The sequence below is a fragment of the Onychostoma macrolepis genome, chromosome 22 (genome assembly GCF_012432095.1).
Source record: "Onychostoma macrolepis isolate SWU-2019 chromosome 22, ASM1243209v1, whole genome shotgun sequence".
Taxonomy (NCBI): Eukaryota; Metazoa; Chordata; class Actinopteri; order Cypriniformes; family Cyprinidae; genus Onychostoma; species Onychostoma macrolepis.
The window spans coordinates 27,005,821-27,149,999 of record NC_081176.1 but is presented as its reverse complement, the minus strand read 5'-3'; the positions used below and the strand labels follow the sequence as shown (position 1 = coordinate 27,149,999).

Sequence of the window (144,179 nt, the reverse complement as noted above, 5' to 3'; positions counted from 1 at the left end):
CAAATTTATTTCAAATAAATTGAACTACTTTTGACATTTAGACACTTTAGTAATTGTGTTTAATACACTACCAGTCAAATATTTTTGATCAGTAATATTTTTAATGTTTTTAAAGTCTCTTCTGCTCACAATGCCTGCATTTATTTGATCCAAAATACAGCAAAAATAGTAATATTGTGAAATATTTTTATTATTTAAAATAACTGATTTCTAAAATGTAATTTATTCCTGTGATTTCAAAGCTGAATTTTCAGCATCATTACTCCAGTCTTCAGTGGCACATGATCCTTCAGAAATCATTCTAATATGCTGATTTGCTGCTCAAAAAACATTTATTATTATTATTATTATTATTATTATTATGTTGAAAACAGAGTAATTTTTTCAGGTTTCTTTGATGAATAAAAAGTTCAGAAGAACAGCATTTATCTGAATTAGAAGTCTTTTGTAACTTTATAAATGTCTTTATCATCACTTTTGATCAATTTAAAGCATCCTTGCTAAATAAAAGTAATATAATTTTTATAATCCCCCCCACCCCTCAAAAAATATACTTACTCCAAGCTTTTGGTATAGTGCATGTATAATGTTGCAAAAGCTTTTTATTTCAGATAAATGCTGATCTTTGGATCTTTCTATTCATCAAACAATCCTTATGTACTCAACTGTTTTAAATAATAATAATAAATGTTCTTGAGCAGCACATCAGAATATTAGAATGATTTCTGAAGGATCATGTGACACTGGAGTAATGATGCTGAAAATTCAGCTTTTTGATCACGGGAATACATTACATTTTAAAATATATTCAAATTGAAAGCAGTTATTTTAAATAGTAAAAATATTTCAAAATGTTACTGTTTCTCCTTTATTTTGGATCAAATAAATGCAGGCTTGGTGAGCAGAAGAGACTTCTTTAAAAAACATTAACAATCTTACTGTTCAAAAACGTTTGACTGGTAGTGTATATTTGTATGTAAAGGTTTGTTAAATGTGGGTACTAAAGTCATTTTAAGATAAATAACATTATGTGCTAACAAACTGAAATGAGGTGGTTGTTTTCAACAAAGTGGACACAGTTCTGTTCATAATAGTGGGGAAAGGGAAAGGGAAGTGAAGGTGTAGTGCAAGAGCGAACCTTTAATTATTTTCCATGGTCCCAGAGTAAGGATTTAGACCTTTTTATGTGATGGCCATACAAAGAATAGGGTTGTCTGTGGTTTCAGAAATTGTTGTGGATGTACAGGCTATACACAGGAAAAAAATACCTTTTGGGGTACAACAGCTTGTCACTGGAGCAGTACTCTCAAAAGGACATATTTGTTCCTTTTTACCCCTAATATTAGGGGTAAAAAATGAACAAATATATATATATATATTAGTAATTTTTTTTTTTTTTTTTTTTTTTGCTATTGCAGCAGTTAAGAGATTCACCTGTGCTGGATATGTACGGGTCTCTAAAGACATGAATATGTAATCTTGATTGGCAAAACATTCATGCATTTAAGGGCTAGTTTATTTATATGATCATCATCATTCATTACATCACATTACCTCTGTCTTTGTATCGTCTTTCTTCTTCTTCTCTTCTTTTTTTTTCTTCCCTGGGCACCACAGGGCTTCGGTCTTTTGACATGGTGATAATTTATTAGTGAACATCTATCACAATCAGGTAACTGATGTATGTGGAAGTGCGGCTGCGTGGGGGAAGATTGATTATGCGCTGAACCGAGGAGAGCAATAAAATAGTTGTTTTTGTGGGACGATCGCTTTTTTATAATATTTTAAATTTATAGTATTGAAGTAGTATTGGTAATAAAAAAAAAAAATAGTTAAAAAAAAAAAAAGTCTTGACTCATTTTGGCGACCCTAGGGATTGGCCATTTGCCTGTAGAGTGGTGGAACTATGATGTCACTTTGTAGGCGAAAACCCGGAAGCGAGTGCATTTTAGCGCTTCCGGTTCCATCGTCCCAGAGTCAATGGGTTTTTTGAATGGGATTTTGGTTAATTCCCTTAAATAAGGTCCATGGTTCAAGATACTTTTACGTTTTATTCCACGACATAAAACACACCAGTTACACTCCACTTGTGATGTTTTTAAGCTGTTATGTTTCTTAAAAAAGACGGTTGCTAACAAGCTGCTAAATGGGACTACAGGCGCTGTCGGAGACATTCAACATCATCATGCCGAACAGTTTATCAATTTAGTATTTTCCAGTTTTAATATAATTTGTAATTCAATTAACTGTAGAATAACCAATGAATAGTTTCCCACATTTTATTGTGTTGTTCAACAATGTTTTTTGCTTTGCCCCGAAATGCGACACACGTCTTCAGATGGAAGATGCTCGAGTTTATCACTTACTGATGCGGAGACTCTGTGTTCATACCACAAGGTAAACTCATATTACGACTAATCCATGTAAACACCACATTTACCGGCTTTACTTGTGAAAGTGAAACTTTAATGATGCATACTGCTTAAAGCCAAATTCAAATTAAATGTTTACGGCCACAAGAAGCTTTTCAGCAAGGATAAAATAACATTTTGTGTACCATTCCTAACAAAACGATAACTGAAATGTGGTACTTTGTTCACTAAAATAAGTTTAATCTTACCATATCCAAAAACTCGTTCACTCTGCTGTTATTTAATAGATTAAATGCACTAGAACTGTATTGAACGTGGTGACACGTTTTTAATTCAAATATTCATATTAATCAAGGATTTATTGACTTTTAATGCACATAATTTTGAAATGTACAGAAATACATGCTTTAAATGTCCTTTAGGTAAGATTATTTCGTTAATTCACTATACTATTTATTACTAATGTCTCATTTCAGTTTTAGTTTGTCTCTAGTTTTGTATTTATTCCAGTTTATATGAAAAGGTTCATGTAGCGTGGATTAACATTCATATACAGAGTAAATACATTTCACTGAACATGTTAAAATAAGTTTGAAAAAGTTGTCGGGAGCGCGGTGGTGGTGACGCTGAAGGCGAGCGAACGTGGTGCTGTAGTTCGTTTATAGCCTAAGTTTAGCTTTTTATTCTGGCGCTTTTATTTAGGCTTCAAAATTCGTCAAAGTTATATTATTTTGTGAAGGTTATCTTGATGGACAAAACGTGTAAATTTCATGAACTATGATTGAACACAGAGCTTATTTTTTGCGATAATCCAAAAGCCTATGGAAAAATCCTATTGGCTTTTTGTCGAGTTTCATGCTAGCCACCGATCTGCATACAAAGTGACGTCATAGTTCCCCCACTCTATTCCGCTTATGCCACGGACCAGCACCGAGTCCGAGAATAAAAACAAGGGTTTCCATATGATTCTACTACCTGCGTGAGAGTTTTCAACATGAGAACAAGGTAGGCTAGTGTAGGCCTATAATGTTTTAGCCTATGTGAATGTTTAGTCGTAATGCAGTAGCCTAGATTGTTGTTTTCGTTTATCATTGATCTGTCCATTTCTGCAGATATTCAATAATGTTATTACTTTTCTTTTGTTGTTTGTTCATGTGAAAAGTTTTAAACACCACCAACAAAAATAGCTGTTTGCTTAAGTATTTATAATTTTAGACTGCAGTTCTGTGACTGTCCCATTAGAAGTGTTATAGCCTCTATGTCACACTGTGTTCTTGTAGGCACTCCAGTCTGGTTGTAATACACTGAACCGTGATCGTATTTGCGTACATTTTGTACTGTAATGCATTCTAAACTACTATAGGGAAGATTATTTTACAACAGTGTCCTGTATTGCACACAGAAAAGTTTAAGTTTAGTTTTAAACGCAGTAGAGTTTTTGCTGTGTCACTGCACCACATTGCAGTTTAGCAGCTCAGCACAGAATCAATTCTTCTGGACAGGAAATCAATCAACTTGACCGTACACAGTCAAACATGGTCCGTTCATGGAAAATAAGAATAAGCTATATCCTCCAGTACAGACTTGACCGTACTCATGGGGTGCATATAACAGAGACAGTGGCCAGTGCTGTGTATAGCTGATGCAAATAGTCACTTTTGTAATTTTTTGTTGTTGCTGCTGTAAATATATAACATACATGTTTTTGCAGGTGCTTCTGCTGCTTCTGTATCTGTGTGTTTGCAGTATTGTTAAACAAAGGTAAGTGTAGCCATTTCCATTGGATGTGTGTTGTTGGAAACTTTTTTTTTCCTCGTCGAAGCAGAGACCAGGAGACGTTGGGATATCTTTCAAACAGACGTTACTCTTTATTGAGAACTCTGTGCGTCGCTGTAGTCATCCAAGTCTAACTAAAGCAGTGATGCATTGTAGTTTATATACATTTATGGGGCAGTGCTTAGGAATGGAAACAAAGCACCTGGGTGACGACCTTAAACAAAGCATGCAAATGAAGTATTCAGGTATAGTAACCTGCCCCATTTAACCACTCCTAACCCAATCAGCCTAACTGCCCAAAGATTGAGGCAGGGGCACCAAGAGGCATTACAAACAAAAGGTGAGAGTCTCCGTCATCTGGTTCATTTGACTTGGAACTGGCAGGAACCTCTTGCTACAAACTTTGTTTAACAGAATCGTTCATCTGATGTCATCATCTTCACCATAAATGCTAAGTACAATGTCTTCTTCAGTTTATATACTGTTACATTGGAACCTAGATTTAACATTTTATAAATTTGTAATCCAACAGTGTGTACAAATATTTTGATCAGTATCAGAAATTATTATTAATATTATTATTATTTTAATGATTTTCAAAAGCTTGTCTCTAATTTTCAGCATGTCTGCAGCTCACTGTTGAGGGTAAAGTCGGGGGCTCTGCTCTCTTGCCCTGTTCTTCTATTGGCAACGGCCTTAAAAATGAAGATGCAACAGTTTATTGGAGACATAATAGCAGCCAAAATGTTTATGACATAATTGAGGGTAAAGGATCGCTGGAGAAGCAGGACCCGGTGTACAAAAACAGAGCTGAAACCTTCCCTAATGAGTATATGAAAGGAAACTTCTCGCTCAAACTCAACAACCTTCAATATAATGATGCCGGAAAGTATGTCTGCTACATCACGAAGGCACATCAAAATCCAAGCACGCAGCTTTTTGTCAAAGGTATGTGAAATATGATAAACATTTTTTTTTTTCTTTTTACATTTCCAACTTTAATACAGTTTCTTAGAGAATGATTAACCCATAAAGCCTAACATATCAAATTTTTAAGGCCTCTAAACTGAAAAACCTGCTTTACACAATCTACTACATGCCTATAATGATAGTTTATTCAAGTAAACGCTCTTTTAGTATAACTGTAAAAACATACACCTTCAGGTAATGGTTCCTGTCTTTTTGTTTGCCTTTTTCCTCTGGGTGCTTGAGTTTCTGCCCTTTACAAAATTAATCAGAAGTGCCCCTCTCAACAATTATGACCAACAATATTGTGGTCAATAAAACAAAATACATTTTAATTACAATTACAGTTTTTCTCAGTCGATTTGACACTTTTCTCCAATGCAGTGTACAAACATTTTTGTCATACTTCACAACCTGCAAAACACTACACATTTTCAGCACATTTTTCAGATTCTAACACACTGCTTTCAAAACTGATAAAAGGAAATTCAAATCAGAACGATGGCAAACCGTCCATTTCTGCAGGAATTATATTGAAATATAAAATCTTAGCAGAATTTTTATTAAATGGAATAATAATTATTCCAAACACAACTAAATGCAATTTCAGCTAAATGCCAAGCCAAATGTCCTAGTCTTCTTCTTCTTTCTTTCTTTTTTGGTTATCTTTTGATAAATGGATGGCTTTGGAATGATTTTGTTTGGAAACATGGATCAGGGAACACACATTGGTGGGGAAAAAATAGTGGCAGAGAGAGGGAGGACTAGAACCCTCACAGTACTGAACATCCATCCATCTATTCCATACATTTTCCCTAGCACTTGTCCTATGTAGGGTCATAAGGCTGGAGCCTGTCATAGGCAGGAAAACCCCCTGGACAAATGTCCAGTCCATCACACACATTCATATTCACACTCACTACAGTCTACAGTTCACCTGTCCTGTATGTCTCTGGATTGTGGGAGAAACCCAGAGAAAACCAACGTCAACACAGAGAGAACATACAAACTCCACACAGAAAGACACAGCTAGGACTCCAATACTGCACATACAGCACCTCATTACACTAGACTGCTGATGGTTTATTTATTTATTTTTTGGTAATTTAATTATTGCATCAGTATTTTTTCTCAACTTTATATATTTATTTTTGTATGTTTTTCTTTTTCACAAGTAAATTTTGTATGTATAATTTTTTCACAAGTAACTGCTGATGAGTTTTTGTTTTTGGTATATAAAGAAATTGTCACGATCCTCTAGTGCCAGGGAAACGAGGAGACCAGGAACTTTTCCAAAAAACATAAACTTTATTCAAGACGCAGGAACACAGGAGACATGGGACATCAAAATGACAATTAACAGCCAACATGGAGACAGGGCTTATAAACAGAAGGAAATCAAACAAGGAGAACTGAAACAGGTGGGGAACAATCAAACACGGATGGAGACTAATCAACTCATAATGACATTCAACGAGGACAGGAACAGGAACAAACCAAATATGGGCACGAGAGGAGGGGAAACACAAGACACAGGAAGACAGGACTGACAGAAATAGGGGGGGAAATGCTGCTTTTCTCATTCATTCTTTGTGCTGTAATACAGTTAGTAAAATGAAATGATGTTATTCTTATTCTAAAATGAAATACTTGTGTGAAAAATCATTCAAACTTCAAAGATAAATGTTAGATCAGTGTGTTATGAATTAAATGTACGTGTTCTGAATGAGAATTGTTCCCAGTGTTATGATGAAACAAGCTTATTTTGAGACCTAAATGAAGTGTTTTGTTGGTCTGAGTGAGTTTTGGAGGTGAGATGAACCATTTGGCCAAGATTCATGTTGGTAATGCAGACTTCAGTATTTGATTTGGTTTCAGTATTGAATAATGCTTATTAGCAATTGAAAAAAACTGTAACATCAACAAACTGTATAGGTTTGTTCTCTAATGATTATAAAACACATTCAGCTTTAGATGCACAAATACACTAATGAAAATACATGTTCATTGCAATTCTTCAAAAGGGAGTTTTGTTTATACAGTATATATATATATATATATATATATATATATATATATATATATTGTGTACATTGTGTATATCTAAACAAACAAACAAACAAAAGAAAACCGTTGTAAAAATGTAAAAAAAATAGTTCTCCAACTCCTATCACCCATCTGAAAAAACGAATTGCCCCTTTAAACTTAAAATCTGTTTGTGCCAATTTTAGCAGCAAGAACTGCAAGCAAATGTTTCTGATAACTACAGTGCAGTCTTTTACAGCACAGTGCTGGATATATACAGTGGGGCAAAAAAGTATTTAGTCAGCCACCAATTGTGCAAGTTCTCCCACTTAAAAAGATGAGAGAGGCCTGTAATTTTCATCATAGGTATACCTCAACTAGGAGAGACAAAATGAGGGAAAACAATCCAGAAAATCACATTGTAGGATTTTTAAAGAATTAATTGGTAAATTCCTCGGTAAAATAAGTATTTGGTCACCTACAAACAAGCAAGATTTCTGGCTCTCACAGACCTGTAACTTCTTTAAGAGGCTCCTCTGTCCTCCACTCGTTACCTGTATTAATGGCATCTGTTTGAACTCGTTATCAGTATAAAAGACACCTGTCCACAACCTCAAACAGTCCAACTCCAAACTCCACCATGGCCAAGACCAAAGAGCTGTCAAAGGACACCATAAACAAAATTGTAGACCTGCACCAGGCTGGGAAGACTGAATCTGCAATAGGTAAGCAGCTTGGTGTGAAGAAATCAACTGTGGGAGCAATTATTAGAAAATGGAAGACATACAAGACTACTGATAATCTCCCTCGATCTGGGGCTCCACGCAAGATCTCACCCCATGGGGTCAAAATGATCACAAGAACTGTGAGCAAAAATCCCAGAACCACACGGGGGGACCTAGTGAATGACCTGCAGAGAGCTGGGACCAAAGTAACAAAGGCTACCATCAGTAACACACTGCACCGCCAGGGACTCAAATCCTGCAGTGCCAGACGTGTCCCCCTGCTTAAGCCAGTACATGTCCGGGCCCATCTGAAGTTTGCTAGAGAGCATTTGGATGATCCAGAAGAGGATCGCAAGTTGAGTTTTTACTTTTTGGTAAAAACTCAACTTGTCATGTTTTGGAGGAGAAAGAATGCTGAGTTGCATCCAAAGAATACCATACCTACTGTGAAGCATGGGGGTGGAAATATCATGCTTTGGGGCTGTTTTTCTGCAAAGGGACCAGGACGACTGATCCGTGTAAACGGAAAAATGAATTGGGCCATGTATCGTGAGATTTTGAGTGAAAACCTCCTTCCATCAGCAAGGGCATTGAAGATGAAACGTGGCTGGGTCTTTCAGCATGACAATGATCCCAAACACGCCGCCCGGGTAACGAAGGAGTGGCTTCGTAAGAAGCATTTCAAGGTCCTGGAGTGGCCTAGCCAGTCTCCAGATCTCAACCCCCTCAACTTACGGTCATGTAAGACTTTATAACTCTTTTAACACTATGTTTACGAGGTAACTTGCCAAAACCGCGTATTTTGACATAATTGTATGTGTTTTCGTCCGTTAAAGCGCTACTGGGTGCGCTGTCTAAAGCGGCTCGGTGTATGTGTTCAGCCGAACGTGCAGCCTTTAAAACTATAGGCACCGTTTAGGCGGCGAAACCCCAGGTATGTGTCGCCACATTCTCGGGTTATGATGAAAAATAAAGAAGAGAAAAGTTAATCTTCCGAAATGAAGCAGTAATATCTTCTCGGGCAAAAGTTATTAGAACCTTGTTTAGAGACAAGCAGGCCATCACACTGCTCTGACCTTATCAGCCCGTTTGTATTCTACTATTTGATTCGCTCTTGACGCTTATGACAGAACAGCTAACCAATCACGATGAGCTCATCTTCGGAAAGATTATTTTATTTGCTTAAGTCAGAAACGGCGAATCCCTTTAAAAACTGGCTGTTGTTCTCACTACATTGCATTGTTATATTTCGTAAAAGTTTTACCCGCCAACTGGTGACTGTTACATTTACTCGCCAACGCTGATTTTTACTCACATTTGGAGCTTGGCAAGTGTTAATTTTAGGCCCTATGCACACTCACACACACACACACACACACACACTCACACACACACACTCACTCACTCACTCACTCACTAGGGGTGTCAATGTTTAACGCATGCGATTAATCTAAAAATTTGAATGCGTTAATATTTTTTTAACACAAATTAATCGTTTAATAAGGTTTGACCCCAACTTCTTGCCATCATCGCAGCGCGGAAGGTTATCCATCATTGGCTGCATCCGAAAACTGAAAAATGCTGCCTTCGGAGGACACATTCCAAGGTAGGAAGGCATCAAGGCTCGTCTGAATCCAAAGTTAGCTTCACTTCCTGTCTCATGAGATGCCTTCATCTGATCAATTTTTGAAGGCAGCATAGATGTATCCTCCACTGCCGTTGATATCCCACAATCCTGTGCGTTCCATTCCGTGACGGTTAAGCTAAAAAATAAAGATACTGTTACGTGTCTGCCTGTCTGAAGTCCCCGTTGTCCTTATTTGGTTTAGTTCCTGTCCTCATTAGTTAAATTATCTGTCATTGTCCCCACCTGAGTTTAATTACGTTGTTTGCTCTTTTGTTCTCTTTCCTTTAAAAGCCCTCAGTTCTCCCCTTGTGTTTGTCCGTTCTCGAGTTTAAATAAATGGGAAAAGTGTGTTGATGCAGTTTCGTTCTCCCGTCTTTCATTTACATTCCTTTTGCTTACGCCACAACCACATGCCCGTGACACCTGAATGATCTGAAACTTAAATTCTGAAAAATGTTTGGACATTTACAGTAAATAACATAAGTCCCCCTCCAGAACAGGAGGACTAAAAATCTGTACTATCAACAATCATAGAACACCCCAGCCCCCCCAGCTTCTCTAAAGGAGAGGCCATGATTTTTTACATGGTCAATTATGGTAATTCTGCATTCATTTGGAAATTCATCTGCACCTTCTACCACTCCTTCCACCCTGTTGTCCACTTCCTCGTTGTCAGTGTGTTCTTACAGTTTCTCCTATTAATCTCATAAATTGTCTTATGTAGCATGATGCTAATATTAACTCTAATGCACCTGCAGAACAGGTCCAATTCTTCTTCATAATGCATTTTGTCATAATACTTAACGTAAGGTCGCAAGAAAATGTTTTGTTGTATTTATTTGGAAATACTTTTGGTAATAGTTGGTAATAATAGCGATGTGGCTTGGTAAACGTTTTATTGCCAGTATAAAGGTTGATAATGGCTGAATAAAAACAAAAGAATCATGATAAAAGATTAATAAGGATTATGTCTCATACCTGCGGAAGTGTGAAAGGTTCTGTTTCCTTAAACTAGTTTGTCATGCCTTTCTTTATTTCAACACATTTACAGGTAAATCCTAGTATTTTAAATTTGTGATTAATCAATTGTAATTAAATAATGCGATTACATTTTTTTTAATCAATTGACAGCACTAATACACACACACACACACACACACACACACACACACACTTTGGTTTACATGAATTATCCTGAATTATTGATCTGGTCTGTCATTTACATCTGGAAGAGAATTTCATAGAATCCTCATATTTGCTGCACTTACATCATAGGAGAAAAAGTGTAAGAAGGTTGAATCCATGCTTGACAAGCTCCTGTCTCAACATCTCCACAGGCCTCTTTCTTTGTGTCTGGTGATGTTGCTCTGGACCACCATGTCAAAAATGCTGCTGTTCCATTCAAAATAATCTTGATTGTCCACCTGATGTTACGTGTCTGCCTGTCTGAAGTCCCCGTTGTCCTTATTTGGTTTAGTTCCTGTCCTCATTAGTTAAATTATCTGTCATTGTCCCCACCTGAGTTTAATTACGTTGTTTGCTCTTTTGTTCTCTTTCTTTTAAAAGCCCTCAGTTCTCCCTTTGTGTTTGTCCGTTCTCGAGTTTAAATAAATGGGAAAAGTGCATTGATGCAGTTTCGTTCTCCCGTCTTTCATTTACAATCCTTTTGCTTACGCCACAACCACACGCCCGTAACAGAAGAACGGACCGATCGCAAAAAATGGAGTTCGTGGAAGCTGTCGCCGCCCTAGCCCTCCTGGATCTCCCCTTTTATAAGTACACCTGGGAGTTCTGTGAATTCTCCGCGGCAACGACGTTGCAGGACTCCACCATCATTGAGATGTTCCGGCTCAGGGCCACTTTCCACCATCCCGTGGACCTCCCAGACACCATCATCCCCGACTCCTCCTCAGCAGCCGCCGTCCACGACCCACGAATTCCCGCCGCCGTCCGCGGCCACGGCAAGCCCGCCGACACGGAATACGGCAAGCCCGCCAAGAAGTATGGCAAGCCCGCTGGTCCCGTCCAGCTCTCCTGTGCCTCCGCTGGTCCCGTCCAGCTCTCCTGTGTCTCCGCTGGTCCCGTCCAGCTCCGCGCTTCAAGAGCGCCCCCCAGTGCCTGCGCCACGAAGGCGCCTCCCTATCTCCGCGCTGCCAGAGCGCACCCAAGAGTCCGCGCTTCTAGGCCTTCCAAGCTCCCTGCTCCTCCTTGGCCTCCCGAGTCCCTGGATCCGCCATGGCCTTCCAAGCTCCCTGCTCCTCCTTGGCCTCCCGAGTCCCCTGACCCGCCATGGTCACTAAGAGTATCCTGTTCCGCCCTGGATGCCTCCTCAGTATCCCTGTCCTGCACCGGCATCCAGGGCGCCCACCCCCCCTCCCTGGTGGTACTGTTCTAGGGTAATTCTGACTTCATTTGGAAATTCATCTGCACCTTCTACCACTCCTTCCACCCTGTTGTCCACTTCCTCGTTGTCAGTGTGTTCTTACAGTTTCTCCTCATGCTCTTTCCACTACACCAATGCCCTCCACTCTACTTATCTCTTACTCTTCTCCCTTTCCTTCACCTCTCCTCTTTTCTCAAATCTTCCTCTCTGCTCATCTCTTTCTACGTTACACTTTTCATCTTCTCTCTTATTACACCCCTTCCTCTACCCACTCCACCGCCTTATAGACTTACACCTCTTTCTTTACCCCCTGTTTATTTACTTATTTTGCATATTCGTTCTTGCTCTTTGTATACTTTTCCTTTTATTATTACTCTAAAGCAATTTTGTTAAATGTGTAAACGATTAGGAAAACTGCATTTCCTGTGTTGAGTGTATGATTAACTGAGTAGTTATCAGTTTAGGGCCAATCGAAAATACACCATGTTCATTTGATATAAGGACAAATGATATTTAAATATTTAAAAATGAATTTTTTTTTTTTTGTTGTGTTTGGACAAATGATACATACAGTATTGTTCAAAATAATAGCAGTACAATGTGACTAACCAGAATAATCAAGGTTTTTAGTATATTTTTTATTGCTACGTGGCAAACAAGTTACCAGTAGGTGCAGTAGATTCTCAGAAAACAAACAAGACCCAGCATTCATGATATGGACCCTCTTAAGGCTGTGCAATTGGGCAATTAGTTGAATTAGTTGAAAGAGGTGTGTTCAAAAAAATAGCAGTGTGGCATTCAATCACTGAGGTCATCAATTTTGTGAAGAAACAGGTGTGAATCAGGTGGCCCCTATTTAAGGATGAAGCCAGCACTTGCTAAACATGCATTTGAAAGCCTGAGGAAAATGGGTTGTTCAAGACATTGTTCAGAAGAACAGCGTACTTTGATTAAAAATTGATTGGAGAGGGAAAACCTATAAAGAGGTGCAAAACGTATAGGCTGTTCAGCTAAAATGATCTCCAATGCCTTAAAATGGAGAGCAAAACCAGAGAAACGTGGAAGAAAACGGAAGACAACCATCAAAATGGATCAAGAATAACCAGAATGGCAAAGGCTCAGCCAATGATCACCTCCAGGATGATCAAAGACAGTCTGGAGTTACCTGTAAGTACTGTGACAGTTAGAAGACGTCTGTGTGAAGCTAATCTATTTTCAAGAATCCCCATAAAGTCCCTCTGTTAAAAAAAAGGCATGTGCAGAAGAGGTTACAATTTGCCAAAGAAAACATCAACTGGCCTAAAGAGAAATGGAGGAACATTTTGTGGACTGATGAGAGTAAAATTGTTCTTTTTGGGTCCAAGGGCCACAGGCAGTTTGTGAGACGACCCCCAAACTCTGAATTCAAGCCACAGTACACCGTGAAGACAGTGAAGCATGGTGGTGCAAGCATCATGATATGGGCATGTTTCTCCTACTATGGTGTTGGGCCTATTTATCGCATTCCAGGAATCATGGATCAGTTTGCATATGTTAAAATACTTGAAGAGGTCATGTTGCCCTATGCTGAAGAGGACATGCCCTTGAAATGGTTGTTTCAACAAGACAATGACCCCAAACACACTAGTAAACGAGCAAAGTCTTGGTTCCAAACCAACAAAATTGATGTTATGGAGTGGCCAGCCCAATCTCCGGACCTTAATCCAATCGAGAACTTGTGGGGTGATATCAAAAATGCTGTTTCTGAAGCAAAACCAAGAAATGTGAATGAATTGTGGAATGTTGTTAAAGAATCATGGAGTGGAATAACAGCTGAGAGGTGCCACAAGTTGGTTGACTCCATGCCACACAGATGTGAAGCAGTTTTAAAAAACTGTGGTCATACAACTAAATATTAGTTTAGTGATTCACAGGATTGCTAAATCCTAGAAACAAAAACGTTTGTACAGTCAAAGGCAGACACTGCTATTTTTTTGAACACACCCCTTTCAACTAATTGCCCAATTGCACAGCCTTAAGAGCGTGCATATCATGAATGCTGGGTCTTGTTTGTTTTCTGAGAATCTACTGCACCTACTGGTAACTTGTTTGCCACGTAGCAATAAAAAATATACTAAAAACCTTGATTATTCTGGTTAGTCACATTGTACTGCTATTATTTTGAACAATACTGTAAATGTTTGTGATTTGTGTAAAACCTTTTTTCAGATATTTTAAAGTATTGGTTGGTTGTATTGACTGTTATGAAAACATTTGAGAGTTTTGTGCACATTGTTTTGAGAAAATTATTTGCGTGATTTGTAACTTGAATGAAATTAATGAAAACGTACAATCTGTTTTGGATAATTACAAAGTGTTCAGATCACTGTAAACCGATCTGAGAACAGTAACCTGAGTTTGGAGAAATGTGTCAAATCGATTGAGAAAAACTGTAATATGACAAAACGAACAAAGCTGCACAAAGGTTTTATTTTTATGCTTAAATGAAGCCTAGGTGCCTCCTATAGACCTATTATGTGAAGTGTAGGCATGAAGGTTGACGTTTTTACAATTGTACTAAAAGACCTTTTACTTGATTAAAAATAATTATCATTATGTGGCCTAGTAGAGTGTGTACAGCAGGTACTTCAATTTAGAGGCCTTAGAACACCTGAAATGTTGATGTGAAAGGATTTGAAAGGTCAGGTTTAGAGGGTTAAAAAGTTATTTACTTTTTTTTTTTTTTTTTTACTGAAACATTTTTTGATGTCTTACAGAAGGAGGAAACCATGGAGTAGCCACAAGTGCAGAGAGGAATGTGTCGTTTTTAATTCTGCTCCATATTCTGCAATATATTTGACCTAGAATGGGGTGTGTGATGTGCATGAGCTGCGCATATAGTGTATGTAGTAGTGCATCAGGAACAGAAAATGCTTTTCTGTCTATTAGCTGATATTCTAGCACGTGCAGTTAAATCACTACAGTTGGTCCCAGATGTGATGGCATGCATGCTCTTTAGTGCACGGGAGGTCTGTAATACCTAAATGGAGCTGAGGTATCATTCACATCCATGCCAATGGCAGTTGCTCTGCTGACACGACGCATGAGTGCGTGGGCACTGATTATGAAGGGCTTTTATCTGAGCCATAAATGTGACCCTGGACCATAAAATCAGTCATAAGGGTCAATTTAAAAAAAAATAATAATCTGAAAGCTGAATAAATACAAAGTTCTGGCATGAAACTCTAGATGGCGCAGTCCGATAGGTCTAACTCAATCTGACCCAATGACATCATTATCACATGGCACCGCTCATGGGCGTCGCTAGGCCATTTTTAGTGGGGCTTTAGCACCCCTAAATTTCTGCTCAGCCCCCCTAAAAATCTTGCGATTCTTTCCCTTTAAATTTCAAATGAAAACGGCAGCAGACTTCGTCTCCTCCCCATCTTTCTGCGCGTTCTTCAATCCACAGACTGCGGTGGCGCAGAGGAGAGGACAAGGTGTGTGTTTATCAATAGATTGTTATAATATCTACATCTATGCAGTTCTTTGTCATAAATACAGTTTACAAAAAGTCATGGGAGAGCAATCGGTTTCCAATCTACTGTAAAGTTTTCGCTGCATTTGTGGTGATTCAAAGAAAAAAAAAAAAGGAAAATAATAATTAATAAATAAAGGTGTAAAACTAAGAAAAAAAATAAATAAATAAATTATATTAGAGTAACACTGAACTTAAAACAAGTGAATGTATGTTTTTCTGAATGCACTTTATAGGGTCTTATCTGTGACGATTAATGTTCCCTGCTCAGCTTTGAATGATTCACTGATTGCTTGATTGGTTTTCCCTGGGAAGTGTTCACCTGTTTGGGGAGGGGGCGCGCTGCTCAGAAAATACAGAGACTCTGATGGTGAAGCAGCAGCTCCGTGTCCTGTGTTTCATTAACTATTCATCTCCCCTCATCAGGTATAGCACTCTTGAAAATGTCAAAAGAATGCCTTCCTAATGTGTAGACGTTTATGAGAAATGCAAATTTTATCCTTTTAAGGATCAATATGTTGTTGTTTTCGGATATTTAAAAGTTTGTATCGAGTTAAGCATGTGCTAATCACACATTCCATGCTAATGATGGAGACAACGTGTTCTCGTAGTCAATGACTGCAATGTAATGTATTTGAGCAAAAGACAAAAATAACACATTTGTGATAAATGTGGCAAAAAAGAAAACGGTATCAGTTACAAATATGTGTTCTGAAAGTTAAATAGTTGATTAAGTTTCATATACTTTCCTGTATTTAAAAAAATGCAGATAACATCCCGAAGAGCTTATCAGTTAAAATGTGTACATCAAATCAATTGTAACAGTTCATTAAGTCATGTTCACATTATGTGAGTATATAAAATGTATCTATAAAATGATTATTTGTCTAAATTTAACTGTTATGAGTTTTCTGAAACTTAAAAGAAACACTTCTAAAGAATATTCTAAATGGGTAAAAAGGGTGTATAAAGTGTTTGACTACCTGTACTGTTCATATGTTTGAAAGAACATCGTAAAGTAAAGTACCATGAACGTGTTGCCAGTTAAAGATGTATTTCATGTAATTTAAACACTCTCAGGTCACTCATGTCTTAGCTATGTTGAAATGGAAAAAACTTGATAAAATGTGTTGCAATGCTTTTTATGTTCATCAAAAAAAAAAGAAAAAGAGAAAATACAGAGACTCTGATGGTGAAGCAGCAGCTCCGTGTCCTGTGTTTCATTAACTATTCATCTCCCCTCATCAGGCGGTGAGGGCGCTACACATTCACCACTCACATCACAGATGTTTCCTTCAGCGAAAGCCCTTAACACATATGAACGCTTTATAAAACGATCACGTTATTGCTAGTTTCATTTGAAAAATTAGCTTTCGATATAGAACATAATATTACAGTGCATGTGGCATTAACTACCATACAGTTCTACCGCACGCATTATGATAGACCTATAAAAAAAAAATATTTGACTCTTTTTCTTTTCTTGGAATGGCTTAACTTGAAGTGCTGTAAAAAAAAATGGGAAACAAATATTATTTTAAGGTACTTTATGATTTGTTGCCATACGGCAACAACATGCAACACTGGATCTAACTTAGAATAAGTGTAAGTTTACTTATAGTTAATATTTTTCCTCAGAAATGTTTGTGTGATTAAACTGGTGTTCTAATAAGCTTTAACACGGTACTTATAACCTTATACATACTTTCCAACAACTTCTGCTTTTATTTATTCCATTCTTTTTAGCTGAATGCTATATATTCTTTGAATTTCAATACATTTTTCATGAATATTATTAACATTTCAAATGTATACAGTTAAAACAAATCTAATACTGTATACCATGTATCATAAAACACTGACATAAAACCAAAAACACTGCAGTTCATGAAAATTCAACATTACGCAACCTTATGAGAGGAAGACTATGAACTTGAGGCCCCCAATAATCCTAGAAACTTTATGTATGAAACTTCTCAAAGCAGTTTTTTTCAGAGGTGAGAGACAGGCATACCTCACATTTGGTGCATTTCATCCTAACAACATCCTTACAGCCAGGATACATGCATCTGCCTCTTTGAGACACCATGGTCGGCCAGGGGCTCACTGATGTAATGTTACCTGTATTCTTATCTAATCAAAAGTAAAATTGCCATTTAAATTTGATTTTATCCATTTTACACATGCCATTACCATACAACTAATCAACATTATCTCACTAGCATTAATGACGTTATTGTTACAGCTTGACAGATTGCAGCTGACCTTGCTAGCTAGCTAAACGATTGCAATAATATTATTCCACTATTGCACAGAGTTGCCGCTTGGCAACATATACATTTGATTGATTTACCAAAAACTAATTTCATAAAAACTTTTTTGAGTAGTGAATATATCATTATAACTTATCTGAGGTGATCTTTATGATTTTTTTGTGCATGTGACACGGGCTGGTCCTTGTTTTTTACTGACATTTTAGTTTGCGTTCAGCAACTACTGACAAGACGGCAGTCTATCAGAAATCGCTCCACAGAAAAAAAATGCATGTCACGTAACTTAACCAAAGCACATCATTGGCTAAACAAAGCTCTTCTCTTTCCAACAAAAAAAACTAGAATGTTCTCCTAAAGACACAGTGGCAAGGAAATGAACACAAAATGTATGTTGCCATATGGCAACACCATGCGGTAGAGGGTTAAAGACAGTGACCGACAGCACTCAGTCAGTGCACTCATTTTAATTGCTTATCAGAGTGATTGACAGAGATTGAAACATTGTGTGTGTGTGTGTTTTGTATTAATTTAAAAAAATATAATTTTTATTGTTTGAATTGAATTTATGTAGAACAGTTCTACAATTTTTTTTGTACAAATTTTCAATCAATTTTTTTGTAAATATTTATTTTTTATTATTACACCCTCATTGGGGGCTGAGCCCCCCTAAAATGAAAATCCTAGAATCGTCCCTGGCACCGCTCATTGGTTTCCTCCTGTATCAGTAGCCAATGAGCTCACTGCTCATCATTCAAGTAACTGGCTTTTGTTTGCTGTAGCAGTTCGCAGCGCACTTCAGAACAGCTGAAATCAATAATCTAAGATAAGTGAATGCTCTTTTAATCCATATAGCTGTGTATGTTTGAGTGGTCTGCCTAATTGAATACAAAAACGAGCAACCATACACAAGTTTAAACTAAGTGCCATGTAGGGTTGGGCGATTTTTCCGATCTTATCGATTTTATCGATTATTTCGAATTTAATGTTTTGCCACGATTTGTTTTATTTATTTTTTTAAATCGAGGAATCTCGATTTTGAATAGAAATATTACTAAATGTCAGAATTAGACACTTTGACAATATGCCAATGATAACAGTAAAGAGAAAAGATCGATCCAGCCGCATGTCGGCACACGTAAGTGTTTTACCGCTTGTAGAATATATCACTGGGCGCCAATCACACAGAATGCGCTTTTGTGTTGACAAAGGGCAGTGGAATAGGAAAAACATGCAAAGAAGATGGGAGTGAACTACTTTTAAATTGAGCGCCTTGTTTTTAAAATGCCGTTTCATGCATGAGACGCTGCAAGTCGCAAGCGCAACAGTCAAACGCGACCATGTTTACATTGAAAAAACAATAGAAAAGCAGCGCAATCGAATAAAAAATCTGTAAAGAACTACTACTGTATGCCTGATATTTCATGTTTGCATCATGGTGACAGGCTGAAAGCTGCTGTTCATTGTTTTCACAGAGCATTTATTGTTAATAGTCTACTGGTGTTATACATTCAGAAGTCAGAAAGAGCTTTACCGAGTATGTTTACACACACACAAGGAATTTGACTTGGTCACAAGAGCTTCCAGTGCAGAAGAAAGTATGGACATGGTGCAAACTAGTGCAGCAGACATAGGAATTACACAGTAGAGATGGAGTACCACTAATATAAGAAAAACAGAAAAATAAATAATGCACTATACAGTAGTAGAAATATAGAGAAATGTAACTGTTTAAATTAATGTACATATATATTTACAGATAAGTGTGCAGTTTACAAATGTACAATTTTCGGATTCTATGTATAAAGTCAGTCATTTTGAATTTGAATTACATTGACTTGAGAATTTTTTAAAGCATTTTCATTGTAGCTTATTATTTCATGTAAATCGGATGGTTCCCCTTACGAAAATTAACCATGGTTTTACTATAGTAAAACTGTAGTTAATCATGACTGTAGTAACCGTGGTTTTTTGGTGCAAACCATGGTTTTAAAAAAACATGGTTCTGATACCATGGTTTTACTACAGTTATATAAACCATAGTTCATTTTGCAATTATAGTTTTCTACAAAAACTATAGATAAATCACGGTTACTGCAGTAAAACCATGATTCATTTCGTAGTTACTATGGTTTTACTACTAACCATACTATTTAATGTGACCCTTCAGCTATCAAGTTAACCATAAGCTGCGTTACAATTAAATTAACTTTGCATATTACTGTCAGGTGTGGACGGAGAGGCAGACACAAGGTTAGTGGAAGTACTTTTCTTAATTTATTTCCTTTCCACAAACTTAACTCAAACTCAAAGGATTTCAAACAAAACATAAACGACGATCTAAGAGATCGGTAAACATAGACTGTGAGTCCAACACCCAGGCTTTTCCTCTTCCTAGGAGACAGGTCGGTCATGAAGGCGTACGGCACAGGAGGTCCTGGAATGCCATGAGGTGAGTAGAAGGTAAGTAGCTTGCGACCTCGAGACCAGCCAACGAGGGAATGTGGTGAGTGACTGATATAGTGGCTGGTAAGTGATGACAGGTGGTAATTAGTATTCTGGTGATTGTGAGCGGGTGCAGGTGGTTGGTGTGGAAGAAGTTGTGGGTGGATCCGTGACAGTACCCCCACGGGTGTCTCCTGGCGCACGAGGGCGAGGGCGACCACGTCCTCTTGGGGCAGGGCGGTCGGGGTGTGACTGGTGGAAGTTAGAAAGAAGTGAGGGGTCCAGTACATCCTCTCGGTTAACCCAAGATCTTTCTTCGGGGGCCGAATGCCTCCCAGTCCACTAGGTATTGGAGTCGGCCGCCCCGTCGCCGAGAGTCTAGGATTTCCTTGACTTGGTAGATGGTCCCACTGGGGTCGGCCTCGGGAGGAGGAGGTACTTCGGGCTCTGTGGAAGGGGGAAGAATGGGATTAGTGTATGGTTTTAGCAGGGACACATGGAAGGTAGGTGAGATGCGGTAAGTGTTTGGGAGCCGGAGCTCGTGGGTGACTTCGTTGATTTGTCTGATTACAGGAAGGGACCGACATAGCGAGGGCTCAGTTTTTGCAGGGCAGACGGAGGCGAATATCTCGCGTTGAGAGCCAGACTTGGTCGCCGGGTTGGTAACGGGCGTGGCGGCGCCGCGGATATCTGCCTGTTCTTTGTGCCTCCGCACTGCCCGTTGGAGATGTACGTGTGCCGTGTCCCATACTCTTCGCTCTCTCGAAACCATGAATCCACAGCGGGACTTGAGGGCTCTCCAGTCCAGGGAAGAGCGGTGGCTGAAATCCAAACATGCATTGAAATGGGGTGAGTCCGGTCGTTTCCTGCCGCAAGGAGTTTTGGGCGACTCGGCCCAGGGCAAATATCTGCTCCATTGGTCCTGGTGGCGGTGGCAGTAGGCACGCAGGTAGCGTCCAATCTCCTGTATTTTGCGTTCAGTTTGGCCGTTGGTTTGTGGGTGGTACCCGGAGGATAGACTAACTGAGACTCCAAGCAGTCGGAAGAAACTACGCCAAACTCTGGAGATGAATTGAGGTCCTCGGTCGGAGACGATATCCTCGGGTAAGCCAAAGTTGCGGAATACATGTTGGAATAGAGTTTCGGCTGTTTCAAGAGCAGTGGGTAAGCCTCGTAAAGGGATTAGCTTGCAGGCTTTTGAAAACTGATCCACGACAACGAGTATGGTGGTGGATCCGTTGGATGGTGGTAGGTCAGTGGCAAAGTCAATCCCGATATGAGACCAAGGTCGGCGTGGGATAGGTAAGGGAACGAGTTTTCCTTCGGGTAAGTGACGGGGGGTAGAGACAACGGCACAGACGGCACAGCCCTTGACGTAACGGACCACGTCCTGGTTCATGTTGGGCCACCAGTACTTGTGTCGGAGTAGTAAGAGTGTGCGTTTACGGCCCGGGTGGCCGGATCCCGGAGATGTGTGAAGTGAGTCTAGAAGAGGGAGACGGAGGGTAGACGGGACGTAGAGTTTCCCGGCGGGGATTCCTGGCGGAGCAGGCTCAGATTGGTTGGCGGTTCGGATCTGATCATCCACTTTCCAGATGTTGGGGCAAGCGAAGATTTTGGGTGGCAGGATGGGCTCTGGATTTTCGGGTGATGGATCGGGTTGGTAAAGACGGGATAGAGCGTCGGCTTTGAGGTTCTTGTGTCCTGGACGATAGGTTATCGTGAATTTGAACCGAGTGAAGAAAAGGGCCCAGCGGGCTTGACGGGGTTAAGGCGTTTGGCCTCGAAGGTACTGAAGGTTCTTGTGGTCAGTAATCACCTCAAATGGATGTTGTGATCCCTCGAGCCAGTGCCGCCATTCCTCAAGTGCTAGTTTAATTGCCAGCAACTCGCGGTTCCCGATGTCATAGTTTTGTTCAGCAGGTGACATCTTCTTTGAGAAGTAGGCACATGGGTGAAGCACTGGAGGTTCACCCTTCGCTGGGATAACACGGCACCAACTCCCACCGTTGACGATCTACTTCCACCACGAAGCTACGGTTGGGATCCGGATGGGTGAGTGTTGGAGCGGTACAGAAGGAGGTCCTTAACTTTTGGAAGGCTTGTTCTGCTTGGGGTGTCCAGGTAAGGGATTTTGGTTTTCCTTGGAGGAGAGAGGTTAGAGGGCCGACTGATGACTATAGTTGGCTATGAAACGCCGATAAAAGTTAGCGAACCCGAGGAATCGTTGGAGCTCCTTGATGGAAGACGGTTGTGGCCAATTCCTTACGGCCTCCACCTTGGTAGGGTCCATCTGTACACCATTTGCATCGATGACATAACCCAAGAAGTGGATCTGGGTTCGATGGAATTCGCACTTTTCAAGTTTGAGGTATAATTGGTACTGGCGGAGACGTTGGAGGACTTGGGCGACGTGGTTTTGGTGTTCCTCGAGGGTGGTTGAGTAAATCAGGATATCGTCAATGTAAATGAGCGTGAATCGATTCAGCATGTCCCGGAAGATTTCATTCATAAAGTTTTGGAATATGGAGGGTGAGTTTGAAAGGCCATACGGCATAACCTGATATTCATAGTGCCCGGTGGGTGTAATAAAGGCCGTCTTCCACTCATCGCCTTTCCGTATGCGGATTAAGTTATAGGCACCGCGAAGATCGAGTTTGGTGAAAATTGGGCCCCACGAAGTTCTTCCAGGGCAGCCGGGACCAGAGGTAGGGGATAGGCAAACTTGATCGTTTGTGCATTTAGTGCCCTGTAATCGATGCATGGACGGAGGCCTCCGTCCTTCTTTGCGACAAAGAAGAAACTGGATGCTGCGGGTGATGTGGAGGGCGGATGAATCCTTGCTGTAGTGCCTCTCTCACGTATTCCTCCATAGCGGCGCTGCTCAGGGATGGAGAGCGGGTATACATGACCTTTGGGCAGTTTGGCTCCAGGTAACAGGTCTATGGTGCAGTCCCAGGGTCGATGTGGAGGAAGACAGTGGCGGCCGTTTTGCTGAACACATCTTGGTATGGAAGGTAGGCCTGAGGAATTTTGACTGAGGTAAGCGTAGTAGGGCTCTCAACGGTGGTGGAATTAAGTGGGAGAGATGGTGGGGCTTGGTGAGGCACCGGCAGTTTGGTGAGGCACTTCTTGAGGCAGGACGAACTCCAGCGTAGGATTTCTCCCGACCTCCAATGTACGTCTGGATGATGTTTAGCGAGCCAAGGACGACCCAGGACGACATCCACGACTGCCTCCTCTAAGACGAGGAAGGAGATCTGCTCCTCATGAAAGTGTCCCACCCGGAGCGTCACTTCTGGAGTGTGGTGGCGTACCAGTCCCTTACTCAGTGGTTTACCCTGAATGGTGGAGATTCGATAAGAGGTGGTACTTCGAATTCGAGGTAGTTGAAGGTGAGTAAGGCTGGTAGAAGAGATGAAGTTTCCTGCGGCTCCGGAATCAATGAGGATTTCCACTGGAAAGGATTGCTCAAGGTAAAGAATTAAAGCGTGATTATGTGGAATCTGGGAAACGTCAGGGTGGAGATGGACCGTACTCACCGAGGAATTCGCAGGGCGAACGGGACAGGAAACGACGGTGTGACTTCCCGAACCACAGTACATGCCCAGGTTTTGGTCCTGCGGCGAGCCCGTTCCTCCGGGGACAGGTGATACCGATCCACTTGCATGGGCTCTGGAACAGACGGAACGGATCCTGATAAGGTGGGTACTGGGGACATCTCTACATGACACGCATTCAGCTGTTGGGAGATGTGTAGGGATTTTTGTAGGAAGCCTTCCAAACCTACGGAGTCCTCGATTACCGACATCTGCTGTTTTATAGAGGGTTTGAGACCTCGTCGATAGGCGGCGAGGAGCGCTGTCTCATTCCACCCACTGCTAGCGGCCAGAGTACGAAAGCGCACAGTGTAGTCATGGATGGACATGTTGGCTTGTCGTAACTGGAAGAGTTCTTCATGCACCGAGAGGGAGGAGGCGGGATGGCTGAACACCTCGCGGAAATGGTCGGTGAATGCATCCAGGGATCGCACGATGGGGCTGTGTGAGTTCCAGATCGCCTCAGCCCATTGCAGGGCTCTTCCAGACAGCAGGGACATGATGAAAGCTATCTTTGCTCGATCGTTCAGGAATTGGTGAGGTTGAAACTCAAAATATAGTGAGCACTGAAGCAGAAAGCCACCACAGGTGGCAGCGTCGCCGGAGTAGAGAGTGGGTTTGGCCATAGGGCATCCGGAAGGAAGTGGAGGGCTCGGAGGTGGTTGTAGGGCTTCGCGAAAGGCACGCACTAGTTCGGAGAATGGGTCTGGCGTCGGGAGAGCTTGGTCTTCCATTTCCCGACTTTCTTTGCTGGGCTGGTCTTCTGTCAGGTGTGGACGGAGAGGCAGACACAAGGTTAGTGGAAGTACTTTTCTTAATTTATTTCCTTTCCACAAACTTAACTCAAACTCAAAGGATTTCAAACAAAACATAAACGACGATCTAAGAGATCGGTAAACATAGACTGTGAGTCCAACACCCAGGCTTTTCCTCTTCCTAGGAGACAGGTCGGTCATGAAGGCGTACGGCACAGGAGGTCCTGGAATGCCATGAGGTGAGTAGAAGGTAAGTAGCTTGCGACCTCGAGACCAGCCAATGAGGGAATGTGGTGAGTGACTGATATAGTGGCTGGTAAGTGATGACAGGTGGTAATTAGTATTCTGGTGATTGTGAGCGGGTGCAGGTGGTTGGTGTGGAAGAAGTTGTGGGTGGATCCGTGACAATTACGCTGGTTAAAATGCTAAAGAACTATATTGGGGAGCTCATTCTCACATCTAAACCTTTCCTCTGCAACCCAGTAAAAGTGCGTCAACTGAGTGGTGCGCTCTGCTAAGCCACTGTTTCTCGAGCCGTTGGGTCATGGGTTTGAATCCAGTGTCACACATGTCCAGACCAGCATGTTTGCTGTGGCAAGAAATTATGTTGAAGTTGTTTATTTTCCAGATGTTGTGCTTTTCAAAGTATGATCTCATCTAAGCTTATTAAATAGTACATATTTATATACAAAACCTTAATTTTGAGTTGAGTCACTTGAATTATGGAGCTTCAGAATCTGTGTAAATCAAAATGCCATAGCTTTGAAGATTCTATACAAATTCAATGTGTAGCAAGTCCCTTACGAAAATTAACCATGGTTTTACTACAGTAAAACTGTAGTTAACCATGACTGTAGTAACCGTGGTTTTTTGGTGCAAACCATGGTTCTGATACCATGGTTTTACTACAGTTGTATAAACCATAGTTAATTTTGCAATTATGGTTACTGCAGTAAAACCATGATTGATTTCGTAGTTACTATGGTTTTACTACAAAAACCATAGTTAAACCATGGTTTATTATGTAGTTACTGTGGTTTTACTACAAAAACCATAGTTTAATTATGGTTGCTGTGGTAAAACCATGGTTCATTTTGTAGTTACTGTGGTTTTACTACAAAAACCATAGTTAAACCATGGTTACTACAAAAAAAAAAAAACATGGTTAATTTTCATAAGGGGTGTTTAACCATGCGTTAAGTGTTTAACCGTGGAAACCGTGTGCAACGTTTAAAAGCATCCGAATAAAGTCCCAACGTTCAAACAGGCCAAAAACAGCCCAAAGGGGCTTGGCCCCAGTAATTGCTGCACGCAGCTATATTTCTAACATATATCTGTTGAGAATAATCATTAACTAGTAATTAAACATACAATGATCAAGGCAGTATATCGTCCATAGGGGCATTGATTTCTTTCATGAAACTTGTGTGTATAACTGTTTTGGGATGGAAAAGTACCAGGAAGGAGCAGATTATTGGGTGATGTGCATATGATTGGCTTAACGGGATAGTTCACCTAAAAATGAAAATTATGTCATTAATTACTCACCTTGATGTTGTTCCAAACCCATAAGATCTCCGTTCATCTTCGGAACACAAATTAAGATATTTTTGATGATATCTGAGAGCTCTCTGACCCTCCCATAGACAGCAAGGCTCCTTACACGATCAAGGTCCAGAAAAGTAACAAGATGATCGACAAAGTAGTCCATGTGACATCAGTCTGTCAAATGTAATTTTACGAAGCCACGAGAATCATTTTTGTGCATCCACAAGAGAAACAGTAGAGACAAAAATGTGGAATAAAATCGTTATTTTGGTTTTCTTTTTTGGTTTTCCAAAAAGGGGTACATTTAGCATAACAGCTAACAGAGTAAAAGAGAGTTTAGAAAAATGTGAAAACAAATTGAGAGATAAGAAAAAGCTGAAAAACAATCAAAAAGACAAGTTTCAGAAACAGGAAATATTTAGATTACTGGTTTGAAGAAAATTGATAATTCTGCAGCACGTGCTGACAAAAGAACCGATCATTCTGCTCAAAATTATTCTCTCTATCCCCTTAGAGAACTGCAGTGCACCAAAGTGGACTTTGATCTGGACTCCTGGCCTCACCCCATCAACAAATGCCGCAGCAGCCTCAGATTCAAATACTGCCGTCACCACCGCTGCTTCCATCCTACAGCGCAGCTGCAACTGCACTGGTGCTCGCACCACCTGACGAAAGACAAGCACAGATCTTCGAACTGCCGAAAGAAGAGCAAACACCCACCCAGTGGTGTAATGGAGGGTATACTCAAGTATACGGCGTATATCCACTTCTTTATCAGTCGGCATTCCGTATATACCCACTTCTAAATCCCCTCTCATGTGCATCATTCAGTAGTGTCCTGCACTAGCCAAATCACGACAGTCCAGCATATGAGTAACTAATCCAATCGCATTTGAATAAATGCAAATATTCCCTAAAAACATTCAGTAAAGACAGTGATGCGGTCAGCAATGAGACGTAAACACTCTCATGCAGTGTGTTTCATTTATACTCGAAGCCAGATGGCACTTTCGTGCAGAATGTCCGAAACGGCCTCATAGAAGTACTAATTTACGAGTCACGACCATAGACTGTAAAAAAAGATGGACGACACGTCTCCACTTCCTTCCACTATAGAAAAGTGAAGCCAAAGGATCTCAGTATGGCCGCTGCCATCTTGAGTAAATGACATCGTTTGGAGCCAGAGTCTGCGCAGTAGTGCGCTATCAAACTCCCGCAGACCCAATCAACCATAACGACACGCACTGTTTTTATAGCGTCAAATTACTAGCTACAATTAAACTTATCACAAAAACGAACAATTGAACATACTGTACATCAGCGTGATAACTATCTTAAATGACCAAAACCATATTTCGGAAAATTGCATTGGAAGAGTAATTATTTATTTTTTTATTTTGACTCCAGTCCCATTCGTTTACATGGAGAGGGCGGGGTTTATTAGGGATGCACCGAAATGAAATTCTTGGCCGAAGCCGAATAATAATGAAATGCTTGGCCGAAGGCCGAATACCGAACGCGGTGTTTCGCATTTTTTCCATTTATTTTGCCAATTTTTTCACCATTACAATGATTAAATAGTAAAAATTTGCTTTTTACTATTTTGTGTTGCTTTTCAAAGAAATAAATCAAATAACAAAAATATAATTTCAAAATATTTATTTAACACTGAACAATATAAAATATAGGTAGTAACATTTTACGATGTTTCCTTTTGTTAACATTATTGCTTTAACTACCAATTAGCAATACATTTGTTATGGTATTTATTAATCTTTGTTAATGTAAGATAATAAAAAATATTTAGTTCATGTTAGTATAAGTGCATTAACAATTTTAACAAATAGGCCTACCACTTTTGATACTTTTTAATTCAAAAATTAAAAATGTGATACTTGATTTTAATACTGTATTAGTAAATGTTAACATTAAGATGAATAAATGCTTTTAATAAGAGTTTTTCATTGTTAGTTAATGTTAAAAATAGAAATATAAAGTGTTACCATAATCCAAAATATAAATAAAATCTTAAATTAATTTCCCATACAAGTAGCCTACCTGCGTGCCATCTGCGCCAGGTCGGGAAAGCGGCCTTGATTGGTCCTCCAAAATTCGAGAGGGTTATTGCTCCTGGGGATGGGGACTTCTGAGAGATAACCATCTAACTGTTGAGCGGTTGAGCTTGTCCTCTGTCTTGCAAATGGGTTATTCTCTTGGAGGATCTCATCGAACATGTCAGACAGCGAGACTGTGCGCGGCTCATTTGTAGTACGAGCGCGTTTACTCTCTGCGCTGTTTTCATCTCCTGCGCTGTGCATCACCTGACCGTCTCCATCGCCTAGCGGCTTTCCCAAATCCAACTCGGCCTGGATCATTTCTCGTGTGCGCAGCTTTTTCCCCACATCCAAGTAATGATCTTTAAATCGTGGATCAAGCACAGTCGCGATGCAGTACAGGGGTTCTGAGTAGCCGCCGCCATGTCTTTCTTGTACTCTGCATGATGTTCGGGGTGTCTTGATTTTAAGTGATAAATTAAACTTGAAGTGCTGTACGTTTTTGCAGATGCACCCCCTCTGGACAATTCAGCAGAACAGTGTCTGCAAACGGCCGTTTTTGCCTCTTTCTCTGACACTTTAAAGCAGGGCCGTAGCTAGTGGGGTGAAAGGTAGTGACAATTCTAGGGGCCCCTACCGCCCAGGGGGCCCCACAAAATCCAGGAATTATACTATATAGGCCCATGTTCTGTGAATAATTCTAATATTTTATTAGTTGTATAACTGAGATATTATGAAAACCACAAAAAAGCATGCAATTTAGTTAAATAAATCCAGATCGTGAACAAGACGACCAATCAGAGTTGAGATGTCAGATGAAGTTAGCGATGTACATTAGTGATGGGAAGTTCGGATCATTTTACTGACTCAACCTTTGAGTCTCATTCAGCAAAATGAACTAATCTTTTTTCGAGTCATTTCGTTCATTTCGTTCATTTTAGCAAAATATAATTAAAATGTTACATGCTACTTCCCAAACACATCTACTACTTATGCAAACGTTGATCACACTACACGCAATACAAAACTAATGCTATAAGAAACATAAAAGATTTATTCATTGTTTACCTGGGTCTGTCTATTATTAGCTCACCTCTTATCTGACAAGTCTTCAGGTTTGAGTCGTTCGTTCATCACGTGACAGCCTCATAAGCTAAACCCAGGGGCGTAAATTTCATTTAACGGTAGGTGGGGACAATAAACATAAAATTTCTCAAGAGCAATTTTTGAAGGGGACACAAATAATACAGCCAAAATTGTACTTGGCTGTGTACACAGCATAGAGACCGTGTTTAAATATGAGTTTGGTTCATATGGTTCACCACACGGTCATATTATAATTATTATTTTGCGTCATCCATGGTATTTTAGGTTTCGTCTGAAACCGAGTATGTCTCTTTAGATATTCAACCGCATTAAGCCCATACTGAGCAAAACCCAACACATCGGTAGGTCTACAATATTAGCCTAATATCAGTTCACACACAGGCTTATCGCCGTGTTAGTTGTAGCGGGTGACAAGCTACGGTATTAAGCTTGTTAACCTTATAATCGCTCATAGAAAAAACATGGGATATCATAATTGTTTTGTCATGACTAATTTATTAATGATCCAGCATCATCTGTATTAAAGATAAATAATCATTTCACCCGATGTTTAAAGAGAATAAAATAGCCTCGACAGCCTAAGTTACTTACACATAACTAACTGTTACTGAGGAACTTGCTCTCACCCACCGGAGTGACCGGACTCGTGTGTGTGTGTATCGGTAAAAGAGGAAAGCAGTCAGTGGACCAAACCACAGTGAGGAAAGGGTGGGGGGAATCAAAATATTTCTGAATTTAAAACGTTTTTTTTTGCGTTTATTTTGTTTTATTACTCACACAGTTATTTTAAGTACATGTCCATTATATTATTTTTAATACACAGAGTCGCTTGTAATGATATTTTTAGGGGGGACAACCCTCAAATGGGGGGGTCCTGTCCCCCCCGTCCCCCCCGGGATTTACGTCTATGGCTAAACCTATGCAGTCAGAGCCGGAAAGAGAATTGATTAGTTCATCTCTCGAGTCTTCGAGTCGTTCGTTCTTTGTCAAGTGATGTGACAACATTGGACACATAAATTAGTTAATTTACAAGCTTCCTTACAAACGGGTGCATAGTTATTATTATTATTATTTACTCTTACAGTTACTGCATAGGTTACGCTTATGGGGCTGTCACGTGATGAACGAACGACTCAAACCAAGACTCAAAACAGGTGAACTAATTCAGTGCAGAACCTATAGGATGTTGTGCATGCGTGACTGAACGAATCACTCTCCGAGATGACTCGTTCTTCCCGAGTCACATTAAAGATTTGTTCAAAAGAACGAATCGTTCAAGAACGACCTAATGTACATGCTGACTGACAATGTCGGGAAAAGAAAATCAGGTTACCATTGTATTTGTTAGGATTTATTATTATTATTATTATTATTCCGCTAAAACTGATCGTGCAGCCCAAATCGTAAGAGTTAGAGAGCTGAAACTTGGTCAGATGGTAGTAGTCTGGCTCGCTATTCAGGCGCAAAGGCATTAGGCATTAGCTTCAGTAAAAAACCTTTATATGCATTTATTTGCTAGCTGTTTTGTTATTTTGTAAGAAACACCTATTAGGATATATGTGGGCCTCCATGCTTGTATATTGTACAGTATATGATATGTGTGTGTGGGGGGGGCCCACATCAATATTTTTTCAGGGGGCCCCCAATCCTCTAGCTACGGCCCTGCTTTAAAGTGCTTCCACACTGTTGACATGTTTGCTGCATAAAGCGCGCGCCTCTCACTCGTGGGTTACTATTTGATCGCGTCATTAAAAAAGTCATTGTTCGGCTAAATTTATTCGGCCTTTTTACTTATTCTATATTCTATATACTATATAATTTCGGTTGCCGAACATTCGGTGCATCCCTAGGGTTTATGACCTGTACTGCAGCCAGCCACCCATTCAATTTTAGTTGTTGTTTTATGTTGAAAACGCAAGACAGAAAAATGCTATTGTCGTCACAATAATTCTGAATTACATGAATCACGTAAGTGACAGGCCAACTTTCAATTCAAAACGGAGGAATTTGACAAAAAAAAAAAAAAGTAGAAATAGTTTGCATCACTGGATAGTCGAGCTGACTGTTGCTATAGTAAGTAATTCTTGCATTCAACATTAACAGCAAGTCAAAAGGGGTAAGCTTTCAACTGAACTGTATAGCCTACATGCATTTTAGACGCTATTATGCTCGTGCCCCATCCATGCAATGAACGCACGTTATTGAATTATGTTTTGTTTTTCTTTTAGAACATTAAAACTGCTCAGGTAATTTCAGTGGTAAGCTATGATACGTATTCGTGTATTAAACTGTTCAAACTTGCATTCAGCTAATAAAAGAAAAATGCTGCAATTTTCTGGAGTTATTTTATGATTGTTTGGGCAATCTCAAGCTATAGCTTAAACTTCTCAAAATACAGTCTGCTTCAGATTAGTTCTAATCTATGCACAAAAAAATTTATGTGATCTTTATCTAATTCTGATTGGGTGGGCAAGACAGTCATTTGGGCGGACTCAACCCACCCCTGCCCATGCTTGGAGCCGGCCCTGCCGAGATACAAGGGATAGACTGAGTACAGTAGAGACAATTTCTGCTTTTTTCGTCACTACACAAAAATTAGATGCTGAAATGAAATGATTTTTCACATGATATTTATTTTGCTTGTGTCCTAAAATATCATAAATTGATCATAGCCATAAGTAGTTTATATCTTCCACAATTAGCTCATAAACATAAGGTGCATTTTTGTCTCAACTGTACCCATATGGTGTACAGTTGAAACAGTAGCATGGTACAGTTGAGACACCCATTCTTAACCCTCTAAAGCTGGCTAACCATTTATTGCAAATGTAATAAATTACAAAATTACAGTTTAAATTTACTGGTATTACTATACTTCTGGGGACATTTGGTCACCATAACGTAGGTAATACCAGTGCACAAACACACACAGCCTCTGTATGCATTTTATTTTCTATGATTGAACTGTTACTGTATACATAGTGACCTATAAAGAGTCTATCAACTGTACCCACTTTACCTCCTTGTATATTTCTTAAAATGCTGTGTAATCCTTTTAAGCTACTGGAGACCCAGAATGAGACATTCACTAGAAGGACTGTTGTATTAAAGTAAATAGTTTAAAAATTATTTAGTTGTCTTAATTTGTTGTATTGTCAATCAGTTGTTGTAACCTCAGTTGGACCAATCTGACTTTGCTGCAGTTGGAATTGAACTGCTGGTTCGTCTGGTCAGAGGAGAACTGGCCCCCTGACTGAGCCTGGTTTCTCCCAAGGTTTTTTTTCTCCATTCTGTCACCGATGGAGTTTTTGTTCCTTGCAGCTGTCGCCTCTGGCTTGCTTAGTTGGGGACCCTTAATTTCCAGCGATATCTTCGACTTGATTGCACAGATACCATTTAAACTGAACTGAGCTGGACGATGACATCATTGAATTCAATAATGAAATGCCTTTAATTGAAAATTGAGTGTTTAATCTTGTCATTTTACATTATTGACACACTATTTTCCCATTTTGATATTGGAAAGTTGCTTTGACACAATCTGTATTGTTAAAAGCGCTATATAAAATTAGGTGACTTGACTTGACAGTCAGCAATCAGAAGCCCCTAATGATGTTGCCCATGGTTAATCCATCGGTGCTTCCTTATGATCTGTCCTGAACGCAGATTTGCCACTACACTACACTACAATACCACTACACATTAATCTACTTAAAAAATTATTTTAGAAGTAATCAGAATAAATCAAATATAACAATTTATTATTAGTCAGGTAAAAACGTGTCATGCCAATTACATAATTAAACAATAAGAAGCCAATTCAAAAATAAGAAAATACATAGCATCAGTTGTTCAAAGATGAATCTAAGAGTATACCTGACTTCAGGAAGATACATATTATGGAGCGTATAAAATACACTCCACACTACGGGCTGATTTGGCTACAGATTCGCAATGAGTGATTTGCAACTTTCCCTTAAATACTACCACAACAAAAACAAATAATTTTTTAATCAGTTGTAAAAACATCAAAGACCTTTTGGTTTTTAGGTTTTCATGCTCCTGGGTTGCACCTGGCTGGAGATAGATAAACATTCCCACAGACCCCTGAAGGGGGACACAGCCCCTCCTCAGCAGAACACAATTCAAGTTTTCAATATTTCTCATAATACAAGTGACTATTGTGAAATTGAGACCATTTTACCAATTGAACAGAGACCTTTAGAATGATATCAAACATGAAAGGGGGGTTTGTAAATGAGCAAGAGGAGAGGTGTTGTTTGCTCTCTTTGGAGATCCCTTCCCCAGATTAGTTTCATGGTTTTATTGCATGGCATCTGTTTTGTGTGAGTTCCTGAGTTTTGGCTTTACGAGGAATTAATTTCATAGGGAAATAATTTCACTCCTTTCATCCCTTATCTCAAGACTCAGTGTTTTATTTAATTGTAATATCATTATCACCACTTTTACAAAAAAAATAAATTAAATTGGGTTAGGGGGATAACTGCAAGGTAAAAATCTCTTGTTTACATTGTCCTTATGTGTGTTCTGTTAATCTGTAACCCAGTAGTGTTTATGCATGTAAGACAGCTTTCGTGAATTGTAAGACCTCTCGACACGCCCCTTTTTGACCCCTACCCTTTGACACGCCCATTTCTCTGAAGCGCAGCTATCCTGTCTCCCTCCTGGCGCAACCTCCAAAAAAAGAGGCGGAACAAAAAAAACACCTGTACTAGGCTGAATTTTGAATTGGAACTGTACTTAAGCAGCGACTGATGACAGTTCACGAGTCCACAAGAGCACGAGAAGTACAGAGAAGAATGAAACAGCTGTTGATTCATTTACGTTCAGAAATCACCACTTAAAAGACAGCGTGAGACACTTTCAACGAGGAGGATATGGTAAAAATAAAATATATATCTTATTAGCATTTTTTGACATAATACTTAAAACATTAAATGATACATTAGAACTGTAATTTTAAGTTATTTAACCGCTGTTAGAAGAAGTACATTTCCTGTCAGGTGAATTACTGCAATGGCAGTTTTAAATGAGGTCCTGAGGTAAATTTGCATTACTCACAATGTTTACCAGTTGTCACCAAGTTCAACTTTCCTCAGTTAATAAAGTTCCAAAATTTGGTGAACTTTATTATTTGAGGTAAGTTAATGTTGAAATTTACTGTCAAATCTCGACAATTAAGACTTGAACGCATAGGTAACCATACCAGTAGTGTTGCTCATCATCACTTTACAATAAAACATGACATGTCATCATGTACTGTCTATTATAGTTATAAATATATCTCAGAAAAGTTTGTGATTTGTTTAATTAGTCATTCAGGTGTTCAGTGATTGGTGATTGTGAACGATCACCAAAAAACAAAAAAACAAAACAAAAAAAACAAGACCTGATCGTCCTGTCAATGTGAAAACAAAGTGAAAGCATTTTCACTTTCTGTTATGTCAAGACACACAATAAGGAAATAAGAACTAGCCGAGAATATGCATGGAATTCAGGACAGAGGTATCAGGTTTTTAATTGCTTTATAACTCACTTTATTAGTTTTTATTACATATTGCTGGAATCTGGAATACCTGATTTTTTGTTATCCCAGTGGTTTGTTATCCCCTGATAACAACTGGTAAAAACTGATAACAAAGGCTTATCCAGGTAAGTCGGTGCTATACGCTTGCTAGGAACTCTTTTCTTTGTGGAAGCTTTGTATTTGCTGAGCTAATAAAATATTAAACAATTAATATTGTGTGTGCAAAATTATGTGGTAAGTAGCCATGTAACAAGTGGGATAATGTTCACCCAGATGGTTGTCATCATAAACATTTTTTTTTTTTTAAACCTTCAGGGTGATACAAGACCTGATCATCCTGTCAAGGTTTATTCTGTGATAACCAGCTGGTTGCCCATTATCCTTTATATTAACTTTAGTGTCTTCATTTTTTTTTTTTTTTTCAAATGTAAGTCAGAATGACAAGCATTTTATTTGCCACAACAAAGTAGAATTTTAATATTACAAGAATATTACTGTAAAGATACCGTTGAACCGTATTTCACAATGCACACCTGGTTAAGCAATAATGGGAGTGTAACAGCGTATTACATGACACAATTGGTATTAATGTCAAAAGCAATACCAAAAGTCCCTTTGGGACTGTTACGAGACCGACGAGATGAGAGGCGTGCGGATCCATATGCAGGGCTTTTATTTAAAAGCGTGGTCATGAAACAGGCAAGGGTCAGACAACAACATGGGTACAACACAGGCAAGACAAAGAGTAAACATAGGGCAAGTGTGGGTCTTCGATCGGCGAACAATATCCAACAGGGCAAGGCAAAGAGATAATCCGGGTTAATAGCAATAGTCCAGGCAGGGGCAAAAAGAGTCCGAAACCGCAAGGCAAAGGGTCAATCCAAGATACACAGGCAATACAAGACAAGACTAGACTAAACTATGAACTAAGGCAGTGACTCCTTAATGTAGCTATCGCTAGGAGAGTGATACACACTAAATAATTCTCAGCGATCTGAGCAGGAACTGATTGTGTGTGTTATATAGTGGGTGTGATTGGTCGCAGGTGAGCGTGTGATTAGTGAAATGGCAGATGGGAAATGTAGTCCATCGTAACATGAAACAGTCTGTGCAATGTGAGAGTCAATATGATGGAAGGGCGACTCAATAGGTGTGTTTGACTTGAAGCGGCGCTGCACAGAATGATCAGTGTATGACATCAAAGTATCGCGAGAGCGATAAGAGAGCAGACGGATCCTTATGCTTTCGAATCGCTCTCATGATACTTTGATGTCATACACTGATCATTCTGCGCATCGCCGCTTCAAGTCGAACACACCTATTGAGTTAGGAGCATCTGGAAGGCACTCCTTGGCCTTCCGTCCGATTGCCGTCCGGTACTTTGATGTCATTCTGCGCAGCGCCTCTTCAAGTTGAACACACCTATTATAATCCAGGAGGGCGGTGGAGCGGAGGTGGAACAGGGGAGGAATGGAGGGCCAAGTCCACGTGGAAGTGGAGAGACTAGGGACTGAGGCAGAGCCAGCAGAGCAGGGAACCAGGACGGAGTCAGCGAAGCAGGAAGCCAGGGTGGAGCAGGGAGCCAGGACGGAGTTGGCAGAGCAGAGGACCAGGGCAGAACATAGAGCCAGAGCGAAGCTGGCAGAGCAGAGGGAGCAGAAGACCACCAGGCCGGAGCAGACGGAGCAGAAGACCACCACGGCGATGAAGAAGACAACCAGGCCGGAGCAGAAGACCACCACGGTGGAGCAGAAGACCGCCAGGTCGGAACATAAGACCACCAGAGCGGGACAGAAGACCACCAGGCTGGATCAGATGGAACAGAAGACCACCAGGCTGGAGCAGATGGAACAGAAGACCACCAGGCTGGAGCAGACGGAGCAGGAACCCAAGCCAGAAACTGGGGCCTGGGAAAAATTGAGAAACAGGAAACAGACAGTGCATTCACAGTCTCAAGGACTGAGGCAGGGAACACAAGAAGTTCATCAGTAGTCTCCCTGGTGACCACTGAACGGACAGACAGTTCATAAACAGGCTCAATGACTGAAACAGGACAGGCAGACCATTCAAAATCAGTCTCATTGGTCGAAACAGGACAGACATATGCTTTTATTTAAAGGTGTGGTCATGAAACAACAACACAGGTACAACACAGGCAAGACAAAAAGTAAACCTAGGGCAAGCGTGAGTCTTCGATCGGCGAACAATATCCAACAGGGCAAGGCAAAGAGATAATCCGGGTTAATAGCAATAGTCCAGGCAGGGGCAAAAAAGAGTCCGAAACCGCAAGGCAAAGGGTCAATCCAAGATACACAGGCAATACAAGACAATACTAGACTAAACTATGAACTAAGGCAGTGAAAACTAGACTGGCTCCATAATGTAGCTATTGCTAGGAGAGTGATACACGCAAAATAATACTCAGCGATCTGAGTGGGTGTTATATAGTGGGTGTGACTGGTCGCAGGTCAGCGTGTGATTAGTGAAATGGCAGGTGGGAAATGTATTCCATGGTAACGTGAAACAGTCTGTGCAATGTGAGAGTCAATATGATGGAAGGGCGACCTCTGGTGGCAATCGGACGGAAACCCACAGACCGGATTCGTGACAGGGACTATGTGTCTTTAGGCTGTGGAAATAACTAGGGATGCACCTATACCATTTCCTTTCAAAATCCTGAGTATCAGCCGATGCTGATAATGTTCTGATCCCAGTGCTGTTTTTTTTTTTTTTTGGATGTCTGTAGAATAGGTATTGTTACAGTAATAACTGTGAGTATATACAGTATCGAATTTGGGTCGGTCCTGTCTGACCGATACCCTGTCCAGGAAAAATGGCAGTATCAGAACCGGTACTGAATATCAGATCGGTGCACCCCTAGAAATAATGAGTTAGTCAAAAGTAAAGTAATGGGTAATTACTATATCCAGTGAGGGAGATGGATGGCCTCGGTAAAGAAGCTGTCATTGTGATGGGTTAGAAAAGTACTAGTCACTGTGCACAGTAATGGTGTAGTAATGTATAATTTTGGTGAAAGAAGTTCTGAAAGTTGACTGTAGGTTTAAATTTAGGTTTTATAGCACATTATACTGATTAAATAATTATCAACACAATATAATGAATCGTTTGTTTTAACAAACAGGAAGTTGAAATGGACATGCATTCAGATAACATACAGTACATGGTTGGTCAGGTTTTCTTGTAGTTGCTCAGGTGTTCTTAAAGAGAATATGTTAACGTAAACTGTAAATCCTGTTAGACTGGATCTTCACCTATATAAGCAGGAAGAGTTCAAATCTCTGGAGTAATGACTTGATACTCATACATCACTAAGACGGTGAACACAAGCTAAATATAAAGTGAGTTGTCTAGAAAACTAGACTTTATATTATGTTATATACATGTTCTTGCACACTTTAAAAACATGAAAATTAATCTTTTTTTTCAGAATAATGAACAGCTTCTAGAATAAAAGAGTGTCTCCAAATCTGATGAGTGAGTCACCAGAGCTGTCTGGTGCTCAGAACTATGGGTAAGAAAACAAAGAAAAATATAAGATTGTTCACATTGCTTATTGAGTCTTACTCTTATGTTGCAGTATATTGATGAATCTGAGAACGGTTCTTCTCTATTTATTCTAGATCACCCTCTGACCATTGTGTTTTTTGGAAACTCTGCTGCAGTCCAGTTTCAACATGACAATTATCTTCTTGGAGAAATACAACCAAATATTGAAAATGTTGCAATATCCAGGACTGTTCTTTTGCAGATGAAGAAATCAGGACATCATGTCTCAGTGATCAGTCTGATTGGCTTACACGAGACTGCACTTAATCTGGATTCTCTCACTGATCAACTAGTGAATGAAAATGAAATCATTGCCTTCATCTTTGTTGTGCGACTGGGCCAGTTAACGGATGCTGATAAGATGGGTCTTGAGTGGCTTCAGAGAGTGTTTGGGGACAGAGTTCTTCAGTTTGTGATGATTCTCTTCACCTATGAGAGCGAGGAAGAGTCTGACTCTATAATAGATGATCTGAAGAAAAACTCTGCTCTGGAGCGGCTGATTAAGAAATGTGGTGGAAGATATCACACCTGCAGCAAGAATATGAACAACCAGTCAGAGATGAGGGACCTAATGAACAGAATTGAGCAACTGTTTACTGATAACAAACAGCAGTGCTACACCAGTGAGATGTACAACACTGCATTAAGAGAGAGAGGAGACCTGCAAAACAGGACATGTCAAAGTGGTAAGAATGCATATTTGGTTTAATTGATGTTATGCTGGTTCTCTGACATGTTTATTGTCCTGACTCTGACACTTCCACCAATATTTGTAACAGATATTCAGTTAAGCCAAGATTCAGAATCCAAATTCAGCTTTTAATGAGAAAACCTTCTACAATGCAAGTAAATCACTTGCATATGCAACTAAGTTTTCATGCTAGGCAACTAAATAATGTATATAATTAGCCATTGGCTAATAAATGGTTAGATTACCAGTCTTTAACAAAAAAAGGATTTTATGTTATTCTTTGTTTTTGTCTATGTATTTTATTTTATAGAAATATAATATTTCATAATATTTCTCTGTACTTTTCTGTTCTGTCACAAGACCAACCCACAATTATTGGAAAGACTATGGACTATACCTTGACAACAGAGACAAGACAAACACATAGGGTAAGTGATCAGTGTAGAGTAAAAATAGAACATGAAAAGGAAGTTAGAAAGAATTCCATGAATGTAGACATTCAGCTTATAGGAATATTTTTGAACTGAGTGGTTCCTTATCCTATAGTTTCACTTGACAATTCAATATAGTCACTGGTAAATGTTCTTCAAAGAGACTTCTTGGGTATTTTTGTCACATTAGCTCAACAGCCCTTTTAGATATTCTCCCTGTATAAACACTTTATATATAAAACACTTTATACACAGATAATATAATTAAATATAGACCATTTTGTGCTGACGTCACGATTACGTCACAGCGCTAGCTGGAGGCAAAACAAAGGGAAAACAGGAGGCGGCCAATTCAAACTAGCACAGATTCGGCTACACAAGGAGCTTAAAATATCATCTTTTTGTGATGTTGTGTGCCAGAATCGATGTAGTACAGGCTCCAATTTGAAATTTTTAACGCATACCTCCTGCCACTGCCAGACAAAAAAACAACAACAGCTGTGGTTAAACGCGATAAAATGAGTGGAATGGACAGAAACGATCATCAAAAATGCTCGCGTTTGCAGAGCAAACTTCTTATCAGAAAAGGTTAAATAAAGTATTGTCTTTTGTTGTTAAGGATTATGGTTTGTGTTACGTGTCTAAAGATTTCTTATGCATCTCATGACACTGTCGTGTATGAACTGTCTGTGTGCATGTGTGTAAAACAACAAACTGACAATTTATATGCTTAATCATCTGTAATATACATTGTTGTGATTGACAGTGGCTGGAATTTCTAAGAACTCGGTAAGAAAGTATAATCAAACACAGAAAGTTCAAAATTAGTTTCTGGAATTTTTATTTCTAGAAAATATTCACATTTTACTTTAAATGTACTGTATATAAAGTATTGTAAAGGTACTGTAATGTCACCGTAAACTTAACTTACACTATTTACAGGATGTATATACTTTAAAATAACTATTTGGCCATTACATGATACATACATCTTCAAATAATATATCCATCACATTGAATGTTTAACTTACTTTTTTTTAGCTGTAAAAATAGTTGCCTGCTGAAATAGAAATATACTGTATATACATCTTCATGACTAGGTAGACACAGGTGAGTTTTTCTTTACTACACATTAGGTTTCTCTATAGATGTGAGTCACTCAATCGGAGGTAATCCAATCAGATCGTCCATCTTTTGAGTGAGTACAAGTCGGCCAATCTGGTTTTGTCCATTAAAGTTAACTTATTTAAATAACAATCATGGTCCTGCACAGTGAGTGACCTTACATATGCAGGTAAAATCGTATTTACTCCACTAATTGTTAAAAAAACAAGCTAACAATCTTGCTCGAGTTAGTGAAGCGGTCAGTGGAATCTTTCTGCCTCCACCTAAGCTCCACTCACAGAATAACGTCACAATGTTTACTAACAGAAAAAGGGTCTATAGAGCTCTGGAAGTTGACGTCATGCAATCTAAACTCTGACATTTTGGCAGGCAACCAGGAGAGTGCTATAGCGGCCGTAGCATTGATATTGACAGTTGTAGAACAATAATTTAAAACCAGACTATTTAGACCAGGGGTGCCCAATCCTGCTCCTGGCGATCGACTGTCCTGCAAAGTTCAGCTCCAACTCTAATCAAACCCACCTGAAGCAATTAATTAAGGTCTTCAGGATCGCTTGAAAATTAAAGGCAGGTGTGTTTGATTAGAGTTGGAGCTGAACTTTGCAGGACAGTCGATCGCCAGGAGCAGGATTGGACACCCCTGATTTACCCTGCGTCCCAATGTTCATACTATCCATCCTAAATAGTATGTGAGACTGCAATAAGTGTGTCCCAAAGCATAGTATGTTGAAAGAGTATGCCAAAAGTCCCTGGATGGTCTACTATTTCAGGTCGATTTTTGAAGTGTGGATCCGTGCACACTCTAATGGCTAAAATTGCCCACAATCCATTGCGCTTTGGCGAAGAATTCGGTCCAGAACTACAAACACGAATAAAAAGCGTTAGAAAAACTACAAATGTGGCGGATGTGCGCGATCAACCTTTATGTAGAGAGGTTTACAAAAAGGGGTCTGAGTTACTAATAAACTTAAACTGGTAAAAACTATTTATTTATTGTTATCCATGTTATATTTTATCTGCAACAGCAATGTGAACTTTTATAAACATCCATTTGGTCGTTAACTTTTAAATGCATCATTATGCAGAAAATAGCAGAGTTCTCCGCATAAAAGACCCGCGACTGGCCGATCGACGAGCTACTTCTTTTTTCTACAATACGGTAGGAAGTTAAATTAAATGAAATGTGGAGGATGTTAACTGTGACAAGATGATTGACAGACCAGTTTACAGTGACAGGGTGCATGTAACAGATGCGACATGAACGGTCCGTTAAAGACGCAGTTATGTGATGTGATAGTATGTCCCAAAGCTTGCCTACTCTTCTACTACACACTCAAAAGTGTGTACTTTTTCTTCACCAAAAGAGTACATACTTTAAGGGCGTAGTATAAGTAGGCACATTGGGACGCAGCATCTGACTTTACAAACTTTACACCATTTTAACATGGTGGACAGCTGCTGTGTGCTAGGATGCCAGAACATGCAGGGGAAAGCTAGGGTTGCCAACCACCCTGTATTAGACGAGACATCCCGTATATTGGGCTTAATTTATGTGTCCTGTACGTGACCTCCCTTGGCCAGTTTCTCGCCCCCTCACGCAGTATTCGTTCAGTAAATCAAAAAGTCCTGAACATAACTGTTCAAGGAAGGCTGCAGAATCCTCTGCCGGCTGGCCGCTCTCGCTTCACAATATGCAATGCTCACGCTAATAATGCCAATCCCGTCTGTGTTTTTACTAAAGTAAATTTATATTTTGGTAAATACAAACAACGTGATTATTTTTCATGAGTCCAACATCCAGCCGCGCATGAAAACATGCGATCTAGCCGAGATGTGATCAGTAAGGGAAACAGTCTTTCACTATTGTAGAACAATAGAGAACAAACATTTTACATTTAAGTAAGCTTCTTAACTTTGTAGCCTATCTTATTCGTAAAACACACAAAATGACCAATAAAAAAAATGTCGAGCACCAAAAGCAGCCTATATTAAATCTATAAGTTATCTTTAATTGAAAATATACATTTTCCTATACACGCGATTGTCCCATAAAGCAAAGGGGAAATCATTTTATCGTATTCCTTAGATGACTAAAATGGTTCACTTCAATAAAACGAGCTAACACACAACATCTGGGATTAAATGGGGAACATTTTATGACATTTATGATGTATACTGTACTCTAGGGGTGTCCCCGACTAAGGATTTTCATAGTCGAATCGGAATTTTCGAATCTTGCTGATAATCGACTGATAGTCGAATCATATGTTTGGGGGCGGGGCAAAATACATTACCAAGAGTCAAGTCAGACTGTAGATTGCGTCCATTTGTACCCCTCCAGGCTTTTGTAGACTTTTAAAGAGTCTCCGGAGTAACGTTAGGAGGGAAAGTTGATGAGGTAGTTGAAGATATAAGGATACTGAAGGTCAGGAAATCTATCCGTTCATATATTGATACATGTTAAAAGCACCCTGGGGGCATTATAGGGATCTGTTATGTTTAATCTATTATGTTTTGCTATGTCTTTTGAATTAACATGCGCAGTGAACTCTGTTGCCTTGAAACTTATGCTGGGGCCATTCATTTCATATTCACTCCCGGCTGTTCTTGCCTGCCAGCATGGTGGTGTAAACAGAATGGGTCACGTGACGTCCGGAGCTCTATATGTACCTTTTATCTGTCATATTCACTACTTTCCCAAGAAAAGTAAACGTGCAAACATTGTTTGTTAACAAGTATAGCTGACATTAAAGTTTCTTGCCAACAATTAGTGAGACTGTAAGAAAACAAAAAAAGTCTATTTTGTAATGTATGTTTTAAGTACTTTTAATTATGCTGTATATTTCACAGGGAAATGTAGAGAAGTGTTCATTTGATGGGGCACGATTAGATAAAAACAGAAAAGGAAGGAGGAAAGAAATAGAGCATCTATTTCACAGACTTCATCTTGACAACCAGCACGTCTCTAAACTAAGAGCTGCAGATGTTCTTCAACTAACTACACATTCATTACAGTCCTATGAGTCTTGTTCTGATGAGGACCTCATACAGACTTTCCTACAAAAAATACTGATGATGAACTACAGAGCAAGGCACATTAAAACTATAGACACCCAGCCTGATGGACAACAAAGAAACAATGACTTGATTGAAGATGAGGAGGATGCTGATATTTTCCGAGAAATATCTTTAATTCCTGAAGAAACAAACGGGAGTGATGCTATTCACCCGATGGATGTTCAGATGGCCGTGTTTCATTCTGCTGATAGTTTCCTGAAGCAGCTGATGGTGACTAAACTGTCTCAGTGTCAGTACGCTCTGCCTCTGCTTGTTCCTGATCCCTTCACACAAGAGATTGAGTTTCCTCTCTGGACATTCAGACAAATCAACAAGAGCTGGAAGATGACAGATACCAATAATGAAATCATCAGTATAATCCAGCCTGTCTGGAAGGCAGAAACACCAATGGTGTCTTTCTTCAGGTTTGACCCATTGTCCTCATCCAAATCTCAGCTGATGAATAATCTAGTTAATGAGAGACACAACATGTTCTTCCACAGGGACTGTAAAGGCAGCAGCAGTACCGGACTACTGATGGATGGAGTGGTGGATATCGCCTGGTACTGCCCCTCTGGGAAAAACACAGATAAATTCAGTCAGTGTATTGCTTTCTGTAACCTTCATGGTGATGCAGGACACCATGAGAAACAGCTGCAGATCCTCACTGAAATGGCCTCAGTCAATGTTGTTGTTCTACCACGACTTGACCAGAATGACAAGAACGCAAAAAAGATTCAAAGCCTGTACAAGGACAAAAAGCCACTCATTTGTCTTTTTACTGGAGATAAATCTAAAGTATCTGAAATAAGAAAAGGAAAATACAAAATTGGACTAAAAAAGAGAAATCAGTCAGATGTATCTGAAGAACTCATAAAAGCTATAAATAAATGTCTCTCACTCTCGTCTTCAGAATCATCATCTGTTTTTAGACTTGAAGATGTGTCCAAATACTCAGGTATCAGAGTAGATGAGGATCATGACAATTACTGCAGCAGAGGGAAAAAAGCAGCCCAGCAGATGATGGATTTACTGGAGAAAAAAGATCTTACAGAAATCAAAGAATCATTTCTGCCCTGTCAGGGGAAACCGTGGCATCAATGGTGTGAAAAGAACAAAGAACTACATCGATCACAGGGAAATGAAATAGACATAGAAATAAAACAGAAACAAGACATGAAGAAATTTCGTGAACAGCAGTATAAAAATGACATTGGTGATTTCATGAAGTTGTTTATTGCAGAAATAAATTCACAATCTCCAAATGAGAAGACATTTTTTCTGAAATGGCTCACAATCCTCCTGGATGAATATACCTCAGCCGACCTTTCTGCTCTACATCACAAGTACGATGAAAAGTGGTCAAATGTCTTAAAACTGAAAGAGAACAATGACAGATTTGAGCAACAGATGGCAACAAATTTGACCAATGAACAAATGGAACTTGAAAGGATATCAAAAGCACTTCAAGCTGCAACCTTTGGCCTGGAGCACATCCTGAGGGAGATTGGTCAGATCTATGAATCGTGTAAATCAGAGAATAAGAACAAGGAAGGCATGCCGTGTGATTTTTCTTCTCTCCCGAGTCTTGCAGCAGAGATGATGATCTCTGGATTTCCACTGGAGCTGATGGATGGAGACGCTGCTCATGTTCCTGTGGTCTGGGTTACTGCTGTTCTACATGAACTCATCCAGAAACTGGGAGACAAGAGAGTGTTTGTGCTTTCAGTTTTAGGGATCCAGAGCTCAGGGAAATCCACTATGCTGAACGCCATGTTTGGACTCCAGTTTGCTGTCAGTGCTGGCAGGTGCACCAGAGGAGCTTTCATGCAGCTGGTCAGAGTTTCAGATGAGATGAAAGGACAACTGAAGTTTGACTATATTCTGGTTGTTGATACTGAGGGGCTTCGTGCTCTAGAACTGACTGGAAGGTCAACAAGACACCAGGACAATGAAATGGCCACATTTGTTGTTGGTCTTGGTAATCTGACATTGATCAACATCTTTGGAGAAAACCCATCAGAGCTGCAGGACATTCTTCAGATCGTTGTTCAGGCATTCATGAGGATGAAGAAGGTTAATCTGTCTCCCAGCTGCATGTTTGTTCATCAGAACGTTTCAGAAGTCACAGCCGGAGAGAAAAACATGGAGGGAAGGAGACGGCTACAGCAGACACTGGATAAAATGACAAAACTTGCTGCTAAAGATGAAGTCTTTGATGCAGAATGTTTCAATGATGTTATTACTTTTGATATACAGAAGGATGTGAAATATTTTGCACAGCTGTGGGAGGGCAGCCCACCAATGGCACCACCAAACCCATCATACTGTGAAAACATCCAAGAGCTAAAGACAACTTTTTTTAGCCATGCCTCAAAATCAGATGGCTTAGAGCTAACACACCTAAGCGGTCGTATTAGTGATCTCTGGGAGGCTTTACTGAATGAACGATTTGTGTTCAGCTTCAGAAATTCTCTTGAAATCGCAACATACAGAAAACTTGAGACAGAATACAGCAAGTGGTCTTGGAGCCTCCGCAGAACCATGCTGGATATAGAGAACAAACTCTACAACAACATAGAAAATGAAAGAATGGATGAGGTTTCAGAAAGTCATCTTAAAGAAAAACTAAAACTGAAAAGTGAAGAAGTAGAAAAATCAATGTCAGATTTCTTTGAGAGAGATAAAGATAAAGATATACTGATACAGTGGAAAGCGTCATTTAACATCAAAATCAATGAGCTTCAGGAAAACATTGTGAGAGAAACAAGGAGGAAATTAAATGAGATTCTTCAGCAGCGAGATATGAAGAAAAAGATTGATGCTCAGAGGACACGCCATGAAAATACTCTCTTGGAAAAGAGCAAAGAACTTGCAATAAAACTGAAAGACAAAGCCAATGATGAAACAATCCTGAAAAAAGAGTTTGGAAAGTTTTGGAAAGAATGTGTTAATAAGATTACCACAGAAACTCCTCCAATCAAAGACATTGATGTATTAAAAGACATGAAACAGTTCCTCAGTAACTATAAGAGTGTTCCTGTAAATGCCTGGAAAAAGAGTAGGGATATTTTCTCTGTGCCGAGTTATTCAGATTACGTACAGTTAAAGAAATCCTGTGGAATTACAGGATATGTTAAAAATGCCTTCAGGTCAGCTAAACAGAAGTTTGAGTTTAAAACCCAAATTAGAACCTTAGTCAATGACATTGCTCAACATGTAGACAACATGATCATGTCGTATAACATTGCAAAAATGGGCTACAACAAAAGCTGCATTCAAGAACTCGCAGATTATGTCAAAGGCAGAGTAGAAGATTATGGGCAAGGCTCCAGGGACTATGTGTTTACGAAGGAATTTTACATGGATTTGGTCATTTCCATCTGTAAGAGAGAAAACAAGGTAATTACTGACCAGTATACAATGTTCAGGGAAGCCAATGATCCTGTTTTCTACTTTGAAAAGAAGAGCAAAGAGTACTATAGTATTTTTCAGAAATACTGTCAAGGTGCAACATCAGCTGCCATTTTTGGTGAGATCATCTGTCAGAAACTGAAAGAGCCCATTCAAAAGAGTGTCTACAAAGATACTGCCATAGATCTGACCAGTGAAATTCAAACAAACTGTGAATCACTAAATGGAAACAGATCTAAACTAGAGAAACACGTCCTCAAGACTCTGGCAGAACTGGAGGATTTTGGCAAATACATTACATACTTCAACACTCCCAGAGACCATTTAAAGAGTTTCATCAGAGATGAAGTCAATCAGTACATCGCTGATAACTTTAGAGTCAGTGTTCGGCCCAAGATGAAGAAGAACATTAAACTTCTGCAGCAGAAGATCATGGCAGCGGCTCATAGAGCAACTACACTCGTCAACACGACCAGCGGAGATGTTCAGAAATGGCTGAAACATTTCACACTGCAGCTCTCAGATGTGCTGATATTCTCTGTAAAGGACTTTAATGGAGTGAGTCATGATGGTGTTGATGATTTCAACCTCCTAGAAGATGTGATAAGTGAAGAACTTGATTCAGTATCATCTGAAATACAACATAAATTCAGTACAAAGACAATTCCAGTAAATCTGGAACATAAAGACAGACCAGATGAGATTCTGATTGATCATCTCTGTCAGTGCTGCTGGGTTCAGTGTCCATTCTGTGCAGCCACCTGCACCAACACTGTGGAAAACCATTCTGGAGATCATAGTGTTCCTTTTCATCGGGTTGATGGACTCACTGGTAGCTGTTATGATGAAACAGAGTGTCTTGGTGCAGATTTTTGCACAAATTTAGTGAGAACTAGTAAAATGTTCTATACAGGTCAGTGGTTTCCATGCAGAGAATACAGAAAAGCAGGAAATGTCTATGCAGAGTGGAGCATCACTCCTGACTTCTCTGAGCTGCCGTATTGGAAGTGGTTTGTGTGCAGATTTCAGAAAGATCTGGAAAAATACTTTGAGAAGACATTCCACCTGTGGGATGTTATTTCATACGAATGGAGCCAATACTCAAAAGAGCAAGCTATCAAGAGTTTGGATGAATACATCAAATGACAAAAGAAGATAACTCATATGTAGGTGTTTGATTCATAGACCACAATTTGTGAAATTAAAAATCTTCAGGATTTATTTTCTATAAATTACATAAAAACTGTGTGAAAACCAATGTGAAATTGTTTGGTAAATAGTTTCATGGCACTTTAAGATTAATCATTAATCTACAGTACTGTTACCTACTAGTCACAGATTAAATTTGAAATGTAAATGTTTTTAAAGAACAGATTAAAAACATTATTTTATGAATTAATAAAAATGTGTGTATGAATGTATCTAGTGTTAAGTAAAAAATGGAAGAAAAAAAGGTCAACATAAGTTTAAGCAGTTTTAATTGTTCAGCATGTATAACAGTAAGTAGGCCTTTGTGAGACTATCATGAATGGACTGCAGAGGGAGGCAGAGCTGTTGTACTGAATATGGACTCTTTTCACAGTTCTTGGTTATTGTAGAGTAAACTTAAGGCTTCTACAAAACAAAGATACAATGGTGATAAAGTGTTAAAAATAACGAAGTTTCATTCAAAGTTCTATGATGTCATCAAATTGGATTTATTTTGATTTTCTTAATAAATGATCTTAATAAAGCTTGATCTTAATAAATGTGTGTGTTTTTTTGCTCTCGTAGTTCTGTTCATGTGGTCTTTAGCCACAGAGATTTTAAAAAACATACTGGATATAACTTGTGATCTTGATATAAAGGAAATTGGTAACACTTTATAATAACTGCACGCTATGAATCATTAGGTAAGCATTAGTAAATAGTCAGTTCATCCTTTATAAAGCATTGTCCCAACATTAATAGTCATTAGTAAGCAGTTTATAAATACAGCTATAAATGCCTTGTTCTTGATTTATAAGCATATCTATTACAAAGGAGATTTAAAGGCTCAGTTATCTTCCTAACAGAAAAAAATAAACAAACACAACACAGAGGGATACAGAACTCAGAAATATTTATTTCAAGATGAAAAAAAGTGTCCAACTGTACACTTTAATTTTTCTTTTTAGTTGTACAGTTGTACAGTTTCCTTTTTGCATCATGAAAAAATATTTCTGTGTTCTGTCTCCCTCGGTGTTGTGTTTGTTTAACTTGTCTGTTTGGAAGATAAATGAGCCTTTAAATATCATTTGTAAATGCTTTACGAGGTATGAATAGTCCTCACTTTAGATGAGCTCACAAAAATAGATGGCTGGCAACTACTAAATGTTTTATAACTACCTGACTTAATCATGAATTACATCTCTAAATCATAAGATTCATAAATGTACATTTAAATAGTTTATTAATCATTTACTTACACTTTCTAAATGATCTTATGAACCACTGATAACTGCTAAATAACTGGTTTGTAAATAACGTAATCATTTAGAAATTATAAATTGATCATTAATAAAGTATGAAAATACAATTATTAAACATTATAGATATGCTCAAGAACAAAACATTTATAGCTGTATTTATAAACTGCTTACTAATGCCTATTAATGTTGGGACAATGCTTTATAAATGATGAATTGACTATTTACTAATGATTAACTAATGATTCATAGTGTGCAGTTATTATAAAGTGTTACCAGGAAATTTACTGGTACGTAATGAAACCACCAGATCCTCCAGTGTTCATCTTAAGCACTTATGATATCCAGAGCCAGCCTGTGGGTTTGTGAGGCCCTAGGCAAGATAATGAAAATTGTGTCCACTGGTGTAAAAACTTAACAGCAATTTGACGAGTGAGGAGAAAGCACAAAAATGACAATTTCAGTATTTAAGTGTATAAATGTGTATTAATTGTAACATATTCAACATACAATCCATGTGTAAAAATATTACATCTTATATGTTACACTGTGATCCCTTGGTATTTCTAACTGACTCAATCCTAATGATTTGAGTGGTCTGTTAGGTTTATATTCAGTGAGCATATCTGCAATGCATTTAGGTCCTATGCCATTGAGTTATAAACGAGTAAAAGTACTTTAAAATCAATCCTAAATGTAACTGGAAGCCAGTGTAAGGACCTGAGGACTGGTGTGATATGCTCAGATTTTCTGGTTCTAGTCAGAATCCTGTCAGCAGCGTTCTGGATGAGCTGCAGCTGTCTAATGGTCTTCTTTGGAAGGCTGGTAAGGAGACCATTACAATAATCCACCCTGCTGGTGATAAAGGCATGAACAAGTTTCTCCAAGTCTTGACTGGACACAAAACATCTAATTCTTGCAATGTTTTTGTCAGGGTTCTGTCACTTCGGTCTAGTTTATTTGTGGTTTTGTGACAGAGCTCTGACTCTCCCTTCTTGTCTTGTTTTCTGTTGAGCGCTCTCTTGTCTACGTGCTCTGTTTCGTGTTGGAGCGTGGTGTTCGGATCCCGGCACGCTGGCTTGTTCAGGCTCTGTTCTGGTTTTCGTGTCGGGATTCGGACACTCACGTTCCAGGTCTGTCTTGCTGTGGGAGCGTGCGGTCTCGAGTTTGCTTAGGCCGTGCGCTCCTCTGTCCGTGTGTGTCTTGTTCGGCACGCGGTTCGGGTTCGGCCGCGTGCTTTCTCTTGTTTTGTCTTGTTCTGTGTTGCACGCAGCTTGTGTTTTTTCACTGGCTGCGTGCTTTCATGTTGTCATGTCTTGTGTGAACATGCGGCTTATGAGTATTCTCATTAGCTGCGTGTTCGTGTCCTGTTTAGCACATGGCTGATTTGTATTGCTGGCCATGTGCTTGTGTTTTTGTTTTGTGTGAGCACATGGCTTTTGTCATAGTTTTCTGTCTGCCATATGCTCTCATGTCAATTTGTCTTGACCCCACCCACCTTGTTTCCTGATTATTGGTTAATTTGCCCCACCTGTGTGTTATCTTGTCACCCTCCTCATTTGCTCCCTTTATAATCTCCTTGTGTTTGTAGTCCCGTGTGTGTTCGTTGTTGAATGTTGTGCGTGTGTGCCTGCCTGGTGTCCTGCCTTGCCTTGGTCCAGCCTGTTTTCCCCCTACGGAGTAGTTTTTGTTTTTAATTTTATTTAGATTTTGTGCTAATAAAGCCATTTTCCTCCTGAATTTGAGTCCTCGCTCTCATCCCTTCACCAACCCTGACAGTTTTTGAGATGATTTAGTTACTGCTTTGACATGACTACTAAAACTAAGGTCTGTCTCCAGAATCACCCCAAGATTTTTGACTTGATTTTTAGTTGTTTGACCCCTAGAGTCAAGGTATGCATTCACCTTGAGAACTTCATCTTTGTTTCCAAATGCAATGCCTTCAGTTTTCTCCTTGTTTAACTGAAGTCAGTTCTGGCACATCCAACTGTTAATTTCATCAATGCATTGGCAGAGGGAGTCAATGGGGCTATAGTCATTTGGAGATAAGGCTAGGTAAATCTTAGTATCATCAGCATAGCTGTGATAGGCAAGTTGGTTCTTTCTCATTATTTGACTTAGTGGGAGCATATACAGGCTAAACAAGCGTGGTGCAAGAATTGAGCTTTGTGGGACTCCGCATGTCGGAGATTGAAAATTGTCCAGGTATCCATTTGAGTTTAAGTAGTTGTTCAGCTGATTAAAAGCTACCTTTTCAATAATCTTACACTGTAAAAAGGTTGCTGTAAATTTTACAGTATTTTACTGCCAGCTGGATGCCAGTAAATTACTGTAAAAATGGTTACAGTATTATTACTGTAATTGCATTTACAGTATAATAATGGCTTTACTGTATTTTCATTTACAGTATTATTACTGTGTTTTAATTTACAGTATCAGTGCTGTAGTGTTTATTTGCATGTAGTTTAAACATTTTTTACCTGTAAAAAACAATCAAATTGTGGTACAGCACTGTAATCCATTATTTTTACCACCCCAACTCCACAAAAATCACAATGAGCATTAGCTCTGATAATATTCTTTTTAATTGTTGAACATTTTCTTTTTAAAAATACAAATTACAAGTCTTGATCTCTAGGATGAACTAGCTGACAAAAGGGCATCACAACAGTCCCCTGGGCACTTTGTATCATGGCAAAACTTACACATACTGAAAAGCAAAAACAAGTAAGTACACTAACAGTCAAAAGTTTTTGAACAGTAAGATTTTTGATGTTTTTAAAGAATTCTCTTCTGCTCACCAAGTCTGCATTTATTTACTGCAAAAGCAGTAATACTGTGAAATATTTTTACTATTTAAAATAACAGCTTTCAATTTGAATATATTTTATAATGTAATTTATTCCTGTGATCAAAGCTAAATTTTCAGCATCATTACTCCACTCTTCAGTGTCACATGATCCTTCAGAAATCATTCTAATATACTGATAAACATTTATTATTATTATCATCATCATCATCATAACAGTTGAGTACATTTTTTCAGGATTCTTTGATGAACAGAAAGATCCAAAGATCAACATTTGGAGGGGGGGTATCAGAATATTAGAATGATTTCTGAAGGATCATGTGACACTGAAGACTGGAGTAATGATGCTGAAAATTCAGCTTTGCTCACAGCAATAAATTACATTTTAAAATATATTCAAATAGAAAACATTTATTTTAAATAGTAAAAATATTTCAAAATTGTACTGTTTTTGCTGTACTTTGGATCAAATAAATGCAGGCTTGGTAAGCAGAAGACATTAAAAAATCTTACTGTTCAAAAACTTTAATAAAATAAAATCAAATAATACAGTAAAAATGAGTTTGTGTTGTGTTAAATTTCAGTAATTTTGACAGTCAAAGTTGACAAGCTCTCCGATGAGAAACAGAAGGATGGGATTCAGGCAGATCCTTTTTCTTTGCACCCTCTTTCCAGAATTCCAGCTGACCTGTGACTTGCAATGCATTTGGTGCCACAAAGATCTGAATGAACCTGCAAGCACAAGAAAAAAAAAAACATTATTTTTCAAAGTAGTGTTTACAGAATTTACCTCAACTCTCAAACTTGGTGCTGTATGCACTTTGATGTTAATAAAACTTTATATACTACATTTGAACGCACCTACAAAGGAAGGTACATAATTAGTTGATAATTCATCACATTCAAATTATTAAAGCTCCATTTTTTACAATGCATTCTCAATCAGTAGAGCAAAGTGCCAGAATGCTGAATTAATGGGTTTGATTCCAGGGACGGTTCTAGGGTGAGTGGATATCCGGGGCTTAGCCCAGAGACATTAATTTATGTATCAGAATACACGGGATACAAGTCAAATAAAACAGGCTATGCTGAAAAGTTACATTGGCTAAGTGGCTTAATTTTTTTTTTAAAGCGACAAGTGTAATTAATTACAATTTGCACTTACAAATTGCATAAATAATATTATGAAATTAATGTTTTAAATATAAACACAAAAATATGTAAATGATAGAAAAAAAAATAGAAGGATACTTTTAAAAATGAGACTAAAATTACCAGTAGGTGGCAGCAAGCCACTGTCTTAATGACTGAGCCACTGAGTCATTTATTCAATCTATTCATTAAAAACTGCTGATTCTTTCAGGAATGAACAAACTGTTTTTATGAATAGATCAGTGAATCACGGATTCAAGGCATTCAAAAAAGGTAAATTCTTTCAGTAATGAAACACTGTTGTGTGCAGAGACAATATTTCTTTTCATGATTTAAATCACTTAATATTAACTTCTTGTTTATTGAATTTTGTTGCCCTGACACTTAGTAAAGTCTGCCACAGACCATGCTAAATGCTAACCGATCTGTTCATATAATCTAGTCATTTCTAAATGTGTGTGTGTGTGTCCTAAAAAATCTGTGCTTATAATACCATGATTAAAAATCTATATTTGTTGCTATGCAGTAACAGTAATCTAATTTTGTCAGGTGGGGATATCGGTATTATGAATTTATAGGCTACAGTAAGTTAAAGATACCTGAAGCAGCTGCATTTTGCTGTCTAAGTGCAATAATTTTAATGCGCATGAAATCTCAATCTTGATGCGCACACACCCCTAGCGCCATCCCTGTTTGATTCCCAGGGAATTAATAACTTAATAAAATGTGTAGGGGAGCGCAGGGCACAAACTAACACGGGGTAAGTTGTAACACACATGGTTTAAATATTTCCACACATGCTAGCATAACCAAATTTACAGTATTTACTAGCTGCCATATCAACACTATATAGAGAATAAAGTGCACCAAAATTCAAAAATCTTTTGAAGATGTCGCTGAATATTTATTCTACTAAAGCAGAAGTACATTTCTGGCTGAAGTGAATTGTCATCTCAGTTTTTAGTATTCATTTAAAATTAGACAAATCTGCTATTATTTTAATCTCCAATCTATTATCAGTTTAGATAGTTTTATAATGCTTCGCTAACTAGCAGAAGACATTAACCAGTTTTAAATTCCAGTTGCACAGATGGGGAACGTTGTAACACTGTGTTACAATGTGCCCAGCTATTATTAAACTATGCTATTCAATGACATTAGCAATGCAATTTACACCATTTACTTTTATGAGTTTTAATGAGAAACCACAAGAAGCAGGTGAATAAAGACTGATAATCAATGTTTAATGTTCAGAAATTGTTATTTCAAGAAATGTAAAGCATTTCTCGTGTCCTGTGTCCTATGACAGCTGTGTGTGGAGGGAGGGGAGTGTATCATTTCTGAATTTCTGAATGTGTTTCTTCATTTGCGCACTCTGTATATGTAGCTGTGTGTTGCGATCAGGGCCGTCCCAAGCATGGTTGCAATGTGTTCATTGTCAAACTCCAAAATTAGATTATTTTTAATTCTTAAAAAATGCCATTATTTTATTTGAAAAAGTTAATGATTTTTAGTGCTGGGCATAGATTAATCTAGATTAATCTCATCCAAAATAAAGGTTTTTGTGTACATAATATATGTGTGTGTATTGTGTATATTTATTATGTATATATGAATACACACCCATGTATGTATATATTTAAGAAAAATGTGTTATGTTTATATATTAAATATATTTATATATCATATAAATTATATTAATATAAATATATACATGTAAATACATGTAAATATTTTCAAAATATATACTGTATGTGTGTGTCTTTATATACACATAATAAATATTCACAGTACACACAGATATATTATATAAACGAAAACTTTTATTTTGGATGAGATTAATCTATGCCCAGCACTAATGATTTTATTTTATTGACAAAATATTTTAGTTTGTCTTGTATATTTTTTCATTAGATCCGATAATATTTTAAGCTGTCATATGGTTATGTTACAACGTGCCCCTCACATGTTACAATGTACCCCACCTACGGGGCATGTTGTCACTTCCATTCTTTTGAGATAAATAACGAAAAACATATACACCTGTAATTATGAAACAACTCAACATATTTGTACTAGACAAGTGTGAAATTAAAGTGTATAAAAAAATTATACTCTGAACCCCACGTAGATTTACACATGCTAAGAAAGTCAGTGTTAGGTTGTGTCCCGTGCTCCCCTACATTAGATACAATATAACTTGCTTTGGCTAAAAGCATCTGGCAAATGCATGAATGTAAATGCAATGTAAAACAAAATGTATTTTGGGTTACCTAATTCTGCATTTCTGTAAAACGGACAGCTGGCTGTACGATGATTCTGCCCTCATATTCAGGATCTTGTTTTTGCTTGGAGAAATCTCCAATCTCCTCTTGGAGAAAGCTCACCTGTTGTTACGACGGCAATCACAGGAAAAGACTCCAATACTCCTCCGATGCAGACGACATGACCACAAGACCACAAACTTGAAAATAAAATACAAAAGATGTACTTTACAGTGGTATTTCTTAACTCAGTTTTCCTCAGTATTTCATGTTAGCTCGCGGTTTTATTTTACGTCTCTCACAGGGGCCGTCTCTAAAGTCACATACAACATTGGTACACACGTTTCTAACTTAAATAGCATTTGAAGAGAATTACACTTGCGATAAAGAGGCAGTGTACAAAATATATTATGCTTCTGGTAACACTTTACAATAACAGTACATGAATTATCATGTACTAATACCTTAATTAATAATTACTTGACTATGAACTAATGAAGAGTTAAGACATGTATTAATCAAGAACTAATGAAGAACTAACTTAACTACGACATGAGTCATATGAATTACCTCATGAATAACACCACCTTAATTACATGTTAGTTCCTGCATGTTAGTTAATGTATTAATTAACACTTTGGGGTAAACTAAATCAAACATGCTCTAGAAGAAAGATTCATGAAAATGGCACACTGCAAAATTGTTTATAAATTTTCCACCTGCAGCTATGTCACAAACATCAGTGAATGACAGTGGATTTCTTGCAATATTTACGTTTAACCTAACTCATCCAACGCACAATGATGCATTCATAATTAAAAACAACTTCATCTCATCCTGTTTGGAGTGATTCCACTGCTGCCCTCCTACAATAACGTATTCATTAAGCAGATGCAATTTTCCAAATTAAAATCAGTGTTAGCATAGAGATGATGGTTATGTTATGGATTGGTTTACTGTCTTTATATCATAATAATGCACTGAAATCAGACATTTGTCTTGTGTTCTTGCTCTTCTTTTGGGCCACTATTGCCCCTTCAAAATGTTAACCTTCCTCCTATCGTTCAGTTCCTTCTCCATCCAAATGCAGCCACGTGACCTCTGCTCTTCCACTTTTTTACAAACCACCAAAAAACACCAAATATCTGATTTAGATGAGCTGAATATGTATAAAACATGTGTAATTGATAACTTTTTAAAGATGTGCCCCTCCAAGACAAGTCATGACATGATACATTGACAACTCATGAATTCATGTTAAGTTATAAGTAATTAATGATGAGTTAATGATATTGTGTCCCCCCCCCCCCCCAAGTAAAGTCATGACATTATGATACATTAACAAGTCATGAATTAATGTTAAGTTAATGATGAGTTAATGATATTGTGCCCCCATGTCATGACAAAACTTAAAATATTTACGTATCTTTTATATCATTAAGATATTCTTATCAATGCTTCGTTGGGTTAGGTTAAACGTAAATATTGCAAGAAATCCACTGTCATTCACTGATGTTTGTGACAATTTATAAACAATTTTGCAGTGTGCCATTTTCATGAATCTTTCTTCTAGAGCATGTTTGATTTAGCTTACCCCAAAGTGTTAATTAATACATTAACTAACATGTAATTAAGGTGGTGTTATTCATGCGGTAATTCATATGACTCATGTCGTAGTTAAGTTAGTTCTTCATTAGTTCTTGATTAATACATGTCTTAACTCTTCATTAATTCATAGTCAAGTAATTATTAATTAAGGTATGAGTGCATGATAATTCATGTACTGTTATTGTAAAGTGTTACCATGCTTCTCTGTGTTCGTTAACTTCGGCTAACTGACATTATTAACTTACCAGTTGATGTTATCATCGACACTATGCCAGTCACAAGAAGAGGCGCCAAAATACACCTCCGACATTGTCGAACAAACAAAAGAATTACTTGAAAATACTGTTTAAAATCTCCACTGAATTGAAACAGTGGTGTTGCCTATGCACTTTACTTTACATAAATGCTTCATTCCTTCCTTCCTTACCTCAGTAACGTTATTTCACGTTAGTTCGTTGTTAAGGTTAAGTAACGACTCGCCAGATTAACTAACTTGCATCAAAGGGCAGCCAAACCTACAAACGTGTTTCTCGGTTTAATAAGGTTTATTTTGACTAATATAGGTGACCTTAATTTACTCACCAGTCGATGTTATCATCGTTATGGCGGCGTTAATCCGGCCGTCAGTCAGAAAAAAAGACCCCAACTCCCGACATGAAAAACGACACGATGAATAATGTTAGTTTGCTGTTAATAAGTTAAAACATCTTAAAATATCTCAATTTTGCATAAAACAGAAATAATATATGCCTACTAACCTTTTTGTCTAGTTAACAGTGCAAAGTGTCTCTTTTGTCCTTTTACCGCTGCTCTCCCTTGCCATTGGTCAGTTTTTCGCGGGCAAGTTCACTACTGTAAATTTACAGTAGTTAATGTATGGTCACTACAGTACACATTTAAATGTACAGTAAATTTACAGTAGTTTACTGTAGTGACCATACATTTTTCCATATTCCTTTGCAGTTTACAGTAAAATACTGTATATACATTTTACAGTATCTTACTGTACATAATACAGTAAAATACTGTTCAAATTACAGAAATCGGTTACAGTGTACCTATGATAGGAAGATTTGATATTGGTCTGTAGTTGCTCAATATGGTGTTATCAAGATTGCGCTTTTTCAGAAGGGGCTTAAGAACTGCAGTTTTCAGGGAGTTTGGAAAAGTCCCAGAAATAAGTGAGGCGTTCACCACTTCTAAGCGTTCACCACTTCTCTATCTGCTTCTAAAGAGTTAAGCACAATTTTGAAAGCAGATGTGGGAAGTGTGTCAAGATAGCAGGTTGACGATTTAAGGTATTGTACTATTTCTTCTAAAATTTTGCTATCAATTGCTTCAAAAACAGACATAGTCATTTCTTTTTGAGATTATTCCTCTGCATAACTAGTAGATGTGCCATTATTGGCACATCTTATGTGATATTATTATGTGATATTATTGATCTTCTCAGAAAAGAAGGAAGCAAATTCATTGCATTTGACGGAGAGCATTTCACTGTCAGTCTCTCAACAGTAGCAAAAAGAGTGCGAGTGTTATTTAAGTTACTGTTTATAAGGTTTGAGAAGAAGGTCCATCTAGCTGTGGCTAGTTCCACATTGAAAGCATGAAGGCTGTCTTTATAGATACTATAGTGAATTTCAAGTTTCTTCTTCCGCCACATCCGCTCAGCTTTTCTGCATTGTCTTTTCATACTCTGCACTGCTGTTGATTTTCTCCAAGATGATTTTTGTCTGCCATTCTTCTTAATGACTTTTTCAGAAGCAATATCATCAATAACATTTTCAACTTTTGAGTTAAATGAATCCAGGAGAAGATCAAAAGAGTCTGCAGAAATGTTTGGTGTTAAAGATATAGCACTAGTGTTCTCATTAATAATAATAATAAGTTTTATTTATATAGCGCCTTTCCAGAGCTCAAGGACACTTTACAATAAACATCAGAAATGGGAGGAAAACATCAAACAATAAACAGAACGAAAAGAACATCAGAAATCCAAAGAGTAATATACAACATAACACAAAATAAACAGAAGTTAACTAAGAAAGATAACATTCTGAAAACAAGTGAGTTTTGAGCAGCGATTTGAATTCAGACAGGCTATTGACAAGACAGAGTGATCTGGGTAGAGAGTTCCATAATTTAGGGGCAACAACACTGAACGATCTGCCCCCCATGGAAGAGAGGCGATATCGAGGGATGGTGAGAAGGCGAGAATCAGAGGACCGCAATGAACGTGGTGGAGAATAGAGGAGGAGCAGATTGCAAAGATAGTAAGGGGCCAGACCATTCAAGGCTTTAAAAGTAAGCAGGATAATTTTAAACTTGATGCGATAGGCCACTGGTAGCCAGTGCAGATCAGCTAGAATAGGGGTGATGTGGGCTGAACGCTTGGTGCGAGTGAGAATACGAGCGGCTGAGTTTTGAATATACTGTAATCTAGCAATAGTGGTAGCTGGCAAACCAATGAAGAGGGCATTACAATAATCGAGACGAGATGAGACAAAAGCGTGAATGAGAGTTTCTGCATCTTTGGTACTTATGAAAGGACGGAGCTGGACAATTCATCGTAAGTGAAAAAATGCTAATTTAGAGAGAGAGTTAATATGAGACTGAAATGAAAGAGATGGGTCAAACATAACACCGAGATTTCTAATGATACTAGATGGAGTAATTAAAGTGCCAGTAATATCACAAGTAAAGTCAGCGGGTACTTTGGTGGTACCAATGATGATGATCTCAGTTTTTTCCATATTTAGTTTCAGAAAATTTGAGTTAAGCCAAGTTTTAATATCCTGCACGCAAACAGAAATTTTGTCGATTTGGGTGGATAGGGAAGGCCTGCATGACGTGTAGATTTGAATGTCATCAGCATAAAAATGATAGCTAAAGCCGTGACGCTGTAGTATCTGACCCAGTGGTAAAATGTCAATAATAAACAGCAAAGGCCCCAGAACAGAACCCTGGGGGACGCCTTGTTTCAGGGGGGCAGTAGGGGATCTGAAATCACGAGCAGAAATGTAAAAGTGTCTGTCATATAGATATGAAGAGAACCAGTAAAGAGCAGTACCAGATATACCCACAGCCGAAAGTCGAGAGATGAGTAAATCATGAGAGATAGTGTCAAAGGCAGAACTGAGGTCTAGTAACAGAAGTAAAGATAGAGAGCCAGTATCGCAAGAGAGTAACAAGTCATTAACTACCTTTACAAGGGCAGTTTCTGTACTATGTTTTGGACGGAAACCTGACTGAAATGGATCAAATAAATTATTTACCACTAGGATGGACCGAAGCTGGGCTGCTACAGTACTTTCCAGTAATTTAGCAATAATGCATCTCTTTCTGACAGAGACAGATCTAGATTCACTGGTAACAGAGATCAATATATCAAAGAAAATACAGAAGTGATCAGATAGTGCTACATCCAGTAACACTTTACAATACGGTGACACTAATATGCATTTACTTTAATTGTTGAGGCACTCGACTAACTAACTAATTCAAAATCTATAACCACAATGACATATTACTTAACAGTTAGTTAGTAGTCATGTGCATCAACAAGTAAAGTCATAACATAATGATACCCATGCAAATCATTAGCTAATGATTAATTAAAGCAGACAACTGGATGTTTAAAGGCATGGCTTCGACCCAATATGGTAATTAACATATGAATTTACTTCATTAGTTAATAAAATAAGTTATTAGGTAGTTAATATATTATGACGTATTTAACTGATAACAGTTTATTGATTACTTAATCTTTGAATCATATTGAATGTTCATTATTAGCTGATGCAGTAATCATTAATAAATGGTTTAGCTCATCATGAGTTATACATTAACTCATGATTATCTGTGAATTAGTTAAGCATTATTTAATGCATATTTGTGCACCCGTATTGTAAAGTGTTACCCTACATCCTTAATAACAATAGATGAAATGTTTAGACCTCTACTGATGAGTAAATCTAGAGTGTGTCCACGATTGTGTGTGGGTCCATGCACATGCTGAATCAGATCAAAATTGTTTAAAGCAGTTATTTCTTTTGCAGTTTTGATTTCTGCATTATCTATGTGAATATTAAAATCCCCTGCAATAGTAAAACAGTCAAACTCTGAGGAAATCATTGATAACAGTTCTGTGAATTCTTCAACAAAGGCTGGAGAGTATTTTGGAGGCCTGTAAATAATGATAAACAGAATGCGTGGGGCACCTTTCAGCACAATACCCAGGTATTCAAAAGACAAATACTGACCAAATGACACTTGCTTGCATTGATAAACATCTTTAAATAGAGCAGCTACACCTCCACCTCTCCTAACAGTCCTGCAGACACTTGTAAAATTAAAGTTAGGAGGGTCTTTTTCATTGAGGTCTGTTGCACTGCAGCTGTCTTCTAGCCATGTTTCATTTAGAAACAAAATCCAGGTTGTTTGTGGTTATTAAATCATTGATCAGAAATTATTTATTTTTTAGGAAGCGAATGTTTAAAAATGCTAACTTGATGGAATTACATTTTGTCTCTACAGCAATCTTAGATTGATGCATCACAGGCCGCAGATTAGATGGGTCAGCCGTACGACTTGAGAAGGCCTTAGACTTTCTATCACGTGATAAAACAGAGATAGAGAAAGCTACAGGCACACTGGGCTCCCGCTTGTTCTGTAAACATTTGTGAATGTTGCTGCTAATATGGCGGGGACCTGACACATCACTGAGAGCTGTTATCAGTTGTTTTTGGTTCACTTACAGCCGATGGAGGAGGGTTTGGGCCCTGGTGTTGTGGCAGCGGTCGAAGAGCTCTCACAGGAGGAGGAGGGAGAGCTGGGCCTGCAGTCTTTGGTAGTTGTTGGCAAAATAAATTTTTGCTGTCGGCCAGAAACCTCCTATTGCTAGTTGGTATTGTGGCTTTATTGCATACAGATACATTTATATAAATGGCAACACTTCACAATAAGGTTCATTAGTTAACATTAACTAGTGTAGTTAACATGAACTAAGAATGAACGATACTTCTGCAGCATTTATTATTGTTAATTTCAATATTTACTAATGCATTATTACGGTTTTTCCTCAGTGGCTTTGGTGCATTTCTTAGATCAGAAAATAAATTCTCAAAACTACTTGTTCAACCTCCACATCATCTAGTCACTTGAGCACATGATAAAAGCAGTTTCTCATTCTTTTAAACAAGTTGCAGTTGCTTCTGTAACGGGGCTGACGAGACGTGAGACATGTGGATCCATGTGCAAGCTTTTATTGGCAAGAGACGTGGTCATAACAGGCAGGGTCAAACAATGGCAAACAGGTATGGCAGGGACAAGACAAAGAGTAATCCTAGAGCAAGCAAAGGTCGGTCGACAGCGAACAGTATCCGAAGGGGCCAGGCAAAGAGATAATCCAGGGAACACGGGCTAGAATCCAAAGGGGGTGCAAACAGTGTCCGAACAGATAGACAGGGGTAAATACAGGGAACACAGACTAGAAAATAACAAACGTACCGTAAAGCAGCTGACACTAGGGGAGTGAAAAACGCAGGACAATACAGGAACAGAACAGAAACACGGAATGACACAGAAAGGGTTAATCCAGGAAACACGGGCTCTGTAAAGTTGCTACGGCTTGGGGAGCGGTAAACGCATTCAATACTCGGCAGAGAGGCAGAGAAAGTCCAAGGCTTATAAAGCGTGTGTGATCAGTATGTGCGTGGGATCAGGTGTGCGTGTGATTAGTGCAATGGGTGATTGGTGACAGCTGTGATCAGTGTTGGATGATGGGAAATGGAGTCCATGTGGTGTGTGGTGTGAAAGTCCATGTGGTGAGCGAGTGACCTCTGGTGGTGAATGGACGGAAGTGGAGACCAGATTCGTGACAGCTACATTCATGCAATCGATCATATACATTTGTCTGCGTTTTCCTACATTATCAGTTACCAATGTCATGTTGCTCAAAATGTATTATATAGTTCTCTGTGCAATAGTCAAGTCAAGTCAAGTCACCTTTATTTATATAGCGCTTTTACAATACAGATTGTGTCAAAGCACTTAACAGTATCAAATTGGAGGATAGAGTGTCAGTAATGTATAATGATAAGATTAAACACTCAATTTTCAGTTAAAGGCATTTCATTATTGAATACAGAGATGTCATTGTCTAGCTCAGTTTAGTTTAAATAGTATCTGTGCAATCAAATCGGCGATAATCGCTAGAAATTAAGTGTCCCCAACTGAGCAAGCCAGAGGCGACAGCGGCAAGGAACCAAAACTCCTCTGTGACAGAATGGAGAAAAAACCTTGGGAGAAACTAGGCTCAGTCGGGGGCCAGTTATCCTCTGACCAGACGAAACCCGCAGTTCAAAAGTTTATATTTCTATTTTAATTTTGTTGCAATTTCTAACAATAGTAGTATTATGTAGTTAGGTATTTTATTATATTTTAGTTATTTTGTTATTTTGGTTGATATATCTGGGGATATATCTCTGGGGGTCATCTGGGTGTCCTGGTCTCCGCTGACGATCAGGGCTGTAGACGTCATCTCTTGGTGCTGATCCACAGACTAGGAAAGAAACAGACAAATATTAGCGTAGATGCCATTCTACTTACGATGTAACGAGTACATCGTGTGTTATGGGAAGTGTTCCCGGTTCCGGTTGATCTAATTAATGCAGCCTAACAATCCTTTAACGGATTTGAATAATAGAAGCGTATTAATGTGTTATGTGTAAGCCAGGCTAAAGAGATGTGTCTTTAATCTAGATTTAAACTGACAGAGTGTGTCTGCCTCCCGAACAGTGTTAGGTAGACTGTTCCAGAGTTTGGGTGCTAAATAGGAATAGGATCTGCCGCCCGCAGTTGATTTTGATATTCTTTGATATTATCAAACGGCCGGAGTTTTGAGAACGCAGCGGACGTGGAGGACTATAATGCGATAAGAGCTCGCTCAAGTACAGAGGAGCTAAACCATTCAGGGCTTTATAAGTAATTAACAAGATTTTAAAATCTATCCGATGCTTGATAGGGAGCCAATGCAGTGTTGACAGAACTGGGCTAATATGGTCATATTTCCTGGTTCTAGTAAGGACTCTAGCTGTTGCATTTTGGACTAACTGTAGTTTGTTGATCAAGCATGCAGAACAACCACCCAATAAAGCATTACAATAGTCTAACCTTGAGGTCATAAACGCATGAATTAACATTTCTGCATTTGACGTTGAGAGCATTGGTCAATTTAGATATGCTTTTGAGATGAAAAATGCAGTTTTACAGATGCTAGAAACATGGCTTTCAAATGACAGATTGCTATAGTCTTATCCCTCAAAACATCTAGTCATTAGTTCATTGTATAAGTCATTAAATGCAAAATGGTTGATCTAGTTGTCATAAACTGTCAAGCATATTTTATACACATTTCTATTAGTCTTTTGTAAATTTGCCATGGATTGTGCAGGTGATTGACTTTCACGAATGAAGAGAATGTAGATCAACCAATGATAAATCAGTTCTCTGAAATTCCTCATACAGTGCTGCATGCAAAAGCAAATCTCTGTCTATGTTTGCCTTTCTAATTTTGTATTTTATTATTTATTATTATTTATTAATTGTATTATTTATTTATATTAATTTTGTATTTTGTATTTATGTTCATTGACATAAATACTTACGAAGATGAACTAAAGATTTTGAGTAAGTTACAGGCTTTTGCAGGTAATCCATTGTGTGGTGCTGTTTGAACAAATTGTTTTGAGAAATGCACATGCTTTGCAAATATTAAGGGTGATTTCAGAAATGCACCGAAGTGACTGAGAAAAACTGTAAAATCAAAAGTTGTGTTTGTTAACATCAGTTAATGCACTGTGAACTAACATGAACTACCAATGGACGACTGTATTTTCATTAACTAACATTAACAAAGATTAATAAATACTGTAATAAATGTATAGTTCATTGTGTGCTCATGTTAGTTAATACATTAGCTAACATTAATGAAAACTTATTGTATAGTGTAGATGTATAGGCCTGGCTACATTTATTTGCATCTTTACATGTGTCATATTATTAACATTTCACCAAAATCAAGTTCAAGCTTTTGACCAGTGAATGTTTTTTCCGTCATAACGCCACAAAGGCAGTACGGGCATCACATTTACATTTTCATGAACTTGCAGGTCATACAGTTTTCTGTCGTGGTGCTCAGTTTTTTTCTGTTATTTGGCCAAAGTATCATATTGTAAAAGATTCAGCGCTTCGCGCAAGCTATTTGGCTATAACTTGACAACAAATGCTAGACTACTACACTCGTCTCCGCTCCTCAAATACAAAAAAAAATTAATAAATAAATATTAGCCTTTATAAATATAGTGTTTGAGTAAAGAAACAGTTCTTTGTTTACCTTCAGACAGCAAACAGGCCGAGATGCTCTAAACTGCACGCCGCACTTCATTGACGAGAGAGGCGGGAGGAATAATGAGATTTGACTGACAGTTTGAAGAGCCAGTGGCGTTAAAAGCTTTAGTGACTGTGGCTTCACTTTTACTGATCCAGGATAAGTGATCCGTAGCTGTTATATTTCCGATTTGAGCTTGAGCTTCAGAATGCTTTGGATAATGTAACGTTAGCTTTTGTTGAAGCTACCGCTACTTGATCAAAAAATAGTTTCGCTACTGAAAAGCTATTTGATTCAGAAAGCAGCGACGCTACCACCACGCTACTGAGAAATGTAGTTAAACTAGTAGCGTCACTACTTGTAGCGACGCTACTGCCCATCACTGCAGTACGTCATCGTGCTACAGGCTGCAGGAGGACCTCTTGGGGAATTTACCATTAACCATTTAACAGGTTTTAACTGTAGCAGTTTTACAGTCTTTTACCGTTAAATTCACGGTAATTTTTTGTTGAAACGTGTGAGTTTACTTGGTCTTTTCTTCAGGGAAACCTTCAAGGTTTCAGAGGTCAATGTTTCATGAAATTCAAGTTATGTTATACACAATAATTATCATATTAACAGCAACATCTATTAATAGCGCACTCTATCGGGTAAATGTAGAGATATTTCTGCATTAAACACTAAAGAGCGATGATGTGCGTGCTATTGCCAAAATGTCTAATAGAGCAGTGTTTCTCAACTGGTGGGTCACAGAGTGTATGGCCAACCCTTACAAAAAAGAAGTTTATTCAAGTGTGCTATTAGTATACTTCTTTTAAACAAAATCGGGAAAACAGTTAAAACAGTTAATAAAATGAGGATACATAAAATACAGTGCAGTGCAATCAGTTCAGACATAGCACAGTGCTCATTCAGTAAATACACAGCTAAACAGATGTGTTTTGAGTCTGGATTTAAATATGGCTACTGATTTAGCTCATATGATCTCTTCTGGGAGCTGGTTCCAACTGCGGGTGGCTAAAAGCAGATACCTCTTGTTTAGAGTGAACCCTTGGCATGTCTAACTGACTTGATCCTAATGATCTGAGATCTGTTAGGCTTATATTCAGTTACAAGAAAACAAACAAACAAACAAAAAAACAAGCAGTAAATGGGATCAATATTTAATAAATGAAAACTAAAAAAAAGTGACACGAAGAGCAAAAACAGAACTGAGAGAGAATAATAACATCTTGGCTGAGAATGTATGTCAACAAAAGCAGAAAGTGTGAGTCAGAGTCCTGTATGAGTGCTAACATCCTTTCAATCGCAGTATTTGATCATTGGTATTTTGGGGACATTTTCATACACAGCATCCGACTTTGATTTCTGCAAGGAAACATAAACTCAGTCATGCTATGTTTAAAAAAACCCATTTAGATCAGTAGAACTAAACATAATTTTCCAGCATTTTTACAAGTTTAAACCTGTACACTTAAAGCTATATATGCATTTTATTTATTTATTTTAATTGTAATTTTATTTATTTATTTACTTATTTTTTAAGGATGAATAGTTTGCTCTCCTGACCTGTTTTTCTAAGTTTCTTGCAGATGCAGCACATCACGACTAAAACTACAATCAAAAGAGATCCAGCAGCAGAAATCAGCACTATAAAAAATAAAGGTAGGCCCTGATCTGTAATGGACAAAATTAGCCATTAGTGTAATTGAATTAGTCTGTTTGATCTACAACAAACACTGGCTGCGTTCCAGTCCATTTTTTATGCCCTTCACTCACAAACTTCCCTCCGTCTCGTTTACTCAGATGTACATCATTGATCATGCTGCATGAGTGCTCACTACAGGTGGAACCCTTGCAATGGGCTGAACTAGTTCTAGTTCTAGTTGAACTAGCTGGAAGTCCTAAGCCCTTGATCACTTAGAATCCGCTATGGAGTTGGTTTATTGTTTACATTTTTCCCCTTAGGAATTTGTTTTGTGTAGCATTCTATGTGTATATAGGTATGCTTGAGCGGTTATAAATGTTGAAAAAAAAAAAATAATTTCTATATTATAGAGTTGTTTGGGGAGGGGATGAATTAAACATTTGTGATGACGTCATAATCGTGTTGCATTGTGGTCTATGGAGCGGCCTGAAGTGTGCATATGAAGCAGACTCGCTCCCTTGATCAAAATCGAGGGGAGGTCCATATAAACTTCCCTCGTCTACATCACGAACTACACACTTCAAAATGGCAGCGGGGATTCCCCCGAGGGGAAGTTTGCGAGTGTGTGTCTAAAAGTGGAGTGGAAAGCAGCCACAGTCAAACATCAACATTTTATAATTGAGAGCTTAGTTAATTTACGTTAATATCAACACTAACATACCTGAACATGTGTGACAGGGTTGACTGATGTCCAGATGTGTGGTCAGGTTGCTGATGTTGTTGTTTAACACACAGCTGTAGGTGTTTTATCCTGATGTTCCACCTCCAGAGATAGAGAGAGACTGATGCTGAGATCAGACGCACTGATGCTGGACAATAAACTGTTTCCTTTGAACCAGGAGAGAGTCACATGACTCACATTCAGCACTGAACACAGCAGTGAACAATTCTGCTGTGATGATGATGATGAACAGTCCCTGGTAATGTTAGGAACAGGCAGACGAGCTGGAACATATGAGAGAATAAACAGAAATCTGGGTAAATCTAAATAAATCTTATGTCCGTGTAGTGTGTTTGTGGTGTGAGTGTTTCTGTCATCTCAAACTATAAAACACATATATATATATATATATATATATATATATATATATAAACCAAGTGAATATATCATTGTAAACATCTGAATGAATATACAACCCGAATTCTGGAAATGTTGGGATGTTTTTTAAAATTTGAATAAACCCCATGAGCCAATATTTTATTCACAATAGAATATAGAGAACATAACAAATGTTTAAACTGAGAAATTTTATAATTGTATCCACTAAATTAGCTCATTTTACATTTGATGTCTGCTATAGGTCTCAAAAAAGTTGGCACGGGGCATATATTTGCATGTTAATCAACATTGTGCCACATATGCTGTACATTGAGCTTAATTAATTTATTCCTTTAATAAATCAAGAATATATGAATGACAGGACAAATGATCTCTACTCACCATAGACAGAAACGCTGAATGTTTTTAATGACCATTTTGTTCCCATTATCTCTAGTTCATAACGTCCTGCATGTTGAGTTGTGATGTTTGTGATGGTCAGAGATCCAGTTTGATTGTCCAGATTCAGTCTGTCTCTGAATCTCCCGTCAGGACCATCAAATGTGGAGAAGATTCCATAAGCTGTATCGATTTCAGCGATGAGGGATGCTTCAGCTTCAAATTTCCACAGTATGTCATCATCTTTACATATTTCAGTAACGTCAGAGTATAAAGTGACAGAATCTCCTTCACTCACTGACACTGACTCACCAAATACATCTGATGAACATAAAAATGTTTTTGTCACAGATTAAGTCTCTTGCTGGTTTACAAATTCTGAAATCAGGTTGAGTTTATACCTAAATTTGATTTGAAGGACATTGGAACAACAAAAGTTATGTCCTGGACATTACACTATAGGCTCACTGAAACATGGGCCTGAATCCAAAGTAGAGCTCAAAATAATATCTTTAACCCTTGTGCTGTGTTGAAAATCCTTAATCTAATGTGGTGTTCCATTTGTAGTCCAATGCAGTAACATAGCATTTTCAGGAAAAAGAACATCCTCTCCAGATCAAAATGGCTGGAACATAACCAAAGGGTTAATTTATCTGAGAAACTACAAATACTCTAACCAATTTAAAAAGTAGCAGCAGCTTTAAGACTCTGCCAACAGAAAAAAAAAGATACACATTCATAACTTACCGATCAGACGCCACCAACACAAACAGAGCAAAAAAAATGTGTGAAACATTCTTTAACAGATCCGTGAAAAATGTGTGATCTAATAAAACTGTCTGCTGAAAGTGTAAATTTCCCCCAATAGAGTTTGACTTTGCTGCTGTGACTCTGGACGAGCAGCGGAGACGTGCTGCTGTGACTCTGGACGAGCAGCGGAGACGTGCTGCTGTGACTCTGGACGAGCAGCGGAGACGTGCTGCTGTGACTCTGGACGGGCAGCTGTGACTTGGCTGGACTTGTGAAGATCAGCTGTGACTTGGCTGGACTCGTGAAGATCAGCTGTGACTTGGCTGGACTCGTGAAGATCAGCTGTGACTTGGCTGGACTCGTGAAGATGAACGTTGACTTGACTTAGCTCTTTACTGGCAGCAATGACATGACGGGGTGTTGTTATGGCCGCCATTTTGTGAGCGCACGCTGATACGTCTGCCATTTCCGTCACAGACGCAGCGTCGCGTTCCTCTTCCATGACACCCACAGAAAACAAAGAGCCAGCACACCGCAAATCATAGTCCATAAAATCCCTTAAACTAACATTAAATTTTCCCTCAGGTAACCATGACTTTATGGGTTCGCTTAGTCCAAAACGGAAAATGTCCTTTAAGACAACCTCATCAAAAGGAATCCTAAACGCCAGCTCACAGAATTGAATGACGTACTCTTCAATAGATGAACTACCTTGTCGCAGATCGAGCAGCTGGTCGAATGGATCCATACCTGGCCAGGGTTCCTTGGAAAAGCCGCTGGATCCTCGTGTGGCCGAGTATTCTGTAACGGGGCTGACGAGACGTGAGACATGTGGATCCATGTGCAAGCTTTTATTGGCAAGAGACGTGGTCATAACAGGCAGGGTCAAACAATGGCAAACAGGTATGGCAGGGACAAGACAAAGAGTAATCCTAGAGCAAGCAAAGGTCGGTCGACAGCGAACAGTATCCGAAGGGGCCAGGCAGAGAGATAATCCAGGGAACACGGGCTAGAATCCAAAGGGGGTGCAAACAGTGTCCGAACAGATAGACAGGGGTAAATACAGGGAACACAGACTAGAAAATAACAAACGTACCGTAAAGCAGCTGACACTAGGGGAGTGAAAAACGCAGGACAATACAGGAACAGAACAGAAACACGGAATGACACAGAAAGGGTTAATCCAGGAAACACGGGCTCTGTAAAGTTGCTACGGCTTGGGGAGCGGTAAACGCATTCAATACTCGGCAGAGAGGCAGAGAAAGTCCAAGGCTTATAAAGCGTGTGTGATCAGTATGTGCGTGGGATCAGGTGTGCGTGTGATTAGTGCAATGGGTGATTGGTGACAGCTGTGATCAGTGTTGGATGATGGGAAATGGAGTCCATGTGGTGTGTGGTGTGAAAGTCCATGTGGTGAGCGAGTGACCTCTGGTGGTGAATGGACGGAAGTGGAGACCAGATTCGTGACAGCTACATTCATGCAATCGATCATATACATTTGTCTGCGTTTTCCTACATTATCAGTTACCAATGTCATGTTGCTCAAAATGTATTATATAGTTCTCTGTGCAATAGTCAAGTCAAGTCAAGTCACCTTTATTTATATAGCGCTTTTACAATACAGATTGTGTCAAAGCACTTAACAGTATCAAATTGGAGGATAGAGTGTCAGTAATGTATAATGATAAGATTAAACACTCAATTTTCAGTTAAAGGCATTTCATTATTGAATACAGAGATGTCATTGTCTAGCTCAGTTTAGTTTAAATAGTATCTGTGCAATCAAATCGGCGATAATCGCTAGAAATTAAGTGTCCCCAACTGAGCAAGCCAGAGGCGACAGCGGCAAGGAACCAAAACTCCCTCTGTGACAGAATGGAGAAAAAAAAACCTTGGGAGAAACTAGGCTCAGTCGGGGGCCAGTTATCCTCTGACCAGACGAAACCCGCAGTTCAAAAGTTTATATTTCTATTTTAATTTTGTTGCAATTTCTAACAATAGTAGTATTATGTAGTTAGGTATTTTATTATATTTTAGTTATTTTGTTATTTTGGTTGATATATCTGGGGATATATCTCTGGGGGTCATCTGGGTGTCCTGGTCTCCGCTGACGATCAGGGCTGTAGACGTCATCTCTTGGTGCTGATCCACAGACTAGGAAAGAAACAGACAAATATTAGCGTAGATGCCATTCTACTTACGATGTAACGAGTACATCGTGTGTTATGGGAAGTGTTCGGTTCAGGTTGATCTAATTAATGCAGCCTAACAATCCTTTAACGGATTTGAATAATAGAAGCGTATTAATGTGTTATGTGTAAGCCAGGCTAAAGAGATGTGTCTTTAATCTAGATTTAAACTGACAGAGTGTGTCTGCCTCCCGAACAGTGTTAGGTAGACTGTTCCAGAGTTTGGGTGCTAAATAGGAATAGGATCTGCCGCCCGCAGTTGATTTTGATATTCTTTGATATTATCAAACGGCCGGAGTTTTGAGAACGCAGCGGACGTGGAGGACTATAATGCGATAAGAGCTCGCTCAAGTACAGAGGAGCTAAACCATTCAGGGCTTTATAAGTAATTAACAAGATTTTAAAATCTATCCGATGCTTGATAGGGAGCCAATGCAGTGTTGACAGAACTGGGCTAATATGGTCATATTTCCTGGTTCTAGTAAGGACTCTAGCTGTTGCATTTTGGACTAACTGTAGTTTGTTGATCAAGCATGCAGAACAACCACCCAATAAAGCATTACAATAGTCTAACCTTGAGGTCATAAACGCATGAATTAACATTTCTGCATTTGACGTTGAGAGCATTGGTCGCAATTTAGATATGCTTTTGAGATGAAAAAATGCAGTTTTACAGATGCTAGAAACATGGCTTTCAAATGACAGATTGCTATAGTCTTATCCCTCAAAACATCTAGTCATTAGTTCATTGTATAAGTCATTAAATGCAAAATGGTTGATCTAGTTGTCATAAACTGTCAAGCATATTTTATACACATTTCTATTAGTCTTTTTGTAAATTTGCCATGGATTGTGCAGGTGATTGACTTTCACGAATGAAGAGAATGTAGATCAACCAATGATAAATCAGTTCTCTGAAATTCCTCATACAGTGCTGCATGCAAAAGCAAATCTCTGTCTATGTTTGCCTTTCTAATTTTGTATTTTATTATTTATTATTATTTATTAATTGTATTATTTATTTATATTAATTTTGTATTTTGTATTTATGTTCATTGACATAAATACTTACGAGAGATGAACTAAAGATTTTGAGTAAGTTACAGGCTTTTGCAGGTAATCCATTGTGTGGTGCTGTTTGAACAAATTGTTTTGAGAAATGCACATGCTTTGCAAATATTAAGGGTGATTTCAGAAATGCAATCAAGTGACTGAGAAAAACTGTAAAATCAAAAGTTGTGTTTGTTAACATCAGTTAATGCACTGTGAACTAACATGAACTACCAATGGACGACTGTATTTTCATTAACTAACATTAACAAAGATTAATAAATACTGTAATAAATGTATAGTTCATTGTGTGCTCATGTTAGTTAATACATTAGCTAACATTAATGAAAACTTATTGTATAGTGTAGATGTATAGGCCTGGCTACATTTATTTGCATCTTTACATGTGTCATATTATTAACATTTCACCAAAATCAAGTTCAAGCTTTTGACCAGTGAATGTTTTTTTCCCGTCCTTAACGCCACAAAGGCAGTACGGGCATCACATTTACATTTTCATGAACTTGCAGGTCATACAGTTTTCTGTCGTGGTGCTCAGTTTTTTTCTGTTATTTGGCCAAAGTATCATATTGTAAAAGATTCAGCGCTTCGCGCAAGCTATTTGGCTATAACTTGACAACAAATGCTAGACTACTACACTCGTCTCCGCTCCTCAAATACAAAAAAAAATTAATAAATAAATATTAGCCTTTATAAATATAGTGTTTGAGTAAAGAAACAGTTCTTTGTTTACCTTCAGACAGCAAACAGGCTGAGATGCTCTAAACTGCACGCCGCACTTCATTGACGAGAGAGGCGGGAGGAATAATGAGATTTGACTGACAGTTTGAAGAGCCAGTGGCGTTAAAAGCTTTAGTGACTGTGGCTTCACTTTTACTGATCCAGGATAAGTGATCCGTAGCTGTTATATTTCCGATTTGAGCTTGAGCTTCAGAATGCTTTGGATAATGTAACGTTAGCTTTTGTTGAAGCTACCGCGCTACTTGATCAAAAAAATAGTTTCGCTACTGAAAAGCTATTTGATTCAGAAAGCAGCGACGCTACCACCACGCTACTGAGAAATGTAGTTAAACTAGTAGCGTCACTACTTGTAGCGACGCTACTGCCCATCACTGCAGTACGTCATCGTGCTACAGGCTGCAGGAGGACCTCTTGGGGGAATTTACCATTAACCATTTAACAGGTTTTTAACTGTAGCAGTTTTACAGTCTTTTACCGTTAAATTCACGGTAATTTTTTTTGTTGAAACGTGTGAGTTTACTTGGTCTTTTCTTCAGGGGAAACCTTCAAGGTTTCAGAGGTCAATGTTTCATGAAATTCAAGTTATGTTATACACAATAATTATCATATTAACAGCAACATCTATTAATAGCGCACTCTATCGGGTAAATGTAGAGATATTTCTGCATTAAACACTAAAGAGCGATGATGTGCGTGCTATTGCCAAAATGTCTAATAGAGCAGTGTTTCTCAACTGGTGGGTCACAGAGTGTATGGCCAACCCTTACAAAAAAGAAGTTTATTCAAGTGTGCTATTAGTATACTTCTTTTAAACAAAATCGGGAAAACAGTTAAAACAGTTAATAAAATGAGGATACATAAAATACAGTGCAGTGCAATCAGTTCAGACATAGCACAGTGCTCATTCAGTAAATACACAGCTAAACAGATGTGTTTTGAGTCTGGATTTAAATATGGCTACTGATTTAGCTCATATGATCTCTTCTGGGAGCTGGTTCCAACTGCGGGTGGCTAAAAGCAGATACCTCTTGTTTAGAGTGAACCCTTGGCATGTCTAACTGACTTGATCCTAATGATCTGAGATCTGTTAGGCTTATATTCAGTTACAAGAAAACAAACAAACAAACAAACAAAAAAACAAGCAGTAAATGGGATCAATATTTAATAAATGAAAACTAAAAAAAAGTGACACGAAGAGCAAAAACAGAACTGAGAGAGAATAATAACATCTTGGCTGAGAATGTATGTCAACAAAAGCAGAAAGTGTGAGTCAGAGTCCTGTATGAGTGCTAACATCCTTTCAATCGCAGTATTTGATCATTGGTATTTTGGGGACATTTTCATACACAGCATCCGACTTTGATTTCTGCAAGGAAACATAAACTCAGTCATGCTATGTTTAAAAAAACCCATTTAGATCAGTAGAACTAAACATAATTTTCCAGCATTTTTACAAGTTTAAACCTGTACACTTAAAGCTATATATGCATTTTATTTATTTATTTTAATTGTAATTTTATTTATTTATTTACTTATTTTTTAAGGATGAATAGTTTGCTCTCCTGACCTGTTTTTCTAAGTTTCTTGCAGATGCAGCACATCACGACTAAAACTACAATCAAAAGAGATCCAGCAGCAGAAATCAGCACTATATAAAATAAAGGTAGGCCCTGATCTGTAATGGACAAAATTAGCCATTAGTGTAATTGAATTAGTCTGTTTGATCTACAACAAACACTGGCTGCGTTCCAGTCCATTTTTTATGCCCTTCACTCACAAACTTCCCTCCGTCTCGTTTACTCAGATGTACATCATTGATCATGCTGCATGAGTGCTCACTACAGGTGGAACCCTTGCAATGGGCTGAACTAGTTCTAGTTCTAGTTGAACTAGCTGGAAGTCCTAAGCCCTTGATCACTTAGAATCCGCTATGGAGTTGGTTTATTGTTTACATTTTTCCCCTTAGGAATTTGTTTTGTGTAGCATTCTATGTGTATATAGGTATGCTTGAGCGGTTATAAATGTTGAAAAAAATAATAATTTCTATATTATAGAGTTGTTTGGGGAGGGATGAATTAAACATTTGTGATGACGTCATAATCGTGTTGCATTGTGGTCTATGGAGCGGCCTGAAGTGTGCATATGAAGCAGACTCGCTCCCTTGATCAAAATCGAGGGGAGGTCCATATAAACTTCCCTCGTCTACATCACGAACTACACACTTCAAAATGGCAGCGGGGATTCCCCCGAGGGGAAGTTTGCGAGTGTGTGTCTAAAAGTGGAGTGGAAAGCAGCCACAGTCAAACATCAACATTTTATAATTGAGAGCTTAGTTAATTTACGTTAATATCAACACTAACATACCTGAACATGTGTGACAGGGTTGACTGATGTCCAGATGTGTGGTCAGGTTGCTGATGTTGTTGTTTAACACACAGCTGTAGGTGTTTTTATCCTGATGTTCCACCTCCAGAGATAGAGAGAGACTGATGCTGAGATCAGACGCACTGATGCTGGACAATAAACTGTTTCCTTTGAACCAGGAGAGAGTCACATGACTCACATTCAGCACTGAACACAGCAGTGAACAATTCTGCTGTGATGATGATGATGAACAGTCCCTGGTAATGTTAGGAACAGGCAGACGAGCTGGAACATATGAGAGAATAAACAGAAATCTGGGTAAATCTAAATAAATCTTATGTCCGTGTAGTGTGTTTGTGGTGTGAGTGTTTCTGTCATCTCAAACTATAAAACACATATATATATATATATATATATATATAAACCAAGTGAATATATCATTGTAAACATCTGAATGAATATACAACCCGAATTCTGGAAATGTTGGGATGTTTTTTAAAATTTGAATAAACCCCATGAGCCAATATTTTATTCACAATAGAATATAGAGAACATAACAAATGTTTAAACTGAGAAATTTTATAATTGTATCCACTAAATTAGCTCATTTTACATTTGATGTCTGCTATAGGTCTCAAAAAAGTTGGCACGGGGCATATATTTGCATGTTAATCAACATTGTGCCACATATGCTGTCCATTGAGCTTAATTAATTTATTCCTTTAATAAATCAAGAATATATGAATGACAGGACAAATGATCTCTACTCACCATAGACAGAAACGCTGAATGTTTTTAATGACCATTTTGTTCCCATTATCTCTAGTTCATAACGTCCTGCATGTTGAGTTGTGATGTTTGTGATGGTCAGAGATCCAGTTTGATTGTCCAGATTCAGTCTGTCTCTGAATCTCCCGTCAGGACCATCAAATGTGGAGAAGATTCCATAAGCTGTATCGATTTCAGCGATGAGGGATGCTTCAGCTTCAAATTTCCACAGTATGTCATCATCTTTACATATTTCAGTAACGTCAGAGTATAAAGTGACAGAATCTCCTTCACTCACTGACACTGACTCACCAAATACATCTGATGAACATAAAAATGTTTTTGTCACAGATTAAGTCTCTTGCTGGTTTACAAATTCTGAAATCAGGTTGAGTTTATACCTAAATTTGATTTGAAGGACATTGGAACAACAAAAGTTATGTCCTGGACATTACACTATAGGCTCACTGAAACATGGGCCTGAATCCAAAGTAGATCTCAAAATAATATCTTTAACCCTTGTGCTGTGTTGAAAATCCTTAATCTAATGTGGTGTTCCATTTGTAGTCCAATGCAGTAACATAGCATTTTCAGGAAAAAGAACATCCTCTCCAGATCAAAATGGCTGGAACATAACCAAAGGGTTAATTTATCTGAGAAACTACAAATACTCTAACCAATTTAAAAAGTAGCAGCAGCTTTAAGACTCTGCCAACAGAAAAAAAAGATACACATTCATAACTTACCGATCAGACGCCACCAACACAAACAGAGCAAAAAAAATGTGTGAAACATTCTTTAACAGATCCGTGAAAAATGTGTGATCTAATAAAACTGTCTGCTGAAAGTGTAAATTTCCCCCAATAGAGTTTGACCCACCTCATTCACCCCCAAACACACACATACACACACACACGCTCTCTGATTGAGTGTTAAATATAGTTACATATAAATGTTCTTCTGGCTGTTATTAACAGTTCTTAATAGTGGAAAACAATCTTTATTAAATGAAAAACATCATTTAATTTTAAAGATTTATAATCATTCATTTGTTGCAAATAGTAAAAACAGTTGATCGTCTTACATAATTGGCAGTCTTACTTTGCTTTGACACTATAACTCATGAGTAAAAGTGAAAGTGGTGACTGAAACTGCTGTGGTTTGATTTTTTTAAGAATAATTGTTGGATCTGTTGGGAGGATAAAATGCTTTTGCAGAAAATTTGGCTATTTGTTTATGTGTTTAGTTTGTAGGTGAAGGGCTTCTTCCTGGGATGTATTCCCAAAAGCAGGTTATGTGACATACCCAGTTATGTTTGAGGATAAGTGAGCAGATAACCTCAGCTTTCGGTTCCAAAATCGGAGGTTACTTTCAGGGTATGTAAGCAACCATAGCAACTTGCTCTCTAAAGATAACCTGCTGCGAAGCAAGTTATGTTCCAGGGTTAGTTCACTTCAGGGCTATCAGAGCATGTGTGGCCTACTGACGAGCCTTCAGTGGGCGTGACAGATAGCGCACAATATTATATATTATTACAATACAGTTATGTATATAGCCTACTAATATATATATATATATATATATATATATATATATATATATAGTTGTATGCTACTTTAATGATCAAGCGCTAATATAAGTAATAAATAAGGTTAGCCTATATATTGCTCTAATATGGTTATTATATTTTATTGGCATATATAACAGTTATCTGTATAAATTATAAAACACTATTATGACAAGGTAATGTTTAATTTATCATATTAGCATATATACTGTATATATATATATATATATATATACATATATTCATCTCACACATGGATTGGCATTTTCTATAATGTATTTCTATAATAAAAATACATATCTGATATGACTTAATATATAATTAGCATCAAACAAACAATATAATTCTTATTCTCAAGGATTAAAGATTAAACGGGAAAAAAATAAAATAAAAAACATTGCAAAACCATCAATTAGGTGGCGATATGCACTAAGCATAAGGCCTACATGACCTTTGAACAGAAGAAGAAGAAGAAGAAAGAAGCATTATGGCGCGCTTATTCTTAGAGTCCGTTTCCATAGTGACTCGTAAATTCGTCGCTCTGTTGAGAATGTCTTGAGTCTTAACCAGGAACATACTCTGAGTTGAATGAACTTACTCCCGGATGCGTTTTTGGAACCACATACCTCGAGTAAGCAAGGTTTGGGGTTAATCAACCGAAAGTTCAGGGTTTATCTGACGGTAAGTTAACCGTGCTTTCTGGAATACACCCCTGTTCTAATATTGACAGGGCCTCACAGTCTGACTTTCCTCAGTGCTTACTTATCCTGACTTGTATCCTATCCTATCTTACGATAAAACTTGAAAGAATGTTCTTAAAAACTCAAAATTATAACATACTAAGTCTACTAATACTAATAATTATGACATAAAAGCTCAAAATGTGGCATAAATGGTTATTTTCATAATTTTGACTCTTTATCTCATGATTTATCTCAACATTTAGGTTCTGGATGTGGGAATATATGCTCGATCTTGTTCAGCTCTTCTGGATCTGATGTCATAAACCAGAACAACAGCAGCAGCTGCAGCAACCATGCCCACCAGAGCAGTGACGAGCAATCGGACCACAGCTTCAGTAGAATCACAACACCGGCATAAACTCATGCACCATAGACGTACCTAAACATGTTGGACAGAGTTGAGTGTTGTTGAGATGCTTAGTCCGGTTGGTGAATGAATAATAAACTGTTTCCTTTGTACCAGGAAAGAGTCACATGACTCACATTCACCACTGAACTCACCAATAAACATTTGGACACTGATGAAGATCATTGTGTATGGAATGGCAATCCTGCCATAAATAAATAAAGAAATGTACAAAGAAATGTAAAAAAGCAAAAATAATTATTTATAAATATAATTATTTTCTTTTTTTTATTTTTTTTTTTTATTTATACATTTATTTATTTCCACTTTTATTTATTTTCACATTTATGTAGTTATTTACGTATTTATTTATTTATTTCCACATTTATTTATTTATACATTTCTTTGTCCGTAGGGTAATGAGGAGGGCGTGTTTTACGTCAGGAAAAGCAATCGAGCTAGAGAAGTCGAGGGTAAGCTTGAGGACACAGTGACACCTTGTGGTGCCCAAACAAAGTACAAGAAGTGTAGCCTACATGACGCGCCTGTTGATAGTGTGGGATGAAAAATTATCCAGCTCCAAATGGGTTGGACCTTGTTAATATGTCCTACACCAAACCCAACCCTAAACCTACCCGCCCACTTGGAGCTGTCTCAAACTACTTGCGACATAAGTCCCTCCCATTTGGAGGTAAGTTCCTCCCACTTGGAGGTCTCCGGGCTGCAGCGATACTAGGATGAATGACTTAGATGGGCAATATGGCCAAAATCTTATATCACGGTTATTATTTCAGTTTCAGGTGGGGGGTTGTTTCGGCTGGGAAGCGTGCAATCTGTCTCTTATGGCCCTTTCACACAGGACGCGGCATGCGCTGCGCTGGCCACTGGGTTCAGCGCAGCCCTTGAGATACAAAGATTTTCAAAACTTTAACCGGGACTTCGATTTGGATGCCCCCTTTCTATTGGCCGTACGGGTAATCGTCACAGAGCGCAGTGCAAAAGTTGAACAATTTTTCCACACGCAAGTGGCACAAGGCGACAAATCTTCTACACCCAGCAAGCAATGGCCATCATTTCACCGTCTCGGTTAACTATAGACCCGATATAGTCTGGATATGTGTAACCCACTTCTAGCCCAAATAACCTTGAATTTGGTTACATGTCGTTTTTTGGTAAAATAACTTGTGAGATGTATGATATTCCATCATGTAAGCATAGTCAACAGCGTTTACAAGGTGTCAAAACTGGTTCACTATAGTTTTTGCTCAGGCAGCGCATGAGATGGTTGATATCCCATCATGTTCGCAGTGTCAATAATATCTACAAAGATATAAGTGTCTTAATTGGATGGGCTACGTGTAGTCTAGCCCACCCGGTGAAATCGAGGCAATCCGTGGTCTAACTTTAACGGCTTGGCTATTAGTCCTGTATCAGACCAGTGATGACCGTAGCCAAAATAGCCTTAAAAGTGTTTACATGTAATTTTCGCCTACACAGCTTCTTATCAAATATAAGTAAACTTTTGAAACATTTAAATTAGCATTATTTTATATTTTATTTAATTATTTTACAACATTATTAAATACAGCATTATTTATTATTACAAAAATAATGCTAATTTAAATGTTTCAAAAGTTTACTTGCATCTGATAATATGTCATGCATCCCACAAGCTGTTAAATGTAACATTCATACATATTATACGATATTATTGATATTATTCGGCTGTCTTTCATTTTATAAATAAAAATGCAATTACAATTCCCAACCGCTATATGGCAATTGTAGCCCTACTGAGACATGCAACGCGAGACGTGAAAGTTAGTAGTAGGGGTGTGCGATACTGCAAATTTTGGTATCGATCCGATACCAAGTAAATACAGGGCAAGTATCGCTGATACTGACACCGATACCGATACTTTTTCCTTTTTAATAACATACATTTAAATAAGCAATTACACTTTGAAAATTAACAATAACTTATGTTGATATGACTAAAATATTACATTCACCTTAAAGCTATGTGGATATTATTTGCCTTTCTGAAAGGAATTTGCAAGCAGAGGAGCCCAGAATATGAAAGCAATGCGTAAAGTTTCGTGTTAAGCATTTTCCTCCCATAGAAAAGAGTTATAAAGAAAAAAAAAAAATTAACGTGGCCTAATGCATTAAGAAAGTAATATTGAAAGGCCAACTCAGTATACTGATGATGCAAACTATATGCAGGCAAGCAGCCCATGATATGAACGCAAAGTGCATGCATGTTAAGTGTTTTTCTCTGATAGAAAACCTTTATAAAGAAAAAACAACAACGTGGCTTAATGGTTGAAGACAGTAATACTGTATAAAAAGGCCAAATTCGGTAAATTTAATTGGTCTGGCTTCCAGTCTTATCCGCTTCCAGCTATTTTTAACTGTACAAAACAGCTTGTTTTGCTGCTTGCTCGGTAGTGCAAACTGGTGTTTCTTACCATATTATTTTATTGAATTGTCTTAATTATGGATAGCACAAACAATTGTACCGTTTATTGCACTGTTATTTTTCCTCATGATTTCCCTACCGTGCCTAATGAAGTGGAAGTCTCGCACATTCAGTCTATGAAAAAAGCTTACTTCCACATTGAAAAAGGTTAATAAGTTTGGTGCTGTTGCCACAGTAGCGAATTTCTACCGTTCCATCTCTCGCTGTAGCCAATAATATCCACTTGCGCTTGGAGCCGCTGAGTCACGTAATGGCATAACAAAACACTAAAGCAGGGGAGGAGCAGTAATGTTTGCATACGAGACGTGAAAAGAGCGGTATATAAACACACAGATCTGTCTATTCTTTGTTGAATGTATTAAGCAATATATTAAGTGTAGAGGAGAGAAAATTAACCTAAAGTATCGATCTAATCAGGCCAGTATCGATCCGATACCGATATCAACGTTGGTATCGATATTATCGATATTAGGATAATATCCTAGTTAGTAGATATCAGTAACTGTTGTGTTTTGAATTTAGTTTTTACATGAGAGAGCACTAAGTTTACCTGTCAGAGAGCAGTAGGCAAACAACAAACGATAAAGGACATTCCTACTTGGTCTTGTGTTTTCGTTTTGACTTGTGTTCATTATTTATCTATATTATTTGTTATCATGTTTAGGAACCATGACATTTTAGTGAAGGGAGCAGATCATAGTTGTGATCCGTGACTAGGCCCATGGTTCAGCATGCATGTGTTCAGAGGATTTATTGCAAAATTTAATAGATAATAGAGTAAAAGTTTTATAATTTGTACGTGTTTACAAACTCAAGCAATTTTAAAACAGCGCAAGAAGAGGAGAAAGAGCAAACAACAGAACAAACACAGCTTTGACAAAGATTAATCTATATTAATTTATACAGTGAACCAGGGCCGGCCCAAGCCTTTATGGAGCCCTAAGCAGAATTTTATTTGGGGGCCCCACTGTGCCGCCAATATGACTGGTTATTGTCAAAGCTTGATTATTCACACACTATAAATCTAACACACCTATTATCAGTTTTGTTTGTTGTAGCTGTGCTGCCTGGCACGTTTTTACCCTTCTGTGATTTTTAATTGTAACAGTTGCAAACTTACAACAGTGGTCAGGTGTTAATTTGCACTTTAACATTCATTAAAGTCTTAAAGTATTAAATGGCATACTTAATGTGGTGTGCTGAATAGCTAAATAAACCAGCAGACAATGCATTTACAGAACAGAATGTTATTTTAACAACATAAATATTAATCGAAGTTGTACTTTTATTACAAGTCATACTTTTTTTATAATAAATATTAAACACAGCAGAGAGCATGCATCTGTACATATATAAAACAACAACTCTTAATCTATATCTAGCTAATTGAGGCATAATGATATTGGAATATAATAGCAAAGACCCAAAATGTAGGCTAAGGTAAATAATGTTAAGCTGTTATCAGTTTATGAAACAGAAGCTTATTTAAACACGATCGATTTTAACCCTTTGATGCGCCGCAGAGACAGAGAAAGACGAGCTCAGAAGAAAGAAAAAAGAAAGACGCGCTCAGTGCTTTTCATATTTCATATCTGTTCAGTGTTTTCAACTGAATAAAGTTTATTTTAGGTTTCAGACATTTGAATACACTTCAATTAAGTAAAAAATACATTTAGCGTGTAGTTAAATAGGCTGCACACTGATTTCTATGGACAGCGGCAATAATAATCATTTCAATTAATGGACGACGTGTTTTATTCCTATCAAATATACATTGTGTAGATTACTATAAAGTTTACTCTGTTTTTCTCCCAGCTAACTAGCCACTTGCTTTCATGTATTTTGGGAGAAATAGCTGAATTTACGTGATGTTAATCTGACAGATCCACACGGCAGCATCCAGCGCATATATTATCAACATAGTCACGTTGCTATGGAAATAATAAAATGATATGTAGCCTATAGATTATTTAATTGTTTAATATTGCGCTTTCATATAATTGCCAGTGTCCGTTGACATCACAAATTAAAATAAAATAAAATAAACTGTCATTTCATGTTCGCTTATGCCTTGGGCCGGCTCTGCAGTGAACACACTCAGAAGAATTGGACAAACTGAGGAGTTTCAACATCTGGAAAAGCAGTTGGAAATTGAGAAGATCCAGCAATGGTAAAAAAAAATTAAAAATTAAAAAAAAACCTCTCCTAAACAACATTTCCTCACTAAAGCTCTCATCTTTGACAAAGTCCATCATTTATTTTAATTATTATATTGAATTTTTGACTGAACAATGGCTTGTTACATATACAGAGAGAGCATGAGATATAGAATATATTTGTCTTACAATAAGATTTATTTTGAAATAATTGATAGTAAACCTTAAAAGTAGAAATTATTTAAAATGACAATCATAATTATATTAATGATTATTTTATGTCATTTACCTGATTGGTTTAGTCTTGAGGCTGATATGTAACTCGTGTCTGCAGTAGATCAGCATCATGAATGTCATACAAATAAAACAAATAATTCAGATTCAAAATTCTTCAGCTGTAACAAAACATTTTGAGACACATATAATAGTAAAAGACTTATTCATGTAGAAAAATAAATAAATGCCCCGCCTATTGGAAAGATGCATCATCATTTTGATATTTTTACAATGGCACCACACTATAATTAATTTCCTAATTTCATGTAATAAGAATAATAACTCACCGATCAGCAGAACGATCAATAAACTCCACCGCTGCATGATTGTGACGCTCAGTTAGTTGAGCTGCTTCTAAAGAAAGTGTGTTAAAAGAAAAAGCTGTAAATGGCAAATGTAAGCAGTGATCATCATCAGTATGTTTTGATTATTAAAGGAGTAAATGAACTCACCAGTGAAGTACATTCTGCTGCTGTTGCTGAGTTTTGGAGGTGCACGTGTGTTCATACAGTAATAAACTCCTAATTCATCAGCAATCAAATTATTTATAACCAGACGATGTTTAAACTGCACTTAATATTTCTTTCTGAATGTTGTATTGAAGTAAAAAGGTGATGTTGTAGCTGACATTGATCGTAGAATCACTGTTGGAGGATCTGGTGTTTTCAATAAAATCCAATAAACCTCATTTTCATCAAGATCACAATTTTTAGGCTCACATTTGATACCAAATCAGTTAGTAGATCTGAACTCCATACTGACAACAAATTAATACATTTATAAGATATATTTTTTTTAAATTCAGAATTAAGATTATCAGATTAAACCCACTGTGAGGTCATAACATTACATGATTTATGGCAATGTTGCACAATTAATAATCATAAATATATTAATATCATGTAATAAACGCACAGAACTGAAGCTGGATGATCCTCATGTTGTTGCCGTGTTTAAAACACATCAATATGGAATATACAGATCTGAAGCATAGACAACAGCACAAAAAATTCAAGAAGAGGAACTCAAATTCACTCTGACCACATGGTGCACACTTTTTTTTTTTAAGCCCAATGCTCCATCAACACTTCACTGAGCACTTCAAATTCAGTATGTATATTTTAGCATCATAACCACAGTTTCTATAATCTGTGAAACTATTTTCAAACATATTAATGTGACATGAGTTTGTTTCAGAGAAGGAGTCAAAAGCAGAAAAGTCTGATAAATGTGAGGCTGCTAATAATAACACAGAGATTCAGGATTGATTCAGTGACTGAGTTACAGAGCTGGTTTCAAGATGACAAAAAAAAAACAAATCCAACCTCGAGTTTAGATTAGGTTCAGTGGTCAAATCCAGAGTCAACTCTGATCCTGTGAACGTGTAAATAACAGCTGCACAACTGCAGTATCACATCTGCAGCACAAATGCAGACACTGGTGTTAATTTTTTGTTGTTTTCAGAAAACAAACCAAGAGTGCAATAATTTCTAAATTGTTCCAGGATTGTAAAACTGTGCAAAATGACTAAATAAAAGTGCTGTGAGCGTGAGTTCCGTTCTGACTTCCTCTCTTGTCTCGGTACTTGAGGTGTCATAGTGTTTCCGTTCACAGTACGATCAAAGTATTGAAGATATTCATCTGAATCAGACGATCATACAGTTTCACATCTGAGTTTATCACGTTAGATGAGTCATTAAATGGGTTTTCTTTCAAGTTCTATATCTGAATAAATGTGTTTTTCTTTCTCTCATAGATCTGTTGATGTGGTCTCAAGCCACAGAGAGTGTAACAAACACAGTAGTAACTTTAGGAGCTGATGTGAATATAAGCTGTGATCTTGATATAGAGGAGATTTACTGGTACAGACACAAATCACCAGATCCTCCAGTGTTGATCTTACGCACTTACAGCAGCACATATGAAGGAGCTGAATATGAAAACAGCATCTTCAAACTCAAATACTCAGTGAAAACTAACAGTCGCCTGTTCATCAGAAATATCAGCACTGATGAATTAGGAGTTTATTATTGTGTCAAAACTAGTGAACCACAAAAATTCAGCAACGGCACCAAAATCTACATCAACAGTGAGTTGTTTTCATAGTTTAATGTTAAATATTTTAATTTAAAATGACTTATATTTGTATTTATTGTTACATTCATTACATATACAACTATGATATTTTGATAGTTTTATTGTTCTGACTTAAAATAAAATACATTTACATTTTACAGACTCTTTCCTGAAGAATCAGACTTCAGGATCAGAGTCACATGATGCTCCACAAGACCAGAAATCATGGATAAATCTGACCATCATCATCATCATCATCATCATCACTGCTTCTGTCAGCATTGCTGTAATAGGTGTGGATTTAACTTTAGATAATTATTCAGAATATAAATGTATTACTGTAACTACAAAGAAACAAGCTGTATATCTACACAACTATAACACTTTCTATCTGTTTTTCTGTTGTTTGTTTGCTGAAATGGGTTTCTTTATAATACATTGATATCATATTTTTCTCTGGTCATACATTTAATTCACTGCTGTTTCAGGTTTGATAAAGAGCTGCACAAACTCAAGCAGAGGAGGTAAAGAAAGCTTCAGGAGAGACGTGAAAGAGTCGCAGGTGAGAACAGACATTTAATACATAGAAACAAATCCTTACCTTCGTCTCACGCATTCACTGCTGTTTCTTTAATTTCAGTCGTGAGCTAGAGCTTCAGATCATGTGAAAATAATCTATAGTTACAACTAAACAGTGCTGTATGATAACAGTTATAGTTTAACATTAATATGTGCTCATATATGGTCATATATTGTCTGTTTCTCATCGTTTCTCTCTCAGTTTGCTGAAGCTGTTTTGTTGAAGCATCTCAGTGGCAGCAGATCTTGTCAAACCGTGTGCAGCTTCTCTCTTCTTCAGTCAATAACAGATGAAGGAGCTTCAGAAGAGACAGAAAAGTGCTTTAGATTTAAATAAACAATAAATGACATTTCATTTGTGTTTTGAAAACCTGACGCTGTGAATAAATTGTCTTTGTAAAATAAAGCGGGGCTTCTGTGGAGCAACCACTGGAGGTCGCTGTTTTATTTTACACTCAAGAACAAAGTCAAGACGAAACTCAAGACTGAGAAACATTTGTACAAACACTATATTCAGTAAAGATTTGAGGTGTGATGAATATTTAACAACAGGAAATAACTGCAACAGAAAACAGAAAGAAATGTGAAAGGCTGAAATGTTCACTTTTGAACTGAACATTGTCTGGTTTTTCCTTGTTTTCCTCTTTTAGACTAAAAATCAGTCTGTGTAGAAGTTTTACATTTTACAAAAATGAAAATAAAATAAATTAAAGAAAATGTTAATCATAAACATAATTTGAAAATGTTATATTCATTATACAGCTATTAGTTTTGGCCCTTGAATCTGATTGGTTGAGCTGTGTTCATGTCTGTGTTTGCAGTAAAGACTTCATCTCTATACAGACTCTAATGTGAATGTCTAGTTTTATCTTCTTGTTTTTCTTTCACTTTTTCCATGAGGTCTAGTTTTCAGTACTTCAGTAAAAGTGTTTGTTTCTTTGGTCAAATCCTCTGAGAATGACTCTAGATTGAAGCGGCCCTGACAGTTCAGTTTATTAACTGTTGGACATTCACGTTCGTTAGATATTCAGACAAACTGCAGAGCTACTGTTTCTGTTTGAGGTTTAGACGAGTGTGAGACACAGCGATGTATAAAGGTTTTGGAGAAACACTGAACTCGAGACAAAGGTGAGCGACTCTGTTTGTCAAGTGACCATGGAACAAGTTTCTGGTTTTGGTTTGTGATTCAGTTTAACCACACTGTGTGGCCGTGGCAGTCTTGGTGTGTGTATTTATTTACTGAAAACAAAAAAGACATAAAATATAAATAGGACAATGTAATCAATTATTATAATAAAAATGTCCAATAATAATGCCAGGCCTTTTCCAAAAGAACCTCTTTATTTTTTCCTCCGTTAATTTGTTTGCTACAATCAAATATTTACATGTTAAATGCAAAAAATTAACAGCTGCACATCAATATTAAAGGCCATTCATCATTGTATCTGACAATGATGCTTAATGTGTGATTTAGTTCATATAATCAAACTCCTAGACTGTACATTTTTTCCCAGCTAATAACAGAGGAAATGTTCAATAGTCAAGACTTTAAGGTATTTGCTTATTAACAAACTGACTTCAGAAATCAATTTCTCAACTATTTTTATTGGTGTAAAAGAGTGACAACCAGCTGTAAAACAATTAGCTCTTGAAATTAAACAATTTAGACTACTAAATGTTTTAAAAATATAATGTAGTCGCACATAACTGCTGTTGGGGTCACGGAAAGAGACTCAGAGGATTAGAATATAAACAGGTATCTTTATTGACAGCAACTGAAGCAGAGGGTAATGACAGGTGAGTATCAAGGGCAATGGAACAGTTCTTGGACAGATTGTGACTATAACCTTGTTTTGCTGGAGATCGTGGAAGGGAGACAACAGACAGCACACCTCTCTTTGACTGCGTTTACATGCGCATGAATATTGCGATTATTTCCAATAATCAGAGTAAGGACTTAATCGCATTATGATGTTTACATGTCAAGAGCAAAGCTCTTACTCCCGTTTACATGCAATTTCCATTATTCGCTAAGAATTGTGGTTAATTTGTTTTTACTGCCAATATTCACATACCCCACTGGACAGCACAAATGATGGACTCAGAAAGAGCAGTGTTGGTCGCTGTTTTAATTTATTTACGTCTAATGCATAATGATTTTGTATGGCTGTATTCCACGCTTTTTCGGCGCCATAGAAATGTGATAGAATTTGTTTGATTATACGCTGCCGTCGCGTTCTACTCGCCGTTTCTGGATGAGGGTAAGGAACAGAGACTGCTGGCAGCTTGTTGTGTTTTCCTCAGAATGCGATGCTTTCTTCCCCTCCATCGTTTCTAATCTCCGTATTATTACAGGTGCGTGTCACGTTATTCATGTCACAAGCGCATGCGCACTTTGGTCAGAGCAGCAATACTGCGATTAAGGTGTTTACATGCCTGTGTATTTCGATTAAAATCGGCGTACGCATAGGCGTAAATCCCGGGGCAGGACCCCCCCTATCTGAGGCTTGTCCCCCCTAAAAATATCATTACAAGCGACTCTGTGTATTGAAAATAATATAATGGACATATACTTAAAATAATTGTGTGATTAGTAAAACAAAATAAACGGGAAAAAAAACGTTTTAAGTTCAGAAATGTTTTGATTCCCCCCTCCCTTGCCTCATAGTGGTTTGGTCCACTGCCTGCTTTCCTTCTTTACCTATACACGCACACGAGTCCGGTGAGAGAGAGCAAGTTAGTTATGTGTAAGTAGGCTGTCAAGGCTATTTTATTCTCTTTAAACATCGGGTGAAATGGTTCTTTCTCTTTAATACAGATGATGCTGGATCATTAATAAATTAGTCATGACAATGTTATGATATCCTTGATGTTTTTTCTATGAGCAATTATAAGGTTACATTTACATTTACATTTAGTCATTTTGCAGACGCTTTTATCCAAAGCGACTTACAATTTGGGGAACACATGAAGCGTTTCATCTTGAAGAGGCAATCCGACAAAGGAAGTGCTTGTAACACCAAGTCTCAGACATTGTTTAAATAAGTACAAGCTAGCAAGGGAAGGAATAAGTAAGTAGAAAGATTTTTTTTTTTTTTTTATGTGTAGGTTGAAGTCAAGTAGTGTCGAAAGAGATGAGTTTTCAGCTGTTGCTTGAAGATTGACAGGGATCCAGTACTCCGAATATGGGTGGGAAGATCATTCCACCAGCCAGGAATGGTGAACGAGAATGTTCTGGAGAGTGATTTTGAGCCTCTTTGTGATGGTACCACGAGGCGTCGCTCACTAGCAGATCTCAGACTTCTGGAGGGATGTAGATTCTTAATAGTGAGTGCATGTAGGCGGGTGCTGAGCCTGTGGTTGTTCTATGAGCAAGCATCAGTGTCTTGAACTTGATGCGAGCTGCGATTGGTAGCCAATGCAATGAGATAAAGAGAGGTGTAACATGGGCTCTTTTGGGTTCCTTGAAGACCAGTCGTGCCGCCGCATTCTGAATCATTTGTAGAGGTTTGACTGTGTTTGATGGAAGTCCAGCCAGAAGAGCACTGCAGTAGTCCAGCCTAGAAATGACAAGGGCCTGGACAAGAAGTTGTGCAGCATGCTCCGTCAGAAAGGGCCTGATCTTTCTGATGTTGTGTAGTGCAAACCTGCAAGATCGAGCAGTCTTTGCAATGTGGTCTTTGAAGGTCAGCTGGTCATCAAAGATTACACCAAGATTTCTGACCGAAGTTGATGGGGTAATTGTTGATGAACCTAACTGGATCGTGATGTCATGCTGTAGAGTTGGAGCGGCAGGTTAACAAGCTTAATACCGTAGCTTGTCACCCACTACAACTAACATGGCGACAAGCCTGTGTGTGAACTGATATTAATAGTAGTAGTAATAATATTGTAGTCCTATGTGTTGGGTTTCCTTCAATATGATGTTAAGTGGCAGATCAGTGGGTTTAATGCGGTTGAATTAATGCGAAAGAGAAGTAAGTTACTAGGTTTCAGACAAAACCTAAAATACTATAGATGACGCAAAATAATAATTATAATATGACCGCGTGGTGAACCGAACTCATATTTAAACATGGTCCATGCTGTGTACGCATATCTATCCTTACAAGTACAATTTTGGCTGTATTATTTGTGTCCCCTTCAAAAATTGCTCTTCAGAAATTTTATGTGTATTGTCCCCCCCTACTGTTAGATGAAATTTACGCCCCTGGGCGTACGCCACCTATGTTAATACGATTATGCTTGCTGCGATTATGAGCTTAATCGTATTATTTAGATCGAAGTATTGCGTTTACATGAGGTAAAGATTAAATCGCAATATCGCCAAAATCTCATCATAATCGCATTAAGAGGGTGCATGTAAACGCACTCTTTGATGAGTAATGGTAATATCCACAAGGAGATGACAACAAGAGCCGACGTTGGGACGGAGGAGACACAGAAGGTACGTAAACAGGCAAGTAGGCAGCTCAACATATCATCTAGATAGCTTGGAGAGTCCTCTTCATATGAATGCGATCGGACACTGGAGTGTTGTGAGGTGTGTGTTTATGTAGCAGTCTTGATGAGGGTGCTCATGAGGTGCAGGTGTGTTCAATCAGAAATCAGGTGAGGGTGTGCACTGTGATTGGGACGTGAGTGAGCCTGACCGATCTGTGACAGTTGGCTTGACAAATATTCATATGCAGCTCAAAAAGCCCCTGTCAGCAAACTGAAAACAATAAGGACAACAATATTAGCATTTCATCTGCAAAATGAATTCAAACTAAAGGTTCCTGTAGTTTGTTGGAATTATAGTTAATCAGAGATCCTTCAAGATTAACCAGACTTACAGAAATTAATTTTATTAATGATATTGATGGTGATTTCATATCATTTACCTGATTGGTTCAGTCTTGAGGCTGATATGTAACTCGTGTCTGCAGTAGATCAGCGTCATGAATGTGTTTTTCCAGCAGCAAAAACTACAAATAAAACAGAATTCATATTCAGAATTATTCAACTGTAACAAAACATACTGCAACGCATATAAAATAACAGTCAAAAGGCTAATTAAAAAATTGGAGAATACTGACTTTTTTTTTTTTTTTTTTTACAAATGACCTCACTAGTATATTTCATGTTTCTTAAAGAAGAATAACTCACCGATCAGCAGAATGAGAAGAAGTCCATTCATCAGAGCAGAAATGATGATAATAATCTCCATTGTGTTTTTTGATTTTGCTCGATATTATACACCACTGTATGATTGTGACGCTCAGTTAGTTGAGCTGATTCTGTAAAGTGTGTCAAAAGTGAAAGCAGTGAATGACAAATGTAAGCAGTGATCATCAGTGTGTTTTGATTATTAAAGGAGTAAATGAACTCAGCAGTGAAGTACAGGTGCATCTCAATAAATTAAAATGTCTTAGAAAAGTTCATTTATTTCAGTAATTCAACTCAAATTGTGAAACTCGTGAATTAAATAAATTCAATGCACACAGACTGAAGTAGTTTAAGTCTTTGGTTCTTTTAATTGTGATGATTTTGGCTCACATTTAACAAAAACCCACCAATTCACTATCTCAACAAATTAGAATACTTCATAAGACCAATAAAAAAACATTTTTAGTGAATTGTTGGCTTTCTGGAAAGTATGTTCATTTACTGTATATGTACTCAATACTTGGTAGAGGCTCCTTTTGCTTTAATTACTGCCTCAATTCGGCGTGGCATGGAGGTGATCAGTTTGTGGCACTGCTGAGGTGGTATGGAAGCCCAGGTTTCTTTGACAGTGGCCTTCAGTTCATCTGCATTATTTGGTCTCTTGTTTCTCATTTTCCTCTTGACAATACTCCATACATAGATTCTCTATGGGGTTCGGGTCTGGTGAGTTTACTGGCCAGTCAAGCACACCAACACCATGGTCATTTAACCAACTTTTGGTGCTTTTGGCAGTGTGGGCAGGTGCCAAATCCTGCTGGAAAATGAAATCAGCATCTTTAAAAAGCTGGTCAGCAGAAGGAAGCATGAAGTGCTCCAAAATTTCTTGGTAAACAGGTGCAGTGACTTTGGTTTTCAAAAAACACAATGGACCAACACCAGCAGATGACATTGCACCCCAAATCATCACAGACTGTGGAAACTTAACATTGGACTTCAAGCAACTTGAGCTATGAGCTTCTCCACCCTTCCTCCAGACTCTAGGACCTTGGTTTCCAAATGAAATACAAAACTTGCTCTCATCTGAAAAGAGGACTTTGGACCACTGGGCAACAGTCCAGTTCTTCTTCTCCTTAGCCCAGGTAAGACGCCTCTGACGTTGTTTGTGGTTCAGGAGTGGCTTAACAAGAGGAATACGACAACTGTAGCCAAATTCCTCGACACGTCTGTGTGTGGTGGCTCTTGATGCCTTGACCCCAGCCTCAGTCCATTCCTTGTGAAGTTCACCCAAATTCTTGAATGGATTTTGCTTGACAATCCTCATAAGGCTGTGGTTCTCTCGGTTGGTTGTGCATCTTTTTCTTCCGCACTTTTTCCTTCCACTCAACTTTCTGTTAACATGCTTGGATACAGCACTCTGTGAACAGCTTCTTTGGCAATGAATGTTTGTGGCTTACCCTCCTTGTGAAGGGTGTCAATGATTGTCTTCTGGACAACTGTCAGATCAGCAGTCTTCCCCATGATTGTGTAGCCTAGTGAACCAAACTGAGAGACCATTTTGAAGGCTCAGGAAACCTTTGCAGGTGTTTTGAGTTGATTAGCTGATTGGCATGTCACCATATTCTAATTTGTTGAGATAGTGAATTGGTGGGTTTTTGTTAAATGTGAGCCAAAATCATCACAATTAAAAGAACCAAAGACTTAAACTACTTCACTCTTTGTGCATTGAATTTATTTAATATACGAGTTTCACAATTTGAGTTGAATTACTGAAATAAATGAACTTTTCCACGACATTCGAATTTATTGAGATGCACCTGTATTTTCTGCTGCTGTTGCTGAGTTTTGGAGGTGTGCGTGTGTTCATACAGTAATAAACTCCTAAATCATCAACAGTCATATTATTAATAACCAGATAATGTTTAAACTGCACTGACTATTTCTTTATGAATGTATTATTGAAGTAAAAAGGTGATATTGGTAATGAGAAAGATCCTGTTGGAGGATCTGGTGTTTTCAGTAAAATCCAATAAACCTCATTTTCATCAAGATCACAGTTTATGCTCACATTTGATCCCAAATCAGTGAATAGATCTGATACTGCAGCTTGACAACAGATTAATACACATATAGGATAAAAAATAAATAATCAAATATGTATTATAATTCAAATTATTTTACTAACATAATTATGGTGATGTAATAAACTCACAGAGCTGAAGCTGAATGATCGTCATGTTGCTGTCTGCAGCCCTGAAACAAAGACAGAAAAAAAGCAGAGGAAGTCAAAGTCAAATTAACTCTGACCACATGCTACACACTGTTTCAACACCTAATGCTCCATCACCACTTCATTCAGCACTTTAAATTCATTATGTTTAGTTTGTGTCTTTATAACCAGTGTTTCTATGATTTGTGACACAATTTTAAACATATTAATGTTGCATAAGTTTTTTTCAGAAGAGGAGTGAAAAGCAGAAAAGTCTGATAGATGTGAGGCTGCTAATAATAACACACAGATTCAGGGTTGATTCAGTGACTGCGTTACAGAGCTGGTTTCAAGATGAAAAAAACAAACAGCTTTCACGAATTTCTAAATTATTTCAGGATTGTAAAACTGTGTAAAATGACTAAATAACAGTGTTGTGAGCGTGAGTTCAGCTCTGGCTTCCTCTCTTCTCTGTGCTTGAGGTTTCATAGTGTTTCCGCTCACAGTACGAGATGTTTGAATGATCACAGTATAGAAGATAATCATCTGGATCAGACGATGAGGATCATACAGCTTCACATCTGTGAGTTTATCACATTAGATTTGATTATTAAATGTTTCTTTAGATTTCAATCTTATAGTTTTTACGATTGCTTTGACAAATTTTCAATACTTTTAACAATGTTTAAACAAAAACATTGAGAGGCTTCAAAAGAAACAGCAGTGCAAAACACAATCTATGATTAATACAATATACTGTCTATTGCAGGTCTTCAGTCTGCCTATTGTATAAAATAATGCAGTTTCTGTAATTCCGTCTGATGTTAGTGTTTTTATGAAATCGTGCTATGATTGACCAAATGTTCCTGTTGGAAGAGAACATGTGTTAGTGTTTTGGAATAATCATTTGATTTTGTTTGCAGTGTTTAGGTACACATAGTGTATTGTGTTAGTATATTATTGTAATTTGAAAATTAGTGTAGGAGTTTAGTTTACAATGTGTGATTTTGGGCATGAAATTAACCATTTTGCCAATTGTGTGTTGTAGGTGTGTTGGTGTGTTAAAGAGTTTAGGAAAATTGTTAAAAGTCTTGAAAAAAATTTGCAATAAATGTGTTTTTCTTTCTCTCATAGATCTGTTGATGTGGTCTCAAGCCGCAGAGAGTGTAACAAACACAGCAGTAACTTTAGGAGCTGATGTGAATATAAGCTGTGATCTTGATATAGAGCAGATTTACTGGTACAGACACAAATCACCAGATCCTCCAGTGTTCATCTTACGCACTTACAGCAGCACATATAAAGGAGCTGAATATGAAAACAGCATCTTCAAACTCAAATACTCGGTGAATACTAACAGTCGTCTGTTCATCAGAAATATCAGCACTGATGAATTAGGAGTTTATTATTGTGTCAAAACTAGTGAACCACAAAAATTCAGCAACGGCATCAAAATCTACATCAACAGTGAGTTGTTTTCATACTTTAATGTTAAATATTGTAATTTAAAATGACTTATATGTGTATTTGTTACATATACAAGTACTATGATATTTTGATAGTTTTATTGTTCTGACTTAAAATAAAATACATTTACATTACATTTTTACAGATTCTGTCCTGAAGTCACATGATGCTGCACAAGACCAGAAATCATGGATAAATCTGACCATCATCATCATCATCATCATCATCACTGCTTCTGTCAGCATTGCTGTAATAGGTGTGGATTTAACTTTAGATAATAATTCAGAATATAAATGTATTACTGTAACTATAAAGAAACAAGCTGTATATCTACACAACTATAACACTTTCTATCTGTTTTTCTGTTGTTTGTTTGCTGAAATGGGTTTCTTTATAATACATTGATATCATATTTTAAGTTAAGTCGTGACGTATTGTCAAGTATGGTGACCCATACTCGAAATGGTGCTCTGCATTTAACCCATCCAAGTGCACACACACAGCAGTGAGTAGTGAACAAGTGCACACACACACACACACACACACACACACACACACACACAGTGAACACACACCCGGAGCAGTGGGCAGCCTTGCTCCACCGCCCGGGGAGCAATTAGGGGTTCGGTGCTTTGCTCAAGGGCACCTTAGTCATGGTATCGAAGGTGGAGAGAGTGCTGTTTCTCTGGTCATACAGTTTTACCTGTAAACATTTAATTCACTGCTGTTTCAGGTTTGATAAAGAGCTGCACAAACTCAAGCAGAGGAGGTAAAGAAAGCTTCAGGAGAGACGTGAAAGAGTCGCAGGTGAGAACAGACATTTAATACATAGAAACAAATCCTTACCTTCATCTCACGCATTCACTGCTGTTTCTTTAATTTCAGTCGTGAGCTAGAGCTTCAGATCATGTGAAAATAATCTATAATTACAACTAAACAGTGCTGTATGATAACAGTTATAGTTTAACATTAATATGTGCTCATATATGGTCATATATTGTCTGTTTCTCATCGTTTCTCTCAGTTTGCTGAAGCTGTTTTGTTGAAGCATCTCAGTGGCAGCAGATCTTGTCAAACCGTGTGCAGCTTCTCTCTTCTTCAGTCAATAACAGATGAAGGAGCTTCAGAAGAGACAGAAAAGTGCTTTAGATTTAAATAAACAAATGACATTTCATTTGTGTTTTGAAAACCTGACGCTGTGAATAAATTGTCTTTGTAAAATAAAGCGGGGCTTCTGTGGAGCAACCACTGGAGGTCGCTGTTTTTATTTTACACTCAAGAACAAAGTCAAGACGAAACTCAAGACTGAGAAACATTTGTACAAACACTATATTCAGTAAAGATTTGAGGTGTGATGAATATTTAACAACAGGAAATAACTGCAACAGAAAACAGAAAGAAATGTGAAAGGCTGAAATGTTCACTTTTTAACTGAACATTGTCTGGTTTTTCCTTGTTTTCCTCTTTTAGACTAAAAATCGGTCTGTGCAGAAGTTTTACAAAAATGAAAATAAAATAAATTAAAGAAAACGTTAATCATAAACATAATTTGAAAATGTTATATTCATTATACAGCTATTAGTTTTGGCCCTTGAATCTGATTGGTTGAGCTGTGTTCACGTCTGTGTTTGCAGTAAAGACTTCATCTCTATACAGACTCTAATGTGAATGTCTAGTTTTATCTTCTTGTTTTTCTTTCACTTTTTCCATGAGGTCTAGTTTTCAGTACTTCAGTAAAAGTGTTTGTTTCTTTGGTCAAATCCTCTGAGAATGACTCTAGATTGAAGCGGCCCTGACAGTTCAGTTTATTAACTGTTGGACATTCACGTTCGTTAGATATTCAGACAAACTGCAGAGCTACTGTTTCTGTTTGAGGTTTAGACGAGTGTGAGACACAGCGATGTATAAAGGTTTTGGAGAAACACTGAACTCGAGACAAAGGTGAGCGACTCTGTTTGTCAAGTGACCATGGAACAAGTTTCTGGTTTTGGTTTGTGATTCAGTTTAACCGCACTGTGTGGCCGTGGCAGTCTTGGTGTATTTACTGAAAACAACAAAGACATAAAATATTATAAATAAAATAATGCAATCAATTATAATAAAAATGTCCAATAATAATGCCAGGCCTTTTCCAAAGAACCTCTTTAATTTTTCCTCAGTTAATTTGTTTGCTACAATCAAATATTTACATGTTATATGCAAAAAAATTTTGTGGATAGGGTCTTTAAAACAGCTCTATTCATTTATACTGTTATCAGCACATGTTGAAGTAGATTCGTCTCTTGTCTCTGAGATAATATGCGCTGTTAATGCAGCATTAGAAAACTCAGTCAGTTTTTTTACTTTCACTTTCTGTATGACTGAAGTTAAGACGTTCACCGGCATAACTATTGCGCAAAGTTTGCACGTTGCTTGTGTGATATCCATTGGCTCGCCTTCTAATATAAACTACATGAATACATGAAAGAGGAATCAATTCGGTATGCCGCACTGTCTGAAACACGTCTCTATGCTTGTGCGCGCTTCGGGTGTGCGCGAGTACAGCGCGCAAGTAACGAATTGAGTTCTGTTTCGTTTCTTCTTGTGGTTTCAAATAGATTGAACGTGTAAATTGGCAAATTAATCTGCGAATCACATGCCGAACGGTGGGGTCTGGACCTGGTCCGTATATCACGGATCAACTGCGATCCGTTTAAGCCATATGACAGATCAGAGCAATCTTTTATTTACTAATTTAACCATCGTCAAATTGCTACTCGATATCAATCGCATACAACGAAAATAAAGAGTAATTAGAAAAATCATTTATGCACAATAAATAACAGAGCGTCATATCTATACACATTTTCCCCAGAACTTTCTCGCGACCCGGTAGGAATTCTTCCACGGCCCGGTAGTGGGTCGCGACCCGGTGGTTGAGGACCTCTGATCTAGATAGCTTGGAGAATCTTCTTCATATGAATGCGATCGGACACTGGAGTGTTGTGAGGTGTGTGTTTATGTAGCAGTCTTGATGAGGGTGCTCATGAGGTGCAGGTGTGTTCAATCAGAAATCAGGTGAGGGTGTGCACTGTGATTGGGACGTGAGTGAGCCTGACCGATCTGTGACAGTTGGCTTGACAAATACTTTTATGCAACTCAAAAAGCCCCTGTCAGCAAACTGAAAACAATAAGGAAAACAATATTAGCATTTCATCTGCAAAATTAATTCAAACTAAAGGTTCCTGTAGTTTGTTGGAATTATAGTTAATCAGAGATCCTTCAAGATTAACCAGACTTACAGAAATTAATTTTATTAATGATATTGATGGTGATTTCATATCATTTACCTGATTGGTTTAGTCTTGAGGCTGATATGTAACTCGTGTCTGCAGTAGAAAAGCAAAAACTACAAATAAAACAGAATTCATATTCAAAATTTTTCAGCTGTAACAAAACATACTGCAACACATGTAAAATAACAGTCAAAAGGCTAATTAAAAAATTGGAGAATACTGACATTTTTTATTTTATTTATTTTTTTACAAATGACCTCACTAGTATATTTCATGTTTCTTAAAGAAGAATAACTCACCGATCAGCAGAATGAGAAGAAGTCCATTCATCAGAGCAGAAATGATGATAATAATCTGCCATTGTGTTTGATTTTGCTCGATATTATACACCACTGTATGATTGTGACGCTCAGTTAGTTGAGCTGATTCTGTAAAGTGTGTCAAAAGTGAAAAATGTAAGCAGTGATCATCAGTGTGTTTTGGTTATTAAAGGAGTAAATGAACTCAGCAGTGAAGTACAGCTGCATCTCAATAAATTAGAATGTCGTGGAAAAGTTCATTTATTTCAGTAATTCAACTCAAATTGTGAAACTCGTGTATTAAATAAATTCAATGCACACAGACTGAAGTAGTTTAAGACTTTGGTTCTTTTAATTGTGATGATTTTGGCTCACATTTAACAAAAACCCACCAATTCACTATCTCAACAAATTAGAATACTTCATAAGACCAATAAAAAATTGGTCTAAAAATTATAGGATAAAAAATAAATAATCAAATATGTATTATAATTCAAATTATTTTACTAACATAATTATGGCGATGTAATAAACTCACAGAGCTGAAGCTGAATGATCCTCATGTTGCTGTCTGCAGCCCTGAAACAAAGACAGAAAAAAAGCAGAGGAAGTCAAAGTCAAATTAACTCTGACCACATGCTACACACTGTTTCAACACCTAATGCTCCATCACCACTTCATTCAGCACTTTAAATTCATTATGTTTAGTTTGTGTCTTTATAACCAGTGTTTCTATGATTTGTGACACAATTTTAAACATATTAATGTTGCATAAGTTTGTTTCAGAAGAGGAGTCAAAAGCGGAAAAGTCTGATAGATGTGAGGCTGCTAATAATAACACACAGATTCAGGGTTGATTCAGTGACTGCGTTACAGAGCTGGTTTCAAGATGAAACAAACAAACAGCTTTCACGAATTTCTAAATTATTTCAGGATTGTAAAACTGTGTAAAATGACTAAATAACAGTGTTGTGAGCGTGAGTTCAGCTCTGGCTTCCTCTCTTCTCTGTGCTTGAGGTTTCATAGTGTTTCCGCTCACAGTACGAGATGTTTGAATGATCACAGTATAGAAGATAATCATCTGGATCAGACGATGAGGATCATACAGCTTCACATCTGTGAGTTTATCACATTAGATTTGATTATTAAATGGGTTTTCTTTCAAGTTCTGTATCTGAATAAATGTGTTTCTCTTTCTCTCGTAGATCTGTTGATGTGGTCTCAAGCCACGGAGAGTGTAACAAACACAGCAGTAACTTTAGGAGCTGATGTGAATATAAGCTGTGATCTTGATATAAAGGAGATTTACTGGTACAGACACAAATCACCAGATCCTCCAGTGTTCATCTTACGCACTTACAGCAGCACATATGAAGGAGCTGAATATGAAAACAGCATCTTCAAACTCAAATACTCGGTGAAAACTAACAGCCATCTGTTCATCAGAAATATCAGCACTGATGAATTAGGCGTTTATTATTGTGTCAAAACTAGTGAACCACAAAAATTCAGCAACGGCACCAAAATCTACATCAACGGTGAGTTGTTTTCATACTTTAATGTTAAATATTGTAATTTAAAATGTTATTGTTACATTCATTACATATACAACTATGATATTTTGATAGTTTTATTATTCTGACTTAAAATAAAATACATTTACATTTTACAGACTCTGTCCAGAAGAATCAGACTTCAGGATCAGAGTCACATGATGCTCCACAAGACCAGAAATCATGGATAAATCTGACCATCATCATCATCATCATCATCATCATCACTGCTTCTGTCAGCATTGCTGTAATAGGTGTGGATTTAACTTTAGATAATTATTCAGAATATAAATGTATTACTGTAACTACAAAGAAACAAGCTGTATATCTACACAACTATAACACTTTCTATCTGTTTTTCTGTTGTTTGTTTGCTGAAATGGGTTTCTTTATAATACATTGATATCATATTTTTCTCTGGTCATACATTTAATTCACTGCTGTTTCAGGTTTGATAAAGAGCTGCACAAACTCAAGCAGAGGAGGTAAAGAAAGCTTCGGGAGAGACGTGAAAGAGTCGCAGGTGAGAACAGACATTTAATACATAGAAACAATTCCTTACCTTCGTCTCACGCATTCACTGCTGTTTCTTTAATTTCAGTCGTGAGCTAGAGCTTCAGATCATGTGAAAATAATCTATAATTACAACTAAACAGTGCTGTATGATAACAGTTATAGTTTAACATTAATATGTGCTCATATATGGTCATATATTGTCTGTTTCTCATCGTTTCTCTCTCAGTTTGCTGAAGCTGTTTTGTTGAAGCATCTCAGTGGCAGCAGATCTTGTCAAACCGTGTGCAGCTTCTCTCTTCTTCAGTCAATAACAGATGAAGGAGCTTCAGAAGAGACAGAGAATCTGAAGGATTTCTGAGAAATGTTTTAGATTTAAATAAACCATATTTTGAATGTCATTTCATTTGTGCTTTGAATACCTGATGACTTCAACAAATTGCAATTGAGGTGAAGAAAACTGAGACCTGAGATAAAAAATAAATTTAAAAAAAAGGTATAGCGGTTTTAGAAACTTTACTCTGTTCAAAGATGACAGACCCTCTTTCTCATTGGTTGTCAAGTGACCAAAACAGTGGAACATTTCTGGGTTTGGTTTAGCGCTTCAACTGAGACTAACCACATGATGTAGCCACTGCTAAAAACAAAAATAAAATAACATAAAATAATATGCAGGTTTTATATAGATATAGCTCTCTGTCTCTGTCTGTGTCTGTGTCTGTGTCTGTGTCTGTGTGTGTGTGTGTGTGTGTGTGTGTGTGTGTGTGTGGAAAGACAGACAGATATAGGGTCTAAAACAAATATTGCTGTTACTGCATTTTCACGCCTCGCAAGCATGAAACAATGAAAACTGATGATGACTCTTTAAATAATTTTGAGCTCATTAAAAAAGTTTATAAATAAATATTAATAATTTGAAACAACTTAAGTTTATATATCAACAGACAGGACTATATTAATGCACCTAGAACAGGTGTTAACATACAACTCTGAGCTATCATTAATGACCTCCAGAGGGCAGCAGAGGAAAAATAATAGATGCAATTTTAAATCCATACCAGTATGACTCATGCTTTTTTTTTTTTTTTTTTCTGTGCTTGTATTGTGAGATCTTTTCAACAATGTATTAGGAAATTCTGATTATAATAATAAAAACAATAATTTGATTATAATAAAAATGCAGCATAAGGTGAATTTAGTTAAGGGCCATAGTGACATGACTTGTGAAATGCAGTAGGTAGAAGTCAGATAAAAATGCAGACATGAGATGTGATTTTACATCCTTTGAGCAAAAACAGCAGAGCTTGCAATCTTCAAATATCACTTTGCAACAACTACCAACTAGCTCTTGGAATAGAGCACTTAGTACATCCTTTCATATAGAAACATATTCTGTAGAAATATAAGTTTCCAACATCCTGTTCAAACATCCCTTAACAAAATGTACCCTTTATATGTCAAATAAAGAAAAATATACCACTTCAATGGAATATGAGACAAGAATGGAATTAACTGTAATAAAGGAGAATAAAATGAATAATACTTGAGTAATTGAGTAGGCTATGTAATTAACATAAGATAGTAATATGGATGTAATGTAATAAAACAATAAAAAATCATAAAAGTTAACTTGCAATAAATGCATAAAGTCACAATGAATATGTTGTATGAATGAATATGAAAAATGCGAAAACATAACCATATTAAAAATGTGCATACACCCAATACATCACAAAACACAGATGCTGTTTCAGGATTCGTTTAGCATTTTTCTTGTCCTCCGGAGCGACTGAGATCAGAGACGCAGGAGAGCTGATCTCAGCCCAGCAACACTTCTCTTAGGAGCGGGTGGCGGTAATGAATCAAGCTGTTGGACAAACGCCGGTAAACATTAGAAGAACCCAGGTGTGTAACAGCTTGTATCATCTTTACTTGCTGTGTCAGATGCTGACTGCTGCAAAAGCCTTGATATGAGTACTTTGTTAAGTGTCTGCTTTTTGGAAAATCCTTGCCTTGGTGTAGTTTTCAACATAGAAAAAAAAGCATTACTGTTTGCTGAAGAATTAATATAGTATTGCAAACGGTTAGCTGCGAATTGGAATTAAAGAGATGCAAATTCAGCTTAAATCAAAGTGAGGATATCGGATGGTCTGTCAAAATATTTAAACTAGATTTTGATTTTCTCCGAGATGGAGTCTATCACGTGACAAACAGTGACGATCGCACAGGTGTGTTTAACAGCGTTCACAAATCGAAAGTGTTTCAAAGACTTCTGGATGCTGTTCCTGCTGCACGAGACGCGTCTGCAGGTAAGTTTGAATACTTCATGATTACAGTTATTTGAAGGATGATGAACGTATTTCATGTATGTAAGCGTGATTCAAATGTTGATTTATAGTATGTCTGCTTGTTCCTGAAGCGTATATTAAAAAGTTTACTAAAATGAATAATGTTGTTTTGAAAGTGTTTTGCACTTTTATGTATTTTATGTAGGCCTATGTCTTAATTATTTCAGATCACTCCGCACATCATATATCTCAAAATATAGCCGAAATGGAAAGTATTCCCAAATCTGACCTTTGCAGCAGGGGCGGTGCATTTTTTTTTTTTAGTCTGGCCTGCTGTGACGTGGTTAAACAGTATTTGTATTGAAATATTTGTGACCAAGGGGTTTTCTGTAATGTACATGCATAGGGCCTGTTTACACTTATCACATGCATTTTACTGATCAGATATCTGATTTATTAAAACTGTTCCATTTACACTTGGCCACATAAATGGGTCTCAGCAAAAATAATAAATTCAAGATCACTTCCTGAGCTATATGCAAATTCAACAGTGTCCACATCACTGAAAGCAACAGATTGGCTGTGCTTTTATTCATAATAAGCTAATTTCCACATCAACAAGAGAGAGAGAGAGAGAGAGAGAGAGAGAGTCATCAGCAATGAGGGAATGTATCTCACTACTTTTAATGAAGATCACTGTTGCTGTGTTCTCAATGGCACACTAGCTTACTGCTTACTGCCCAATACACAGTGCATACTGCCTACTGTTTTTTTAACAATAGTGTGTGAAACAGTATACAATAAGCAACAAATATTAAGAGTCGTATCATATGCTACAGTGTTGTCACATGACAAACAGTGAACATTACAGTTTTTTCCTCAATCGATTTGACACATTTCTCCAAACTAAGGTTACTGTTCTCAAAACAGTTAACACAGTGATCTGAACACTATGTAATTGTCCTAAACAGATTGTACGTTTTCATTCGTTTTATACAAATTACAAATCATGCCAATAATTTTCTCAAAACGATGTATACAAAACTCTCAAATGTTTTCACAATAGTTGATGCAATCAACCAATACTTTAAAATAGCTGAAAAAAGGTTTTACACACATCACAAACATTTATGTACCATTTTTCCAAACATAACAAACAAAACTCTGTCATTTGTTATTCTAATGAACATGGTTTAATTTCGATTGGCCCTAAACTGATAACTATTCGGTTAATCATACTTAACACAGGAAATGCAGTTTTCTTAATAGTTTACACATTTATCACAATTGCTTTAACGTAATAATAAAAGGGAAAGTATACAAAGAGCAAGAACAAATATGCAAAAATTATAAATAATAATAAAAATATAAATAAAAGTAAAATACAATAAATAAAAATGGGGTGGGGGTGGGAGGGGGTAAAGAAAGAGGTGTAAGTCTATAAGGCGGTGGAGTGGGTAGAGAAAGGGGTGTAATGAGAGAGAAGATGAAGAGTGTAACAGGTAAAAAGAGATGAGCAGAGAGGAAGATGTGAGAAAAGAGGAGAGGAGAAGGAAAGAGAGAATAAATGACTAGAGAGAAGGGCACTGGTGTAGAGGAAAGACAGAAACTGTAAGAATACATGGGCATAGAGGAAGTGGACATCAAGGTGGAAGGAGAGGTAGAAGGTGCAGGGGCGGTATTATGATTGTTGTTGATAGTACATATTTTTAGTCCTCCTGGAAACAGTTATGTTGTTTACTGTAAATGTCCAAACATTCCAACTCTTGGATACGACTGAATGGCTAATCATCATCATCATCATCACATATATATATATATATATATATATATATATGCACACAACTGTGCAAAGGTGGCACAAACAGATTTTAAGTTTAAAGGGGCAATTAGTATTTCAAATGGGTGATAGGAGTTGGAGAACAATTTTTTACATTTTTACAACTATTTTTTTCCACACAGTATATACGATATACACATTATATATAAAACAAAACTCCCTGTTAAAGAATTGCAATAAACATGTATTTTCATTAGCATATGTGCATCAGCTTAATGTGTTTTATAATCAATAGAGAACACACCTATAGATTTGATGTTAATATTTACTTTTAATAAATGCATTACTAAAACAAATTGCAGTGCTTCATTTTTCAGTGAAGTTGAACTGTTTGGTTAAGATAATTTTGTGTTTGGATGGCTGTGCTAAATGTTTTGAGAACATTGCATTGGAGAAAAGTTTCAAATCGATTGAGAAAAACTGTAATTCAGCACAGCTGTTGATCAGTTAGGCCTACCTTACAGATAAATGTGCTAACCGTTTCTTTTACAAAGGCTTGTTAAGAAGGGTTCATACTAGTAAACAATCCTATATTTCCCAATTTAACTAATTTCTGAACTTTACATAATAAACAGAACTGAATCAACACTGAACTGTCTTTAACTGAACAATGATATTTTCTTTTTGGCAGATGTGGAAAAAGCAATATATTCACGAAGTGCAAATAATGATCAATTCTGTTTAGCGATATTTTCTTTGTGTAAATAGTAGTTAGGTAGCAGATATTTATACCACAGTACTGTAGTACATTATAAAACAGTATGCAAGAACATATTGAGTGTAAGTTCATATATAACATAATTATGTATAACAAAATTTGTTAAACAGATGCTGACTTATTGGCAAAGCCCTCCCTACACCTAACCCAACCCTACCCAAAAACACTTTATTATTAATGAGGTAAACAAAATACAAACAATAATAGGATAGCTAGCAGATATAAGATTGTAGTGTTGACAAATCTGAGTACTAATTAACCAATTCTTCAATTGAACATTAAATAAAGCATATGTGTCTAGATCTCTTATAGTTGTCGGAATAGTATTCCTTTCTCGTGCAGCTTTGTCAGAAAAAGCAGACTGACTAAATTTACTTCGTCTAAGCGGTATGATACAGTCTCCTCTTAATGCGTCTCTTGTAGAGCGATAATCAGTTTTTCTAATACAAACTAACTGACCAAGAGGGGGAGAAGATAAACCATAAATAATCTTATACATCAAGCATACATTTGCATACTTAATCATGTTTTCCCAACTTAACAAATTATATTTTTTCAGTTTTGGAAAATGATGATAATGTACCGATTTCTTATCAAAGACTTTAAGTGTACGTTTGTAAAAGGACTCTATTGGTTTTAGAGTCACTGAACTCGCCTGAGACCAGGTGGTTAAACAGTAAGTCATGTGAGAAATAACCATAGAATACATACACATTTTAGCTGCCTCTAATGACATGTAATCTCTAATAAACTTAAAATGATAGAGATTAAACTTAACCTGCTTACAAACCTTTTTAACTTGAGCTTTAAATGTAAGTTTAGAATCAATCAGTATTCCTAGATATTTATATTGAGGCACTACCTGCAGCCTCACCCCTGACACGTAAACATCTGGCTCTTTAATAATACTGTTAGACTTAGAGAAAAGCATACATACTGTTTTGGACACATTTAGTTGTAAGCAATTCTCTTTTAGCCATGCTGACACATTAACCATAGAATTCGTAAGTTCATTTGCAACTTGTGTCAGACTATTGCCATGTATATAAATTACTGTATCGTCCGCATACATTTGTATATTAATGCCAGGACATGCAAAATGAAAATCATTTATATACATAGCAAAAAGCATTGGACCCAAGATAGATCCTTGCGGAACACCAGTTGATGTACCTAAATCATTGGATAGGTGATTTTGTACTCTAACACACTGAAATCTATCTGATAGATATGACTCTATGCAATTAAGTATATGTGATGAGAAATTAAAACAAGATAACTTAGACATAAGGATTCTATGATTAACGGTGTCAAAAGCTTTCTTTAAATCAAGGAACACTAGCTACACCACCTTTATCTAAGACGATGTTAATATTTTCTATAAAAAAAACAATTTGCATTTTCTGTTGAGTATTTGCTCTAAAACCAAACTGCATTGGATGCATTGAAAATGAACTACTACTCAAGTAATTGCTAATCTGTTCTGCGACTAGTTTCTCCATAACCTTAGAAACAGTAGGTAAAATACTAATTGGCCTTTAATTATCAATAGAAAGGGGATCTCCACTTTTGAATATTGGAACAACAATCGCCAACTTCCAAACACTTGGGAATTTACCCTGGGAAATTGAAAGATTAAAAACTTTAGTAATAGGTTTAATTAGGGTCAAACTAGACTCTTTGAGCATAACAACATCCATGCCATATTTATCTTTTGCTCTGGATGATTTAAGAGATCTAATTGTTCTCATAACATTAGAATCACTAACAGGCCTTATTCTAAAAACAGACTCCACTGTTGTAACTGGACAGACATTAGTATACGCAGGCGGAAAACAACGAGTAATAGTTTCTACGGAATCAACAAAAGGATGATTAAAAATCTCTACCACCTCAACCGGATTGTTTATTGATTTCACCTTTACTTTAAGTTCTAGAATTTTCTTATCTTCATTTTGTTGTCCTGTTCATTTTTTTTTAACTGATTCCAAATGATTCTAGGATTGCCTCTTGCTTTATCTGTCATAGTGAGGAAAAAATCTGACTTAGCTTTTCGTAATTTCAGAGTCAGAGTTCCTTAACATAGTAAATCGATATCTATCACTACTCAATTTAGTTTTAAGTGAGGTTTTCAAAGCATGATCCCTTTCTTTCATCAAATTCAGGATGTCTACGTTTATCCATGGGACCATATTCTTTTTCTTTCTATGATTAAATTTACAGGTATAATCAGTAATAATATTTTCTAATCTTTTTGTAAAAATTGCACTTCCTCATAGTCAATAGCCGATAATATATTATCCCATTCTATCTGCTGAATAGCACCTTTAAAGTTATCTTGTTTATTTTTTGGTATCCCAAAGAATTCACATTTCTTAACATATGGTCAGACAGACCAGTTAACATATTACAGGATTTCAAAATTCGCTCAGGTCTATTAGTAAATATTAGATGAATTTGACACTTAGTAGAATTAGTTATTCGAGTAGGTCCACTAATTAATTAAGATCAAAGCTATCAGTTATCTGCTTAAGATTTTTCTTAGTAGATTTATCTTCCCAATTAATGTTGAAATCACCCATGATAATTACCTCCTTGTTAAAATTACATTCTTTCAGTAAAGTCTCAAAATTTTCATAGAAACTGCAATTAGAAGAAGGGGGAACAATAAATTACAATGAGAGTAAACATCATTTGTGGAGATAAAACAATGTTTAAACCAATGCATTCCAATTCCTGGCAATTCACTCACTGGATTTCGTCACACTGAATAGTATCCTTTATATCATTACTCCACCAGACCACCACCCTTGGAACCTTCTCTGTCCTTTCTAAAAACATTATTATGTGGTAACATAAACATTACACAGGAATTACCAGTTCTTCAAACTTTGTAAGCACTGTTGTGGAGAGCAATTTAGCATTAACAGTCCTACACAAGCAATTGAAAAACAGTCCTCTTTTTATTAGGTAAGGTTAGGACTTACCAAACGTACCGTATATACCAAGTACAGTATGTGTATTGTTTGTTACCACATAATACCACATTTTTCCATAGGTGCTACACATTTACCATGTACATATCACTATTATATACAGTAATTAGTTACCATACGGATAGTGTAAGGACGTGCCTGTTTGTACCCACTTGTCCGTAAGTACTACATATTTACCATGTATATGCATTAGTAAGTACAGTAAAGTATCTAATTAGCTGCCATGTACGGGCACTACCTGTAAGTTACCGTTCTTACCCACACTTGTCTGTATGTACAAACTAATTACCATGCATGTACAACTGTTAAGTACAGCCGTGTTTCTTATTTGTTACCATGTACATACATCTCAGGTAAGTATCTTGTGTCTTTCTGGATTCATAATTTGAAAACGTTGACTCCACTTGGCTTAAATGTTGATTTTGATCTGAGTTGTTTTTTGTAATTTTATTTTGGATAGTAATCTTTATTTACATTCATATTCTGTCTGTATAGATTATTTTTCATGTTGGAGCCTAATTGTCAATTATTGAATGATTTGGATTTTATTATTTTCAGCTGTGTATAATTATTTTTATTATTTATACTGGTCTCCATGTTTATGAAGTTATACCTTGAAAAAGGCTACTAGCCGAAACGTTGGTTAATAAATGTGCTTAAGTGAGTGTGCAGTTGTTCTCTAATTTAAGTATCTTGTGTTACCACTCATTTGCCTGTAGGTATGAGATATTTACCATGTATGTACCAGGGAAGTACACATGCTGTAAAATAAAGTGCTACCTATTTTTTTTTTGTTGTTGTTTTCCATAGCATATCTTTGCTTTAAAACTCCAATAAGCCACAGCAAACAAAGTATTCATTGTTTTACCATCAGTGTCATCAATCACAATGTAAACATAATGGGTTGCACTTTACAATAAGGTCCGTTAGTTAACATTAATTAATGCATTACTAACATTAACAATGAGCAATGCATTTGTTACAGTATTTATTAATCTTTGTTAATGGCACCTAATAAAAGTAAACCTGTTCATTGTTAGTTCATGTTAGCTATCTATTAATATAGGTCTATTCTATTCATTCACTTTGGATTTAAATAATACATTAGTAAATGTTGAAATTAATATTAACTGAGATGGATAAAAGCTTTACAAGTATTTTTCATTGTTAGTTCATGTTAACTAATATAAAAAAATGGAACATTGTTGTAAAGTGTTACCACATAATAATGCTTATTACTTGTACAGTAATATAAGTATATTTACATCCATAATAATCTGAAATCATCAAGATGGTTACAATATTTATTTGTAGCCCATTTTTATATATATTGTTTATTTGCTAACTCAACATTCATCCATCTGAATTGCCATGTTATTCATCTCAGTAATATATATTGTCAATTCCAGGTCATGATGAGCATCTGATTGTTTTCAGAAATCAGTCTGTTAAGCTGCAGTATGTCAAAGAAGAGAGGAAAGCACTCTCTGTCTGAGATGAGTCTCTCAGAGAAACAGAGGTAAGACTGAGTCTGTGTTTAGATAATTATTTGAAACACTTTCTGTAAAGAATAAATCCTATCAACAGTGGAGTCTTTTTCTCGCTGTTGCCATGTCAAATGCTGTGCAAAACTTTGGTTTAGAACTTCCTATAAAAGCTTTTAGATCATTCTAGTTTAAAAACAACTTGAAACTTATCTAATATTTATTACTGCCAAAGGGGGTGGATTTCAATCCCCCTCCTCTCTCTTTTTTTTTAATGAATAAGTGATCATAGTATTCTTAAAACCATTCTATCTGTGCTGGTATTTATGTTAGAAGCAGTGTCTGTGTTTAGTATCTGAGAGGTGACTGAGGTTCTGGCCCGTGTCAGGAATAAAGTAACAGTGTTTATTCATTTCACCTGACTTGGAGAATAAATATGGATTTGTTTTGTAATAATTCATCCGAATCATTATAATCAAATCTTGTAGAAAAGATATTTATCAGTTTGAACTTTGTTCTTATTTTATTCTGTGGTTCTCATGATAGCTGTGTGAGACATGTAAATACCAATTGTGCCTAGGGCCACCACATGTACCCACTAACTTGCATGTATGCATTTGTAATTCTTTTTAGGGTTTATAGGACCATTAGTTGTTATATGTTAAACTATGACGGTGAATCGTCTTTAGATGACCACATTTGCGTAAAGACAAGAACACTATGTTTGAATGTTGCTTGAATTATCTGTACTGTTACTGTACCTGTAGAAATGATGTCAACAGATCATCCATATGACTATAAGTACTAGTGTTTCTGTAAGTTAGTTCGAGGCTGGCTCATCTTACTCATTTTCTACGGCCTTTGGAAGTGTGGAGAACTGTCTTCAGTAAAACTCTGTCAACTGATTGAACTTCAGATTTGACTTTTGGTCCTCATTGTGCATATTGGTCTCTCTATGGGGTTTAACTGTAATGTGTTTAATTTATCATTTGTAAAATTGATTGCATTACACTTTTGGGAGTTAATATTTAGTGGGTATTAAATGTAATTAGAATTACTTTAAATGAATATAAATATTCATCAGATTCGGCTTTACAGTGTAAATAAATGGGTATTTTTAAAGGGGAATTTAAAAGATTTTTGTCTCTTTCTCAGACTTGTTCACTGTACGCAGTTCATTGTTCATTATATTCATTGCTGTAGATATAATATGATATTTTTGTTTTAGTGTTTTCTCATCTGGTCAATGTGGTCAACAGAGTTTGTTTACTCAACAGATTTAATATGGTTGCACTATAACACAGTTTTGGAGCCATTTGTGTTTTTCATTGAAGTGGAAATTGTGCAGGATGAGAAACCAGCATTCACTTGACTGGTAGTTTACCTGTGATTCCTTTTATAGCAGGCCTGATGAGTTAGTGAATTAGTTTGTGTTAAACTGAACTAAACTAACTCCCATTTGCTACCTGGTCTCATAGCATTTACGTACCTGGGTGCACTTTTTAGCATGACATGAAATACGTACCAATAAGTACATATCACTGCAGTTTCCAAAATAATTGAACACGTTCACACAAATTTACAGAGTTGCGATTAATAAAGCGTAATTTTCGCACAATTACTTGAAGAATATCATGCTATGACTTCAAAACAATATTAATATGCTGGGAGATTTGAAAGCTGATGCTTTTGAACGTTAGCATCGCACACATCCAGCTTCATATCTATGGGTTTTCATAGATGATAAATTTGTTCGGTAGCTTACGGAGTACAGAGACGGACTTAAGAGACGAGAAGCACCGGTTCGAATCCCGTGTAACTACGGTTCGACAAAGCAGTTAAAATCTGTGTAAAAGGAAGTTCAAATGTCACAGTTTTACCAGCTAATACGTTTTTATATCAGTTTTGCATTTGTTAACACTATCGGGTAGGTTTAGGGCTGGATTTGGTGTATGGTATATTTCCAACATGATAGAGCATTAACCTTTAGCGACAGTCCCCGGATATTTGAATTCTGAACCACCGCAATACGTATCTGAAGCAACGTAATAAAAAACAGCAATACATACCAATATCTACGTAATAAAAAAGTGCCAGGGTTCACATATTGAACCTGTGTTTTAGCGCCACTCAGTGGACATTTCTATTTGAAACTGCGGTGAAACGTGCAGCAAGGTACGTAAAACGGTGTCGCACAAAAAGTGTGCAGAGGTACGTATTTTTATGAGACCAGGTTGCCCATTTGGCACACAATGTATCCAAATGAGACTGAAGTTTCTTTGCTCTTTGTGTCATTAGTGTAAGATCAGGCTCACATGTGTCCAGCTCTGTGTCTGTGAAGAGTAACCGGTCAAAAGGAGGTGAGCTACCAAACTTCAGTGAGAAAAAAACATCATCTACCAAAAGGTATTTAATGTGTTTCTTATTGGTTAGAAAATATTTAATTTGAATATTTATAATATAATTATAAATCAAATATTTATCAGAATTTTTATTAAGATGCTAAGAGCAACAGCAAAGAAAATTAAAATGATTTGATGTGAACTATATATTTTGTAATCCCCATTCATTTTGGTGAACTAACATAACTGTTGCACAGCATATGAAAATACCCAATGCAAATACAGAATATATTATTATTCACCAGCCTCTGTGTTATTTGCTTATAGGACAGACAATATTACAATGAGAGACCTAATATTTACCAAAATGTATACTTAAATTGATCCTTTACTTTAACAGTGTGAACTTAGCAGCTATTGCTTTCTATTTGTCTTTGTTTAAAAAAAATTGCAAACTATTTCTCTAATATTTTCCCTGAAAATGCAATACTTAATTTTATCCACTAATAGGCTTCAGTATGAGACATTAGATGCAGACATCCAGACTCAAAGGAACTACAAGAGTTTCAAAGACAATCTCCTGGGAATCTTCCAGGTAGAAAAACACATTTTTAATAATGTTTATATTTATAACAAACAAAGTTGCTGAACAACGCTTGTAAAAATATTCAATAGATATTTGATATCTGATTCATCTTGACCATTTAGATTTCCTTTTAAGAACCCATAAAACATGTAAAAAGAAAATGTTTTTTTTTTTAGGACCTTGAAAGTAAAATAATCATATTTCTGAAGAATGAGCTGGAAAAATATAAGAAAATGTTACAAAAAGAAGACTTACAATACTATGTGAAGGATTTTAATGAGAACAGATGCAATATCAAAGAAGCAGCTCTTGATCTCACACTCTACTTCCTGAGAGTGATGAAGCAAGATGAAGCTGCTGATACTCTAGAAGGTAAAGAGACCCTTGACTATCTGTCAGATTGTCACTTATAAATGTATTGGAGAATACTAATACTACAACTAAAATGCTAAAACAAACCTGTTTTTTCCCTGTATTTAGATGAGCTGATCTTCATTCATCAGCTAAAATGTTGCCTAAAGAAAAAGTATCAAAGTGTATCTGAAGGAATTGCAAAGCAAGGTGATGCTAAACTTCTGAAAAACATCTACACAGATCTCTATATCACTCATGGTGGTAGTGAACAGGTCAATACTGAACATGAGATAAGACCGATTGAAGTTTCTTCCAGACATCATGAATCACAAGAGATACAAATTGAGTGCACAAAGATGTTTGAAGCTCCTGAACAAGACAAGGAGATCAGGTCTGTACTGACAAAAGGAATTGCTGGCATCGGGAAATCAGTCTCTGTGCAAAAGTTTGTTCTGGATTGGGCCGAAGGAAAAGAAAATCAGGATATCAGCTTCATATTTCCTCTTCCATTCAGAGAGATGAACTTAAAGCAGCAAGAAAAACTAAGTTTGATGGACCTTATAACTCAGTTTTTCCCAGAGACAAAAGGACTGAACCTTACAAGAAGAAATAATTTCAAAGTCTTGTTCATCCTTGATGGTTTGGATGAATGTCGACTCCCTGTAAACTTTAAGGATAATGAGACATGGTCTTATGTATCGTCACCAGCCTCTCTGGATATTCTCCTGACAAACCTCATCAAGGGAAATCTGCTTCCCTCTGCTCTCATCTGGATCACCACCAGACCAGCAGCTGCCAGTAAGATTCCTCCTGACTGTATCGACCGGCTGACAGAGATACGAGGATTCAATGATGCACAAAAGGAGGAGTACTTCAAAAAAAGGTTCACGGATGAGAATCAGGCCAAAGAAATTATTGATCATGTTAAACAATCAGAGAGTCTCTTTATCATGTGTCACATCCCAGTCTTCTGCTGGATTTCAGCCACTGTTCTCCAGAACATTTTGGGGGAGAAAAGAAATAATGTTGTGAACCACAATCAGGCTGATGAAGCCTCTAAAACACCACAGGAATCAAATACTGAAGACACTCCTAAGACTCTGACACAAATGTACACACACTTTCTCCGATTTCAGATCCAGCAGAGTCACCAAAAGTATGGTGGAGAATACACACCAGATGTTTCCTGGGATAAAGATGTCATCCTTTCACTGGGAAAACTGGCATTTCATCAGCTGGAAAGAAACAACGTGATCTTCTATGACACAGATCTAGAAGCCTGTGGTATTGACGTCTATAAGGCATCAGTGTATTCAGGCATGTGTACCCAGATCTTTAAGGTGGAAACAGGGATCATTCTTGGTACCATGTACTGCTTTGTTCACATGATGCATTCAAGAGTTTATTGCAGCCCTTCATGCACATCTGTTTCTAGACATTAACAGGAAAAGTGTGTTTGTTCATGAGTCTACAGAACCAAAAACCAAAAATGAAGCCATGATTGATTTGCTTAAGACAGCAGTGGACAAGGCACTTGAGAGTGACAATGGACACCTGGACCTTTTTCTTCGTTTCCTTCTCAGTCTGTCACTCCAGTCCAATCGTCGACTCTTACGAGGTCTGTTGACACAGCAAGATGACAAAGACGAGAGCAAAAAGGAAATAGTTCAGTACATCAAGCAGAAATTTGAAGCTAATCTGTCTCCAGAGAGATCTATTAATCTGTTCTACTGTCTGAATGAACTGAATGACCAAACTCTGGTGAAAGACATTCAGACCCACCTTAACAAAGGAAGTCTCTCATCTGCTGATCTTTCACCTGCCCAGTGGTCTGCTTTGGCCTTTGTGTTGTTGACATCAGAGGAGGAGCTGGAGGAGTTTGAGCTTCAGAAATTCAAGAAATCAGACGAGTGTCTCATTAGATTATTAGCAGTCATCAAAACCTCCAAAGGAGCAATGTAAGTCATTTAATGCATTTTGTCATGTTCTGTACTCATTTGTAAAATGCGGTGTTTTGTATCATAATTCATTCATCAGGCTTTTATGGCCCATATAGTATGTTATATTAACTAATACTCATGCATGAGGAACCCCCCCCCAACACACACACAAAAAAAAAAAAAAAAAATTACAAGCATAGATAAATATATTTACAAGTATCAGTTTACGGTCAGGGATTTCTCGTGTCCCGCTGCGCCTCGTGCAGTGTTTTTTTTTTTTCTTCTTGTGTCGCGCTGCGCCTCATCCAGTGTAGTCAGTATAACTGATTATAATGGGTTCTATTGTATTTTGTCACGTCACACTGAATTCCGTTCACTTCCGCGCCTATTTGTGCCTGAAATGACACGCATGCGCAAAATTATGTGAAAATGCATGTCTCTGCAAATATCTTCATAAACACAGTTGTTTATGGCTTGAGCCTGGCTCACACTACAGGATTTTTAGCCCGATTTTGCCCCGATTTCCCCCTCCCGAGAATCGGAGCAAAAATCTTGTGGAGCACCTCGATTGGTCCCGATGTTCGGCGTGGATTATCTGGTAATGTGAGGCGTTCACCGATTGAATCTTACACCTCCTGATCTGCTCGCACACAAATCGGGGCCACCCCGATTAACCCTTTAAAACCGGCTGTGTCGGCGCCGACACATCAGACCAAGCTGTATTCATGTTACCATAACTCTTCTACCGTTTGCACTATCAAAATAATTCAAATTGCTCCTGATAGCAGACAACATGCGCTTTTCGGCAATATATGGCTTATTACGGTATCAACAAATGACGGCAGATTTCCGGGAGAGCGGGAAGGGAGAATTTGAATGGAGAGATAGGGAGCAAAGAGTTTGTTATTGCATAAAATAATAAACAAAATGAACAAAAACATGGTCAAGGAGGAGTAAACAGCATAAGAGTCGATTAGGATGATTTTTGATGAGACTTTGGGAGCAGGCTGAGTGAGACTTTTTCACATGTGGTGTGTGCGTCGCTATAATGAGTCCGTGCATGTAAATGAATGGGTGCACGCATGTACATGCATGTGTAAATGTGTGCATGTATGAACAAAAAAGCCTCCTGAATGAAAACTGTGCAACCCAGTGTCCCAAAAATACTTTTATATATGTATTATAGTTGAATTTTGAAGTAAGAAGTGTTGGATTATTTCGATCATGATTTTTCTCTTTTTTTTTCTAAAAAAAAAAAAATATTCCGTTTTTTTTATTTTTGTCTATTTAAATTATGTTTACAAACTCAAAACACAAGATTAATGGTCAAAAACTGTACTTTTTTGAAAGCCATTTGTTTTCTGAAAAAAATGACACCTTGCACTTGAAAATAGCACATTCTGTTAGAATTTTACAGTCAAATAAACAAAATGTGTGAAAATGACCTATTTTACCCTTAGATCTTAAAGGGTTAATATCAAACATGTTTGATATTTAGGATTTAAATCGGGATGATGACGGCTATATGATTACGTCAGTATACTTCACAATAGCCAATGCGCGACTGCAAAGCAGCTGCTGTATGGCTCCGTTGGATAGTGCAGATGGAGGAAACTGCTTCTTGACATTTTGTAGTAATGCGACTGTCTATATAATGTGTCGAAAACGTATCACAACCGTAAGGAGAAAGAGAAGTGCTGGGGTGAAATCGCCTCAGTTTTGAACGTACTGGGTGAGTGCAGAAAGCTGCTAGCTGCTGCGTGAGATCACGTGAGGCGCTCCCTCTGGCATGATAATCTTAATAATATCTTGTAGTGCATGATGCGCCACGATGTTCAAATCTTGTAGTGTGTGCATGTTTAAGATTTGAGGGAAGATAATCTGCAAAGATTCTCCTTATGTGTGTGCTGCAACCAGATTTCATAATCGGTTAGGATTTTAAAACTCCTGTAGTGTGAGCCCGGCTTTAGGTGAAGGTAAACAGTCGAGAAAGAAAATGGATGTGTAACAGTATATTGGTTCACAGCAGTTTAATGTTCCTGTTGCTTTCAGTGTCATGAATGTTAATCAAACAACAAAACATAGAGAAAAATAACTTTTGTAGTTTTAACACAGATTTATTAGATTTAATTTTTACAGTGAAGACTGTGCAGTGTTATTTTACATTTGATTATTCAATTTCTGTACCTGAATACCGTTAGACAGTATTCAAATTCCTCACTGTACGTATATATATATATATATATATATATATATACACTGTTCATGTAAAATAATGCAAACTATTTGATTTATAGAAAAACGTATTGCATGTGGTCCACCTAATTCTGTAATTTATTTCTCTTCTAGGTTAAATGATTGTAACTTAACAGACAAAAGCTGTTCAGCTCTGGCTACAGTTCTTGGATCAGATACTAATCTGAAAGAGCTGAACATGAACGATAATAATCTGCAGGATTCTGGAGTGAAGCTGCTCTGCACTGGACTGAAGAATATACAGTGTAAATTGGAGATTTTGAGGTAAACTGTGTGACAACAGACAGAAATTGAGCTCAACCAAAACTCGATTTGTGCGATTTGTTTGAAATTCTTTACAAAATCAATTTAACAAGTACTGTTTGAATATAATCATACAGTAAAAGACACACAGAATCTATTTTGTTAAAAAATGTGGGAGAGTGCTTAATTTAAACCTTTTCTATAACTGATAAGGTTGAACTGTACCAGTAACTGAAAGAATATACATTTTTGTAGAATGTGTCCCTTAGAAAAATTAGTTTTTGAGTTTCAGTCACCTGTAGTCATCTACAGGATTCAGGCATAAAGCTGTTCTCTATTGGACTGAATGAAAGCTGTAGACTGGAGAAACTCAGGTGTGTTGATGTCTAATACATGGGGTTCTCAAACCCAAACCCAGGACCAAATTTTCCAAGGACCACTCATAATTATAGCAGCAATTAAGCATATACTTGTAATAACTTTTATTTTGAGTTTTAGCTTTAGGAAATCGAATCGTAGAGATTCGATATTGATCTGATTAATTTATATTAATCAAAACGAATAATTTATACTTTATTAATGACTCGTCCAGCGAGCATTAAACCAGTATATCTTAGCAATTCTGTTAATTTCGTGGCCACAATAATAATACAGAATTGGTTGGGTAAATTTTTGAGCAACAGGTAACACGATCTTTGGCAAATAGTTTCAAACTTGAAAATCACAGCACCAGCCCATTCTTTATAGATGAAACAAGAGTTTATTTTCTATTCTATGATACAATATTAACAAAACACATACACACGTTCTGGCAAGAGGATTGCAATTTGAAGAAAGTTCAAAGGTTCTAATGCTCTTTTCCAAGAGTACTGTAAATTCGACCTGAGGAGGTCACAAATAGAGAACTTTACTATCTTTACCTTTTAAAGATTAATTCAAATCAGCTCAGCAACACATGGAGATTGTTTGTTTGTTTACTTGTTTTAAGTTGAGTTGAACGCTGGCTCGTTCCCTGGATGGTTGCTTGAGGGAATCCTGAAGCTGTTGATTGGCTGCTGGTGCGGTCCTTGCGTGATGCGTTCTGGGGGAAACCCTTCGGTGGTTGGCTGTTTCTTTGTGACGTTGAAAGGGTCACTAGAAGTTCTTCTCAGAGTTTGTTTGCGTAGCTTCAGGTTCTAACAGTTTCTTCAGTGAGAAGTTGACGAAGTGTTTTAGTTCTTTTGGATGATCAGCTTGATGTTAAGTCTGCGAGTGCTTCGCAGCGCGATCAGTGGAAGCAAGGCCAAAGTTTTCAAGCAGCAAGCGAGTGAGCAAAGCTGGGTGTCTGTTTTTATCGGACTGATTTCAGTCCATCCCATTCACTGTTTGATCCAATCACATTGTCTCTGTAGGGCGGAGCCCCGCCCCGCATGGCCTCTTTCCGTGCATATATTATCTGCTAGTAAATATGTCACACAGAGGAAATATCCTAGCAGATTTCTATAAAGTGTTATAATCATGCCTTATGATGCTAAAAGTCAACATTCATCCTCACCACATAATTGCTATCAAAACAAGCGTTAATTCAATATCAAACATAACGTATTTGTCATACCGAATACATATACTGATTTTACCTACTAAACGGGTTAAGGCATACAGGTGCATCTTAATAAATTAGAATGTCGTGGAAAAGTTCATTTATTTCAGTAATTCAACTCAAATTGTGAAACTTGTATATAAAATAAATTCAATGCACATAGACTGAAGTAGTTTAAGTCTTTGGTTCTTTTAATTGTGATGATTTTGGCTCACATTTAACAAAAACCCACCAATTCACTATCTCAACAAATTAGAATATGGTGACATGCCAATCAGCTAATCAACTCAAAACACCTGCAAAGGTTTCCTGAACCTTCAAAATGGTCTCTCAGTTTGGTTCACTAGGCTACACAATCATGGGGAAGACTGCTGATCTGACAGTTGTCCAGAAGACAATCATTGACATCCTTCACAAGGAGGGTAAGCCACAAACATTCATTGCCAAAGAAGCTGACTGTTCACAGAGTGCTGTATCCAAGCATGTTAACAGAAAGTTGAGTGGAAGGAAGAAGTGTGGAAGAAAAAGATGCATAACCAACCGAGAGAACCACAGCCTTATGAGGATTGTCAAGCAAAATCGATTCAAGAATTTGGGTGAACTTCACAAGGAATGGACTGAGTATGGGGTCGAGGCATCGAGAGCCACCACACACAGACGCGTCAAGGAATTCGGCTACAGTTGTTGTATTCCTCTTGATAAGCCACTCCTGAACAGTGATGGGAATAACGGCGTTATAAATAAACGGTGTTACTAACGGCGTTATTTTTTTTTAGTAACGAGTAATCAAACGAATTACTGTTTCCCTGTTACAACGCCGTTACCGTTACTGAAAATAAAATGTGGCGTTATTATATTATTAGAATTAAATTTTTCAGTTCATCTGAATGGATGCGCAGTGTAACTGTATTTGACGTATCATAAACTCTAGTGTGAAGGTGCACTGCTCGCCGTCGCTTTCTCTCACATACACGCACGCAAAGAAAGATGCAGAGCAAGAGAGTCTTTCATAACATGCAGAATTGACGCGCTACATGTAAACGATATTCTTTGTTGTATTTTCATGTCAAAATAACGGAGTTCCTTTTGGAATTCTTCAGCTTTTAAGAACTGCCGGTTTCTCTGGTAGTGGGCGGAACTTATGCGCAAACGACAATCTCATTGGCTGGCGCTCACCTATTATCGTCCCTGTTTTGATTTCAGCAAATCAATTTGAGCGAACGCAGGCAACGCGATTAATATTCATGAATTCAGCAGCTCATTAATCCTTAGTGCGTTTTATATTGATGACAAATATGCATTCATACTTGGTTATTCTAATTACTAAAGTTCTATCATCATATAATATTAAATTATCATAATATTATATTATAATACTTGACTGACTGATACTAAGTGTCAGTAGATAAATAGTGTAAATTAATGTACAATGTTGTATAATAATAATTTATTCTTTTTAGTGTCCATTTCATTAATTTAACATATTTAATATTGGTGGCATCCAAAGTTATTTGACATTTGAACATTTTTTAAAAAGTAACGCAATAGTTACTTTCCCTGGTAATTAGTTACTTTTATAATGATGTAACTCAGTTACTAACTCAGTTATTATTTGTGAGAAGTAACTAGTAACTATAACTAATTACTTTTTTAAAGTAACGTGCCCAACACTGCTCCTGAACCACAGACAACGTCAGAGGCGTCTTACCTGGGCTAAGGAGAAGAAGAACTGGACTGTTGCCCAGTGGTCCAATGTCCTCTTTTCAGATGAGAGCAAGTTTTGTATTTCATTTGGAAACCAAGGTCCTAGAGTCTGGAGGAAGGGTGGAGAAGCTCATAGCCCAAGTTGCTTGAAGTCCAATGTTAAGTTTCCACAGTCTGTGATAATTTGGGGTGCAATGTCATCTGCTGGTGTTGGTCCATTGTGTTTTTTGAAAACCAAAGTCACTGCACCCGTTTACCAAGAAATTTTGGAGCACTTCATGCTTCCTTCTGCTGACCAGCTTTTTAAAGATGCTGATTTCATTTTCCAGCAGGATTTGGCACCTGTCCACACTGCCAAAAGCACCAAAAGTTGGTTAAATGACTATGGTGTTGGTGTGCTTGACTGGCCAGCAAACTCACCAGACCTGAACCCCATAGAGAATCTATGAGGTATTGTCAAGAGGAAAATGAGAAACAATAGACCAAAAAATGCAGATGAGCTGAAGGCCACGGTCAAAGAAACCTGGGCTTCCGTACCACCTCAGCAGTGCCACAAACTGGTCACCTCCATGTCACACCGAATTGAGGCAGTAATTAAAGCAAAAGGAGCCCCTACCAAGTATTGAGTGCATATACAGTAAATGAACATACTGTCCAGAAAGCCAATAACTCATTAAAAATGTTTTTTTATTGGTCTTATGAAGTTTTCTAATTTGTTGAGATAGTGAATTGGTGGGTTTTTGTTAAATGTGAGCCAAAATCATCACAATTAAAAGAACCAAAGACTTAAACTACTTCAGTCTGTGTGCATTGAATTTATTTAATACACGTGTTTCACAATTTGAGTTGAATTACTGAAATAAATGAACTTTTCCACGACATTCTAATTTATTGAGATGCACCTGTAGATTAAAATATCCTAAATCCTAATAACCACAGCAAGCTTAAAAAAGGCATAAAATACAACATTAATATATATTGTCTCTTGAGTATATTGCTTTAATAGCAGCAGTCATTACTGATTGTCCTTTTGGCAAAGTCCATAAGAGTTTGGGTGTTCTTTGCACAAGAAGAGAAAAAGACACACGTTTCCTTTGGAATGCAGTAAAGAAAGGGGAGATGTCCGAGGTCATTAGGAGTTTCACGTTGTGTAGCTCTGGTGATTTTCTTAGCTCAGACGGAGCTATGATTCAATCGTTTGTGTTTATCAGAAGTGTAGTTTATGGTAAACGGGGTCGCAGTATCGCAAGCGATCTGTTTCTGGAACCTCTCCAAATAAGCAGTTCTTTGTTCTTGAATCCGTGCAGATGTAACGTGGTCATTTTATCCTCAAACCTATCATTGTTTACGAGTCTCTCGAGATAAGGAGAATAGGCAGGAAGCTAGTCAGACACTTGGGCGTTGTGCTGGTCATTTGTCAACTTTACCACCACAGCTGTGGCCGATGGGAGGCTCCTTAGGTTGGTTAAGGAATGTGCTGTATTGAATTAATTTTGTGTCTGTTCACTAAGGTTGTACATACTTACTACAATTTGTAATTAATGTTATTGGAACATTTTTCTGGAATTTATTTTTCTGGATTATGTTAAATTTACCTGGATTACCTATTTTTCTTTCGTTTATTTATTTATTTTTTCTGGACTGTTTTTAATGGTTAAATTGAATTGTAATAAAAAATGTCTTAATTATTTGAAATCATAAAACGTATACAGTTTAACAAAAAATATTAAACGTTTAACAAAAAATGTTTTAGGGTCATATGAAAAGTTTTATTTATTCTCAAATGTTGTTTTATTACTCTCAAATTCAGTGTTTTCCATTTAGATTTTTCTAGATTCCTTTTTAATGGTATAATTTTAATAATTTAAAAGCATTTCTTATTAATTGATCTTAGTATTTCATTTTTTTCTGGATTTATAATTTATTAAAAATGTATTATAAAAAATGGTGGTAATCAAATGAAGGCTTAAAACATTAGCAATTTAATCTTTTAAAATGAAATCAAATGAAAATGTACGTTCCTTTTTAATTTTTGGCAAAAAAAATAGCTCTACAGCAGATTTGCTGTAAAAATGAAAATATGAAATAAAAATACTATGCTCATTCCTCTAAAAATAAAGCACAATAGTAATATATTAATAATATACAGTCGTGGTCAGAATTATTGGCACCCTTGGTAAATATGCTCAAAGAAGGCTGTGAAAAGTAATCTGCATTGTTAATCCTTTAGATCTTTTATTAAAAAAATTCACAAAAATCTAACCTTTCATTGGAGAATAAGAATTTAAAATGGGGGGAAATATCATTATGAAATAAATGTTTTTCTCTAATACACATTGGCCACAATTAATGGAACCCTTTTATTCAATACTTTTTGAAACCTCGATTTGCCAGTTTAACAGCTCTAAATTTTCAACATCAAAAATACAGCAGTATATTTCATTGTACACATGGGGTACTTTTTTATCCCTCTGTTCACCAAACCCAGCTTGAGTGTTTGCTGCTAAAAAGCTCATTTTTTAGTATAATCTGACCATAGAAGCCAGTCCCATTTGAAGTTCCAGTTGTGTCTGATAACTGAATATGCTGGAGATTGTTTTTGGATGAGTGAGGAGAATTTTTCTTCAAACCCTCCCGACCAACATAGTGGTGCTGTTTGACAATTTTTTATTTTTATTATTTTTTTTAAGGTTTTCTGACCCCGAAACTCAACCTTTCTCTACAATTCTCCAGCTGTGGTCCTTGAAGAGTCTGTGGCCACTCAAATTCTCCTCCTCACCGTGCATTAGGACGATATAGACACACGTCCTCTTCCAGGCAGATTCATAACATTTTCTGTTGATTGGAAATTATTCATTATTGCCCTGATGGTGGAAATGGGAATTTTCACTGCTCTAGCTCTTTTCTTAAAGGTCCCATGACATGCTGCTTTTTGGATGCTTTTATATAGGCCTAAGTGGTCCCTAGTACTGTATCTGAAGTCTGTTTCCCGAAATTCAGCCTTGGTGCAGAATTTCAGCCACTATGAGCCAGTCCCACAATGAGCTTTCCTTAGGACGTGCCATTTCTGTGTCTGTAGCTTTAAATGCTAATGAGGAGGAGAGAGGTGGGGCAAGGTGGAGGGTGGGTGTGGCCCCAGTTTTTGTTTAAAAATGTATTTTGTTTAATTGATGTGTTCACAGAACAGAATTTGCAAACAGTTTCCTTTTTAGAGGTTAATATTGTACTAGTGTTGTCATGGTACATTTCAGTAGCCAATACCCCAATACAATAAAGTAAAAGTTAAAACACTAGCATTTAGCCTTCAAATAGTGTTCAATTATGTAAACATTGTATTAAAAAGATCAAATGAAAGTAATAAAATAACAAAGAAACACGTTTCAGGTAACAGAGCCGGTCTGTAGCACTTACGCACAGATCTATTGTGACACATCAGATTGGTTTTGTCCCGTCCGTTGCGATGTTTCTCACAATGTCAAACATCGCTATTTGAGATTCAGTCCCTCATTTAAAAACAGTCATCACTCCGGACACTTTGCAATGTGTACTTTGCATGAAAAATAAAACTTTTATTCAAATTATGAATGCTATGCACAGAAAGTGAGCAAAGATGATCCCTTATAATCAATGAAGCTGGTATCAGTTCAGTACAGTCGTGTCAGTTCAAACATACCTGTTACTGGCTACAATGCTCAGCGCTGCAAAAACACATTGTAAATTGAAAGCTTTGTTCTTCACAGACACTCACACAAATACAGGAGCGTTTGAAAGCAGTGTGGTGGTTCCCGCTTTTTCTATGAAGAATCACTCTTGAAGTCTTGGGGTTTTGATGCCAGAAGAGAGACTTTACTATCTTCAGAGACAATAAGGCCGAGAAGACACTGCAGTGAATTCTATCTAATCTGTGTCCGTCCAGCCTTTTTATACAGTTTTTCTCTAGGCGTGTTCAGTACATTTCATACATTGCCATTTTACCTTTTTTGGCAGTGTCTCCAGCCTGCCACCCAAAAGCAGACAGGAGACCTTAATTTTATGTCCCGTGAAGGTAGGGGGCCCCCTCATATATTTAGTGTAATGTCAAAACAGGATATGTAGCTTTACCATATGTCCGCATGTTCCATTCATGCAGGCCTCTTCCACACAGGCAGATACAAGATTATATTAGTAGAATAACTTGATACATAAATGGCTTATATTTACATTGATTATACTTGATTATTTTATATTTTGATTAATAAAACTCTTCATCATTCCCCCCTTTGAGACTTACTAAGTCTCACCTATATTTACCCAGAGTGCAGCTTCATAATTCAGTCTCATCAGTTATCACTACCTAGTGACTAAATTAAGTCACACAGTTTTATCACCAATGACTAGATTATGTAACCGCATTCTGGCGGAGCAGCAGGACCAAACATCTCCCCCCACACTTGACTAGGAAGGAGTAAAAGATCCCGTCTCCGTAACCCCTTATTTAAGATAAAACAATGTTATAAGCATGAGCGTGCAATTGTTTCAGCGCTTGCCTGTGGTTGTCACCGTTATGTAGAAAACAATAGAAGTAAACATCAAAACATAAAAATGTAACATCACAAAAATAGCATAGTTGATCTTCAGCCCAGACACTTTGCGCATCGTAGAGGGCTACCCTTGGGCAGAGGTTAGGCTAGCACTTACACCCAGGGTATGGTTCATCTTTATACTTCTTCGTCCTCAGTTGAGGAACTAGAGTCTCCATCACTTGTCAATGTTTGTGACTTCCAGTTGAGTGCATAAGGCCAGTCCTGGTAATGTACATTTGGGTTGCTCTTTAATTTCCATTTCTCATCGTCTTGACATCTTAGCATTTCCATTTGCTTAGCTGTGGCTTTGATAACTAGTGACCTCAGCATTGGAAGTACACAGCAAAACAGTAATCCTCCTATCAATACTGCAACTCCTAAAAACATTCCTAATTTGGCTAATCATGCTCCCCATGCTCCTAACCTTAGATCAAACCAATCCCACATTTTATTATCTGTCCCAGCGTTAGTTTCATGTTCAATCCTTAGGTTTTTCAATTTGGTCATTACTTCAGTGAATGCTCCTTCTGGAGCAGTATTATTTGGTATAAAAGTACAGCATTGATCCCCAGTGTAATTAATAAATCTTTGCTGGTTGAAATATAAATATATATATATATATATATATATATACATAATTGATCCATTCTGTATTTTTATTTTTTCTTAATTCAAATTAATAGTGATTCCAACCCTGATTTAACTTCATCTCTTGCATTAAACTCATAAGGTATACATCTTGGTTGACCAATTGAATCTATATAAACTGCAGGGTCTTTTTCATAGGCTCTTCTTGATCTGGATTTCTCTTCTTTTGTTGCTTCCTCTTTTAGAGAGATGTGACTCATTTTATGTGTTAGGGCTAGGGCATAACCCTAGTACATAATCCTGACCACTTTTTGGTAGCGTTGGCATGAGGCCATATTTTTTTGCACATCCACCACATGTCTGCCAATGCAATATTGATTTAATCAAATATAGGTGGTGGGCCTTCCTTTAAATATTGAAAATTCTATATGAAATATTCTACAACTGGAACTGTGTATAAGTATTGGTACAATATATAAAATTGGTCTTGCTTCAAAGCAAACTATGCAGTTTTCCCATTTTTCCTTTTTCTGCTGTGTATTTTACCCATTCATACCAATTATTGTCTTCTGCCTTTTCCCATAATATATCTGAATTGCCCATTTTAATAGGCAACAAGTAATGTTATAATTGTCATCTACAATGTGTCTATTTTGTCTAGATGTTTTTTTCTTTCTCATCTAGTTCTTGTTCATTTTGGATTAAGTTAAAGCCACTGCTAGATTCATTTGAGGGTTGAAAAGTCAATTCTCGGGAAGTCTGGGTGCTGTTGGTTATCGCTTGAGCTTGTAGAATTACAATATGCATTGGGCATGTGATGATCATCAGGTATCTTTTCACTTTTCTGCTTCTCACAAAAGAATGTGAGCTCCTTGCTTATATCTTTTTGATTTGTCGTCAGTTTGCACTTCATCTTGTGTCACTTGTCTCTCCTCGTCACTTTCTCCAGAGTTGTCTGCTTGTCTGTTTCCTTCTCTTTCCACTTCCTCTTTTCCATTTGTTGGCTCCCAAGTATTTTGATCATCTTGTTAGCTGTCCCATCACTCACTCCATCTTCATCAGGGTGATTCTTTGCGAATTGTTGCAATGGTCTTTCCCTCGTTGGCAAGGGAGGGTCGTTACTAGCACGCCCTTCATCCCTCACTTCATGCTGTGTGGGGTTGTTAAAGCTGGTTGGCGTATTTTAAGGTGAGAGATGTGGACCCAGGTGTCACTTTGCAACTATTTTGCTGATCAATGCAAGATTCTTCCTTGAGGCCATAACTGCACACTCACTGGTTCTTAATGGTGGAGCAAACCATTCCTTGGCCTTGATAGAACTGCTGTCACCTGTAAATGGACATTTTCAGAGTTTTTGTTAGTGATATAAAGCATGCTCATTTGCTCATCTGGACAGTTATCCTTCTTGGTGTGACCTGTGGAAATCTCATGTGGGTTGAGGGCTGTCCTGGCCCCATTTTTGAGCTCTCACAAATCCATTGCTGTCAATAAAATGAGTATACTATTTTCTATAATATAATAAAGAATTTGGTTTTAATCAGTTATCTGCATCCTTACAATTTTTTCAATTCATTTCAAATGTATTCTCAACAATTTACTAATTCAGTTATATCGCTGTTTTATAAACTGAGTTCCACTATATCACTAGATAATTTCCTAGGCCTATCTTGCTCAGTAGCATAGGCATTTTGACCTGGAAAACACTCAAACCACTTTATGTTAACAGTCAGAAAGACAATATTTTATCCTTTTGACACAGAATCAGCTTCATTATGATATGCTGAAAAGAAAGTTAGATGTGGGGTGGACCATGTAATGCGCTGCGCAAGTGTGGCACTGTTTTTCTTTCTGCCACAACAATGACCTAGGTACTGACCAGGACACTTAACCAAATTCATCCATGGTCTTTATTTTACTGGGCATTATTTGCCCTGTGGGCCCACATATTAAAATTTGCATGCAGCTGTTTGGCAAAATAATTGATCTGCCTCAGTGTCTCGTCAGACGCCTTCTTTCACTCCATACAACACCATCATTCATACTTTTTCACACCCCCCTTTTGGCCAAAAACATATTTTGTCTTGAGATTTCAGCTGATTGTGAACTGAATGGTTTTAGTTGTGGAATGCCACAGATTCTGAATATAACATGAACTTTTTTTTTTTTACACTCTACTGACCGTAGACCTAGTAGCGTTCAACATAGTGTCTAAATGTTATTATGCAACTGGACAACATCAGTCACTATAAAGTTTAATTTAACACTGCAGTAAAACCTCTTTTTTCCCCCCTTCTCAAACAAAATCTAATAGATTAATTGGTTTAGAATAATTGTCTTAGGCATTGTGCAGTTGAGAGAGCCAATTGTAATTTCTCAAATGCCACTTGTTTGTCTAATTTAAAGTTTAGTCATATTTTTTTTGTTATTGCTCATGAGCTACTTTGAGAAGAGGATTGGAGATCTCTGGATAATCTAGGATCCATGGCCATCAACATTTCTATCTTGCTATCCCCAGTGATGACAGCATATGTGATTTCATGATTTTGGATCTTTTGAAGTACATTTTTTATTATGATTTTATGCAATCTAGCCCTAGAAAATTACCATTAAACAAAATGGAGTGACCAATATTTTTATTTTATCAGCCATATATATATATAATTTTTTTTTTTTTCTATTAGACATCTTGTCTACTTTTTTTTTTCTTTCCCAAAGAGATCAGCATTGTTGTCAATAATTCAGTTGTGCATTTTTCCCTAGTTGGTTAATGAGATAGTTCTCACTATGCCAAATCCAGCTCGATATATATATAATTATTATTTTATTTTTTTATCTGATTGGTGAGTCAAGCACCCACTTCTGTCTGTCAGAATTTCTTATTCTTTAAGACATAAGGCTGGACTGATACCCATTGAAAAGCAGATTGAGAATGTTAGTTAAAACACAGAATTCAAAGAACTGCTGTGAGACCAGTGAATAATCAAGATTAATAAAAAGTTAATAAAATAATTAACAAAATTTGAAACAGTCTCTAAAGTGATCAAGTAAATGCACACAATGGGAAGGGATGGAAGTGCTTCTGGTTAGATCATCAGCCTGTTGAAGCTGTTTGGCTGTTGCACTGGGTCGTCAGTCTGTGATGGCACTCAAAGGTCTGATGTTGTGGTGTATGATCTCCGTTGTTTCTCTGCCTCTCCTCAGTCTGGCTTTTGATTGTTCTTGCCAGAGTTTTGCATTTCAGGATGTTCTCTTCACACTCAGGAAAAGTCTCAAGTGAAAGATTCACCTTTTCCTGCTTTAACTCAGCCTTTCTCCATGCAGAAGTGTGCACTCCTTTTTTCGGAGGGTAGCTGAAAATCTATCAGCCCCTCCCTCTTCTTCTCTCTGCAGCTGTCTTTGCTTCTTCGCCACTTTGTTAAACAGACTCCAGTTCATTGCTTCCACTTGTCAAGGCACTGATCCAGAAGCCATCTGAAATCTTAACACTCAGAGACTGCATTAATCAAACTGAACCTTTGTAAACTCTATCCAAATTGTGTCTGAGCAATCAGCTCTTTATCTAATTTTCACTTTTCAACCATCTCTTTCTATGGCCCCTTAATAAAAAAGGTCAAAATAAATAAATACAATTATTAAAAAAGGTAATCTGGTTAAAAACAGCAGTTCCCTTATTCTATTTTAGTAAAGCAAGCTCTTCGTTGCAGAAAAATAGCAAGCAGTTTTTTTCTTTGCAAAATGCAGAAAGCAGCAGTAATCTACCTTTATTATGTATTACAATTAAACAAAAGAATCCTTTCTTTTACAACAGTATGTATGGTAAACTAAAGACCTCAATCATAATTTTTCTTCTATATTTGCATGGTTCAGAATAATCTAGTAATGGTGAATGAATTTTCCCCAACCACAACATAAAATAATTTATTTTATTTTATTTAATCAACAAGTTCCATTATTATTTTTAAATATCCTATAGCTTTTGATTCAACATTTCTATGAACTTGGTCACCCAATCTTGCTCTTTATTTAGTTAACTCAAACCCAAATCTCTGAAACTCTGTAATGGATTAACCTTCATATTGTCTCCCAGGGACAACAAGACACAAATTTTAGAAGTCTTCAGTTTTAAGCACGTGCAATATTTTTATTCATCTATTAACATAACATTAAATGTATATCTTATTTTAATTAATCTATTAAGTCCATATTGTAATGATGGGTCAGAAGCGTGTGGATCCATTTGCAGCTTCACTTTAATGATCTTAATCAGGGTCAAACAGGCAGAGGTAATACAACAGCAGTAGGGATATCAGAGGCAGAGTAGAGACATAAACGGTACCAGGCAGGAGTCAGGGCAGGCGGCAGAGAATCAAGAGTCGTCAACAGTCCAAGATCAAACACAGGGAAACAATAGAGTACAGGGGACCGCTCGGAATGTCAGACGGGGCAAAACAAGACTTCACAATGAGTGTGTGTGTGTGCGCTGCTTAAGTAGAGCAGTGAATGGGCAGACAGGAGACCTTAATTTTATGTCCCGTGAAGGTAGGGGGCCCCCTCATATATTTAGTGTAATGTCAAAACAGGATATGTTGCTTTACCATATGTCCGCATGTTCCATTCATGCAGGCCTCTACACACAGGCAGATACAAGATTATATTAGTAGAATAACTTGATACATAAATGGCTTATATTTACATTGATTATACTTGATTATTTTATATTTTGATTAATAAAACTCTTGTCAGTGTCAGTGGCTCGGTGGCTCGGTACTCAATACTACTGGTACTGTGGAAAGGCTGCTATCCTTACGATTTAAAATTTAAGTATTTACTTGGTACCGTAGTAACTGACAAGCGGGGTGTTCTGACAACACCATACTGTACAGTTAATTTTTTTAACAAAAGGTTTAATCAGCTGAATGTTACATTTTACTTTCTGTTCAAGACTTTCATGCTGCAGTATCACTGAAGAAGGTTATAAAGCTCTGGCTTCAGCTCTGAGATCAAACCCTTCACACCTGATAGAGCTGGATCTCACAGGAAATGATCCTGGACAATCAGGAGTGAAGGAACTCAATGATTTACTACAGGATCAGAACTGTCAGCTGAAGACACTGAGGTGAGAATTGATATATCATATCATATATATTATATCATATCATATATCATAATTCAAGTGACTCTTTATAGAAGTATTATTTCAGTCACATAAGCTGCACAATCTATTGTTGTTGTCAAGGGTAACACACTTACCATGTGTGTTACTTCTCGTTTCCGGTACTCCATATTACACCAGTTCTATTTTCCCTTCATTGGCTGCCAGTACGTTTCCAAATAGATTTTAAGCTTTTATTGTTTGTTTTCAAATCATTAAATGGTTTGGCACCACCTTACCTTGCAGTCCTTCTGAAACGACACACGCCTACTAGATCCCTTAGGTCCTCTGATCAGCTGCTTCTAAATATTCCTAGGTCTAGATTAAAACTTAGGGGTGATCGGGCCTTTTCAGTAATTGCACCTAGACTGTGGAATTCATTACCCCTGTATGTTAGAGCAGCTCCAACTATATTTACATTTAAAACTCGGTTAAAAACTCATTTATTATCTCAGGCTTTTGATTCTACTGGGTAACGAGGGGTGTCATTGAATATTTAGTGTTTATTTTGTATTTATTTTCTGTATATTTTCTTGGTTTTATTTGTTTTACTTTGTTTGTACAGCACCTTGGGCAACAAACAGGTTGTATTAATGTGTGCTTTAAAAGTGAAATAAACAGAAAACAAACAAACACACTGATTTATATTAAATATAAATAAAATCTTAGTTTTAAGCAATGTTTTCCATTTTTGACTATACCAAGTTTAGTTGAGAACTGAATTGAATCCTGCTTCATCTTCTCTTCTGCAGGTTTTTGGGTGCTGCTGCAGATGAAAGCTGTCAGTATGTGACTGGAATTGTGGGTAAAAACCCGTTACTCCTGAGAGAGCTGAATCTGAGTGAACATGAACTAGGAGACACACGAGTGAATCAGATCGCTGCTCTACTGCAGGATAAACACTGTACACTCAACACACTGAAGTGAGTATAATATCTTTTAATAATAACATTATTTTAACTGGTTAAGATAAAGACTGTCATTGCTGTTCATTAAAATGTTTTCAAGATAAACTGAAGAATGTTTCCTGTCTTTTTTTTTCCTGCAGGCTGAATAATAACAGTATTACAGAAGAAGGTTGTGGTGCTCTGACTTCAGCATTTAATTCAAATCCTTCAAACCTGATAGAGCTGGATCTGAGTGGGAATAAACTAGAAAACTCAGGAATAGAGAAGATCTGTCACCTGTTGGAAAATCCACAATGCAGGCTGGAGAAACTAAAGTGTGTATTCATACATGTGAAAATACATTTATTAATGTGCTTTTGATTAGATGAACTGTCTTTAAAAAGTATGAAGTTATTATGAAGTTTAGTTGCACTATTTTTACATATTGTATTACTGGTTGTATTACATACTGTGTCCCACTTTATATTAGGTGGCCTTAACTGCTATGTGCTTACTTCAAAAAATAAGTACAATGTACTTATTGTGTTCAAATTATATTGCAAAACACTTTTGCTGCTATTGAGGTGGGATACGGGTAAGGTTAGGGACAGGTTTGGTGGTATGGGTAGGTTTAAGTGTGGGTTAAGGTGTAAGGGATGGGTCAACAGTGTAAATATAAATGTAACTACAGAAATTAATTACAGATGTAATTACATGCAGGTATTTTTAAAAATGTAATTACAATGTAAAAAATATGTACAGTATGTACACAAGTGCAATCAAATGATTGATTAGTTAAGGCCACCTAATATAAAGTGGGACCACATATTGTATTAAATACTGTCACTGTGATTTAATATTTAAATGAAAAATTTTATGGGATTGTTTGGGGGGTTACATAATTATATGATTTTTTTTTATATTAGTGTAGAATAGATCATGCACATGCAATGGTGACTTGTTTTCTAGACTTTCAGACTGCAGTATCACTGAAGAAGGTTATAAAGCTCTGGCTTCAGCTCTGAGATCAAACCCTTCACACCTGATAGAGCTGGATCTCACAGGAAATGATCCTGGACAATCAGGAGTGAAGGAGCTCAATGATTTACTACAGGATCAGAACTGTCAACTGAAGACATTGAGGTGAGACGTGATGAAATAATACAAAATAAATTATCTGCAGGCTAAATATTCATAAGTTATTTTAGTAATAAGCTGCACAATTTGTTGCATCAAAAGTTATCAAAGTTGAAAGATCAAATGCTGTGATTATTGATAACTGTCAACACTGTTTAGTTGTGATACAAGCGACAGATCAAATAGACATTATGGGTCACTAGATGTGCTGCTATTCTGGAGTAAGATAACCTTGATAATTAACATCACACTATTATTATACTGACACAAAATCTAAAACGAGTCATTTGACAGCTTCGTTTCAATAAAAGCTGTTTTTGGACCAACAAAGAAATTGAGTTCTGAAACTTACAGTATGTTTTTATAGCACAATGACCTCTTACATGTCAAAGAAACAAGGAAGGTATGCTTTCTCAAATCAAGACCCCTTTAAATGTTTCTGAGCACACTGTAGTTTAATATCCATCAAGCTCAGATTCACTCCATCACTGTGTCTCTGCAGCAGGTCTATGAGTCTCCAGATGATCACAATATTCGGTTTCACAAGCCAGTTTTCTCTGTGCTGATGTTTCTCATTCCTGATTAAAATCCAGAAAGATCTTGAGGCTTTAATTTCACTCTCTGTATTCATCCTGAAATCATGATCTAGTACGATTAGAGTTTGGTTTCAAATTTTTATATATTTATTTGTGTATTTAAATGTACAAAGAAGTGTTAAAAGTAACTAGAGCTTATCATTAGAACAATAATTAATCTCATCTCTTTGTTTATCTCTGTTTATCTGTTTATCAGTCTGTTTTGTAATGCGATTGACATTTAGTTAACTGAATCCTGCTTCATCTTCTCTTCTGCAGGTTTTTGGGTCCTGCTGCAGATGAAGCCTGTCAGTATGTGACTGGAATTGTGGGTAAAAACCCGTTACTCCTGAGAGAACTGAATCTGAGTAAACGTGAACTAGGAGACACACGAGTGAATCAGATCGCTGCTCTACTGCAGGATAAACACTGTACACTCAACACACTGATGTGAGTATTGTTCATTTATTTGAAATGTTGTGTTAATTTTAATAGTAATGTTACTGTAGCTGTTAACAATATTAATATATTGTTGCATCAGAGTGGTTTTGTTTTTCTCAGCATCACACAGAGCCACAATAATGTGAAGTATTAAATATTGTTTGACACACACAGACTATCTATGAGTTTGACTTGTATTTGTTTTGTTTGAACATTGGTCTTTGAGACTAAAATGTTTTATGACAATAGTGAGTAGACAGAAACAATTTAAATCATCATCATAAAAGGTAAATTTGGGATTCTAAACTGTTGCCTTGTTACAATGTTTGTAGTTCATTTAAATGTTAGTTTTAGTTAGTTAGTTGGTAATCACACTTCTGATTCATTGTTATTTGTCTTTCTGTCTTCAGTCTGTATAGATGCAGTATTACAGAGAATCAGTATCTCATCCTGACTTCAGCTCTGAAATCAAACCCATCACACCTGAGAGAGCTGGACCTCAGTGTCAATGAACTAGGAGACTCTGGAGCGAAAAACCTCAGTGATCTACTGATGAACCCACAATGCAAGCTGGAGAAACTACAGTTAGTATCATTATACTGTACAGCAGTTACAGTGTGATTAATGTTTACTGTTTAGTTTAAGACCGCTGGGTTCACGTCACATCATTTCTAGCACTGCACCTTCTGGCATTTGTCCATCTGAAGAAAAATTCAGAAATACTATTAGTTAATGGGTTTGTATGTGTATCAGTAGAAACAGCATGAAACTTGCTGAAATCTGATATTATCTGATAAATGTATATTTAGTATATTTAGAGATTGTAAACTACACTCTAAAATGGCTTAAAATAACTCCTTCATATATAAGATTTTCTTCATTTAAAAATGTGAAATAGACCATTTATATTGTTAATTTTAGATTGTAATGGACCCGAACTTGAATTGTTACTAGTTTTCTCAAATGCTCCTCTTTTGGTTTGTTTGTTCATATATTATAAGTTTCCATGAGTTTGCTGGTGCATCAGTGACTTTATAGCATTTATTCATGATGCATTTAACTCACACATGAACTTAACATAGATCTGATTCATTGTCTTTTGTCTTTCTGTCTTCAGTCTGTATAGATGCAGTATTACAGAGAATCAGTATCTCATCCTGACTTCAGCTCTGAAATCAAACCCATCACACCTGAGAGAGCTGGACCTCAGTGTCAATGAACTAGGAGACTCTGGAGCGAAAAACCTCAGTGATCTACTGATGAACCCACAATGCAAGCTGGAGAAACTACAGTTAGTATCATTATACTGTACAGCAGTTACAGTGTGATTAATGTTTACTGTTTAGTTTAAGACCGCTGGGTTCACGTCACATCATTTCTAGCACTGCACCTTCTGGCATTTGTCCATCTGAAGAAAAATTCAGAAATACTATTAGTTAATGGGTTTGTATGTGTATCAGTAGAAACAGCATGAAACTTGCTGAAATCTGATATTATCTGATAAATGTATATTTAGTATATTTAGAGATTGTAAACTACACTCTAAAATGGCTTAAAATAACTCCTTCATATATAAGATTTTCTTCATTTAAAAATGTGAAATAGACCATTTATATTGTTAATTTTTAGATTGTAATGGACCCGAACTTGAATTGTTACTAGTTTTCTCAAATGCTCCTCTTTTGGTTTGTTTGTTCATATATTATAAGTTTCCATGAGTTTGCTGGTGCATCAGTGACTTTATAGCATTTATTCATGATGCATTTAACTCACACATGAACTTAACATAGATCTGATTCATTGTCTTTTCTCTTTCTGTCTTCAGTCTGTATTTATGCAGTATGACAGAGAAACAGTGTCTCACCCTGACTTCTGCTCTGAAATCAAACCCATCACACCTGAGAGAGCTGGACCTGAGCTGGAATGAACTAGGAGACTCTGGAGTGAAAAACCTCAGTGATCTTCTGATGAACCCACGATGCAAGTTGGAGAAACTACAGTTAGTATCATTATACTGTACAGCAGTTAAGCCCAAACACACTGCACAATTTTCGGCTGTCCCAGATGAAAGTTTGGGTGAAAAAATTGTGGCGATTTCTGTGATTGTGGCTCCTAATCGGTGCTCTTATGTTGTACAGTGAGAGAGGTTCAAAGACTGCCATTTTCACGGTCTTGCGACCACAGATGGCCTACAATACAGCATGATCATTGCATACATTGTGTTTGCTGGTGCGATCCACGTTTCTTGACCAACCAATAAAAATGTGACATGGCGCTAAAACATAAAACTGCTTACCTCAAGCTCTTATCTTTTTCTCTTTCGTCGCTTCCATTTTTTTCAGCACACATAAAAACTACAACTGCTAAACTGTGATTTATCATGCTCTTTTTGTTTACCACTAGCGCATGCTGATGACATTTATTATTTTATAGTAACGTGCGTCGTATCGTACGAATCAGTAGGTGTCATCTTCATACAGTCTACTCTACACACACGTCGTAGCCAAGTTTATTAGATGCATGTCGCACAGTGTGACATGCAGTGATCTTATAAGATTGCTAAAATCGTGCAGTGTGTTTTGGGCTTTACAGTGGAATAAAGTTTACTGTTTAAAGTAACTGCAACCATATTACCATAGCATTGCATTTTCCAGCCTTTGCCATTGGTCATAAATGTTCTAACTAGTAAATAATTGCATTTAAAGTATTTGGGGAAAAATGTACTGATTGTCTACTAGTTGTTTTGCAGAAATATCATGAGATGTGCACCTGCTGCTACTATAAACAAAATAATAAACAATAAAAATGAAATGGAATAAACAACACTTTCCAGCATACAGAACTAGTGTCACGATTATAAACAAATTAGGGGAACTACAGACTGTGTGACTGACTAAATGCCTACTGTTTTGCTTAATGTAAAACAGTAACCTGCTTCATGCGAAACTGATGACACTTTTATTAACAGAGCTCATGTCACAAACACGACACATCACATCAACATAACTCCTGTGTGTTCACCGCAAACACACAATGAGAGAGTGAAGATGGGCCTTACGTTCTTAAAGAGCCCAACACTTTCAGACTGCAGCATGTTAGAATGAACAAATCACACTGCATTTCTGTACAGATCATTTATCACAATGATCTACACCTACTGTAGCTCTTCAATAAGATGATCATCATACATCTGAGTCATTGTCTTTTCTCTTTCTGTCTTCAGTCTGTGTGGATGCAGAATTACAGAGAAACAGTGTCTCATCCTGACTTCTGCTCTGAAATCAAACCCATCACACCTGAGAGAGCTGGACCTGAGCAGGAATGAACTAGGAGACTCTGGAGCGAAAAACCTCAGTGATCTACTGATGAATCCACAATGCAAGCTGGAGAAACTAGAGTTAGTATTATTATACTGTACAGCAGTTACAGTGTGATTAATGTTTACTGTTTAGTTCAGAAATACTATTAGTTAATGGGTTTGTATGTGTATCAGAAAAAGCATGAAACTTGCTGAAATCTGACATCTTTGCTGTGACAGAAGTGACAACAGACTAAAAAACAGTAACAAATGACAGTAGATGATTCTGACAGTTACTGGACTAATGTTATTTTTCACTAAATCTTTTATTAAGCAAAATGTATGTTTAGTATATTCGTATATTTAAAGATTGTAAACTACACTCTAAAATGGCTTAAAATAATTTATTCATGTATAAGACTTTCTTCGTTTAAAAATGTGAAATAGGCCATTTATATTGTAAATATTTCTATTGTTTCTATATTGATCCTATATATTACTTTACATTGGAAAAATTTAAATCAGTTAAGTGAGGACAGATCATACTTGAATTGTAACTAGTTTCCTCAAATGCTCCTCTCTTGGTTTGTTCGTTCATATATTATAAGTTTGCATGATTTTGCTGGTGTACATTAGTGACTGTACGGCATTTGTTCATAATGCATTAACCTGCGCATGAACTTGACATGCATCTGATTCATTGTCTTTTCTCTTTCTGTCTTCAGTCTGTGTGATTGCAGTATTACAGAGAAACAGTGTCTCATCCTGACTTCAGCTCTGAAATCAAACCCATCACACCTGAGAGAGCTGAACCTCAGTGTGAATCAAATAAAAAACACAGGAGTGAATCACTTATGTGACGTACTGATGGATTCACACTGTAAACTGGAGAGATTGAGGTCAGTAACATTCACATACAAGAATCAAAATGCTTAAAATCACTTCAACAGTTTAAACCAAAACATGTTATACTCGATATCTCTGAGTTTGGGTTCACATTATATTTGTGTAAAATTCTGAACCTTTATGATTTGTTTGTAAGATGATCTCTCTTCCTGTTTCTCTTTCTAGTCTAAATAACTGTGGTATTACAGATGTTTCTTCTTTAACTCAGTCTTTGACAAACACAAAAGCACTGCAGTTTCTAAAAGAGCTAAATCTGAGAATCAGTAACATTGGAGACTCAAAGCAGCAGCTCATTGATGTGCTTCGAGACTCAAACTGTAAACTGAGGCGAGTAAACATCACTTTTTGACAGATCGTCATTTACCTCTGATATGTGAACAAACATATACTTTCAAATATTGGTGAAAGGTGATTTATCAAATTATCATAGCTTTATTGCAGCAAAGGGTTTGTGTTAGAATGAAATGTAAATTGATTACATTGTTTAACACAAAGCTGTCACAGCTTTATTCAACAATACTTGCTTTAATTACATCAGTAATAGTGAATGATTACAGATTGAAAATAGTCTTGGTCAGATTGTAGGAAAACGCTGGTAAAATCAGTGCAGATTCCAGCTTCAGCTCCCAGTCGTCCAGCATCACATGATCAATGTCTCGGTCTCTTGTGTGTTTTTACTTTGACAAGCAACACGTCACATTACTTTACATTTACTTTATGTAAGGGATAATGTACATACAGCCACTTATCACAGAATAAATGCTGACATGTTGATCAGGACTTGTATCATCCTGAAGGAGTTCATCCTGTGATAACAACTGGCCGCATGTACAGTACTGTGCAAAAGTCTTACACCATGTCCTAACTACACGCAATGCCACGACATGCGATTAAAAGGTATTTTTTCCATGTTAATCAGAGTTTTTGTCCTATAGCCACGACGGCGACACGCAAAATGTCTAATTTAGAAACGGTTTCTATTTCCACGATGTCGCGAACAACAGGCCATTAGTATTTTCAGTATTCAGTATTTTTATTAGTATTTTAGTAGTAACTAATTTACAATTTGTTCCACTGAACACTGATTTTTTTTCTTTCTTCTATTCCACCTTACAGTTTAGATCCATTGCTAAGACTCCCTGATAGAGTTCAATCACCAGCAGATGATAAATCCTGTATATCATAGTTTGAAATCATGATGAGGAGCAGTAAACATCAGGTGAGGATCCACAGAGGAGCTTCTCTGTGTCTATGAGGAGAAATAAATGTGTGATAAATGTGTAAATGTAATCCATACAGGTGGAAGAGACTCAGACTTTACAATGAAATAATGCAATGTGTATTATAAACGTGATATTGAATAATTAATGTTGCTTTAGTATTCAACTGATCATTTTGTTTTATTTAAAGGTGAAACAGCTTAAAGGAGTAAGCAGCTCAGATGAGTCTGGCTTTTGTAGTGTTAAAGTGTTTGTGAACAGGATGAACAAAGGCAGTGAGGATATCAAACTGAAGTCTTCTGTATCAAACAGTGATGTTGAAGGTTGGGGTTTCGAGGCTTCAGATCTTTTTGAGGATTCATCAGTAATAAACAGAAAACAAAGAGCAACCAGTTTATATTTGATTTTTCAATGCTGTTTTTGAAACAAAGCTATTTAGCCTGTCTATTTGTATTTAGTGCAGTAGTATGAAATATGTTGAGTGTCATCTCTGTGCTGCTGCTGGTTTCTTCCAGAGTCTGTGTTTCTGGTGTTAGTGTATGTCAGAGATCCAGTTTGATTCACCTTCAGTCTGTCTCGGAGTTTGTCATCATAAGACTTGCTTTTATTGTTCTGTCTGTTGATTTGAGTTAACATGGTCATGTTCAAATATCCACATTATCAAGAATTAGCAGAATCCCTGAAGGTCCAGCTGAAAAGTTCATACAAAGGAAAAGCTTTGTGTGTTCTTTGTGTGAAACAAGTTTTTGAAGGCAGGAGTGTCATTTTCATGTTAATACTTCCTGTTTTCTTACATTTTAAAAAAATGCATTCTTTCAATTTTGATATTTCTTTGTCCATACGGAAGATAAAAGAATAAGACTAGACTCACAAACAGAACAGAAATATTACGGCCATTTTTCTGTAGATATATACAAACAAAACAGTAAAAACTGCATTTTTACGTATGTAGTTGTGTTCAAAATAATAGCAGTTTGTTTAAAAAAAGCGAGTAAAGCTCAAAATCAAAATTTACTTCAGTACACACAAATGCACTGGGAACATTGCATTCTATTCTAAATCAAAACATGAAGAAAAAATTAGCAAATTTGTTATTACTTTACAGAAAGTGAAGAAAAAGGAATATTAGGCTGTTCAAAAAATAGTAGAGTCTGCATTTTTTCTTTACAAAGTCAAACATTTACTGTATAAACAGGAAAATGCTTGAAGATTTAGCTTTCTTGTGAATGACTGAACTAACATTTAGTTGTATAGCCATGGTTTCTGAGAACTGCTTCACATCTGTGTTGCATGGAATCTGGAACCTGTGAACAGGTATTCCAGCACAGGACGATTGCACTACATACCACAATTCCTCTGCATTTCTTGGTTTTGCCTCAGAAACAGCAGTTTTGATGTCACCCCACAAGTTTTCTATTGGATACACAACTGTACGCAGCTAAAAAATATTATTTTGTTTGAAAAGTTTAAGGGGCGATCTTCAAAATTGTTTAAGAAGAAACTGTGCTGCTCTGGCTAATATATAAAGACAGAAATGTTCCTATTATATGTATATTTAAAGGTATAGTTCACCCAAAAGAGTAAATTGTCTCATAATTTACTCTCCCTCATCTCATTCCAAACATCTATGATATTTTAAGAAATGTTTGTGTCTTTGGTTGCCAACATTCTTCAAAACATCCTTGTTTCACAGAAAGCAAGACACATACAGGTTTAAACTACATGAGGGGGGATAAATGATGACATAATTTTTATTTTTGGGTGAACTATCTCTTTAAGACATTTAGCACCTTTATCTTTTAAGCACTTTTAACTTCAAAATGATTTTGTCTCAACAAATTAGAATAAGACCAAAAAAAAAAAAAAACATTTTTAGTGAATTGTTGGCCTTCTGGAAAGTATGTTCATTTACTGTATATGTACTCAATACTTGGTAGAGGCTCCTTTTGCTTTAATTACTGCCTCAATTCGGCGTGGCATGGAGGTGATCAGTTTGTGGCACTGCTGAGGTGGTACGGAAGCCCAAGTTTCTTTGACAGTGGCCTTCAGCTCATCTGCATTTTTTGGTCTCTTGTTTCTCATTTTCCTCTTGACAATACCCTGTAGATTCTCTATGGGGTTCAGGTCTGATGAGTTTGCTGGCCAGTCAAGCACACCAACACCATGGTCATTTAACCAACTTTTGGTGCTTTTGGCAGTGTGGGCAGGTGCCAAATCCTGCTGGAAAATGAAATCAACATCTTCAAAAAGCTGGTCAGCAGAAAGAAGCATGAAGTGCTCCAAAATTTCCTGGTAAACGTGTGCAGTGCAGTTTTCAAAAAACACAATGGACCAACACCAGCAGATGACATTGCACCCCAAATCATCACAGACTGTGGAAACTTAACACTGGACTTCAAGCAACTTGGGCTATGAGCTTCTCCACCCTTCCTCCAGACTCTAGGACCTTGGTTTCCAAATGAAATACAAAACTTGCTCTCATCTGAAAAGAGGACTTTGGATCACTGGGCAACAGTCCAGTTCTTCTTCTCCTTAGCCCAGGTAAGACGTCTCTGACGTTGTCTGTGGTTCAGGAGTGGCTTAACAAGACGAATACGACAACTGTAGCCAAATTCCTCGACACGTCTGTGTGTGGTGGCTCTTGATGCCTTGACCCCAGCCTCAGTCCATTCCTTGTGAAGTTCACCCAAATTCTTGAATGGATTTTGCTTGACAATCCTCATAAGGCTGCGGTTCTCTCGGTTGGTTGTGCATCTTTTTCTTCCACACTTTTTCCTTCCACTCAACTTTCTGTTAACATGCTTGGATACAGCACTCTGTGAACAGCTTCTTTGGCAATGAATGTTTGTGGCTTACCCTCCTTGTGAAGGGTGCCAATGATTGTCTTCTGGACAACTGTCAGATCAGCAGTCTTCCCCATGATTGTGTAGCCTAGTGAACCAAACTGAGAGACCATTTTGAAGGCTCAGGAAACCTTTGCAGGTGTTTTGAGTTGATCAGCTGATTGGCATGTCACCATATTCTAATTTGTTGAGATAGTGAATTGGTGGGTTTTTGTTAAAGATTAAAAGAACCAAAAGACTTAAACTACTTCAGTCTTTGTGCATTGAATTTATTTAATATACGAGTTTCACAATTTGAGTTGAATTACTGAAATAAATGAACTTTTCCACGACGTTCGAATTTATTGAGATGCACCTGTATTTTCTGCTGCTGTTGCTGAGTTTTGGAGGTGTGCGTGTGTTCATACAGTAATAAACTTCTAAATCATCAACAGACATATTATTAATAACCAGATAATGTTTAAACTGCACTGACTATTTCTTTCTGAATGTATTGAAGTAAAAAGGTGATATTGGTAATGAGAAAGATCCTGTTGGAGGATCTGGTGTTTTCAGTAAAATCCAATAAACCTCATTTTCATCAAGATCACAGTTTATGCTCACATTTGATCCCAAATCAGTAACTAGATCTGATACTGCAGCTTGACAACAGATTAATACACCTATAGGATAAAAAAATAAATAATCAAATATGCATTATAATTCAAATAATTTTTCTAGCATAATTATGGCGATGTAATAAACTCACAGAGCTGAAGCTGAATGATCGTCATGTTGCTGTCTGCAGCCCTGAAACAAAGCAGAGGAAGTCAAAGTCAAATTAACTCTGACCACATGCTACACACTGTTTCAAC

The 144,179-nt window shown here is 37.2% G+C and overlaps 6 protein-coding genes and 1 long non-coding RNA gene across 14 annotated transcripts; 5 read left to right on the top strand and 2 right to left on the bottom strand.

Moving 5' to 3' along the window:
• The first annotated feature begins 34,017 nt into the window (after nt 1-34,017).
• On the top strand, nt 34,018-48,672 carry LOC131530716 (interferon-induced very large GTPase 1-like). The gene is made up of 5 exons (XM_058761144.1): nt 34,018-34,070; nt 38,166-38,249; nt 38,359-38,961; nt 40,555-40,575; nt 43,392-48,672. Exons 2-5 carry the CDS (start codon nt 38,246-38,248, stop codon nt 48,146-48,148), a joined length of 5,385 nt encoding a protein of 1,794 aa, XP_058617127.1. The 5' UTR covers nt 34,018-34,070; nt 38,166-38,245; the 3' UTR covers nt 48,149-48,672.
• Nucleotides 48,673-74,132: 25,460 nt separating this feature from the next.
• LOC131531036 (SLAM family member 5-like) lies at nt 74,133-79,542 on the bottom strand. Its single transcript, XM_058761588.1, has 5 exons — nt 79,494-79,542; nt 76,704-77,021; nt 75,933-76,217; nt 75,136-75,243; nt 74,133-74,934 (listed from the first exon to the last, which is right to left on the bottom strand). Exons 1-5 carry the CDS (start codon nt 79,540-79,542, stop codon nt 74,909-74,911), a joined length of 786 nt encoding a protein of 261 aa, XP_058617571.1. The 3' UTR covers nt 74,133-74,908.
• Nucleotides 79,543-85,343: 5,801 nt separating this feature from the next.
• Nucleotides 85,344-87,262, top strand: LOC131531035 (uncharacterized). The gene is made up of 5 exons (XM_058761587.1): nt 85,344-85,380; nt 86,027-86,359; nt 86,508-86,639; nt 86,835-86,908; nt 87,128-87,262. Exons 1-5 carry the CDS (start codon nt 85,344-85,346, stop codon nt 87,260-87,262), a joined length of 711 nt encoding a protein of 236 aa, XP_058617570.1.
• Nucleotides 87,263-87,853: 591 nt separating this feature from the next.
• On the top strand, nt 87,854-97,114 carry LOC131530933 (uncharacterized). 6 transcript variants are annotated; one of them, XM_058761489.1, is made up of 5 exons: nt 87,854-88,053; nt 95,414-95,746; nt 95,892-96,002; nt 96,480-96,553; nt 96,771-97,114. In XM_058761489.1, exons 2-5 carry the CDS (start codon nt 95,422-95,424, stop codon nt 96,903-96,905), a joined length of 645 nt encoding a protein of 214 aa, XP_058617472.1. In that variant the 5' UTR covers nt 87,854-88,053; nt 95,414-95,421; the 3' UTR covers nt 96,906-97,114. The 6 variants fall into 6 exon arrangements, with proteins under 6 accessions (XP_058617472.1, XP_058617466.1, XP_058617469.1 ...); XM_058761483.1 differs by lacking the exon at nt 87,854-88,053 and adding an exon at nt 88,553-89,280; XM_058761486.1 differs by lacking the exon at nt 87,854-88,053 and adding an exon at nt 88,553-89,996.
• Nucleotides 89,983-92,304, bottom strand: LOC131530937 (uncharacterized). Its single transcript, XR_009268550.1, has 3 exons — nt 92,074-92,304; nt 91,809-91,892; nt 89,983-91,639 (listed from the first exon to the last, which is right to left on the bottom strand). It is a non-coding gene; the product is annotated as an uncharacterized LOC131530937 (long non-coding RNA).
• A 4-nt stretch (nt 97,115-97,118) lies between the features above and the next one.
• On the top strand, nt 97,119-101,787 carry LOC131530932 (uncharacterized). 3 transcript variants are annotated; one of them, XM_058761482.1, is made up of 7 exons: nt 97,119-97,687; nt 98,601-98,735; nt 100,338-100,438; nt 100,526-100,858; nt 100,993-101,127; nt 101,323-101,396; nt 101,616-101,787. In XM_058761482.1, the coding sequence occupies exons 2-7, from the start codon at nt 98,704-98,706 to the stop codon at nt 101,745-101,747; spliced, it is 807 nt and encodes a 268-aa protein (XP_058617465.1). In that variant the 5' UTR covers nt 97,119-97,687; nt 98,601-98,703; the 3' UTR covers nt 101,748-101,787. The 3 variants fall into 3 exon arrangements, with proteins under 3 accessions (XP_058617465.1, XP_058617464.1, XP_058617463.1); XM_058761481.1 differs by lacking the exon at nt 98,601-98,735; XM_058761480.1 differs by lacking the exon at nt 97,119-97,687 and having other exon boundaries at nt 98,011-98,803.
• A 1,880-nt stretch (nt 101,788-103,667) lies between these two features.
• LOC131530936 (NACHT, LRR and PYD domains-containing protein 3-like) lies at nt 103,668-143,835 on the top strand. The gene is given in 21 exon segments (XM_058761492.1): nt 103,668-103,695; nt 110,638-110,747; nt 113,011-113,118; nt 113,565-113,649; nt 113,817-114,012; nt 114,121-115,382; nt 115,384-115,952; nt 118,284-118,454; nt 131,809-131,982; nt 132,771-132,941; nt 133,067-133,240; nt 133,875-134,048; nt 134,897-135,067; nt 135,469-135,642; nt 136,176-136,349; nt 136,884-137,057; nt 138,282-138,455; nt 139,082-139,255; nt 139,428-139,589; nt 140,379-140,481; nt 140,673-143,835. Coding segments are annotated over 19 exon segments (4,416 nt in total). The 5' UTR covers nt 103,668-103,695; nt 110,638-110,688; the 3' UTR covers nt 140,449-140,481; nt 140,673-143,835.
• Nucleotides 143,836-144,179: the final 344 nt, after the last annotated feature.

Coding starts and splice junctions, on each gene's coding strand:
- LOC131530716 (XM_058761144.1), top strand. Junction 38,962..40,554: donor AGACCTGCAAAACAGGACAT/GTCAAAGTGGTA, acceptor GTTTCTCTATAG/ATGTGAGTCACTCAATCGGA. Junction 40,576..43,391: donor TGTGAGTCACTCAATCGGAG/GTAATCCAATCA, acceptor AGGGAAATGTAG/AGAAGTGTTCATTTGATGGG.
- LOC131531036 (XM_058761588.1), bottom strand. CDS start 79,542: ATGATCTTCATCAGTGTCCAAATGTTTATTGGTGAGTTCAGTGGTGAA. Junction 76,218..76,703: donor ATTCAGCGTTTCTGTCTATG/GTGAGTAGAGAT, acceptor CATATGTTCCAG/CTCGTCTGCCTGTTCCTAAC. Junction 75,244..75,932: donor ACCCTGTCACACATGTTCAG/GTATGTTAGTGT, acceptor TGTCCATTACAG/ATCAGGGCCTACCTTTATTT.
- LOC131531035 (XM_058761587.1), top strand. CDS start 85,344: ATGCTCCATCAACACTTCACTGAGCACTTCAAATTCA. Junction 85,381..86,026: donor CACTGAGCACTTCAAATTCA/GTATGTATATTT, acceptor TTTCTCTCATAG/ATCTGTTGATGTGGTCTCAA. Junction 86,909..87,127: donor GAGACGTGAAAGAGTCGCAG/GTGAGAACAGAC, acceptor TTTCTCTCTCAG/TTTGCTGAAGCTGTTTTGTT.
- LOC131530933 (XM_058761483.1), top strand. CDS start 89,181: ATGAGGGTAAGGAACAGAGACTGCTGGCAGCTTGTTGTGTTTTCCTCA. Junction 95,747..95,891: donor CATCAAAATCTACATCAACA/GTGAGTTGTTTT, acceptor ACATTTTTACAG/ATTCTGTCCTGAAGTCACAT. Junction 96,003..96,479: donor TGTCAGCATTGCTGTAATAG/GTGTGGATTTAA, acceptor CTGCTGTTTCAG/GTTTGATAAAGAGCTGCACA.
- LOC131530932 (XM_058761480.1), top strand. CDS start 98,760: ATGAGGGTGCTCATGAGGTGCAGGTGTGTTCAATCAGAAATCAG. Junction 98,804..100,337: donor TGTGTTCAATCAGAAATCAG/GTGAGGGTGTGC, acceptor TCTGTGCTTGAG/GTTTCATAGTGTTTCCGCTC. Junction 100,439..100,525: donor GATCATACAGCTTCACATCT/GTGAGTTTATCA, acceptor TTTCTCTCGTAG/ATCTGTTGATGTGGTCTCAA.